At 59.6% G+C, this 138,443-nt stretch overlaps 3 protein-coding genes across 3 annotated transcripts; 2 read left to right on the top strand and 1 right to left on the bottom strand.

Moving 5' to 3' along the window:
- The first annotated feature begins 2,451 nt into the window (after window positions 1-2,451).
- On the top strand, window positions 2,452-68,980 carry PARVB (parvin beta). Its single transcript, XM_087814020.1, has 13 exons — window positions 2,452-2,569; window positions 39,608-39,697; window positions 42,307-42,377; window positions 46,405-46,507; window positions 49,332-49,472; window positions 50,616-50,731; window positions 53,659-53,717; window positions 55,103-55,122; window positions 60,726-60,787; window positions 62,147-62,215; window positions 63,878-63,979; window positions 65,814-65,886; window positions 67,257-68,980. The coding sequence occupies exons 1-13, from the start codon at window positions 2,452-2,454 to the stop codon at window positions 67,331-67,333; spliced, it is 1,101 nt and encodes a 366-aa protein (XP_087670146.1). The 3' UTR covers window positions 67,334-68,980.
- Window positions 68,981-73,010: 4,030 nt separating this feature from the next.
- PARVG (parvin gamma) lies at window positions 73,011-90,441 on the top strand. Its single transcript, XM_087814021.1, has 13 exons — window positions 73,011-73,119; window positions 74,829-74,909; window positions 76,028-76,092; window positions 77,456-77,558; window positions 79,085-79,225; window positions 80,201-80,316; window positions 80,571-80,626; window positions 81,633-81,655; window positions 84,168-84,226; window positions 84,436-84,504; window positions 86,245-86,346; window positions 89,801-89,873; window positions 90,332-90,441. The coding sequence occupies exons 2-13, from the start codon at window positions 74,843-74,845 to the stop codon at window positions 90,439-90,441; spliced, it is 984 nt and encodes a 327-aa protein (XP_087670147.1). The 5' UTR covers window positions 73,011-73,119; window positions 74,829-74,842.
- A 29,728-nt stretch (window positions 90,442-120,169) lies between these two features.
- SHISAL1 (shisa like 1) lies at window positions 120,170-127,258 on the bottom strand. The gene is made up of 3 exons (XM_016210087.2): window positions 127,165-127,258; window positions 124,712-124,925; window positions 120,170-120,491 (listed from the first exon to the last, which is right to left on the bottom strand). The coding sequence occupies exons 1-3, from the start codon at window positions 127,226-127,228 to the stop codon at window positions 120,170-120,172; spliced, it is 600 nt and encodes a 199-aa protein (XP_016065573.2). The 5' UTR covers window positions 127,229-127,258.
- Window positions 127,259-138,443: the final 11,185 nt, after the last annotated feature.

A 138,443-nucleotide genomic window follows, 5' to 3' on the forward strand; every position in this document is an offset into this window, starting at 1 on the left:
GCACGCCCCCTACTGGGGATAAAGCCCGGAACCCAGGCATGTGCCCTGGCGGTGAGTGGAGCTGGCGACCTCTTGGTGCTCAGGGCGACACTCAGCCAACTGAGCCACACCAGCCAGGGCTCCCGTCTCGTTACCTTTCAGGCTGTTTGGTTTGCCTCAGCTGCAGTGTCCGGGCTAATTGCATCCGTCTGCACGGCCAGGATGAGCGACTGAGGCTGACCGAGGTCACACGGAGTGGGGCCCCAGTGTGCCCGCAACGCGTCTGTTCCCCTCCTTAGCTAAGCTGAAAAGGAAGTGGCCTCAGGTCAAAAGCAAATCAAGTGGTTTTCTTTCCAAGGGGGAGGGGCCGGCGCGCACAATGTGATTTTCAGAACTACCCTCCAAGTGGGGACTATGGAGCCAACCGGCCGCGGGTGGCACGCTAAGAAATGGAGCTGCTGGGGGGTAAGGTCCTATTTCCGCTTCTCATTAAATTTTCTCTTTTATTAAAAACCAACACTTTCTGAACTTAAGGCAAACGTTTCTGTTTACTGCTCCATAGCACGGTTTGGAGAGGTTTGGAGAGTCCTTTCGTTAGATGACCGGCCCAGAGAGAGAGCCATGGGGATTCCCTAGGAGCCAGGACCGGAAGGGGGGCCGCTGGGGGTTTAGATCTTTTCTTACCCCTTCCTCTAACCCTGAAAGAAATGCAAACGAACCCACAACCATCAAGCCCATTGTTTTAAAAAAAAAAAGTTTTTATTGACTTCAGAGAGAGGAAGGGAGAGGGAGAGAGAGAAACACCAATGATGAGAGTCATTGATCGGCTGCATCCTGCATGCCCCCGACTGGGGATGGAGCCCGCAACCCGAGCATGTGCCCTGACCGGGAATCGAACCCTGATCGCCTGGATCCTGGGCTGATGCTCAGCTGCTGAGCCACGCCCGGCCGGGCCATCAAGTCCATTCTTGATTGTCCTCTGCCACACACGAGACAAAACAAACCCATTACAACTAACACAATATATATATTTTTAAGTCTTCCAAGCTGCATTAGACAAGAAATCATCCTATGCTCCAGCCGACGAGGTACAAGGAACACAGAGCTTTTAGCCGGGACGCAGAGGTCCCCTCAGCCTGGGGTTGGGGGAACCACATGAAGTTTACCCATGAGGAGCTGCTGCGTATGAACTTCTTAGGAACAAGCACCACCCTTGCGTTTACAATATGATTATGCTTTTGATACAGACGATGTCTACAAAACTCCAGGAATCCTACCATCAGGTAAGGCTCACAGGCTGTCAGCGGCTCAGGGGCCCTCCCAGGGCCACGGATCTCATTCCCTTCACCCCCTCACGCAGCCCACGCCAGGCAGCGGCCGCTCCTGTCCTGTCCGGCCCCGGATTACAGGCTCCCAGAGGGCAAGGCCCTGTCCTGCGGCTTGTGCACCCCCGGCGGGACTGTGGGCCTGGCAGCCACTCGGCCGGCATCGGGTTTGCTGAGTGGAGCAGAAGCAGGTGCCGCGTGCGGTGAGGCACTGAGCCGGCGCCAGGGAGATGGAAAAACTGCACCCACTCGTGCACACCTAGGCTCTACCCCTCCGGGGCCAGACCTCCCGATAGCCCGTCCCTGGGTGACTGACCCACCTGTCATCCCTGGGCCCAGCCAGAACCGGCCTTAACTCTTCTCACTCCTTCAGACCGGGGGCTCCTACCTGGGAGGGTCTCCCAGAGCCTGCTCGCTTCTCTCCTAAACACCCTGGGCCTGGGGGCCCGTCTCCCCACCTCTGGCCCTGGGAGCAGTCTCCCCACCTCTGGCCCTGGGAGCAGTCTCCCCACCTCTGGCCTTTACCCCTCCCAGCGCTGTGCACACGTGGGCGAGTTAACTTTGGACCCAGGGCGGACCATGTCACCTCATGCCTTAAAGCCCTTCCCGGCCCCAGGACCGCCCGCACCTGCCTCCCCTGGCCTCCCCTGGCCCCTGGGGTCCTGCTCTCCCCTGGGCCTGAGCACCTGCCCCCGGGGCGGCCCCACCCCCTCAGGAGACAGCCCCCTGCTCCCTAGGATGGGGGCAGATCAGAGGGGTTCCTCCAGCCCCAGGCCTGGTTCTGGGCAGCAGCTCAGCGCGTGAAAGGAGCTGTGCGTGTGGTTGTTTGACGCACGTGGCCGAGTGACCCCGGGAGCGGGGGCGCGCCAGGCTCAGGGCTCCCCGGGCGCAGCCCCAGGGCGCGGGGGCGCGCAGCAGCCGCAGCGCCCCTGCCCGCCTGGCAGAGCGCGGGTGGCGCGCGGCGCGGGGCGGCCGGTCCAGCGGGGCCGCAGGCTGGCCCTGGGCGCCCCGGCGGGCGGCGGGCGGCGGGGCCGGGGCGGGGGCGGGGCGGCGGCCGGCGCTGGGGCCGCGCCCTCCGGCCACTCCCCGGGGCGCCCGGGCGGCGGCCCCGCCCGCCCCACGCTGCGCCCGCGCCCGCAGGCAGCCCATGTCCTCGGCGTCGCCCACCCCGCGCTCGCCCACCCCGCGCGCCCCCAGGATGAAGGAGGAGTCGTTCCTGGGCAAGCTGGGCGGCACGCTGGCCAGGAGGAGGAAGGCCCGGGAGGGTGAGTGCGCGCCCCGCGGGAGCCCCGGGGCCACGCGTCCCTCCCGCCACCCGGCCGCCGGGACCGCGGCTGCCTGCGCGCCCCCGACCCCCCCCCCGCCGGGACCACGCGCCTCCGCGCGCGCCCGAGTCCCGCCCGCCGCCCGCGTGGCGCAGCCGCGACCTTGGGGACCGGCCGTGACCCTCCCGGCACCTCCCCGGGCCCGCGAGCGCCGCGAGCTCGCCCCAGCCAGGCCGCGCGCCCCCGCGGGGTTCCTGCAGCCCCCCTAGGCCCCCGCGTCGTTGAAACGGGGCCGGCTCCTCGGCGGGCGCGGCCTGGGGGGGGGCCCGCGGAGTCGCCATGGACTCCGCGCGGGTCTCGGTCGGCAGCGGGGGCGGCCCCCCCGGGCCCCGGCTGTGACCCCCCACGAGCGTTCCTTGGGCACTTACGCGGCCCCGGCTCGGGCTGGCCCGGGGTGGCCTGGGCGGTGCGCGCGGGCCGCGGACTGGATGGGGGGCGGGGGTGGGGACGGGAAGGGGAGCCCAGAGGCCCTGGGCTCTTGCGAGCAAGGACCACAGAGGTCCCCGGTTTTTACCCCCGGTGCCCATTGGGAATAATTCTAAAAAGCCACCCACCTCCTCTTACACATTTGTGGAGTTACAAGGGATGTCACCTCCGGCGCCGTTTGTGTGCTTCAAATACACGGCTGTCCCCAGGGCCCCTCCCAGGGGGACACTCCTGAGCTTTCCCTTTGTTCAGCTGGAGAGTCTCCCCCTGGGACTGATTCGCGATGGGTGCACTGGGTGCGGGTGATGGTGCTTCCACTGGGTGCGGGTGATGGTGGCTCCGGGAAGGGGCCACCCCGAGAAGGCAGCTGGCGGAGGAGGAGCCCCGGGGCTGGCCTCAGGCAGGTGGTGGGGACAGAAGGAACCTGGAGTTACGAGTGTGCAGAGGGGTTTCCGTCAGCCACCGGAGCCTGATTATCTCCTGGGACGTCCCCGCGCACCTCTGTGATGGGCATACCCGCTGGGACACGTGCGCCGCAGGGACAGGGCCTCTCAGGGACAAGTGCTCTGTGTCTTCTTAGGGATGCTGTGACAGACTGCCCGCTGGGGATGTGTGCACCCCCTACCCTCGGGCACATTTCCTACCAGGGATGCTTCGGACAAAGTAGGTTATTCATTTCCCGGAGGTCAGGGCCTTGCCACCTTTAGCTGTCACCCCCCTGAGCAAACGGGCCGCTCCTCTCTCAAGCCTTCACTTAATCTCTGTGAAGCTGTGCCTCCTAAACGAGATGATAAATGACAGTCACTCTCTTTGTCATTCCCGCTGCCCCTCTGAGGCGTGTCCCCACTTGTCTCCCTCACCGAGAACCATCTCAGTCCTTCCCTGTGCCCAACAGCAATTGCAGACGTAAACGACTCTCCTGTCCCAATGCGCGCAGCGGGGTGCGCTGGGGGGCCCAGGAGGGAATGACACGAGGCTCTCGCTCTCGTGGACCCCGAGTCAGCTGCATTAAACAGACCAGCAGGACTGTCCCATCAGGCTCCAGGAAGGAAAGGGGGCCCCGCGCAGCCAGAGCGCCCGGGGAGGCCTCAGCACAGGCCGGGTTCCTGTTGAGACCAGAGGGAATCGGGAAAGGTCTCTCAGATGTGGCAAGTGAGCGGAATGCTCCAGACCTTTCCCGCTTTCTTAGGTGACATTTACGCTCTTGGAGCGCGAAGAACACATGGCTGAAGCCATGGACTGGTCCCAGGCTCCAAAGCGAAGGGCCACGTGTCCTCGCTGTGGTGAACCAGTGTGCGCCCCAGAAATGGGGGCCGGTCTGGTTTCATTTAAACGCACCGCGGACCCCAGTAACCAGAGCGATGAGCCCAGTAGACGTGACGACCGCAGAAGGGGGCAGGTGCTGTTGCTGCTCTTGTGTGTGAGTCAGCGGGATCCCCTGCCCCGGTTCTCAAGGTCGGGGTGCCTGGTCCCCTTAGGGGTTCCCGCATAGAAACCTGAGGCAGCACACCGCACACCGCAGTGGGGCTCTGGTGCAGGAATGCGGGAGGGCGGGACCTGGAAGGGTTTGGTGGCTTCCAGCTGGTCTTCTGGGATGAGAGCAAGAGCCAGAAGCAGAGGGGAGGTGTGAAGACTGGGTAATGAGGCCCGAAGGACTGAGGGTCACCACGTTCGCGCAGGCCTGTGGCCTTGGCAGCTTGTCCCTGTGCCGTTCACGAGGCTCATGAGCCACAGCAGGTCCCGGCCCAGACTCCAGGCCCCTGTGGGGGTGGCGCTTATTTGCCTACCGTGGAATGATCGGGAAGAGGGCGCGTAGAGGTTTGCTGGGCACTGCCGGCTGCAGGGTGGGTTTCATTTCCTTCTTTGTTAGAAAGCTGACAGTCAGGGGCGTGGGTGGAGGTGAGGCCCCTGTGAGGGAGGTGGGGGGTGGGGGACAGCATTGCCAGGAAGTTAGAGACCTGGGAGCCTGTAGTGTGTGACCCTCCCAGGTGGGCAGAGCTCTGGCTTTGACCAGGCCCATGGGGATGGATGGGAGGGGGGGCACTGTCCTGCCCTCTCCCAAGGGCGATCATTTGAGGAAAGGTTTGCGCTGGCGGATGGTGGGGAGGAACCGTCGCAGGAAGTGTCCGTGGATGAGTTCACGGTGTGATTCAGGCTCGTGTTCTAGGGAGGGACCCAAGTTGTGTCATGTGGTGGCCCGGTTCAGAAAACGGAAGTATGGCTATGACTGTGGGGCATCAGGAAGAGTGGCAAGGGAACGCTTAGAAAACGCCCCAGAGCTCCCCGTGGAGGGCCCGGGGACTTTCAGGAGCGACTTACTCAGAGCTGGGTCGGTTTCACCAGCTCCGAAGCACAGGCACGGAGGGAAGGACTCCCCACATGAGGTCCCCTTGTCACCACGGGCAAGAGGCTCCATCAGTCCCTCTGGCCAGGGGGCAGGCCAGGGTTGCCCCAGGGATCCCCCAGCTGCTGTGTAATATCCTTCAAGGGGCGAGGCCAGCTCCGGGGCCAGCAAAACCCTGGAGAGGAGGGGCCCGAGAGTGTCCACTCCACGCAGGTGCCACAAGGGGCCCCCGCTGCCCCGCCCAGCTGCCAGGGACCAGCGCAGGAAATTTCTAGTCCTAACTGCCTTTCTTTTTTTGTAAATCTATTTTTTAAAGAAGTTCTAGTTCATGTTTCCTAATGACTTACGATATGTGGTGTCTTTTCCTACGTCTGGCTCCTGTGTTGCAGGGACCTCCCCGGGGAGGGGTGTGGGGATCTCTGGAAGTCGCGCCTGTTTTCCTCTCTCTGGCCGAGGGGAAGTGGCCTCCGAGGAGGGAGGCCTGGTGTGGCTCTGTGAAGTTTCCTTTCATTATTATTCTGATCATAATCTTCAAGCCCAGCGTTTCTCCTTGTTTGTTCCACCGTCATCCGGGGGGTGCAGGGGCATTTACGAGGGAACCACGCAGGCGGGTCAGCGGGGGCGGCGCTGGGCTTTGTGTGGGGCCTATTAAAAAATCCTGGAGACACTGCCTCCGGGGAGACCGGGCGTGATGCCGCTCTGGGTGCCTCGGTGGCCTCGCCTTCCTGTCCCGCGCCCCTTTCAGGAATCGCTGGCTCCCGTGGTCCTCCTGGCGTCTCGGCTGCACCTGCCCGGTGGGAAGAGGCAGGTCGCCTTGGCAGGGCGCTCTGCGGTGACATCCTGCCTCCACTCCCAGGAACTGGTATTTACCATTTACCGCACCCCCAAGCCGCTGACCGCTGCACCCCCAGCCCGCTGTCAGAGTAAAGAAGGATGTTTATCCCGTACAAGCGGGCGAGCACCTTCTGTGAGTGGTTTGCGGGCCCGCCTGATGGCTCCCTCCCGCTGCGCGTGGCCAAGCGCAGGCACCTTGACCCAGCTGTTTTCTTGTTTTCAAACGTACGGTTCCATCACGTACAGGGCGTAACCCAAGAAAACACGTTTCCTCTGCAACATTTTAGGTTTCCAATAAAGTCGCAGTACTTCCTAATGTGTATACTTACCGTTTATTACACGACACAGCGGCAGAAAACCCTTGTCGGCGCCGGAGCACGTTGCAGACGTGTGGGGCCACGGTGTTGATCTGCTCATCTCTGCTGAGGCTGTGGGGCTGAGAGCAGAACCAGGAGAGCCGTCAGTTCTAGAAGTTTCAGCGGCTTTCACACCCTTGGGACCCTCCTCGGAGCCACCTACTCAAATGAGAGTCTTTCTTTCTGGCCCTGGCGTTATCTGGGCTCTGGGGCCCATCGAGCGCATCCCAGAAGTCCCGGGATGGGCTCTGGGCAGCAAGCGGAGCCCTTTCGTGTGGTACCTGCTCTGAGTGCCTGGGCCATGGGGAGCTGTTTGGGGCTCTGCGTGTCATCCTGTGAGTTTTAGAGCTTTGGGGCCTCACTTTCTTGTTGGTGAGGTGGGGGGCTGGGGGGGGATACCAGCTCTGCGCCTCCAAGCCGACGGGATCTTGCTGGTTCTCAGAAACGGAGCGGGTCCCGTGGGAGGCTGCTCGCAGGGTGGGCGCAGGGCTCGGCTCACACCCAACCTCATGGCTCTGCCGCTTGGTGTCCCTGAGCCTCTGCTCCCAACAGGCCCACGGGCGTCCTGGTGGCACTCGCCCTTAGGTGGCCAGGGGAGGAAATGTGAGAAAGGAGTTGACGCCTTATCAGCCTCTGAGCCAGTGCTCAGTAAGTGTTAGTTGTTGATAATGTTGACAAGTGTTGATAATGGTGACTCTGGGGCGTTGCCATAGAGTCCAGACTCCAGAGCAGTTAGAGGTAGAGCCGGGGTGGGGGGAGCAGGGCGCTTCCCACCCGAGAGGACAGACGCAGCTCGGTTTGTAATAACCACCTGCCTCTGTCAGGGAGGCTTCCGAGGCTGCGTCTGGGCTGGGGAAGGGTGCCGGGCCTAATTAGGCGTCTGGAAAGACTGTTCTTTAAAATACGTTTTTATTGATTTTTTAGAGAGAGAGGAAGGGAGAGGGTTAGACAGAGAGAAACTTAGTTGAGAGAGAAACATGGATGAGCTGCCCCCCGCACGCCCCCTCCTGGGGATGGAGCCCGAAACCCTGGCATGTGACCTGACTGGGAATCAAACCGAGTGACCTCTTGGTTCGTAGGTCGCCGCTCGACCCCTGAGCAACACCAGCCAGGCTGAAAGGACTGTTCTTGGTTCCGGTCTTCAGCCCTTTACTTGTTAGTTAACCAGAGCTGGTCGGGATTGTTGGTGCCCGACTAAGGCCATGTTCATAATTGATGCCCGTTTTAAGGTTCTGCGTTTTCATAATTTCATGTGAAAAATCACAGTCCCCTGGGATCTTGGTTTTCTCTAATATTAAGTTATTAGAAAGTTAAAGAGGGTCCTCTCTCCCAGGGCTCACTCATGGAACTTGCTGGAGCCTGACAGTCCCGGGAGGAGCTGTCGGGTTAGATGGAACCACGGCCACCCCCAGTGTTGGCCGCTTCTCATGTTACTACAGAGTCTAGAACCTTCCAGCCTCTTAGCTTTAAACATGTGGACGGGGCCCTCGGAGCAGGTGGGGAAAGGGGACACCGCGAAACGGTGCTCGAAATGTATTGTTGGCATACATGGAACTTGAGGGTCATCTTCCCAAAGGGTCATTCGAAGTGTCTTCTTCCATTTTTTTTCTTTTGAAAATTAACATGGTCTTTCAAAGCAAAACCTGAATGGACCTATTTTTTTAAAAAAATATATGATTTTACTGATTTCAGAGAGGGAGGGAGAGAGAAACATCAATGATGGGAGAGTCATTGATCGGCTGCCTCCTGCGCGCCCCCTGCTGGGGTTCGAGCCGCAACTGCAACCCGGGCCTGTGCCCTGACCGGGCATCGAACCTCGACCTCCTGGTTCATGGGCTGATGCTCAACCGCCGAGCCATACGGGCTGGGCGCAAACCCATTCTTGGTCTATACGAGCCTCAGAAGAGCATCTGACAGGAGGTCAAGGAAAAAGCTGAAAGAATTAAAAAGCAAAACCAGAACGGAGTCCACAGGAGTCATGCTCACCTCTGCGCCTGGCTGGGCGCTGGACACTCCGGCACTGCCTGGCCTCCCCGTACACGCAGCTGGGGAGTAGGTACCGTGCGGTCATCCCCATTTTGCAGATGAGCAGACGGAGGCTCGGAGAGGTGAAGGCCCGTGCAGGACATCGCTCGCCAGCAGCCTGGCCCTTACTTGCTGGCAGCCTCGCTAAACAGGAAGACTAGAAATCGTCCCTGCTGGTCCCTGGTGAAGCTGGCACTGCGCCTGGCATCTGAGCCGCACGTTTTAGTTACAGAAAGGAGGCGGACCTGCTGGTCATGCTGCCCCAGGACCCGGCTGGATCCTCGCTGGCCCTCGCTGCAGCCCGGCGCCCGGCCGTGCTCCCCCTTCCCGGCTCGGGCCTCGCACGGCTGTTCCCTGCGCCCCGGAGCCTGTTGGCTCGGTGCCCACCTGTCCGCTCGCCTGGGTCCCTGGGCCTGTTGTGTCACTGCCTTGGGAGAGGACGGTGAGAGATGCTCTTGGGCCGATTGAGGTGGTCCCTGCGTGTTCGCTGAGTAGGCGGGAGGCTGTCTGTAGTGGCTGTGGCCTCTGGTTGGTCTTGGGGCCCGGCCGTGGGTTGAGCTGCTCTTGCCGCCCAGGGAGGGAGGCGTTGCCCTCGGGGAAGGTGCTTCCCCGCCTGCGCCTCGTTTCCTGCTCTGTGAAGAGTATTTAACTCGCAGGGTGACTGGGGAACTGACTTACTGAATGAAATGCTGGAGTTTAAATTGGGTGCAGTCAAGCCGCAGATCAGAAGGAAAAATACTCTTATGATTCCGGCACCAGTTCCTCTTCCAGTCGCCAGCTACGGTTCTGACGCCGATTCCCACGTGGCCCCCCCCACGCACACACGCAGCCAACTCTCCGACACCAGCGGGGACCCCGCAGCTCAGCTCCATCCCGACACTGTCTACCCAGCGGGCAGTGTCTGATCCCCCAGGTTAGGCGCTTGGTCCCACAAGGCTGCCCCCACCCCCCTTCAGATGCCAATCACAAGTTCAGGTGCTCCTGGCTGACTGGCCTTAAATAAGGGGGCCCCATCCCTGGGTTTGGTTAATGTGCTAGAGCAGCCCCCAGAACTCCGAGAAACAGCGGACTCACTGGATCACCAGCGTGTTATAAAGGGATGTGACTCAGGACCCGCCAGATGGAAGAGAGGCTCAGGGCAAGGTGTGTGTGTGTGTGTGTGGGGGGGGGTGCCACCCTCCAGCACCCCCACGTGTCCACCAGCTGGGACACTCTCTGAACTGCATCCTTTTGGGGTTCTCTGGGGGCTTCACTGCATCAGCGTGATTGATTGAAACACTGGCCCTCGGCGACGGGACTCCGTGTCCAGCCCCTCTCCCTCCCCAGAGGTCCTGGCCGGGGCTGGAAGTACCAGCTTGCTAATCACAGAGTTGGTTCCCCTGGCACCAGCCCCCTGCCTTAGGTTACCTAGGTCACCTCATTCATATAACAAATGTCACTTTTACTGTTCTGGCCACTTAGGCAAATTCCTAGGGTTTTAGGAGCTCTGGGCCAGGAACTGGGATGAAGACCAGATCTGTACATTTCTTCTTATAAACCACAATGATCCCAATTCCCCAAACACACGTCTGATAAAAGACGGTGTCTGGGATATGTAAAGAACTCCAGCCACTTGATAATAAAAGGCAAACAACCCAGGGAAAGGGGGGAGATAGAAGGTTTGAACGGACACTCCAGCAAAGAGCATGTAGGTGTGGCCAGGCCGTGTCTGGAAAAGACGTCAGGGTCATCAGTCACCCTGGAAATGAAGCGCAAATTAGAACCGGAGGGGTCACACTGCACGCCTGGCAGGCGGCGGAGAGGGTCACAGCAGGTCTTGGCGAAGATGTGGAGCCGCCGGGAGTCCCGCTGGGCTGGGCCAGGCTGGGCCGGGCCCACAGGGCTGTGATCCTTCGGGAAGTCAGGCTGGTGGTTTCTTTCAAAACTGGGCCTACGTCCCCCCCGTGACCAGCAGGTCAAGTCTGAGATCCTTACTCAAGAGAAATGGAAGCCTGTGCCCATAGAAGACGCGTTCAGGGACGTTCACAGCAGCTTCAACCCTCAGAGCCATGACCTGGACACAGCGGAGGGTCCCAGCAACAGGAGGAGACGTGGACGGGGGAGTTTTCACAGGACAGACTATTCCGGGCACTAAGAAGGAATGAAGACCTGATGAGCGCAGCCGGGCCCCAGGGCGAGCGGACTCACTCACCCCCGTGGCCGCCTCTGGGCGGCTGGGGCGTCGCCGGGAGGAGCAGGAGGGGATTTCGGTTTATGAAAATGTCCTGTATCTTGATGAGGGTTGGAGAGACACAGGTGCGGGCATTTGTCAGAACTCCTTGAAGGAGAGCTAAAACGTGCATTTCATCGCATGCAATTTTCACTCAAAATTTAAAAAAACAACTGTGAGTATATACTGGACTTTCGTTAGTCGTGTGGGGGGCAGAGATATCCCTGTCTGCAGCTTATCTTGAAAATCATGAAAAACAGGCTGGTATCATGGGCCAAGTAGCGGCCCCAAACACGTCCACTTCCCAGCACCAGCACCCTGCGGCTGCACCACCTTACACGGCAAAAAGGCCTTTGCGGGTGGGGCTGAGTGAAGGGTCCAGAAATGGGAGATTACCCTGGATTGTCCGGGGGACACAGGGTTCTCATAGGAGGGGGCGGGCGTGTCACCAGAGAGAAAGGCCGTGTCAATGGAACAGGTTGGAGTCATGCGGGGCTGCAAGCCAAGGAAAGCGGGCGCCTCTGGACACTGCAAAAGTAGAGAGACCTTCTCCCTGCACCTTCCAGAAGGACCTCAGCCCCGATTTTATTTTTATTTTTTATAATTATTTAAAAACTTTTAAAAGTATGTTTTTATTGCTTTTAGGGAGAGGAAGGGAGAGGGAGAGAGAGAGAAACATCAATGATGAGAGTCATTGATCGGCTGCCCCCTGCACGCCCCCCTGCTGGGGATCGAGCCCGCAACCCGGGCATGTGCCCTGACCGGGAATCGAACCCTGATCTCCCGGATCCTAGGTCGACGCTCAACCGCTGAGCCCTGCCGGCCGGGCCCTCAGCCCCAATTTCAGCCATTGACACCCATTGTGGGCTTTGACTCCCAGAACTATAAGGTGATGAATTTGTGTGTTTTTAAGCCACTGAGTGTGTGATCAGTTGTTACGGCAGAGATAGGAAACTGACGCAGGCGGATTGCCGGTAGCCAGAGGGGTGCGTGGATGGGCACGTAATGAAACAAACCTAGGAAAACGTCGGGGGCTGCTGAGGCTGTGTGTGCGCAGGCGCTCACGTCAGGTTCTTCACATGGTCCTATGTGTCCGAACGTTTTCATACAATATTCAGGGGAATGCGTGGGCCGGGCAGGTAAGAAGCCGTCCTTGGGTGGTGACCTCTGTTATCATCATCATGACGACTGCTGCCACCCCCACTTTGTGCATCAGGTGGAGGAGACGGGGGTGGGCCCCTCCCTGGGTCAGGGGCAGGCTCCTCCCGTTGCCTGGTCGGGAAGGCCGCAGGCTCTGCAGGGGCGGCCGGGGGGCCCGGGACCCTCGCCCCTCGCCTTCGATCGCCCTGCCTCGGCGCTTCCGAGAGTGTCTGTGCTTGGCCAGGGGAAGTGTTTTCCCGAAGTCTGTCTAGAAAACCTATTATTAGAATAACGTGTTTTTAATGATTTGGGGACTTGTTGGAGCAGCAGGCAGAATTTCAATCTTACTGTGCGCAGCTGGGCTTGGCTTATATCCCCCCCCCCTTGGGCCTTGTTGCAAGGACACATCTCTACGATTACTTCATTTTTCTTTCCCGGAGCCCGCGTTTAGATGGCTCCGCATTGTCTTGTTTTGACCGTCTCTTGGAAAAAAAGACGCTCCTTTTTGTAAACACTTAGCCGGCTCGGTCAGAACCAGCCTGAGTCTGTCCCTGGAGGAGGTTGGTGTTTGTTCAGGGTTTAAGCCAACAGCACACTCTGCCCATTCTTCGTCGTGGCCACGAGGTGGAAACAGCCCGAATGCACGTCAGCGGATGGCGGGATTCGCACCATGCGGGCCCTCCGTGCGACGGAATATTACTTGGCAAGAAAAAGTAGCAACATGTGCTCGGCGTGCGTCGGCCTTGACGACGCGGAGGTGAAGGCAGCCGGGCGCAGGAGGCTTCGTATTGTGCGGCTCCCTTTCTACGCAACGTTCAGAACAGGCGCATCCGGGGAGACGGGGGCGGGGAGTGGTTGCGGGGGGCGGCGGGCAGGGGGAAGGGGCGTGATTGCCAATGGGCACCGGGTGTCCTTTGGGGGCTATGAAAACGTTTCCTAAATTGATCGTGATGGTTGCCCAACCTGGGAATATACTGAAAATCGTTGAGTTGCACATTTGAAAAAGGGTGAATGGGATGGAATTGAATTCTACCTCAATAAAGCCGTTTAAAAACACGAGCGTGCTGCTGAGCCCTGGAGCTCGGAGGCGGCAGGGTCTCCCTCGGCCTGTAAATCCACAGGTGGGCCTTTAGCCGGGGGGAGGCGGGGACGGGGGAGACGTGGGACTGTCGGTCCCCCCTCGTCTTTCTATACGGTGTCCCTGCAGCGTGGCGGCTGCCCCGTGTGGGCTGGTGCTGCCCGGGAGGCGGGCTCCGTGGGTGCCCGCGCGAGGGTGCTGCTGAGGCGGGGGTCGTGTCCCCGCTGGGCAGGCAGGAAGGGGCCGGGAATCGTGGGCGCGGTTTTGCCTGACCTTGAACACGGAGGAGGGAGACTTGGATCAGGTGCCTTTGGGGCCAACAAGTGGTCAAGAACCTCTGAGCTGAGACAGTGGCTGCTAAACTTTTATTTTTACCTTGACCCACGGTAAGAAATACATTTTACATAGAAATGCCAGTTCAGACATACATTTATCCATACCTGTGTCTGCCTGTCTGTCTGTCTGTCTGTCTGTCTGTCTATCTATCATCTATCATCTATCTATCATCTATCTCTATATTTATCTATCATCTATCTATTTATGTCATCTATCATCTATCATCTATATATCTATCATCTATCTATCTATCTATCATCATCTATCTCTATATCTATCATCTATCTATCTATTTATCTATCTATCTATCTATCTATCATCTATCTATCTATCTATGTATATCTATCATCTATCATCTATCATGTATCTCTATATCTATCTATCATCTATCATCATCTATCTCTATATCTATCTATCATCTATCTATCTATCTATCTATCTATCTATCTAATCTATCATCTATATCTATCATCTATCATCTATCTATCTATTTATCTATCTATCATCTATCTATCTATCTATGTATATCTATCATCTATCATCTATCTATCATCTATCTCTATATCTATCATCTATCATCATCTATCTCTATATCTATCTATCATCTATCTATCTATTTATCATCTATCTATCTATCTATCTATCTATCTATCTATCTATCTATCTAATCTATCTATGTATATCTATCATCTATCATCTATCTATCATCTATCTCTATATCTATCATCTATCTATCATCTATCTATCATCATCTATCTCTATATCTATCTATCATCTATCATCTATCTATCTATCTATCTATCTATCTATCTATCTATCTATCTATCATCTATATCTATCATCTATCCTCTATCTATCATCTATCTCTATCTCTATCATCTATCTATCTATCTATCTATCTATCTATCTATCTATCTATCATCTATCTATCTATCTATCTATCTATCTATCTATCTATCATCTATCTATCTGTCATCTTAAAAGTTTCATGAAATAATATCTTACCGTAAGCGAAGCACATTAACCCTTTTATTGTTTCATTTCATCAGGGAGACGGGCTGGTCACAGCTTACTTGACCGTGTGACCCACCGGGTCAAGATGATAGCTTGAAAAAGTTGGTCTGAGAGACACAAGGAGGGACAGTGTGTCGCTGGGCGTTGAAGGGCCCAGGTACTTTGAGGGCTGTAATGTTATTGTTGGTGCTGGCGGCTAATGCTCCAGCCTGGCTCCTCGGCTCTCGCTGGTTCGTTCATCGTTCGGTCTCCAGGGCCGGCAGCCCCTCATCAGTGCCTGTGGGCTCCCCGAGACCAGCCCGGGCTGGGGCCGGAGCCGGTGGAGTGGCCCCTTCCTCAGCCCTGCCCTCGCTCCTGCTGTCCCCACTGTGTGTCCCCACCGAAGGGTCTTGACCCTCTTTGGAAACTCGGATGACCGTCGGCGTGAGGGTTTATTTCTGGGCTCCGTTCTCTTCCGTGGTCCGTATGTCTGTCCTGTGCCGGCATCACAGTCTGCTACTTGTGCTCCTTTCTCAAGACAGCTTTTCAGGGGTCCCCTGGGCGTCCATACGAATTCAGGGCATGTTTTCCTATTTTTGTGAAAGTCACTATGGGCATTTTGATTGGGACTGCATGGAATTTGAAATCGCTTTAGGCGGTGTCGTCGTAACAGTATTAAGTCTTTCGATCCACGAATACGGTATCTTTGCATTTACTGAGGTCAGTTTTTTTGTGTGTTTTTCTCATTTCATCTTGAGTTCCTTCCACGGTGGCTTATCCTCAGTGTGCCCGGCTTTGCCTCCTTGGTCAGACTGACCCCGGGGGAGTCGATGCCCGTGAGCCCGGGCAGTGCCTGGGTGCTGTTCCCAGCCCTCTCCGTTGCCCGCTTGCCTGATTCTTGCCATTTTCCTCGCTGGGGTCCCACACTCGGGGTTGGAAGCCCATGACTGCCCGTGAGGAGGTTGAGCCCCAGCTGGGCTCGGCTGACGCGGGGAAGGGGCGCGGGCAGACCCCAGGACGGGGGTGAGCTCACAGCCCAGCGGTGGACAGTCAGCTCTCAGGTGGCACCCGGCGAGTCACATAGAGGCCGGGGGTCCGGGCACAAAGGGCGTGCAGGGGGTGATCGTTAGCCTCTCGATTACACGGCATCCCCCTGGGCAGCCCCCTAGGTACACCCCACAGGGCGAGCGCAGAGGGCGACTTCTGGCTCTGCTGGTGGTGGCCGAGTGGTGTGCTGACCTCGGGAGGCCCCGCCGGGTTCGAGTCCGGGCCAGACGGCGGGGTTCAGACCAGCTCACTGTGTTCAGTGGTTCGGGGCTGCGTGGAGGGCGGACGGGGGACCTGAGAGCTGAGGCTGGAGTCACTGACCCGACTCAGAGCCCCCATCGGGGCGGGGGGAGCAGCAGCCCCATCTCCGTGGCTCTCAGGGGGAAGGGGGGTCCTCGTTCAAGGTGGAGGCCTGACATGGGATTGAAGGACCCAGTGCTGCTGCATCGTGGTGAGGGGAGGGAACGGAGCTGTTAATTGGGGGGCATTCAGTGCTGGGGGTCCCTGGTTAGGGCTGAGTGTAGCCCTGGGCCTGTGTCCGTCTCCCAGCGGGCACTCGGGGCCCAACAAGCAACTCCCACCCCCTCCCGCACCCAAAAAAACCAAGACAGACGCCCGGGCCTGGGGCCTTGCATCCGGCTTAGCAGAAACCCCCTGACTTCGTAGGGAGGGGAGGTCTCAGCTCCGCGTGGGAGGCGCTGGTCAGCATCGTGCCCTGACAGGTGCAGCTCACACGATTTCCAGCCGAAAAGGTTTGGCTTCGGGAGCAAGACTTAGAAAGGACGGAGGAGCTGGCCTGGAGCTGGCCCGGGATCTGCGCCGGTGAGACCCGGCCTGGGTGTGGCTCTTGTCCCTGCAGCATCGCAGGGCCCGTGAGAGCCTCGCCTTCCACCCCCTCCGCCAAGTGGGCCCCTGGTCAGGTCCCGCGTGTACCCTCAGCCCTTCGAGTCGCATCCTGTCGCTGGGCGGGGAGCAAGCTGAAGATTGGGTGACTCCAGCACCGCAGTGTCCCAGCCACCCGGGGGTGTCCCAGTCGGGCTGCAGGTGGCTCCAAGGTCGTGCTCCGGGCCGGGCCGCCTCCCAAGAGAAAGGAAATGAAAATCTAGTCTCATTTTGCAGAGGAGGAAACTGAGGCCCTGAGAGCAGGAGGGAGGCCACGTGTTCTGTGGGGGGCTCACGAGGCTCTTCCCCAGCAGGCTGCGAGCCCGTGCGTGCTGGTGTGAAGCGAATGACACCCACTGTGCAACCAGCAAAGAAAGGGCGCGTCTCCTTCCCCCCTTTTCTCATCTCAGGCGCCGGACAAGAATGGAAAGTCCATTTCTCAGGGTTAGCTCCGGTCTGATTAAATGTGGCTGCTGCTCCACACTTTTTAATGGGTATGAAAATACCCGCCTGGTGAAAAGGCAGCTGGGCGCGGGCGGCCCTCCGAGGCCAGTCGCGTCCCTCCGGCGGTGAGAGGCCTGCCGAGCAGCATCCCCACCGCCGTGGCCACCCCATTGATTGGTTTTTATTTTGTTCCGTGTTGAAATGATCCGATTTTAAGCACGATTTCTGAGGACGTTGCAGGGAACTCCAAGGATGGCAATGGCCCTGGAGAGTCGAGCTGGAAATCACACTGGAATTGGTGCTTCGCTCCTATGGACGGTGGGGACCCTACTGGGGGCCCAGCTCAGCCCCCCCGACCCAGAGCCAGTGGACGTTAGTGGCCGAGCAGATCTGGCCTCAGACCCAGCCTCTGCGTGTGTCTGGTGGGGGGACTGGACCTCGACGCTCCCACCGTGGACTCTGAGCCCTGAGAGTTCCCCTTTCAATGTCACGGGCCCCCGGGGCCCCCGGAGCGTGCCTGCCTGGGCTCCCCCAAATCCCTTCTTTGCCCCTCAGTCATCATCAGCAGCCCCTCCCCCCAGTGCTGTTCTGTACCTGTTGAAACTACACCCGCTGCACACCGGTGGGCAGAGACGGGACCTGGGCCACTCGTCCCTTCTTATTAGCTCAGTGACGTTGAGCTGGACAAGGGGGCGATGGCGACGGCTTCCTTATCAGTCTTCAGGATTGTGTGCGGAATTAACTGTTAATGGGTGAGAAAGGGCCTCGTGAATTGTCCAGTGTCTCCTAAGGGTGACAGGTTTGTCACCAGGCCCGTGGATGGGGGACAGCATTGGGCAGAGAAGTGACAAGGACCTCTGAGGCTGGGCATTTAGTTCCACCTGTGCCACACGCGCCCCCTTCGGGCGCAGGGTGTCTGGTTGTGGTCCCCTCGTCTGTGGAATGGAGTCCCCAGGGCCCGCGGCTCTCCTGCCAGCTGCCGGCTCCCGTGGCTTTAGTAACAGCCTTGCGGGGGAAGCGTGGCCCTTGGTGATGCATCAGCCGGGCGGCCCTGAAAGTCTGAACGGTCCCCGTGCCAGGCCCTGGGAAAGGTCTCCTTTGGCAAGTGCCGTGTAGTCAGACAGGTGCTCCGTGGCTGCCAGTTCACTGCTGTAAAATCTGTGTGATTCTCCCAGAGCGAGAAGGAGGCCCCGGCAGAGCCGTTGCATCCCTCGGGCTGTTTATAGGGTCCGGGGATTAATCCGAGACGAGAATGTTCTGCCGGCTGAGCTGCTGCCGCGAATAGCCTGTGGCTCCGCCGCCGGGCACCGACCGATAAGGGCGTCCCGGAGGCCCAACCTTGACACGTGCCAGGCGAGCGGTTCCAGGGCTCAGTGGGCACGTGGGCAGTGGGCACCGAGGGGGCCAGGCTGCGCTGGCGCCCAGCTCGGCCGCAGAACCTGCATCCCTTCCGCACGGGAGGAGCCCTCGCCGTAGTTGGCACGGCCCGCAATAAGCGAAGCTTACGCCAGGACGCTCCTTGCTTAGGTTAATTGTGTGCCTCGGTCAAGAAGGGGCCGTGGGCCCAGCCGGTGTGGCTCAGCGGTTGAGCATCGACCTAGGATCCGGGAGATCAGGGTTTGATTCCCGGTCAGGGCACAGGCCTGGTTTCGGGCTCCATCCCAGGCAGGGGGCGTGCAGGAGGCAGCCGATCAATGACTCTCATCATTGATGTTTCTCTCTCCCTCCCCCTTCTTTTCTCTGAGATCAATTTAAAAAATATTTTAAAAAATGCGTTGTGCCCTGGGCAGGTGGCTCAGTCGGTTGGACCATTGTCCTGGTACATCAAAAGGTTGCGGGTTCGATCCCTAGTTGGGGCGCATACAGGAGGCAACCAGTTGATGTTTCTCTCTCACATCAATTAAAAAAACACACATTGTGACATAGCAGCGTGAGCCACAGTAGCCAACAGGTGGAAACAACCGCGTGGCCCTGGACGGATGACTGGCAGGCGTGCGGTCTGTCCATACCGTGGGGAATGATTCAGCCTCGAAAAGGAAGGAAACTCTGACACAGGCTACAAAACGGGCGGACCCTGAGGACATTATGCTCAGTGAACTAGGCCAGTCACGGGACAAATCCCGTGTGATTCCACTCGTGAGGGCCGGTCAAGTTCACAGAGACAGAGAGTAGACGGTGGGCCAGGGGCGGGGGCCGGGGCGGGGCGGGTTCATCTCACGGGGACCGTTTCAGTTTGGGGAGAAGCGAAAGTTCTGCAAATGGATGGTGGTGATGGTTGGACAACACTGAATGTCCTTAGCGCCCATTTCCCGCCAGGCGAGGGGCTGGCACCAGCCTGAGCGGTGGCTGTGCTCAGAAAGGCGGACGTGAGAGCTGGCAGGGGGGCCCTGGTCGGCTGGCGCTGACGCTCCCCGTTTCTCTTCTCTGTCTCTCTTTTTTTTTTTGGCTGCTTGTCTCAACTTGGCAAAAATGCTCAGCCCGTAAGCTTGTCGTTCCACTTGTGGGAAAATTAAATACATTTAAGGATAAATTAAATGAGGGGATCTGTGATCATTAGCCAAGTGAATTATTTTTTGAAAGATGTAATGTACCGAGCAGGATCTGGCACGTGGTGGCACACGCTCTATAAATATTTGTCAGGACCGGGGTAATTTTACGAGCAGGCATAATGGGATGCTAAAAATAACCCGTGTGTGTGTCGAAAACCCAGAGATGAGGCGAGAGGTCGCGATGCCTTTTGCCGAGAGCGTGGCCCCCGGGGAGGGCGGGCGGGCCGGCCCCCTGTGTCCTGGCCGCACCCCGGGGACGGCTGCCCAGCTGTGCCCCGGGAGGTGCCCGTGGGGCATTGTGGCCTTGACTGTGACTCTGGGCCTGAGTTTATCAGTCCTGTCCTGTCTCGGGTGCGCCCGTGGGTGGGAGGGGACACGCGCTTTGCAGCTGGCAGTGGGTCTGAAGTCCGGCTGGGACACTGTGTCTCAGCCCTCGGCACCCGGCGGGGCTGGGACTGGCCGACCTGGCCTCTTGCTAGTTTCTGGCGGTCCCTGCAGTCCTAGGTGGCCTTGGCTCGTAGCCACGTCACTCAGGTCTCCGCCTGTGTCATCACAGGGCCGCCTTCCCCCTGTGCGTCTGCGTCTAAACGTCCCTCTTCCTGTAAGGACGCCTAACCCCGAGCCACCTCCTCTTAGCTTGATCCCGTCTCTAAAGGCCCCGTCGCCGGGTCAGGTCACTGTCGCGGGTTCCGGGTGGACGTGAACTTGGGGGGACACGATTCACCCCACGGCGCCCTGGGCTTAGTAAGCGCCTAAAACCCGTTAGTTTATGATTATGCTGTTCCTGTCGTTTTCATCGGCGAGAGAGTCACGGACGTAAACGCGGAGTCGTCACATTTTTATCTTTTTATTTGTTTAACGTTTTATCTTTTTATTTATATATTATTTTTCTAATGCTCACCCAAGGAGTGAGGATATTTTTCCCCATTGATTTTTAGAGAGAGTGGAAGGGGGAGAGAGGGAGGGAAGGAGGGAGAGATCGATGTGAGAGAGACACATGGATCGGTTCCCTCCCACAGGCTCCCTGACGGGGGCAGCGATCGAACCCACAACCCGCGTATGTGCCCTGACCAGGCCTCGAACCTGCCACCTTCGGGAACCGGCCACCTTTGGGGGCACAGGACCAGGCTGCAGTCAGCTGAGCCCCAGGGGCCAGGGCTCGTTCTATACCATGTTTCGCCCATAAAATAAACAGTGTTTTTTCCTCCTGACACGTTTGCCTCTCCAACAGCCCCCGCGACGGGCAGCCTGGGGCGATGAGCGAGCGGCTGTTGCGCCCCATCCCTTTGTTTCGGGAGGAGAGGTGGCCGCCGTCACCAGGCGTGGGAGCCGAGTGTAAATTCAGCTCGTCACGCCCCGGGCGCCGTGTGCCGCCTGGGTGGGAGGGTGCCCGACTCTTCCTCAGAAGCCGGCTGAGCTGTTTGACAGGCGCAGCTCGTGTCACTAAACAGACGCAGAGCCGGCTGTCACCGGGCTTCAGGCACCAGCCGTAGTTCCCTGCGCGATGGGTTTGCTTAGCGTAGGGAGGGGCGGCTCTGGCACCCAGGTCCCAGCCTCCTCGGCTCAGCGGCGGGGGGAACCTCCCTGCCTGTGTTTTTTCTTCCTTGTGTGTTTTTTTAAAATATGTTTTTATTGATTTCGGAGAGAGGAAGGGAGAGGGGAGAGAGAGAGAAACATCAATGATGAGAGTCATTGATCGGCCGCCTCCTGCACGCGCCCTGCTGGGGGCCGAACCCGCAGCCCGGGCCTGTGCCCTGACTGGGAATCGAACCGCGACCTCCTGGGTCCTAGGTTTCTTGCTGGAGGATCTTTGTGGGCGGTTGTCACAGGGCCCCATCTCCGGTATCTGCGGCAAGAGGAACCACTCTCAGTGGGACGCTTTCGGAATTTGAGCAGGAGAAACTTGGGCTGAGCCGGAAGCGACAGAGATCGATGGGGAGGGAACAGGGTGGCCGAAGCCGGGCGCCCCGGGGGCTCCCCCAGAAACCCCCCCACATTTTGGGTGTGGGCACGAGGAAGCCGAGCTGAGCTCCCGGTCCGCCCGGGGGGACTTGGCGGGGTAAACGGCGTCTGTGACACAGCCAGCTCCGGCAGGATACCTGGACAGCGGCGGGAAACGCCTGGCGTCTCTGAGCACAGGCCCAGGGGCCACCGTTCGATGTCGCTCAGGGAGAGAGGCAGTGGACTGGGATGGTTCACGCGGTGGCAGGTGGCCAGCAGACCTGTGTGGCGATCGCCTTGCAAGGTGTGTGCATGTAGATCACTACACGGTAAACCCGAAACTAATATAATGCTGTGTGCCAGCGAGACTTCAGTACTTTTTTTGGCGAACCCTCACCCAGGGGTATTTTTTTCCATTGACTTTTAGAGAGAGTGGGAGGGCGGGTGAGAGGGAGAGCGAGCGAGAGACACATCGATGTGAGAGAGACATCGATGGGGCCGGGGACCGATCTGCAACCCGGGTGCATGCCCTTGCCCTGGAAGGGCACCCGCGGCCTCATCACACCGGCTGGCGCTCTAGCCACTGAGTCACACCGGCCAGGACTAGACTTAAGTTAATTTTTAAAAATGGGGGGAGAGTGGCAAGAGGAGCCGGAGCAGGGCGGAGGGCCGTGCGGGTCGGGACGCCCCCTCCCGAAGGCCGTCCCTCCTCACAGCCACGGCCCTGCGTCCTGCACAGTGGCCACAAGCACTGCCTGGCCGGCAGCGAGACGCCGGCCCCGGGGACCCGCGCTGAGACCGGGGGGCTGTCCAGTGGCTGGGGGGGGTGCTCCTTCTGCCCCTCCCCCAGCTCCAGCACCCCGCGGAGTGAGCGCCAAGGCGTCTGCGCCTCCGCAGTCTGGGTGGCTGAGCTCCCGCCTCCGCCTTGTTTCTGGTGTTTCATCCCGTTGTCGTGGAAACGGCTGACAAGTGTTCCTCTTTAGCGCGGGCCCTCCCCACGGGAGACGCCGCGTGGGGCGCGGGCCTCCTGTCTGTCCGCTCAGGATGGAGACAGGGAGTGGGACCCGGGCCACCTCTGGGACCCTGCACCTGCCTGCCCGCAGCCGGTCTCTGGGCCGGGCCGAGATCAGACTTATCGGAGGCCGAAGTCCGCTGTCCCTTTCCCGAGCCAAGTCAACGTGGCCGCGTGGCCACACGGCATGGACACTCCCTTCCTTCCTTCCCCAGGCCCGCGGGTCCGTTTCCTGGGGGGCAGCCTGCTTGTCCGCGATGTCTTGGGGGTGAAGAAAAAATAGCGTTTTGTGGTCACCAGGGCTCTATCGCTTAGGGACAACCCCGTCCCCCGCAGCCCTATCCCCTGCCTTCCTCGCAGCCCCCTGAAAGGGCCTGTCCCTCGAACCGCAAGTCACGGTGGTGTCCCTGCCTCATCTATATGTGAGCTCGGCGTGCGTGTCCTCGCCTGCCTGCGCCTCCGGCCCCTCCGCCTCCAGTGAGTGCCCCCCACCCCTGCTCTCCCTGGTCATTTTCGGCAGACGCGAAGCCCAGGCCCACCCGTGTTTCTCCGCTGCTCTGTGGGGGGCAGGTCGTTCCGACAGAGTGGGCCCCGGCTGGCCGCTTGGCTTTTCCCAGGAAGGCGTCCTTGGTTTGAGGGGAACGGGGGGAGGGGCCCCTGTGGACGAGCCCCGGCTTGTGGGGCGAAGCGTGCTGGGAAGTTGCCATCGCCCTGGTGGGCCGTGGGGTCTCTGGGCCTCGGGGAACGGTGTTTGGAACATTTTCAGCATCAAATTGCAATTAAGGTTTTTTTAGGGGTGACTCTGATACGACTGGTTTCTCTTCCGTCATCATTTGACCTGTCTTCAGCCCTTTAACCCGCTGGGCTGGGCTGGCCTCTGGCTGCTCTTGTCACCCCTGGACAAGAGATTCGTCCTCTGTTCTCTGGGAGGCGGCAGACCATGGAAGGGGCTTTGCGCCGGGCGGCCTGGGCTGAGCCCCGCTCTGTCGTTATTAGCATGGTCGTGGCAGTCGGCGGTCACTCTGATCCTTGGTTTTGCCACCTGGGAAATGGGGACAGTGGTACAGGGGATGTGTTCTGAGCTTTGTAGGCCCCAGGGACTGTCCTAGTCTCTGTCTCGTGCAGTCCTCTTAACAACTTTATTTTACAGTTGAGGAAACTAAGGCCCAGAGAGGCTAACTAACCTGCCCAAGGTCACTCAGCAAATGGGGACAGGAGTCAGGGGTGTAGCTGGAGCTCTTAACCCCCCCCCCCGCGTCTCCTGAAGACCTGCTGGGGGGGCTGAGCGAGATGCTGGTTATCCGAATGCTGGTTCTGACACTGAGAACGCTCCCAACCGATGCTCCTTCCGTGTCCGGTGGGACCAAGAGCACATTTATTCTGGGCTCTGCCTGGCATGTCCTTACAGAAAGGGACGCTGGTGTCAGGTCCACGGGGACCAAGATAGGAGGCTCCCTCAAGGAGGTCGCAGGCTGACGTTTGCCTCCGTCGCTCATGTTCTTTTGAGCAGGTTTTGAGGGCGTGCGGGGCCGTTTCTGGAGAGGCCCCCTTGAAGGAGGCGCCGAAGGAAATGGGACGCGGAGCCTCTTGGCTCTCCAGGGACAGTGGACCTCGCAGTAACAGGCAGAAAGTGATGCACCCAGGCCAGGGGGCCCTTGGGGCAGTGCAGGGGGGGATGGCTGTGAGGGGCTCGGGGCTCTGGGAGGGAGGCTTCCGAGAAGGAACCAACCCGCCCGCCAGCCGCCCGCCTCCGGGCCTGGGGTAGACTTCGCTCCTCTCACTCTTTCTAACAGAGGGGCTGGATGTCTGAGTTCTGTGCCCTCCCCTGGGAGAATCACCGCATAGAAGAGCATAGTCAAGGCTCTGAGAAGTCCTGCAGTAACAGACATCTGTTTAGTTCTGCTTCACCCGAATTTCCTCCGCTTCCCAGTCCTTGGCTTAATTTGACAGACCTATGAGGACCACGTCCATGGCCCTCGCCTGGGCAGGTGTTGCCGGGGGCCAGGGATCTTGCTCGTATCCATCCAGCTGTTTTCCAGGTCCTGTTGGAAAAACTTAATTTAAAAGCTGTATCCAGTGTGTTCTCTCTGAAGGTCCATTAAGTTTACTGTTAGGAAAGTGTCCCTGGGCTCGAAAGCCTGGGGACCTGAGCTGAGAGCCCTCCCCCCACGTGGCTCCGTGGCCACCTGCCCCACTCCCACGTGTCGCTCAGCCGCCCCTCCCCCCAGCCCGGCTCCGCCTTGGCTCCCAGAGGTCTTTGCTGGAACAGCTCTTGTCACCAGCCTGTTCGTCGCCCCCTTGCAGGCCTGCTGTCTGCTGTGTGTGAGGATGCGGAGGTTACAGTCGGGCTCGAGCCAGGGAGGCGCGTTTATTCCCGATGCTCCCCTGGTGGGTCGAGGGGCTGTGGGCACTTTCCTTGACTTCCCTGAGCTTTATTTTCCTCATTGGTGGAACGGCGACAACTGAGGTGCCCGCTCGCTGCGTCAAGGGCCCGCGGCCCTCCACACCTGTCCCAGGGGCGGTGCCCGGAGAGCCAGGCAGCTGCTGCCCTGTCGCCACCCTGTCGCCGCCCTCCTGGCTGTGTCTGCCCCTCCCCCCGACCTCTTTACCTGCTTTCAGAGGCCCGAGACTGTAGGAACTTTCTAAGATTTCTGAAACGTCCTTGACGCCCCAGGTTTGTTCTTCTGCGGACAGGACTTTGTAGTCGGGTAGACTTTGTTCCAGTGTGACTGTCACCATTCGCTGCCTCTCCTTCGCAGGTCACCTGCGCCCTGAGCCTCTGTTCCCGGGGTGGTCGTGGCACCCCTGTCCCCGGCTGTCAAGAGCCTGAGCTCATGTCAGAGGGCGTGGGGAGGGCTGGCCCTCACTGGAGACGGATTTCCTCCCCTCCGTGGCGCTGGGAGAAGCCTCTGTCCCCACGCCGCAGGCTCTCTCGCCACCCTTTGTGGTTGGGGGTTTCAAGTGAGGCGTGGAGTGGGGCAAGGGAAGGGAACAGAAGGAAGAGCTGGCAGTTTGCTGTTCGGGACCTCAGAGGTACCCTCCCTCTTCCTGGCTTATAAGCCATCCTCCTGCTCCAGGACGACCCGGAGCGGAGGGACACACTTCTCCTACCCGCCGGGAATGCAGGGGTGGGGGTCTGTACCCTCTCCCTCCTCCCTGCAGGCCAGGCTCCTTGAAGATGTGGCTCCGAGGCTGCCTCCTCCGGGAAGCCTTCCCGGACTGCCACCCGTTCCCTCTCGGGTCCCCAGCATTCTCACATACCTCCAGTGTGTGTCTCCTGGATGCCGAGGCCCGAGGCCCGGGCCTGTGTCCGAGCCCTCGCCCCGCAGGCCAGCACCGGGCCTGGCGTCGGCTCCCGTCCCGTGAGTGGCTGAGTCGGATGAGTGGATACGGAGGCACATCTCGCCCTGGTTCTGTGATAAGATGTGTGTGCAAAGCCAGACTTCTCTTACTACGTGAAGGGACTGTAACGTTAGAAGAATCAATATAGTCTCAGCCCCTTTCCCCAGCCCGGCTCGACACCCCTCAGACACCAGCTGCAAATAGAGGGAAGGGCTGAGGGAAGACGTGCGTCCCCCTGGTTGTCTTCTGCAGGTGTGATGTTGCTGTGCCGCCGGAGGCAGGACAGGCCTTTGGAATTCGGGGTTCGCTCGCTCAGACATGTTCATCGCTTGTAGCAGGCTCAGAGGAGGCCAGGCGGGGACCCCTCTCTGAAAGGAGGAAGCAGGGGCCCCCGCAAGCTGGGGGGTGACCAGCCGCTTCTTTCCCTCCAGCCGCGCAGGTGACCAGCCCGCACACAGTAGGCCCACAATACCTCTTTGCTGAGCGTTTGAGGGCCTACTCTGTCCTTAGGCCCCGGGATTGGAATCCGTGGCTCCGAAGGAGGTGTGGTTATAACGCGCCCCTCCTCGGATTCAGCGCCGGGCGCTGAGGGGTGTCTGGTCAAGCTGGAGACGGACAGTTGTTTAAAACACACAATAGTAGCAGAGCGTGATGGCTTCAGGGCGGGAGGGAGCAGGGTGCCATGCTGGCGCCCAGGGGACTTTGAGGTGGGGGTCCTGGCAGGGCTCTCTGAGAGCATGAGAGAGGGCCGGTCCCCTAAACCCAGGACGAGGCTTCTGCTGACAGGGAGCCTGGCCGCAGGGAATAAGCCCCGTCGTTCTGAGCCCCGGGGTGCATCCCGCTGCTCGCACAGCTGCCTGGGTGAGCAGAGCTGGCAGAGGCAGGTCCCTTGGCACTGTGACCCTGGGCTCAGGTCAGTGAGGCCTCCAGGCAGCAGCTGTCGGCTGCACAGGATGTCAGCTGCACGCTTGGCTGGTCTGGCCATCCCTGTCTGCCCCCAGCTGTCACCAAGTGACCAGAGCCCTCACCCTGCGGAGCCCACGAGCTTCCTCGGGGACAGAGGCCGCCTGGTTGCCAGGACAACCAGAGGTGGGAGGCCTGGGTCTCAGGCCGGTGGCGAGTAAGGACCAGGACAGGCTGACCCAGCCTGCGGGGAGCAGGGGGATCCCGCTAGGGCCCGGCCTCTGCTGAAGGAAGGGGGAACGGCGGGAGAGTGCCGGGGGTCACTCGCTGTCTCCTCCAGTTGCCTGCTGCAGCCCTGCTGGGCAGTGTGGGTGTTGGAGTCTGGCCGAGTGCCGGGCACAGGGGGTGATAACAAAGATGGATGGACTGACTGGACACGGCTGCAGAGTCGCTCCTGCCCTGGGTGCCCGCCTCGTGCCCACGCCAGATGGGAGAGCAGAGGACAGAGGAGTCCAACCGCCCCACCCGTGGGCTCCTGGGGCTGGAGGCGGCGTTGTGGGGGGCTGAGTGGCAGCGGGCGAGGCCTTTCCTGTGCGGGGTCGGGAGGTGGGGCCCTGCCCAGCAAGGTCCCAGAGGCTGAAGGATGCCCCGCCCCTGCTTGTGCATATAGTTAGTGCTTATGGTTTGCAGAGCACAGGACAGTCCGGATGAGGTGGGGACATGAGGCCCGGTCCCCAAGGGATTCTGCACACCTGTGTAGACATGTCGGGAGCCCTCACCCGTCCAGCTTCTGGGCCTCCCAGGTCAGCTCCGTGGTCTGCTCTGCTCACCTCTTCGTGGGTCACTCTCTGAGCTGGGGCCGTCCTGGGCATCCAGCAGGGTCTGCCCTGCTCACCTCTTCGTGGGTCACCCTCCTGGCCGGGCTGTCCTGGGCACTATAGGGTGCTGAGCAGCATCCTGGCCTCTGCACACAAGATGCTGAGCTGTCTCAGACCAGAGCTGTCTCAGGCAGTGCCACCTGTCCCCGAGGGGGGTTGTCCCTGGCTGAGAACCTCCGAGCTAGGAGGAGGCTGCCTCCATGGATAGCGTCCTTGGGACCCCTCACCCCCAGGGGTGGGAGAGCAAGGGACGGGATGACCCCTGGCAACCTTTCCCCCAGGCCCTGGGGACATGGGTGCCTGAGATCTGCCTGGAACATGCACCTGCACACACATGTACACACGCACACGCACGCACACATGGGCACACACGTGCACACGTATCTTGTGACCCTGAAAGGTCCCCCTGCTGCTCTTTTTTTAAAAAATAAACTATTTTTCAGAGCCGTTTCAGGTTCCCAGCAATGCTTAGAGGAAGGTACAGAGTTGCCCATACACCCCCCCCATGCACAGCCGCCCCCACAACCAACCTCCCCCAGCAGAGTGGCGCCTTCCTCCAGTTGGTGGACCTACACCGACGCGTCATTGTCATTCACAGCCCACAGGTCGCCTGTTTGTGGAGGTGCCCATCTGCCCGCAGGCGGGACTCCTGCCGGTCGGCCCGTCGGCTTGCACAGGTGGGAACCGGCCGCTAGAGGGCGCCGTCCTGGCGTTTCCCGCCAGCTTCTCCCCAAATTCCCTCCCAGCTGAGCTTTTCTGTGGCAGGTGCAGGCCGCCAGGTCTTTTTTGTTCTTTAATGACTTAATGACTTAATTTTCTTATTTCCTCAGCAGAGCACACGTCGGACTTCCCTGGGTACAGTGGGACATTACTGATCAGATTAATTAATACAAGTTCTGCGGCATGGGGCCGCCGGGGCCGGCGAGCTCGCTTCTCGGGGCCCGTTCTTTCCCGCGAGCCGTTTGCGCTTTATTAAGCCAGTTCTCAGCGGGCGGGCCCCGCGGGGTGCCACCAGCGACTCCGTCACCTCCATCCCGCAGCTGGGCGCGAGGGGAGATGTCGGGGCCACTTTTTGGGTAATTCCGAGTTTCTTTTGGGTTTTACGCCCCCCCCCCACCCTCTGCTTCCTCTAGACATGTCGTTGATTGATGACAGGCTTTCACGGCCGGCGACTGAAATCGATTTCATGTGCTTAACACCGCCACCGTTGACTGGTAGAAATGGGACAAAGGTGTCATCCCCCAAGTCACGGGAACAGAGTGCTCACGCCCAAGAATTTGCCACCAGATTGGGGTGAGGTTGGCCTGGATGGAGCGGTTGCCAGGCACATTAGCTGAGCGGGGAGGGGGGCCTGAGAAAATGGGAGGCAAAGCAGGATGGCCCTTTTGGGGGTCAGGAAGGCTGGCTTCGGGGGTGGGTCCAGCTGTCCATCAGAGGGGTGGGGGTAATGGGACACGTGCCCCAGAGCTCCAGAAGACATGCACTAAACGCTGGCAGCCCTCGCGGTGCCTGGGGAAGCCGCGCGCTCACAGCTGCCCGGATGGGCACCGCTGCCTGGCAGGGCCCGCTCGGCCGCCTTCGCCTTGGTCTGCACCTGCAGTTTCATTTCCCTGAGTCACTGGACACTTCCAGGCCTCCCGCAGGCTCCGCAGCTCCCTTCCCCGGTCACCTGTCCCTGCGGCTGGCGGCCGGCCCTGGCTCACGCCTGCGACCCTGGGAGGCACTTTGCACTTCTCGGATGTGGTGTGGGGTCGGCACTGCCAGGCGCTGTGTGGAGACGGAGCTCTGTGATAACTCAGTCCACTCAGTGTCTGTTTTAGATGCTCAGCAGTCGTGTGGAGATGTTCGTGGTGATGCCTGAGCAGTAACTGAGGGCCTTGGTCGCACCCAGCGTGCGGGGAGGTGGGGGTTTCAGGTCTGGGTGTTTGGTGACCTGGTGAGCGGTTTCCGACTGTGGCCATTTCATGCCTCTGCACTGGCGGGTGACAGGCTTTCAGGATCCCGTCCGATCCTGTCCCGCTCTGGCCAGCACACGTGGTGGGGTCTCCGCTGTGCCCTGGGCCCTCCCCTGGGGCTCAGGAGTGATGGGACTTGACCTCCACTTCTAGGCGTTTATAACCCAGCAGCCAGACACCCACGGGCCCCCGGGTCACAAACTCCGGAGGTCCGGTCGTCTGTGAGCTCACGGCTGGGCCTGGCAGCCCCGCTGGTTCGCTGGGCCAGCTTGTCGACCAGGTGACGCTAAGCCCTCCCAGTTAACCCAGCGCAGGTGCTGGTGACAGCCGGGGGGGACGGGAGACCCCACATTTACACTCGCTCGGCTGACTACCTCCACACACACACCATCTTGTTAAATTAGTCGTCATGACAACCTCGGCCAGGTCCGGTAATTGTCCCCCTGCAGTGGAGAGACGGGAAGATGGGAGGAATCAAAGTGTGTGCCCGTGGCCCCTGGGCCATTCTGTGATGGGCCCCCAGGCCTCCTCTCTCCTATCCTATGGGCACCGCACGGACCCTGGGCCCGGGGGTTTGGAGGAGACGCAGATGCCTCTTCCAGGGCCGTAGAAGAGGGGAATTTGCAGCAAAGAGTGTGGTGCGCTGGGCCGCCTGGCAGGCGGCTGTGGGCTGTGGCGCTCCCGGGGGGCGCCGGGGGGGGGCGCGGAGGTGCCGGGGCTCCTCAGCGGACGGTGGGGCGGGTGCCCCCGGCGGGGTCTGGACTCTGTTTTGGGAGCTGGTAGAGGATGGGCTGGGCCGTGGGCAGAGGAGGGACCTGGTGGGCCTGTGTCCCAGGACACAGCCCTGCCTGAGACACTGGGAGCCCGGACCCGGGAGGCAAGCACAGCGCCCTGGCCTTCCACGGCCCCGGCCACGATCTGGGCCCTGAGGGCCTCCCTGCCACACTCGGGGAGGTGACTCGAATAAGCTGACCCGCTTGCTTTCTGTCTGGAACACTGAACGAGCCGGCGATTGTCCCTGAAGGAGCAGCGTCCTCAATGAGGGAGGGGCCCCGTCGCTCCGTGTCCTGGTTCCCGCTCGCCGGGCGGTTCATGTGCAAACCCGGGCGTTTAAGGGCCACCGGGAAGTCTGTCCCCCGGTTCTCTTCCCGCACGCGATTCGTTCTTCTGGGGCGCCCAGGGAAAGGGGAGGAAAAGCGGGCGGACTCTCCGGCCGGGGTTGTCTGTGTGACGTCGGCTTCTGAGCTCCAGCGTGTTTTGTGTCTGTTCCAGCAACGCTCGATCTGCAGAAGACCTGCCTTTCCCCGGGCGGTGAAGGCTCGGTTCTCGGGGCCCCGCCTGCAGCAGGCGGCAGAGTGTGCGCCCCAGCAGACGGGTCAGGGCCGTCACTCCAGGGGCAGCTTGTCCCAGTAAGTCCCCCATTGCAGAGTGGAGCCCTCCCCCCGCCCCCCCGAGTCCCAACCCTCTGCATGCCTCTCACAGGAGCTGGGTTTGGTGACTTGTGTCTGCCAGGCTAATGTAAGCCTAAGGAAAGTCTTTACCACCCAATTAAGTGGCTGGACGTGGAATGTTTTGCAAGAATAGTCTGTTCCCAGTTCTTCTCACTTTACGTTTCTTCCCCCAATGCTCGATCCGGCTCCATTTTGCCTGTGTAAGCACATTTATAGTCATTCATTCATTCACTCATTCATTCCCCGGATATTTATTGAATGCTTGTCATGTGCCTGGTTTTGTGCAGGATTCAGGGTCACCGACAGCGCCTGGCTCCTCTGCACCCCTGGCGGGCGGGGAGGCGGGCACACCTCACAACTGCGTGACAGGGACAAGGGTGTGTGGTTGTCACGTACACAGGGAGCTGCGGGAACCCGAGGAGCGGCCCTGACTCCACCCAGCGGTGGGCGCCCAGAGAACGCTTTCCTGATGAATCTGGGGGACAGGGTGGAGTTAGCCAGATACGAAGTGAGGGGCATTTCAGGTGGAGGGGACACTTGGGGCACAGGTGTGAAGACACGGATAGTCCAGCCTGTCCCCTTCAGAAGGTGGGTGTGGAAGCCCCGGAGCTGCAGCCCAGTAGGTGAGGGGAGGGGTCTGCTCACCAAGAGTGTTTGGGTGCCACTGGGAAGGGTTTGAGCTTTACCCTGGAGCCAGTGGGACCCACGGAGTGCTCTCCACCTGGGAGGGACGTGGCCAGCTTTGTGGGACCCACGGAGTGCTCTCCACCTGGGAGGGACGTGGCCAGCTTTGTGGGACCCACGGAGTGCTCTCCACCTGGGAGGGACGTGGCCAGCTTTGTGGGACCCACGGAGTGCTCTCCACCTGGGAGGGACGTGGCCAGCTTTGTGCGTCGGAAGGGCTGCTACATCAGACAGGACGTAGCCTGCAGGTGCCCGAAAAAACAACTCAGAGGATTAAGAACAAAATGGGATTCCTTGGTGCATTCGACAGAAAGGTCCAAAGGATGTTGGCCTCAGGTAGGGCTTGATCCAGCACACAGACTGTGTCGGTCAACTGTGTTCTCTCGGCTCTGTTGACCTAGCGCCTTCGTTTCCAGGTTCTGTGTGGTGATAAGAGGATGGGGCAGCTTCCACCTGCATCCCTTCTGGGTCAAGGCCAGTGGGAAAGAGTGCCTGTCTCAGTTTACATTCCTAGTCAGTCTCCTGGTAGCTGTGGATGCTACTTGGGTGGAACCTGTCCCTGACTTGATAACTGTTCTGAGGAGTGCAACGTGCCGATTGGCTCAGGCCTGGGATGGGTGCTCCGCCCGGGGTGGGGGCAGAGCCCAGCCTGGAGTATAAGGCCTGAGAATGGTGGCTGGAGAGGCTGGTTCCCTCCAAGGGAAGGCTGGGTCCTGTTTGACCAGAAGGCGAGTGGATGTTGGGGAGGAGAAACAATTCACGATGGTCCCCTGCAGAAAGGGAGAGGCTGAAGTGGGGTGGGGACCCCTGCAGGCCCGGACAGCTCAGCAACCTGGTCCTGAATCCAGCTTCTTTGCCTCGAGAAGCCTACCCTTGCCCCAGGGGCTGCAGGCCTCAGGACAGGCTCAGCTCAGGCAGGCAGCCTCGCCTCCTTCCGCTCTGGTCTCCTTCCCTCTGGAATTGACTGCCACCTTATTTGGGCCTCTGCACACACCCTGTCAGGGCATCTGTGTGTTGTATGGTCTTTTAACTTTATTTTTATTTCACAAGTAACATGTGAACACAGTTGTGGCAAAGCCTCCCCCAGTTTCCTCCATCCCTTCTGTCACGTGTCCCTTCAGAAGTAATGCCTCTCTTGTCATTTTGGAGCGTGTCCTTTCACTTCTTTTTATGTGCATTTCGATGTGGACACAGCAACGTAGAGCTTTGAGTTTTCTGATTGCACTTTTTACGTAAACATCGTGTATTGTTTTGAAACCTGCATTTAAAACGCTACGCTGGGAAATGGCCTGCACTTGATTAATTGTACATTTGTTCCTTGAAAACCTCGGTGCCCGGAGCTGGGCGAGCCCGTTGGGTGGAAGCGGCCAGGACACATCCTCCCCATGTCTCCTGCCTGTGCCAGCCTCTCCCAGCACGTCACAGCCCCTGTTGGCCAGCGACCAATGTTTGTTAGATCCAGAGGCTGTGATGAAACCAAGGCTGGCTGCCGCCTGAGCAGGACGGATCTTCAGCTTCGAGCTCTTGCTGTGGGGTCAGTCGTGCCTGTTGACCTCCTTTAGATTCTGCCTTGTTGAAGTGCTCCCATCGTTATTTGAGCCTCTAAACTTACTACATCTCAAGAAATTGGATGGGACCTTGTGCCCCTGTAGCACAAATCCCCTAAATCAGGTGTTTCGGCGGCAGTCGCGGTGCTTTGATATCCCTGTGGGCTCGTCAGCACTCGCCCTGCAGTGAGAAATTGCAGCGGATTAACCCCACGTAAATACCCGGAGCTGACTAGGGTGGGCCCCCACCCCGGAGCTGACTAGGGTGGGCCCCCACCCTGTGCGACAAGACCAGGATCCGGTCCTCGGCACAAACGGAACGGGTTGGGCACCTTAAAGATTAAGAGGGTCTTTCTTTTTGTTTTGTTTTTTTTAAAAGTACCAATTTTAAAAAAATATATCTTTATTGATTTCAGAGAGAGGAAGGGAGAGGGAGAGAGAGAAACATCAATGAGAGTCATTGATCGGCCGCCTCCTGCACGCCCCCTGCTGGGGATCGAGCCCGCAACCCGGGCCTGTGCCCTGCCCGGGAATCGAACCCTGATCTCCTGGATCCTAGGTCGACGCTCAGCCGCTGAGCCGCGCCGGCCGGGCTGCGCAGATTGCTGAGAGTCATCTCCCTCCTTCCCACGCTGGGTCGGGAGGGCGGCGCTCTCTCGGGGACCGTGTGTCCTCACTGCCTTGCTGCGGACAGGACACTGCCCTGCGTCCGCCGCGACCCCGGGAATCCCGGACGTTGAACCTGCAGCTCGCAGCCTCACGTTTCAAGGCCTTCGCGAGTGTGTCGGCCCGGAAACAGTTCGGCCCTTTGAGTGATGGCCGGCCGCTGTCCTGCTCTGCGTATCTTTGAAACCGGGAAGGGGTGTCCTGCGCCGCCCCCAGCCCCCCGAGTCTGTGGGCGTGTGTCAGGGTCCTGGCGTCCGTCTCTTTCGGGCCTCATCTAAACCCCACTGAGCTGTGAAACCTTCCCATGAAGTGCCATTTGATTTATTTCCGGAGGACCCGGGCTGCTTCGGAGACCTTCACGGCTGATGAATTTAACTGTCCCGATAAATTACGGCTTCTGCAAAGCGGCGACCCCTCAGCGCAGATGGAAGCGTGAGAACTCTTGGAAAGCTCTCCCTGCGCGGCGGGGGCCGGACGCCTCATTTAGCAGGGAGCCTGTGGGCGCCTCGGAGACGCTTGGATGTGGGGGGGCTGAAGGAGACGCGCCTTCTCTACCCGCCTCCCCTTCCCGGCCCCCCGAGGACCGCGCCGTCCCTTTGAGGGGGGTCAGGCGGAGCTGGAAGCCGCTCTGCCCCCGAGGGCTGGTTAAGCGCCCCAGGTTCGCTCAGACGCCGGCGGGGGAGGAGAGCGTCTTGTCGCTTTGATCCTGGTTCAGACGAGGGGCGCTCTGAAAACTCTCCCCCCATCCTTTGTTCTGCGCGAAAACCAGGACGAGCGTACCTGGCGCGCAAGCCCCCGCTGGCGACAGAGCGTCTCCGCTGTGCTGCGATGACACACTTAAGAGATGTCAGGAGACGGAGTTGTCACAGCTCGAGCCTCCGAGGCCACGTTCACCCCCCACCAGGCCTCGTCCTCCTCGCTGAGCCCCCAGCAGGCGAGCCTCCCGCCGTGAGCTCCCTGCGCCCCATCTTCGCAGGGGGCGGGCGTCGTGACCCCCCTCCCTGCCCTGGCGCCCCTGGCACGGGAAGGCGAGAGCTGCGCGTCCCCCCTCGGGAGCCCTGCGCTGCGAGGCAGCCGCTTTCAGAGTTGTCTTTTCCTAATAATGTCAAAAGGAAAAAGGGAAAAAAAAGCTGCCTAAAAGCTTTTTTTTTTTCCTTTGGAAAGAACCTGGGTATAAATAAATACAGAAGTGAAACCCATGCAAAGAAAAAGATTAAAAACAGAACATGAAAGGCGGAACCTTTGCGCTTGGCCCGGGGTATAAATGGCAGCTCTCCGGGGACGCTCTCCAGTGGCCAGGTTTCCGTGTTTTTCGGCCTCTCTTCCATTTTATGTGGTTATAGCTCCCGTCGGGAGAGGTGCTCTCGTTTTCGGCCTTGCCCAGGCTCCGGGTGGAGTGATGGAAAGAGAGCGAGCTTTGGACACACGCAGGTGTCCATGCGCCCGGCCAGCGCCGAGGGCCAGCGTTTGCTGAGCGCTTACCGCCCGCTGGCGTCCTTCAGGGCGCTCGCCGCTTTCGGTGGAAACTGAGGCGCAGAGCAGTGAGGTGCCTGCCCAGCATCCCCCAGCCCGTCGGCGGCCAAGCCACGATCTGAAACCGGCAGGCTGGCTCCAGGATCCTGAGCCCCTCATCACGCCGCTCCTCAAATGCATTTAAAGACCTACTGTGCGTGTCGGAGCTGAGTTAGCACCGGTGTGCGCAGACGGCGCAGGAGAGAGAGAGTGACAGGGCCGAGTGACTTGAACTGGGCAGAGAGGAGTCCTGGGTAGGTGTGGAGCACCCAGGAAGGCTTCCTGGAGGAGGTGGCCAGTAAGCTGAGACTTAATGTTTGGGTAAGACTGAGCTGTGGACAGTGAGGGCAGGACCGGGTAGAACCAGGCTGAGTCCTGACCCCAGGGCTCCCTGGTGGTGTATCTCAGACGCCTTCACCCCTAACAGACGCCGACCCAGCCAGGACCCAGCTGCTGCCTCCCAGACTGGGTAGGAGATGAGATGAATGAACCGTATGGAAGGTGCCTGGCACACAGTGCCCAGGAAATGTTAGTGGCCCTCTTCCGCTTTCCCAGTGACAGGCAGGACACTTACTGTGTTCTGCGAACGCACACTGGTGGCCCCTGCCTGGCCCACAGAATGTGACTTGTTTGCTTACATGTATAAATTGGGGGAGTCTATACCAAACCCAGATTTCCAGCTTTATTTGAAAACTCCTAAGATCTGGTGACCGTGGCCTTCCTATCCAACGCTCTCCCTTGGCTCTCTCTTCTGCCCTGGCCCCACCCCCCCTCTCTGACCCTCCGGGCATCCCCAGCCCCGTGTCCGCTGTGTGGCCCGCGGCCGCGGAGCATCGCCCCGGGAGGTGGGCTTGGCCGCAGCGGGAACGCCTTGGCCTTGGCTGCCTCGTGCCTGGCCGTTGGGTTCCGTGTGGGCGAGGGATCCATCTCCGACCAGGGGCGACACTTGCACTCAGTCCCCAGCCTGAGCGCGGAGCCCCGCCCGCCCCTTTGAGCACCCGCGCCCGCTGTGCACACCCACCGGGCGTTGGGATCTTTGTCCATGACTCAGGACAGCTGGGATTTCACGTCTTTGAAGTGTTTCCCTTGCTGGCAAGTGGACCGGTACTTAAAAAACCCAAACATTCCTGGACTCATGGGAAGCTCCTGAGCCAAGTGCCCCTCAGAGAACCTGGGCTGGGAAAGAGAGCAGAGTCCCCAAGAGGCATCTGTGAACCCGCCCGTGGTTCAGCTTCGACGTGGACGCCACGTGTGGCTTCCGGAATCGGCTCTGATATGTCACCCAAATGCTTTGCACAGAGTCCCAAGGTCCCTTCTCTGGGTTCTTGGTATCTTTCAAGGCCGCATTCACTAACTGCCTCCTCCAGGAAGCCCTCCGTGGTTCTCCCTGGGACGAGGGACCTCCCCTTCCTCTTCATCACTCATTCCTCATTTGAGCCCGTCCCGGAGCACCCGTTTGCCCACACCTGTGCCTCCCCCTCTCAGAGCTGGTCCTCAAGCAGGGGCCGGGTGCTCTCAGTCTCACTAACTCCCCGGAACCCCTGGCCGTGGGGGCTGCTGCCGTCCCCACATTACAGCCACACCCCAGCATGTTGGCGAAGTGGGATTTGAACCCCAGGGCTCCGTGGCCACCGACCCGGCTCGGGACAGTGGTGCTGGGAGAGTCCAGGGAGGTCCCTCCCTGCGGTCTGCCTGGGACCCCTCCTCCTGGCCTGGGGTCCTTGTTATCCTCAGGGCCTGATGCTGAGGAACTGGAGCCGGGGCGGGTCCGGGAGAGCATTTCTCGCTGATTAAGGTCTGAGATCCTGGGCCCTGTTCAGTGTTACCTTTGATGTTCAGGGCGGTGTGGAAATTGTGGTTTCCTGTGACCCAGTTTCTGTGCTTTGAAAATGCTGACCCCTTTCTCCCTCCGTGCACTCTTCCTGGGAGCACTTTTATGTCCCCGGGGCTCTGCCCCTCCCGCCAGTCGCCCCGGCACACGTCCCATGGCCACGTGAGGGGACAGCCTGCAGCCGGAGGCTCCCTGTAGTGCCTCACCTGTGCCCCGAGCCCACCTGCAGGGCCTCTGGCGGTGAACTGAACGGTCAAAACCAGCCTCGACTGAGAGGGACCTCCCTGGACTGTCCGGCCCTGTCTGTGACATCGGTCCAGGAAACGGGCCCCAGGCGCCCGGGGTCTTCTGTGTACGCCCGTTTCACCAGGTCACACGCACAGCTTTGTACGCGTGAGGACTTTGTAAAAAAAAAACCCTCCCCTCCTTCCCTTTCCGCCTCTGAAAACTCTTCTGGTTACAAACTTTGCAATTCGTAGTAAAAACAGTCGCCGAGTTGTGGTCTCTGTTTTCTAAAGGGGCCTGGGTGAGCCGTGGGGATCTTCGGAGTATTTTGGGGGACGGGAGGGATGCAGAGGGGGCCTCGCCTGTCAGCATGGTCCCCGGTTACCCACGAAGGTGTAAACGCTGGCTGCTGCTGCAGAGCTAAGCCGAGGGCTCGGGGGACACGGCCTGTTGGGGCCGAGACGGTGTACACACTGCCGGCGGGCGGGCTTCCGCCCGGAAGGTGGAGACGGGCGACGGCTGCCTTTCTTTCCTTTTCAATTGTGGCAGAATCTGCGAAACACGAGACCGTCTCGACCGTTCCTGAGCGCGCAGGAAACGGCACGAAGCCCATCACGCTGCCCGGCGGCCAGCGCCGTCTCCGGAACTTCCCCATCTTCCCGAAAGGACACCCTGGGCCCATTAAACAACGGCACCCCCCTCCGCCCCAGCCCCCCCGGCCTGCTTTCTCTCTGTGAATTTGCCTGCTCTAGGGGCCTCATAAATGTGGACTCACACGGGGTTTGTCCTTTTGCGTCTGGCGTATGTCACTGAGCATTATGGCCTCGGGGCCCACCCCCGTCATAGCAGGTGTCAGGGCTTCCTTCCTTTTCATGGGTGAATAATATTCCCCCGTGGACGGACCACACGGTGTGTGTCCATTCTCCGTCGGTGGGCACTCAGGCTCTTTCCACCTTTCGGCTCTTGTGACTGGTGCTGCTGTGAACATGTCTTGTGTCCCTGAGGTTAGAAGCTGGTGTCCCGTGAGGAGTGGAGGGGGGGCCGTCCCCCCAGCTGGGTCTGCGGCCCAGTCCCGAGAGCCCACTGTGGGCCTGGCCCCAGGCTCGGGACCCGACGCTCCTCGTCTCATTCAGTCCTTCCGGGGCCCTGACATTGCGAGGAAAGAGCCTCATAGAGACGCATGGGACCTGCCTGGCGGACCTGCCGACTGGGGGCAATCAGCAGGGCCTGCCTGTTCCAGAGCCATCGGGCCACGTCCCCTGGCCACTCTGTCACCTGTCCCTTCAGGTGTCCGGGTCAGAGGTGTGAAAGGGTCAAGGGGACTGTGGTATCGAAAGAGGAACTAGTGTTCGCCTCTTAGAACGTTCGTGGGAGAGGAGCAGGCCTGGGCGCTGGTCGCTGGCCGTCGCCGATGGAGCGGGGCCGGAATTGTGGCGAGCGCTCGGGACTGGGGCCGAGCAGTTCTCAGCCGGGGCTGTGAAGAGTGGCGGGTGCCCAGGACCCACCCTGCACCCAGTGAACCTGATCTTGGGGCTGAGCCTGGAACCCGACAAGCAGCCGAGTCTGGAAGTCGCAGTCACGGCCGGTGGGAGACCAGCGTTAAAGGCCAGGGTGTTAGTGCCGGCGTGTTGGCAACGCTCCCCGGTGGGCGTGACTCCGGGTGACTCCCTGAGGTCTCTCCAGTGCAGCAGGCGAGGGGTTCGTTCAGCCACCGTGGGATCCGTGGTGTCGTTGCCCCCGCACCCTGTGGACCCTGCACCCCAACACGCACACAACCCATACTGTCTAGATAGGAGGTGGTGGCGCCCCCAGCTGGAAGCCTCTGTACGTGTCTTGTGCTCCCGACCCCGGGGAGCACCTGTCATCACACCGTCAGGGTTCTGTCCCCGCAAACGTGGCCTCGGCGACGATGGCATTGCTTTAAATCCGGCACTTGCCGAAGCACGTGTCAGGAGGGGCCTTCATTCCTGGGGTCCCGGTCGTGGGACATAGGCCTCCAGGCAGGGAAGGGGAGCCCTGCCTTCGTGGGCCCGGTCGCCGTGACCCGAGCTCCGTGCGTCTCAGCAGCCTCGGGCAGACCCGGGAGCGTCTGGAAGCTTCCGCGTCTTAGTCACGTACTCCAGGGAGCAGCGAGAACAGGCTGGCAGGGCTCGGCAGAGACGGGGAAATACTTGGCGGCGGGGGAAGGATTGCAGAACAGATTCTTGGTCCGGCTCGTTTTTCCTCAGACTTTTTCTGGGCGACGGGCCATTTAGGAATGTTTGTGAAACGCTTGAAAAACAGGAGTGGATTTCTCTCTGTTCCGCTGCCAGCCGGGGAAGGCACGCGTTCCGTTTACACTGACTGCTCTCCCCCTCTCCCCCCACAGTGAGCGACCTGCAGGAGGAAGGCAAAAATGCCATCAACTCGCCGATGTCCCCCGCCGCGGCGGACCTGCACCCTGAGGACACCCTGCTAGGTACGGCGGGCCCCCCGGCTTTCCCGGGGAGGCCAGAGGAGCTCGATGCTCGCGGCCGCGGCCTTCTGATCAGACGGCACCCTGGGCGGCGTTTGAGAGCCTGGGCTCTCAGCTCAAGGTCGTTTCAGAAAAGCGAGCAGGAAAAAAGCACGCAGGCTTCTCTCTCTCTCGTTAAAACTGTAAGTTTTGTTACGGTGTAGGCCTGGCAAGGCCACAGCGAGCTCAGAAGATGACCGCCGCTGAAAAGACAGCGTGTTAGCCCTTGTCAGCGTGGCTCAGGGGTTAGCACGTGGGCCTGTGCACCGAAGGGTTGCGGGTTCAAATCCCGGCCAAGGGCACGTACCTGAGTCGCAGGCTCGATCCCTGGCCCCAGTCAGGGCCCATGTGGGAGGCAACAGTTGATATCAGTCTCTGTCACATCGATGTTTCTCTCTCTCCCCCACTCCTTCCACTCTCTGAAAATCAATGGGAAAGATATCCTCACGCGAGGATTAACAAACAAAAAAAGGACAGTGGTTATACCCGCAGTTGCCAAGGGGGGGAAACCATGCCAGGCAGGGCCACACGGGGAAGCACCAGGGCCGGGCGGAGGGCACAGGGCACCAGGGAAAGTCTAGGCAAAAGCCTTTCTTGTGGTTTCCGCGGGAAGGAATGGATGAAGCGGGTACACAGGCTTGGGGTTGGCTGTTTTGAGGAGTTACGGTGGGCTCTGGGGCGCAGGAGCTGTGCTGAGCGCTCTGTGCCGGGCCCGTGGTGACCAGGGGAGGGGATTTGCCCGGGAGTGTGGGAGCCCAGTGACAGAGGCGGCTATAGTCTGTGCTCCTGGTGGTTTGCATGGGAAAGGCCCTCACGGGGCAGTTGTTGGCTGTCCTGGGAATTAGCTGGCCCTGGGAGGGGCAGTCTCTCTAGGTCCACAAGCCCCCAAATGTGAAAGTGTCAGAAAATAAGACGCACGAGTAACCCACCCGCTCCCGTCTCTGTGCAAGCTGGAGCTTCCCCAGGCCCGGGGCCTGCTAGCTGGGACCTGCCAAGCGCACCCACCTCCTTGGGACCACGTCACAGCCCGGCACTAACGAGGTGACGGCCTGGACACGTTTCCCTTAAAGCGCGTTTTGGGATCTGGTCAGTCTGGAAGGCGGCGGCGGAACATTCCGTGTGTTTCCAAACCCCAGTTCAAAGGGAAGTCCCGGTGGATCCCTCTGTTGTGGTTTCCACGGCAAGGCCGGGCCAGAGAGCTCTGGAAGCGCCAGCGCACGTTCGCCTTGCCGACCCCCGGCCAAGGGCTGGCCGGGCTCCCTGCGGTCCCGCGGGCCCACCGGGGCTTCTCCCGCCCCGGGCAGAGCGCGGCTCTTCACGTCACCGCCGCTGGCGGCCTGGCCTTCGGGCTGGCTGGGGCCGCTGTCCGGGCGGCCGCTCCTGAGGGCTCTGCCGAGGGGCCACAGGGAGCACGCTCCCCTCATCCCGGGAGCAGTGGGGGGCTGCAGAGGGCCTGAGCAGGGAGGTCACCAGGGGCCCCCTTGTGACCCCCTGTGTGCCACCTGGAGCATCCCTCTCAAGCACCAGGTCCGCGCAACTCCAAAAATAGTTTTTCCACTTTGTCAGGTTGTAAAATTTGCTGCTGGGAAGCCGCTCAAAGCCGTCTCATTGTCACCCACAGGGACAGGGTCCCCGGCTCCCTAGGAGCCGGCCGGGGCCTGGGTCCCTGGTCTCCACTGCTTCCTGGTCGCCTGCCTCTGTGCATCCTGCGGGCCTGGCCCGGTGCCTCTGTCACGTCCCTGGTCGGCTTGTCCTGCGTCCTGTCTGGCCTCTGTGGGTCTTTCCCCTCTGTGGTCCCACTTCCCCACTGTCACCTCATCACTGCTTCTGTGATAAGCTCACCGGTCCCCCATTACCCGTGGAGCCAGGCCAGACGGAGGGGAAACAAACAGGTGGCCCAGTAAACAACGAGAATGAACACACTTTGCTTTTTCTTTCTAATACTTTTGTTGTTGTTTTAATCTCACCCGAGGATATTTTTCTCATTGATCTTTGGAGAGAGTGGAAGGGAGGGAGGAGAGTGAGAGAGGAGCGTTGATGTGAGCGAGACGCATCGAGGGGTTGCCTCCCGCACGGCCCTCGGCCAGGCGGGGAGTCCAGCCCGCGACCCTTCAGGATGCGGCCAGCGCTCTAACCACTGGGCCACACGGCCAGGGCCTTTCTCACCCTTTCTGTTCCGCTGTCTGGCGTGGTGGTGAGCTCGCCCAGTGCGTGTACCACGTGTAATAGGTGGTACACACGGCTTCCCCATGGATCAGACTCGGGTCCGAGTGCGTGGCCCCCTTGCCCGGGGTCTCTCCCGAAAGATGGGAGTCAGTGATGGGGAGGCTGGCAGAGTGACGGGGCGACCATGTCCCCTCCTGGGAGAGGCCGGGCACCGGGCGACCTCGACGTCCCGGGAGGCAGTTCCCATGCTCGGCCGCCCGCCCCGGGCCGTCACCTGACGTGTGGCCCGTGTGGCCCATGTTCGCTGGGAAAACACGGGGCTCTCTGCCCTCAGCGGTCTCCCCGACCGGAGCGGGGGCGTCGGCCTGCCCTGCCGCTAACGCCGACCCCGGCCCTTTGCCCCCCAGAGGAGAACGAGGAGCGCACGATGATCGACCCCACCTCCAGGGACAACCCCAAGTTCAAGGAGCTGGTCAAGGTAAGGAGGGCGTCTTGCTTGCGATGTTCCTTTTGGGGCACAGCTTTGGGGGTTCAGGCTCCTGTGGGAGAGGAGCTGGGGAGAAGGGCCTGGTGTTCTGCTGGGCGAGGGGTGTGCCGGGGAGGAGCCTGGATGGAGGAAGGGGTCAAGGTCAAGGTCACCGTGTGGACGCCTCCCAGGTGCCCTTCAGAGCCGCTGGCTTACACTCTGCTCCGGGCAGGAGGAGCCGCTGGAGGGAACGGTCCCAGCCCCGGAGCGGCAGGTGACCCCTCGGGCTGCTCCTGCTCGGGAGCCGTCTGACGTGACTGCCTGCTCCGGGCAGACGGTCAGTTGCCGCGGCCTCTGGACGTGCAGGCACCAGCTGGACCAGGAGGAGGCCGCTTCGTTCTGGGAAGTCGGGGAGGCAGTGACGGGAGGGAGGGCTGGGGCTCCTGCTGCCTCGTGGCTCGTCTGCCCCCAGCGTGGCTTCGGCTGGAGCTCGGCGGCGAGGCCCTCTGCGGAGCCCCGTCGTGTCCAGCACGGATGGCAGGTCTGTCCGCTCCGATCTGAACCACGGAGCGCCAGGGGGCGCCTGGCCGGGCGGAGGCTCGGGCTCCGGAAGCAGGCTGACCGCGCCTGGCCGGGCCCCATGTCTCCCCAGCCTAGTGGAGTAGAGTCTCCGGGGGTTAAGTTCTGTCTCCTCCCTCCCTGTGTCCGTGGGGAGCTCCAGGCCGGCCCGGGCCCCCCGTGGATGCGGCTGCCCGAGCCAGTTTGGAAGCGATTGAAACGTAACTGTCGTAGTTTGGGGGAGAAGGTAGGCGGCAGATCCTGATTACCATTCAGAAGGGACCGCAGGGAAAGTAATTTTATTCTGGTTTAAGCAGGCTCGTAAAACGTACGTGCCAAGAGCCCGGCGCCGGGGGGCTCGTTAGGGTACGTGCTGGACGTGCGCCTGCAGGATTCCGGGCTTGCACATGGGGACGTGCCCGGAAGTCACGGAGAGGCTCGCGCAGCAGGAAGAAGACAGGCTCACGGGGCTGCGCAGGGTCCCCGAGGAGACCACACCCTGGGGACAGCCTGCAGACCTGGACGGATGGCGAGGTGCTCGCTTCCCAGAGCCGAGCCCCCCCCCCACCCCGCTGTGCGGAGCTTGATTCTCACCCGGTTCTGGCTGCAGTTTTTGTGTCGGGCTTTGACCGGGTGGAATTTCGAAGCTTTAGTTTCTTAGCAGGAGGAGCTGCGTCTGCCCCGTTTCCCAAGAGGACTGCGCCCCGGGCAAGGCCGCCTCTGGCGCCAGAGGCCTGCGGGTCCCAGAGACCCTGCAGCTGGGGCTCCTTCCATGGGCCTGCCCCAGGTTTAGCCCCTGGGGATGTGGCGCTGAGCCGAGCACTGGTTGATGTTGACCTGGGTCATGGGCTGCGGTGTATTTGTCGACCTCCCCGCTGCACCTGCCGTATTTCCCTCATGACATTGGTCACAGCCTGAAAGCGTGGTTCTCGTTTGTCCTTAACGTCTGATTGGAATGTAAGGACCTCGAAGACAGAGGCCCCGTCTGTCTTACTTATTCCCAGAGCCTGGCACGTAGTAGGTGCTCAGTAAATTAACTAATTAACTCAATACCTGTGTATGGAGCTCCAGTGCCAGGCAGTGAGCACTGGGTGCTGGGGACAGAGCCACAAACAGGACAGTCATAGTTCCTGCCCTCAGAGAACCTAAAGTCTAACAGGGGAGATGGTCATAAACGAAGACGTGTTGGCATTGCTTATGTGCACAGGGTCGGGAAAAGGCACTGGGGTGTGATGGGAGCCAGGGTGGGGGGATGTGGCCTGGGGAGGGGTCAGGAATGATACAGAAGCTTGAGACCAGAAAGCTGGCTGTGCACTGGGGGTGGGGTATGCTCAGGGTGGAGGAATAGCATGTGCAAAGGCCCTGAGGCAGAGGTGAGCTTGGGGTGTTTGAAGAACACCGGTGAGGAGGCAGGGTGCTCAGTTAGGGCTGTGGCACTGGTCCAGGGAGGTGGTTTGGACAAGGGCGGTGGGAGAAGAGGTGCTGAGAAGTGGGCCCAGTTAAGAAGTGGGGTTCGGGGGTGGGGGTCCAGGCTCCTGAAACTGGTGTCTGGTGTCCGTTTCTCTCCTGGAGAAGGAGCAGGGTTGGGGGTGATGAGTTCAGATAGAGGAGCTCAGGGGACACCCGAGCCGAAGGACGGTGCAGAGGCCGGGCTGAGGGTTTCTGGGGCTGGGACAGCGCTGGGAGCCCTGGGAAGGCGCGAGCTGGCCGGGAAGAGGGTGGAGAGAGTGGAGAGGAGTCGTCCAGGGAGAGGCCTCAGGAACATGCTCTTCAAAGATCAGGGGGAGAAGGAGGTGACAGGGACACCCCCAAGGAAATTGGAGGGGTGGTCAGAGAGGAGGGCGGCAGCCGGGCGGGGGTTGGCTGGGAGCTGGTGGCACCCATTGCGGGCCCCTCCCAGGCCGCCCGATCCTCGGGAGGGAGCCGAGGGGGCCCAGCAGGGGAGCCGGCTGACTTTCGCAGGATCTCTCACAAAACCAGAATGCCCTTTACTTTATTTTTGTTTCTACTCTTCATGGGGTCATGTGCCTGATTTAATAATTTTCAGTTAGGGGGAAAGTAGAACATACCTCAGAGAAATTCGCTTCGTGGCCAGTTTTGCAGGTTGCGTGTTTCAGAGAGTGACGGAGACCCGCGCCCTCGTGTTCATCGCCCAGAGTGGCCATAAACTTCCGTCTCCGGGAGGTTGTTGGCACCAATTAAGCGGTTTTATTAGCTTCGCTTGTGTGGAAAAGTCACGGGCTGTGTCTGTTTCTGATCGAGTCTGTTCAGGTTTCCATTTTATCCCATTTTATGTGGCGGAGAAGTGACTTAGCGGCGTTGGGCAGACGGGATAGCGTTCGACGGGGGTCCTAGCTCTCCGTAGACGACCCCCCGTGGAAGCTGCCTTCGTTCATAATGTGTCGGCAGTAAATTCAGCGGGAAAAGTTGTTGAGAAAAGGCCGGAGAGAAAGGCCGGCCCGGAGAAATGAGGTGTCCACGTGAAAAACAGGGACAGCCACGTTCAGAGGAGCGGTATCCACACAGCCAAAAAGTAGGGGCAACCCCACTGATGATGGGTCAATCCGTGTGTCTATTTATACCCTGGAACATGATTCACCCACGGGAAGGAAGGAAGGAAGGAAGGACGGACCGACACACCCCACAGCCTGGCTGGCCCTCGAAAACACGCGAAGCGAAAGCAGCCAGGCACAGAATATTAAACGATTCCACTCATAAGAAATGTCCGCAGCGGGACGTCTGAACCCGGGGCAGCGAGCTGAGTGCTGGGAAGGAACGGGGGCTGGGGCGAGCGGGGAGTGACTGTTAAAGGGATGGGGCTTCTTTTTGGGGTGATGAGGATGCGCTTCGGCTGATGACGGTGATGGTTGCAGGGCCTTATGAGTGTATGAGAAACACTGGCCCGCACACGTTTCACACGTGAATTGTGCGGTGTGTGAATTCTGTCTCCGTAGAGCTTAGGAAGGGTAGGAGCTCAGAGCCGGACCCTCTGGGGCCCCCCTTCTCTACAGCTTTAGGTTCAGGGCGATTCGGGACTGTTCTGGAGCATCTGGGGGGGACACAGACATTTTATGGCTGGTCTGTGCTGCCTCGGTCCACGGGGGACAGCAGTGCTGACGCTGACCCCTCAGTCCCCGCGCCCCCAGGCCCTGGTGAGCAGGTGTCACCGGTTCCTCTGGCTGAGAGTTCCCCTCCCTCCCGAGTTCCCGCTAGGAGCCCAGTCTAGGAGGCGGCTGCCCTCTGCGGGGTTCTCGTGAGGTCCCCACGGGAGCCCTGGCAGCCTGGGGCTGGTCGGCGCCCTCGGGCCCCCCTGGAGGCTGCGGGAAGCTTGCCTTCCCCACCCCGCCCGCCTGGCCCCGAGCTCGGGCATCTTCGCTTCCAGCAGCTCTGGGCTCCCGCACCGGCCCCGGCCAAGGCCTGCGCACGGCCCAGGTCCCCACGGCACTGCTGGGTGTGGCCTGACATCCCTCCCGCCCCCTAGGTCCTCATCGACTGGATCAACGATGTCCTGGTGGAGGAGCGGATCATCGTGAAGCAGCTGGAGGAAGACCTTTACGACGGCCAGGTGCTGCAGAAGCTCCTGGGTGAGTCCGGGGGGCAGCCCCCAGCCCGGCCCCGCACAGGGCCCCAGCGCAGGGCGGCCCAAAGCCGGGCGACTCAAGGCCGGGCCACACGGTTCTCTACGTGGCTACATTGGCCACACGTCCTGAGGGTAGACCTGAAGCCTCAGCCCTGAGCCCGCAGCTCCCAGGTGGTGCCCCGGGGCCCCCTGGGCTGCAGGTCACCTGTCCTCTCATCATTGCTCCAGTGGGCGTTCCACCAGAGCTCCCGGCCACAGGGCTGAGCAGGGCACCCCAGCCTCCAGAACTGCCCGCGGCCTCTGTTCTGTTGCGTGCACATACCAAGGGGAGCAGGACACAGGCGTGCGTGGGTGCTGTCCCCTCCGGGCCAGCCTTGCTGCCGGCCTGTGCCCCATCCATCCCCATCCACTGTGATGCCTTCGGACCTGGGCAGCCCTTCAGGACAGGAGGTGCGGGGGGGGCAGGTCCCCAGAGGGTATTCTGTGAGTGGGCTGTGCACGTGGGTGTGATTTGGGGGAGGAGTGGAGACTGACCGTGGACAGCCCTTTGCGTGCCATTGACTACGGGGGCAGCCTCACTGGGCTCAGGTGCGCGGAGCGGTCAGCGGTGCCGGCACGCAGCCTGGAGCCAGTAAGCGGTGGGAAAAGACAGAGAAGTGAAAGGGAGAGCAGGGTCTGTTGAGTCCCCGAGTGCCTCTGGGCGACAGTCCACACGGTCGCCACACTGACCGAGACGCGAGGAGCGCCCTGCAGTCCCCTTGCCTCCAAGGATGTGGGCCCCTTTTGCAGGAGGTGGAGCGAGTGTCCGTCTGGGTCCTTCAGGCCTCGGCTCCGGCTGTTTGCTCAACAGTCTCTTGTCCCCGAGAAGCTCTAATGAATTTTCAGGGTCCCGTATGTCTGCAGGGGTGGCCTCGGGGACTCAGTGTCCCCTGGTGCGTGGGATAGCACGTGTCCTGAAAGTCATCCTAAAAGTCATCGGGTGGGGCCGCCTGGGCTGGAGACCGGGTGGGTTGATGTGATCACAGACGGCGACCGCCGGGGTTGGGGGGCGAGTGCAGGCTGCTGCAGGGACACGTTGGGGCGCAGAGTCAGGAACCCGGGGTTTGGAGGCCTCTGTTCGGGGGGAGAGAGAGAAGAGAAAGGGAGGGGAGGGAAGGGGGGAGGCTGGGAAGACAGATGGGGCCAGGTCACATCCAGCCCCGGTAGACAAAGGCTTTTACTCCGAGTGACAAGTGATAGGAGGCCAGTAGAGGTTTTGATCAGGGCTGTGACATGATCTGAGAGAGTTTTAAAAGGTCACCTGGGCCTCTGGGTGCAACAGGGAGGGGGAAGAGTAGGGAGTAGGAGCCGGGCAATCAGTCAGGACCTGGTTCAGCAGCGCAGACGTCAGACGCAGAGCTCAGGTGGGGTGGGCCTGCGCCCGGGCGCCGTGGGGCGGTGCTGCTGTGCAGCGGGTGCGGGAAGGGTGTTGAGTGAGTGAGTGAGTGGACCGAGTATCCCGAGCCCCGGGGGCAGTGCTGTACAGTCGCAGACCCTCAGGGGGCTGTGGGAACCCCTTGTTCATGTTCTAACCGAGGGCAGGGGGGGGGGGGGTGGGCCCTGGGGAGAGAACTTGGAAGTCGCAGGCGCCTGCAGCGGAAATGCTTGGAACAGAACGTCACTGGGGACACTCGCAAGATAGAAACCCCATTTGTGACCAGCGTTTGTGATGATGCAATTCAACTTAGAAAAAAAAGCAGGAGGGAAACCCGGGGTCCTCCTGGCCCTGGGTGGGGTCAGACGTCACCTGCTGCTCCTCTCCGGAGGGAAATGAAGGCGCACAGGCCGTGGCTGGGGGCCAGTCCCAGTAATTGCACCTTGAGCAGATGTGACCTCCCTTGTCCGGCTCCTCCAGACTGCTTCCTGCTCACTCGTGGGGACGGAACGGCCCAGGTGTCTGTGAATACCTAGTAATCCTTACCGTGGCGTCCCCATGTGAGGGAAACGAGTGGGGCCCTAGGGTGCAGGGAGGCGGGAGGCCACGTGTCAGACCCTTTTTAAAAAATATGTGGTTTTGCCTGGCCGGGCGTGGCTCAGCGGTTGAGTGTCGACCTGGGATCCAGAAGATCAGGGTTCGATTCCCGGTCGGGGCACATGCCCGGGTTGCGGGCTCGATCAATGACTCCCTCATCATCGATGTTTCTATGTCTCTCTCCCTCTTCTTTCCTCTCTCTGAAGTCAATAAAGATATATTAAAAATATATATATGTGGTTTTGTTGATTTTAGAGAGAGAGGAGAGGAAAGGGTTAGAGAAATAAAAACATCAATCGGCCGCCTCGTGCACGCCCCCTACTGGGGGTCGAGCGCACAGCCTGGGCATGTGCCCTGACTGGGAATCGAACCGGTGACCTCTCGGTTCATGGGTCGACCCTCAGCCACTGAGCCACACCGGCCGGGCAACAAGTCGGACCCTTTTCATCTTCATATCAAAGTCTCCTTCTTGCTGGGAGGCCCCTGGTCCAGCCTCTGCACCTCCCCATCCGCCCCTGCAGGTCACCTCCCGCTGCACCTTGAGTCATTTCGTGTGCACAGTGTCCCCAGGTGGGGCGCCCGCCGGTTCACCCTCGCACCCCACCCCCTTTTCACCCTGGAGCCATTATCGCAGGAGCGTGCGTGACCCGGGATTCAGAGCCCTGTAGCTCACCGCCCTGAAACCCCCCTTGCTGCATGCGACCTGCCCCACCTCGGACCTGGCGGGAAGGGGACCCCACTGCAGCCGGGGGAGCAGGCGGCCCCCCGTCACCCGGCTTCGCCTGACACCCTGTCTTTTGCTCTGTCCTCACGGTAGAGAAGCTGGCGGACTGCAAGCTGAACGTGGCCGAGGTGACGCAGTCCGAGATAGGGCAGAAGCAGAAGCTGCAGACGGTGCTGGAGGCCGTGCAGGAGCTGCTGCGGCCCCACGGCTGGGCGCTGCGGTGGTCGGTGGACGGTGAGCCGCTGCCCGGGGGGCGGGGGCGGCCCCGGGCTCCCCCCATCGTCATCGCGCCTGGGCTCGCGTTTAAAAAACCCCTTCGCGCTCCTGCTCCGTGACGGGCAGCTGGGAGAGGAGAAGGGCCGCGTGCCCACTCTCGGGAGCCCGGAGACGAGGGACTCAGTCACGCCCGCCGTCCCCCGGAACTTCAGAGCAGAGCGGCGTTGTCTCTGGTTGAGACGGCAGAGGGGCATCAGAGGACGGGTGGGAATTCGGGTTGTAAGACAGAAGCTCTGGGGGGCCCTTGCAAGGAACCCAGCCCCAGATCCCAGAGGCGCCAGTCCCAGGTGAGCTCATTGGTGACCCCCCGGGGCAGGTCCCGGGAAGGTGCGAGCTGGCGTTAGGGACACGTGACCTCACAGTACATCCAGCACAGACATGAACCAGAGGCGTGAAGAACCAAACCAGGGAAGCTGGAAGCCCTTGTCCCGGCTTCCCGGCCCCCGCCCCTCAGCCTCAGTGCAGTGCTGACCGGGTGAGGCTCAGGAGCACCCCCTGCTGGCCGGGGGCCCTTGGGGCTGCGGTGAGATTTGTCCCTGGTTTCTCGGCATGCAGACCTCGGACAGACCCAAGCTGGCCTCTGTGGGCGGGGCATTGAGTGCATTGTAACCCGTAAAGCCCTGTGCAGAATGGTGACAGTCGCCACACCTGGTCCCCATACTGGAGAGGAGCTAACAGAGCCGCGAAGGCCCAGGAACCTGGGCGGGGGAGTCACGCCTCACGTCCCCAAGGCCGCCTTGCCCTTGAGAGCCTGCCCTCGTGGAGACGGCTGATTGCAGAGATGATAACTCCCATTACTGTGCCGGCTAAGTGGCGGGGTAACCCGTCTTTCATCTTTTCCCTTCTCCGATGCTAATTTTACTCTCCTGCCTGTTTCATTTGATCACCACCCAGTTTTCTCCTTTTGAGAGCATCAGGCTTTTCAAAGTGGTTACGCAAGTCACCTTAGGCCGACAGGAAAGAAAAAAATTAGGAGCCAGAACTAAGTTCGCACGGGATGCCCCTCAGCTCTGCGTTTCCCGGGGGCCCGTGGCTTTCCTCTGGACATGGGCTCGGGGTTCCTGCACAAGCGATCTAAAGCGGCGCCTTCTCCCCCCCCAGCCATCCACGGGAAGAACCTGGTGGCCATCCTGCACCTGCTCGTGTCCCTGGCCACGCACTTCCGCGCCCCGATCCGGCTCCCCGAGCATGTCTCCGTGCAGGTGGTGGTCGTGCGGGTGAGTGTCGCCGGGGGTCAGCTTGCCCGGGGCTCTGCGGCGGAGGCACCTGGACTTTTTCTGCCTGTATTTCCTCCACTTTCTCTTTTATTTTTATTTTTTTCTATCTCCCAAGAGGCTACTTTCTATTTCTCCCTCTTGACAAAGTGTGTCTCGCCCTGGCTTCGCAATAAGCGGCCGGAGCAGCAGCAGTGGCATTGATTTGAAGAGGCCGATTAAAAGGCGTGGGAGCGTTGAGGCTTAATTTTCCACATTTTTAAGGAGAACATTCATTTCTCTCCAGAGCCAAGTAGTCAGAATGTGGGCCTCTCCAGCCGGCTCGTTGCTCACTGGAGAGGGATGCGACCAAGGGCACGCGATAGGCCCCCTGGGTAAAGCCGCAGAGTCCCCTCGGTCTATGCTTTGGGTCATTTTATGGCTTCACCGGGAGAAATGTACCCAGGAGCCAGGGGCCTCCAAGGGAGGCAGAGCTGCCTCTGCTGGCTGCGTCCTTGCATTTGGGGGCACACACCCAGCCCTGGCTTTGTGTTTGCAGTTTTGTCCAGCACACGGCTCTTAAGCACCTACTGTAGCCGGCTGCCGAGGTCGCTAAGTGGGGCAGACGTGCTTGGGTCCAGCAGGAACGGCTGCTTCTCCCGGCATGTCGAGGTGACGCTCGGGACCCAGATGTCTCAGGGTTTATTTTATTGGAGGTGCCCCAGCTCCACGCTCTCCTCCGCTTTGTGAACATACAGGGGGCCCGTGGTCTCGGTGGCCTGTGAGGCTCCGGCTGGTCCCGTGTTTCCCGAAGCTGTGACCCCTCCGTTACCCGGGAGCTTGGCCTTGACCCAATGGGCAAGAATGCCCTTCTCTTTAAAAAAAATTATTTTTTAAATTTATTGATTGATTTTTTTAAAAATATGTTTTTATTGATTTTAGGGAGAGAGGAGGGAGAGGGAGAGAGAGAGAAACATCAATGATGAGAGTCATTGGTCCGCTGCCTCCTGCACGCCCCCGACCGGGGATTGAGCCCCAACCCGGGCATGTGCCCTGACCCGGAATCCAGCTGTGACCTCCTGGTTCATAGGTCGACGCTCAACCACGGAGCCACACCAGCGGGGCAAAATTTATTTATTGATTAGAGAGAGAGAGAAACATTGGTTTGTTGTTCCACTTGTTTATGCATTTATTGGTTCATTCTTGTCTGCGCCCTGCCTGGGGATTGAGCCTGAAACCTTGGGTATCAGGGTGACGCTCTAACCAACCGAGCTGCCCTGCCAGGGCCGAGAATGCCCTTTTCTGGCATCGGGCGCGGGTTACCTGCCATTGGCCCCTCTGGCTTCCTGAGGAGGAATGCTTGTGGTCGGTGGTGGTGACGGGAACAGGGGGCCATTCCTGTGGCTACCGTCTGGGACGCGTCATCTCGGCCGGCCGGGAAAGGCTTCCTGAGGACACGCGGGAACGCTGCTCCCAGACCCACACACGTCAGACCCGGGGGCCCCGCGAGCTCCGTGCGCCTCAGTAATTGGGGTATTTCCTTTCAGGCCTGAACTTTGGTCCAAGGAAATGTGGGTTTGCGGAAAGTTTCACTGACCCGGGCAAGCACTTGCTGGCACGTCCTGCTTGACCGGGGTCATGGAAGGATTCTCTGGGCCACGGCCAAAGTCGGGGAGAGGAGGTCTTGGGAACCGCAGGCCTCGGGCCTCAGCCTGACTCCCGGACCTCAGAGCCGCCCCCGCCTTGACCTCAGGGCTGCCCCTCCTTCCCCGCGGGCCCCTGCCTGACCCCCCTTGTCCCTTTGTCCAGGCTGAGGTGAGAGATGTGAGGAATGGGGGGTTGGTAGAGGGAGGAATGAGGACCAGGGCCTCCCACCCCCCCGGCAGTGTGGCTGCGGGTCATCACTGATGTCTCTGAGCCGCAATGATTTCCTCACGATATCAAGGTCACACTGCAAACTTGGACAATACTCAGCTGCGCGTGTCCAGTACTCAGTCCTGGGCCCTGCACCCAGTACCTGCCTCACGTGCGTTTGATCAGTAGGTGAATCAGTGTCCCGGGCCCCCTCGGGGGCTCTCCTGAGGTCAGTGGGGGGGGGACCATGAGAAAGGCGCCAGCCGCTGGAGGGTGGGCACGTCACTGACAGGAGCCCCTGGTGAGAGGTCCCCAGAGGCTGAACACAGGGAAGCCTGGGGAACGTATATTTTTTTAAAATATGTTTTTATTAATTTCAGAGAGAGGAAGGGAGAGGGAGAGAGAGAGATAGAAACGTCGATGATGAGAATCATTGATCGGCTGCCTCCTGCACGCCCCCGACTAGGGACCGAGCCCAAGACCTGGGCATGTGCCCTGACCAGGAATCGAACCCCGATCTCCTGGATCCTAGGTCGATGTGTCCCTGTGTCTGTGTCTCTATTTTCTCTTCTTATCAGGGCCCCGGCCCTATCAGGTTGAAGACCCACCCTAATCCACTATGGCCTGACCTTAACTAATTACATCTGCAAGGACCCTATTTCCAAATAAGGCCACATTCTGGGGTTCTGCATGGACACGACTTTGGGGGACCCCGTTCGGCCCATGCACGTGGTTACTTCGTTGGGTGCTTCCCATTGCTCTGCTTGTTCCTCCGCGCGCCTCACCTCTCCAGGTGCGGGGCGTGGTGTGGGGGGTCCCTCTGGGAGCTGGTGTTTCTCCCGAGACCCCCGAAGCTGCCGGCGCTCAGAGCAACGCGGAGAACCCGGGCAGCCTCCAGCCACCCAAAGGGTCACCGCCCGTGGTCACCCCGGCGTGGCTTGGGCGTTCTGCACGACTCTTTGTTCGTTTGTTGTCCCCAAGGTGGCCCCGTGGGCCGGCCACCTGTACCTGGCTTCAGGTTCCCCGTCAGCCAGCCCTCCTGTCGCCTTCTCCGCCTCCGTGCCTGTGCGTTCATTTGCTTATTTTGGGGTTTGCAGAAGCGGGAAGGCCTGCTGCACTCCAGCCACATCACGGAGGAGCTGACCACGACCACGGAGTAAGTGGCCCTGCTGCCCTGTCCCCCAGGCCCTGCTGCAGCCGGGGGCTGACCCTCCGCATCCCTCCCCGTTACCGGGAAATTTTTCACGCCAAGCGTCTGCCCCACAGGCTTTCTTTGAAGTTATTTTTATTTTTACTTATGAGGAAGGGCAAGGGAGCAGTTTGCTTTGGTACTTGAATAAGGAGTTCCAGCTCTATTATTTCTTCCCAAATAGAAAAATTAACAAAACTTGCATGGCGTAGGAGTGAGAGCTCATGCAGGCCGCCTGAAATCCTTTCTGGAACGAGACAGAGTGATAAACAAGTAAAAATGAAATAGGTCACGTTCAGAATCTCTTGCAGGGAAGGGAAGGGTGTGGGGAGACTTGCAATGTTGAGCCTCCGTAGAGCGGGGGCACCCAGGTCTTCAAAGTGTTTGGTGCTAGAACGAGTTGCTCCCGGAGCGGCGGGCTGTCTGCACCCCGCGTCAGAAGGTGGCCTCCAGAGTGTCGAGAGGGGGGGAGAGGAAGGGAGCGGGCGCCCCGATGTCTGAGGGACCCACCGTCCCAGCTCACTGATCCATCCCACTGGCTCCGCCGGAGGGGAGAGCCTTGTTTCTTAAGGTGTCCTCCACACCTTCCATGGAGCCTCAGCTTCCTTCCCATGTCTCTCTAGAGAGAGCTCTGAGGCCGCGTCCTCCAGGAAGCCCTCCCTGGTTGCAAGCAGGAATGGCTGGCTTCCTTTAGTCCCCACAGCACCTCCTGTATGTCCCACTGTAGGTGCACACGGGGGCCCCGTGGAAATGCGGGCTCGTGAGTCTCCGTCACCACCAGGCTTCGTGAGGGCAGGGCCGGGGGTGTTCATTTCTGTAGCTCCACGGCCTGCACATAGTAGGTGCTCAAGAAAACATTTGTTCAATGAGATGGAGCCAAGGGACTTGAGTCTAGAGGGGTTTGGGGGCGAAGTGAAGGTCGCCTTGCCTCAGGAGGTGGCGCGGGGGAGGGACCTGCATTTGTGCGTGGGCACGGAGAAGCCGGTGCCCACCCCTGGTGGCGTCCGCTTGGCCTGCGGTTCCCGGGCCCGTTGGTTCTGGGATTCCGAGGAAGAGCAGCGTTTCCTCACGGAACCGGGCCGCCCGCGGCGCCTGCACCCTGCGTTTCAAAGTTCCCTCTCCACGGCTGCCCAGGGGGACCCCCCTGCTGGCGTTCTCCGTGTGAACCACCCCACATTTAAATACCCCCAGCGACATTAAAGGGGCGGTTTCAATAAAGAGGACGGTTTCCCGCGGGGCTGAATTTGCTAGAACGCGGTTGCGTTTTTATAAACAGCCCTTCAGGTGGGCGTTCCAGCTGGATTCCCACCACCTGAGGACCCTCTGACGCTCTCTCTGTTTCTTGTTTGCAGGCAGATGATGGGGCGCTTTGGTAAGTAACCCGGGGGTGGGTGAGGGTGAGGGTGGGGCCTGGGGTCACAGGGCACCGGGGCTGTCCCAGGTGGCCCCCAGGGTCCCCGCAGTCGCCGGGGCGGGTCTGGAACCCCCAGGAAGCACGCCCTGCGCGGGCCGAGGTTTGCTAGCCGGGCTGGGGGAGGCCAGGCCGTGCGGAGCGACTGGGGGCAGGGAGGACGGGACACGTCGGGGACGTGGCAGGTGCTGCGACGGAGCGGAAACGGGCCACAAGGAGGGCGGAGATGTGGGCTCGCCTACGGAGCGGAGTCAGCCAGGAGGGTGTCTTTACGGGGTGAACTTCCATATGTGGTTTTTCCACCTCAAAACCCCCCGCCCAGCAGCCTCCCGCAGGGTCGGCAGCCCGGCCCGGTCCCCACTGGCGCCCTTCGCCCGCCGTTCACCTCTGACCCTCGCCTGGGAAACGGGTTAGTCAGAGCGGACTGCGTGGGCCAAGGGGCGTGTGTCCCCCGCGGCCCAGCTCTCTCCGTGGGGCAGCTACCACTGTCCCTTTTCCGTGGCTGTTCCCCAAGAGCTGTCCCCGGCCTGTGAAGTCACCCCACCTTCGCCTCAGCCCGGGTTGGCAGACAAAGGGACAGCCTGGGGGGGCGTTTGAGTCCGGGGCAGCCCGAGCCGGCGCACTGCTCGGGGACATTTCCCAGACAGAAAGCGTGGCCCCCGCCCCGCGCCCTGCGGCGAGCGGGTGGGGTGCGCGGCTGGCAGGCGGAAGCGTGGAAGCCGGTGGGACCGTCCTCGCGTCTCAGGAGCCCCCCTGCTCCAGGAGCTGCGGCCCCTCGGGCGGGGAGCGCCACCCGGAGCCGTCCCCAGCTTGGCCACCAGGCTCGGGAGATACGCTATATTTTTTACGTGACAATTCAGGTCTTTTTAATGGCTTTATTAATAAATTTAAAAAAGGGGGGGGTGCAGAGAAAAGGAAACGCCCCGTGTCCAGTTGCTGAGGGCACAGAACAGTGGGGAGCGCAGCTCATGGTGGGGCCCCCGTGGGATGCCCCGAGTGGGCTGGCGGCCTGGGCAGCCGGCCCTGCCATGAGTCCAGGTGGAAGCCCGTCTGGGGGAGCAGTAGGGGGGCACCCTTCTGTGGCCCCCCTGTCCTTTCTGCAGGGAGGGGCCCAGACCCCCCGTGGATCGTGGAGGCACAGAGGTGACAAGTGGGACCCTTGGAGCAGTTTTAACTGTCATCTGGGGTTTCCTGGGTGTTGTCACTTCCGTGTTGGGGACAAGCCTGGTTCGAGGTTTGGGGGAGGGGGCGATGTGGGGGCCGGGACAATGGGACCGCGAAGCGGTGGAGCTGGCCTCGCTCCTTTGCGGGCTCTTGCGTGCGTGCGAGATGCAAACAGGCTATTAGTAAGTGGCAGGCAATTAGTTCCACTCCCCGGTGGCTTCGCTGACGCAAGCCCCAGGTCTCCTGGTTACCAGACTGGCAGCCTCGGGCGTCACAGGGCTCCCACCGGCCCCTCTCCTGTGGACGCTCTCAGCCTCTCCCAGGTGGGGTCTCCCCACCCCAGCCCAGGGTGCTGGTCCCCGGCTGGCCCTCTAGTTGGTTCCCTGTAGTGTCATTGGGCCGAGCTTCCCAAAGCACCCCTTTACCCCTCACCCCCTCACCCTCACCCTTTCAGACCACCCCTCAGGACACCTCCTTTCTGGCTCCTCCCTCCCTCTGCACGTCCAGCCTGCCTGTGGCTCCCTCTCTGCACCCAGGGTGCCTCCCTTCAGCTCGCACTGCAGAACCCTGTGTCTAGCATGCTCTCCACCTAGATTCCTCCATGGCTCCCTCCCTCGGCTCCTCCAGCTCTCCCTCAAATGTCACTTACCTGGGGGCCCTCCCGGACCACCCTGCCCTGAATGCCCCCCCCCCGCCTTATTATTTACTGAGGTCTGTGCTCACGGGAAGCACGCGGCTTTGCTCCCGACCTCAGTGTCTACTCGCGTGGAGCCCGCCAGGCGCCTGGCAGGCACTGGGTGCCTCGGCTTCTCACACAAGCCCCACAGGCTAGGGAGGGAGGGTCCACTCTGCCCCCTCCCCTCCCTCCCTGCCCCAGCTCCCGACATCATCACTCTCCTGGCTGAGGTGGGATGGGAGGCCCTTCTCTCCCCGGGGGAGTTGGGGAGCCGCAGCCTGGTCTCCATGGCAACGGGCTTGCTGGCTGCTTTCTGCTAAGGCAGCCCCTCCGCCTCCCTGGGGTTCTTCCCAGAGCCCCCCCCCTTACAGGGGGAGAAGCGTCCTTCCTCCCCCCCTCCTGGGCCCTCCCTGTCACATCCCCCCTTTCCGCCAGCAGACCTTGTGTTCACCCCACTCCGGGTCCTGCCCTCCTGGGCTCCTCAGCCTGAGGGACCCAGCCCCTCTCTACGTCCGTGGGCCCTGAACTTGGAGGCCTCCCGGGACCAGGCTGATAACATGAAAGAGGGAAGTGGCTGGAATATCAGATGATAACCGGCAGCTGCCCCTTGGCCTCTGTGTGGGGCAGCGGGGAGTGGTGGGGTCTGGGGCAAAGTGCAGCTTCCATGCTCCCCTTCCATGGGCGGCTCTTTGATGTCAGGCGGGGATGTAGCCCAGCTTCCAGCCCTTTAAGAGAATCCAGAAATTCAGACCTGTGGATACGTCTTCCAGTTTAGAAGTCAGCTTGAACAAACAGAAACAACTTTCTCTGGACCAAACCAGACACGCCGAAGGTTGAACTTGGCCGACACTGGCCAATGGGGCCCTTCCTGTGTCCTTTCTGGCCTTTTAAGGTGCCTGTCTTTGTGCCACTTGGTTTACCCACCTGCCTCCCCTGCCTGTGCCACCCCCCCCCCCCCCGCCAAGGGCAGGGCTGTTCCCTGTTTATTTCTGCGACTGTCCCCAGAGGAGGGAGGCGAGGGCCGCCCGCAGGACGAGAGGGAGCTGTGATGAACGGAGCCCTGCGGGCAACACGCTTGCCCTTTCCTCGCGGCCCTTTAATTCCCAGCCCGACGGTGAGGGAGAGGCTATTTTATTTTCACTCCCGCTTTACCGAGGAGCAACCTGCCTGAGATCAGGGGACTCTGGAGTCGGGCAGCTGGGATTTGAACCCGGATCTGTTTCCTGTCCCCAAGGCCAGGCAGGCAGGATGCAGCACAGGCCTGCTGGCCACGGCGACGCTGCTCTGATGCCTCCCGCGCCGGCTCCCCCGGCCCCGCGGCCGCCCAGCTAAATATACCCACTGACGTCAGGTGCTGCTCTGCCCCTGGGGTTTTGCTCACGTTGCATTTAACATTTGTGTTTTGCTTTGTGTAGATTAGCTTCTTATTAGCTTCTTATTTCAGTAGACTGTCTTACTGAGTATAATCTGACTTAGATGTGATAAAAATAATTTACTGCCGCAGAAAGGTGTCCGCAGGGCTGGTCTTTAGGTCACCCCCCACCCCCCAGACATACACACATGCCTGGTCCCCATTTTCTTTATTTTAATTCTCACCTGAGGATATTTTTTCCATTGATTTTTTTAGAGTGGAAGGGAGAGGCAGAGAGAGAGAGAAACATTGAAGTGAGGGGCACACGTTGATTGGTTGTCTCCCGCACGCACCCCAACCAGGGCTGGGGATCGAGCCTGCAACCGAGGGAGGTGCCCTTGACCAGAATCCAAACCAAGACCCTTCAGGCTGATGCTCTAACCACTGAGCCAGCCGGCTAGGGCCCCGTCCCCATATTCATGTGTGTACATATCACACACACACCTTCTTCCCTCCCCCTAAAGCCAGGAGGAGGCTCCCGGGCTCCCTGGGCTGGGCTGGGCTGGGAGCGGCTCCTGCGGCCTCTGACCTTGGGTGCTGAGACCAGCACCTTCCTTTCAGGGCCCGGGGTGGGGTGGGGTGCGGCTTGGATGCCTCCTCCAGCAGGCCCGGCTCGGCAGCGTCCTGGGCAGGCACGTTGCCTCTCCCCTGTCCCCCCGGGTCAGGCTGGACAGTCCTGGAGCAGCCTCTGGGCCGGCTCTGCTTCTGGTCTCCTGGCCACCCTCAAACTGGCGGAGGAGACTTCTCACCCCATCCCAATGGGCTGGGTTTACAGCCCCCCAAGAACCCCACACTGAGATTTAGACCTCTCTGCTGACCCCAGAAACCTTGGGGGGACAGTGGCTCCTTCAGGACAGAAGTCAGGAACCCCAGGCCCTTCCAGATGCCCTCCTGCTCTGCCCTCCTGCTCCGGCAGGGACTCCCCACAGCCCTGTGTCCACCCCGGAGACCTCTGCCCTCCTGTCTGGGTTCAGCCGGCAGCGGTCCCTGTCCTGTCCCCACCCTGTTCCCCTGTGGCTCGGCCATGGCCCCATCAGGCCAGACCTGGGCCCCTGGCCCCCAGCCAGCCCTGCTCCTTTCTCATCCACTAAGAGCCATGTTGAGTCAGCCTCCGATGACCTCACGTCGGAAAGGAAGGGGTTGAGTCTGTGCTAATTTGTTGGAGGGCAGGCTGGGCCCATGCGTGGTAGTCAGAGTGGGTTAGGGTTGGTCTGGGAGCAGGGAGGTGGGTGGGACGTGGTGAAAAGGACCATCTCAGGCCCCATGAATGTCCCCACACAGGGGACACCCTAGAAAAGTTGATGTAGAGAGACTCTGGAGCCGGGTCCCCCCTGGTTCATTCGTTTGTTCTGAGCACCGGCTGTGGGCGCCTCTGGGAGCCAGAGACGGTGCAGGGAACAAGCGAAACAGTGGAGCTGGCCCTGGAGGAGCTGAAGGTCCAGCAGATCATGCCGAGCAGACAACTAGAAACAAAAGCACTCTGAAGTAGTGATTAAGTGCTAGGGAAAAACCACCGGGGTGGGAATGGGAGGGGAGAGTGGCGGCGAGGGCGGGGGGTGCTCTTCCCCATGGTCATGGAAGGCCCCTCAGAGGAGGTAACGAGTGAGAGCAACTGCAGGAAGCGAGGCAGGTGAACAGCAGGTGCAAAGGCCCTGTGGTGAGCGGGTGACAGAGCAGCAGCCCGGAAGCCGGTTGGTGGGGTGTGTCGGGGAGGGTGAGGGTGTCGGGGATGGCGCTGAGCCCTTTAAGTCCCAGGGGCCCACCGGAGGGAGAATAACTTTTATTTAAGAGCCATGAGAAGCTATCGGTGAGCTTTAGTCGGGGCAGGGATGGGGAGGAGGCACAGTATGGTCCAATTTGCACTTTAAAAAGCTTGCTCTGCCTGCTGGGGAGAATGGGTCCTGGGGCTCGGAGTGGGGGCGGGAGGCCTGTGAGGCAGAGGCTGCAACTGTGCCAGGGGAGGGGCGATGGGGCTGCTGCGAGGGTGGCCGCGGGCGGCCAGAGAGGAGAGGTGGCCGGGTGCACCCACCGATTTACGGGCGGACAGGGAGCCCGGGGAAAGGACGCCTCCGACGTGAGGGGGGCGGGTGTCCAGCTGCTCCCGCGTGCCCGGGTGGCAGGGCCCTCGGGGGCGCCTCCTCCTTGCCGGCGGCCGCTCTTGGGCTCTGGCAGGAAGTGAAAGGATTCCAGGCGGGCGTGACCGTCCCCTCGCGAGGGGTGGACGCTGCTCTGCCTCGGACAGGCTGGCGGCCGGGCGGGGACGGCGGCAGGGCCGTGTCCCTAACCCTCTCCCCGTGTCTCCGTGTCACACAGAGCGCGACGCCTTCGACACCCTCTTCGACCACGCCCCGGACAAGCTGAGCCTGGTGAAGGAGGTAGGCGGGCGGGCGGCGGGCCTGTCCTTCTGTTTGTTGTTAACCGTCACTCAGGATGTTTTCCCCACCGGCTTTCAGAGAGCGGAAGGGGGCAGGGCGGGGGGAGAGGGACATCGACGTGAGAGACGCACTGACCAGCTGCCTCCCGCCCGCCCCTCGGTGCCCGGCCGGCGCTAACCACCGCGCCTCGCTGGCGGCTCCTTGCCCTTTCACGGCGCCGATTCCGTGCTGGGAAAATGTTTGAGGTCCCTGAGATGTCTGCCACGTGGACCGGGGTGTCATTATAATCAAAATGTAACTTCGGTGCTCACAGCTCGCGGCTCCGAGCTCAGCATCTCGCGCCCCGGGAACCTCCCTGCCCACCTGCCCGCTTCCGTCGCACGAGGTCCCCGCCAGCGCCCACGTGCCCGTGCATTCGGATGCAAGGCTGTTTTCACGTGGAAATGTTTTTAAAGCGCGTCAGCCGCTGGCTCTTGCCGGCCTCGTTGCCACGAAGCTGCGTGCACGGCCTGCTGGCTGAGCAGGCGGCCTTCCCGGCAGAGCTGCTCCGCCCGCGGTCGGGCCGTGTCCCCTCAGGGGTGCGAAGGACAGGCCCCTGACCATCGGCCCAGGCCGCCTGCTGAGAAACCTGTGGGTGGAAAGACCCACTGCACCCGGTTGGGCCAAACGGTTTTCTTAATGCAGGACTTCTCAGGGCCTTTAAAATGCTGACATGCCTGGAATTCTCCGAGAGAGCTGGGTAGGAAGCGTTTTCCAAGCTTGTGTGTCAGTCGCGTGGGGCTCTGTCCTGCTCTCTCCGTGTCCCCAGCACCAGGCAGAGGGCGTGGCCCGTGGTGGCTGCTCCGTAAATTTGAGTAGAAGGAGTAAGGAAATGACATCTGGTCCAGGGGTAGGGTGGGTGGGGCTGGGATTAAGTTTCCCTGAACGTGGGGTGTGATCGCTGAGACAAGGTGTTTAAGTGCACGCTTCCCGGAGGTCTGGCCCGGACCGACCTCTGTTTACTGAAACTGAGGGGGGTGGCCCGAGGTGGCCTTTCTCTCTCCACCTTTCATTGTCCAAGGTTACGTCTAGGATTCATTTAAAAGTTTAATTATCTCCCCTGACAGTTGCATCCTTCTGAAGGGATGCACGTGGCTCGGTGAGCAGAGACGCGTGTTTTCCTCTCCAGCTGGGATAGTTTTAGGCGTCATCTCGTTAAAACCAAGGGTTAGTGTAGGAACATTTCGCTTTAAACAGGAGCTTTTTATTTCAGTAAACGGGAGGCCAGGGGAGCGTTGCACAAACCCGGGGGGGCACGCGTCTCATCCGACCCTGGCGGGAGCCGGTCTCTCACATCCCCGTGTCCCTTTCCCCCGACAGTCCCTCATCACCTTTGTGAACAAGCACCTGAACAAGCTGAATTTGGAGGTGACGGAGCTGGAGACTCAGGTGAGCCGTGTCCTGGGTGGGAGGATCCGTGTCCTGGGTCACGTCCAGCTGGTGTCGCTCGGATCCCGGGGGGGGGGGGGGGCCGTGAGCAAGCCAGGTGCCGTCTCGTGTGTCCGGCAGGAATGCCACCTGCAGCCACCTCGCCGTCTCTCAGACCCCCCCCCCCCTTTATTTCCTGGGGCTGTTGGAACAAATACCACACGCTGAGTGGCTCGGCAAACAGACGCCTGTTCTCTCTCAGTTCTGGAGGCTGGAAGTCCCAGCGGCCGCAGGGCTGGTCCCCCCTGAGGCCGAGCGGGGGGCTCGGTTCCAGGCCTCTCCTCAGCTTCTGGGGGTCCGCGGGCGACGCTGAGGATTGTAGAGGTCATCACCCCATCTGTGCCTCATCTTCGTTGGCTGTTCTCTCTGTCCGTGTGTCCAAGTCCCCCCTTTGTGTGAGGGTGCCACCCCGGTTGGATCAGGGCCCCCTGCTGACCTCCTCTTAATTGATTACTTCAGTAAAGACTACAGGGTGTCCCCCCAAAATGTATACACACGGAACAGCCAATGGCTCAGTTGATGTTTCTTTTCTGATTTAAACCATTAATAATTATTCAAAGTGTGTGTACATTTTTGGGGGGATTCCCTGTATTTCCAAATAAGACCACATTCCCAGGGGCCAGGGGCTGGGACGCCGACGTCTCTATGGGGGGGACACAGTTCAACCCGTAACACTCCCTGAGGTGCCGTAGCACCCGCCAGAGAGCCTCGCATGTGCAGGCCCCTCGTCTAGAAAGTTCTGGCCCCGGCCCCCAGCACACGCTCGCCCAGCGCCCCTGGTGTGTGCGCAGAGCGTCTCCTCTGCGGTCGGTGTGTCTTCCCGGCTGCGTGACAAGCCCAGGTGTCCTTTCTAAGCGGCAGCGATCTCACCGCACTGCTGGTCGCAGGGCGCTCTTTGTCACCCCGTATGCGGGGGCCTCTTTTCCCGTCAGCGCGAGTGTGTAGGTCCCTTTCTGATCTTTTTTTCCTCTGCTCCCTGGCCCGTCATCTGCACTCGTCGCTTTTAACAGCCGCCGTCTGTCCCATCCAAGGCTGCGCTCCTCAGACGGGCCCCTCACGACGGGGCGCGGCCCCCTCCCGACGAGCGGCGCCCCAGGCGTCTCTGCGCCCCGTCTCTTTCTTCAGGGCCAAACTCCGGCACAGAGAATCGTCAGAGCCGGGGGGAGACCCCAAAGGCCCCGGGAGGTCTGCCGCCTGGGGCCCCCCTCTCCCTGTGGAGGACCCCCATCCTCGCCCACGGCGCCCGACGGTCCCCGCCCATTTGGGCCCACGCACCGGCGTGAATAGTAGCTGCCCGTCTTAGACGGAGACCCTGAACTTGAATTTGCAGTCACCGTTGACGCAATACCTTCCCGGTGGTGGACGGTTGTGATTTTGACTTGTGGTCAGTGGTCGTGGCTGGGTGGCCTGGCCCCGGAGCCGTGGTCTCACCCACGGTCACGGTCACACCCAGTCCCCAGCGTGGTGCCGGTGCCCGGTCCTGCACCCACACCCAGCTGCGGGTTCTCTCACCGAAACCAGGGATGGGTTGTTCTGCTTTAAAACGCCTTCTCCCTTCCACGCGGCTGGGAGGCACCGCGGGCTCCGCCTCGCGGCACGGCCTCACCGAGGGCTTCTCTGTAGTTCGCAGACGGCGTGTACCTGGTTCTGCTCATCGGCCTGCTGGAGGACTACTTCGTGCCCCTGCACAACTTCTACCTGACCCCGGACGGCTTCGACCAGAAGGTAAGCACCCCCCGTCGTGGAGGCGCCCGGTTAGTGCCCGACGGCTCTCTCCGGGGCCCGGCTGCGTTCCCCAAAACGTAAAACCGGCCCTGGCTGACGTGGCTCAGTGGTTAGAGCGTCGGCCCGCGCACCAGAGGGTCTCGGGTTCGATTCCTGGTCAAGGGCACGTACCCGGGTTACAGGTTTGATCCCAGGCCCTGCTCAGGGGGTGTGTGGGAGGCAACCAAGGGTGTGTCTCTCTCACGTCGATGTTTCTCTCTCCCCCCTCCCTCCCTCCCTAAAAGTTTTCCACTCTCTCTAAAAATCAATGGAAAAAATACCTTTGGGTGACGATTAACTAAAAATATTAAAAAAATAAAAATAACATACAACTATATGACAAGTGGCATCTCGCTTACACGGCACCCACGGTGAAAGGAGACCCGTCAGCGGTGCCGGGTGCCATGTTCCCTTCCGGGCCTTTCCCATGAGATCATCGTTAATAACTGTGGTCCAATGTTGGCACAGTTGCCAGCCTGTCCCCTGTTCCTGCCACTGGGGTGTCTTCTTGAATATATATATTTTTTCCATTCCTGTGGATTGTTTCTAGGGAAATTCCCCAAATAGGAGCGATTGGATCCAAGGGCCCAACCGTTACAGTTAGGTGGCTGGCTCTCCCGTGTCACTGCCCTGGGTGACTGGGCCGTTCGCCTCCTGCCAGGGCCTCCCGAAGGCCAGCCGTCCACCCGCATATAGTCAAAGCCTTTGGAAACTTGGCAGATGGACTGACCGGATTGCTTTGGGCACATGGGCATCTGTCCTTTTATTTCCCCAAAGTGCTAGACCCGTGAGTCAGAGAGGCAGCCAGCCAGAGCGACCTCTGAAACCGGGGCCAGGGTTTATCAGTCTGCCCAGGTGGGCGCTTGGCAGGCTGCTTGCCGGTGGCCCAGTGCCAGTCCTGTCCCGGCTGCCGGGACGGAGTCGGACAGGTGAGTCCGTGGCGGGTGGTGAGCATGTGAGCGAGAGAACAGAGGGCCCCGGCCGAGCCACGGAGCCCATGCGACGTCCCGGCCGCGAAGGCACCGCCTGTGACGAGTCCCGTGCACGGCCAGGCCCAGTTCTGGGGAGAGAGCTTTTCCCGGTTCCAGTGCAGCAGGAGGCTGGGGGGACGGTGCACTTAGCCAGGCGCCCGGAGGAGGCCTGTGTGGGCGGCAGGGGCGCCGTGACCCCCGGCCTTCCGCCCTGTGAAACGGCCACTGCGCTGGCCTGGGGGCAGTGTGGCCAGGAGGGGCGGCTGCCTTAGGTTCCCAGGTCGGGCTGATGTCCAGACCCGACTCTTCCGTTCCTCCCTCTTTCGGGCCCGACTCCACCGCGATTCGCCGCCTGCTGTGCGTGTGCGGCCGATGGCGGTCAGCGGATGGCGGGGGCGGGGCTCTGGGAGAAAGGGCTGCCCTGTGCCGGGGACAGCGCACAGGGCCGGGCGCCTCGGGGAAGGGACTCGTCTTCTCGGAGCCTCGGTGTCCTCATCTGTCAAATAGGGTCACTGTCGCTTCCAGTCGTGTGGATGTGCCAGGGCCTGGGGCAGACACACGGGGGCCCCCAAGCCCTGGAGGGCAGGCTGTGTGTCTCCACCCCTGCATCTCCCAGCCGCCCCCGAGCCCCGGCGAGGGGAGGAAGGACCAGCAGACGTCTGCCCGCCGTGCCCCGCGCCGGGCGCCCTGGGTTCTGGTGGCCGTTCCGAAGACCCGCTCTGCCCACACTTGCCTCTGTCCTGTCCTTTCAGAGGGAGAGTGCTGGGCAGCAGGCGGGCCTGGGGACAGCTTCCGCCCGGCATTAACTCTCGCGTCCTCGGCAGGTCCACAACGTGTCCTTCGCCTTCGAGCTGATGCTGGACGGGGGGCTCAGTAAACCCAAGGCCCGGCCGGAAGGTAAAGCCCCAACCACGTGTCCTCGGGGAAAGCTGGGCACAAGTGTGACCGGGCCTCTGAGGGCTGGGGGGCCCTACCTGCCTCTCCCGATAAGATTCCTCCACATGGGTGGCTCCCAGGCCAGCACTGCCAACCCCAGGTCTCCATGCCCCTGTGACCCCCATGCTCCTGGTTTTGGGGACCAACTGGGCTGTGCTGATGGGGCCACCAATGCTGGGTCTATAGACACCACATGACTCAGAGGCTGTGGGCCCTGCCCCTGGGCCTCAGGATTTAATTGCCTCTCCCGGGGCAGCACTCGGGCTGGGGATGCTATGTCACGGCGTGAAAGGCCATCGGAGGTGGCCTGCAGTTTAGTGACTGTTGGGTTGTGTCCCTGGTGGCCGGCAAAGGTGATGCCCTTGAGCGGGGAGGCGGCACGTTCACTCTGTGAGGGGCTGGGGCCCGGGCCAAGGGAGGGGCCACCTTTCTGCCCCGTCCTGGCTGCTGTGTTACACGGTCTATGCCAGGATGCTCTAACCTGAGGGAGCATCTAAACCCTAGAAGGGCTTCTCCAAGAACAGATGGTGGTGTGGGGGCTATGGGGTGGGCCCGACAAGTCTTGTTTCCAGTGAGTTTCCGGGCGACGCCAGTGCCCCAGGTCCAGGGATCCCACTTTGGGAATTGCTGCCCTCCGGCCACAGCATGAGTTCTGGGTGGGACACGTCCGTCACTCCTAGGTGCTCTCTTTGGGAGGCTCACCAGACAGCGTTTAAGGTCCATCCGGGGACAGGAATTCCATCCTGTGACTCCTGACCCTCCCCGAGTCACTTGTCTGAGGTCCCACGGTGTGTGAAGACCAGAATCCAGGGCCCAACTCCCAGGACTGGCGCCCTGCCCACCAAAGAAGGTGGCCTGTACCTGCTGGGCCTCAGGGGGAGCTCTCATCCCCAAAGTGTCCTGGGCAGGCCACACCATGTGCCCAAGCTTGAGGGCTGGGTCAGCAGCTGCCACCCTGCCCTGCCCTAGGAGGCCTGACCCCGCCGCAGGCCAGTGGTCCTGGTGCAGGTGAGCCTCTGAGTGTTTGGTCCCCAGCAAATGTCCTTGGCTGTCGTAGACCCCACACCATGCAAATGTTATCGGTTGTCACACTAGCCCTGATGCAAATCCTAGCAGGGATGGAAGAGGGGCACCTGTCCTGGCCGCCCAGGGACTCATCCCACAGGTGGCGGCCCAGGGCTCCCACAGAGGCCTGTGTCCGGGGACGGTGCTGCCCAGAGCATCCTGGACGATGCTCTGCTGTGGACACACACGTGGCCCATGTGTCCCCAGTGACAGGGCTCCCGGTGAGCCCTCCCATCCTGTAACGTTCCCTCTGTTTCCTTCTACAGATGTGGTGAACCTGGACCTCAAGTCCACCCTTCGGGTCCTTTACAACCTGTTCAACAAGTACAAGAACGCGGAGTGACCTCGCAGCGATGCCCCTGTGTCTCCCCGCCCCCCCGACAAGCCCCCTGTGGTCTCTCCCCACCCTTCTGCCCCCCTCGAATCGCCCTGACCTCCTTTCCACACAGTGTGAGCTGCAGGGCTCTGAACACCCGGGCTCGTGCTAGAGCCTCACTTCTCCTGGCGCTCCTGGGGCTCCCCGGGCCCCCGGGGCTGAGTCAGCAGCTGTGTCAGCGGCTGTTGGTTTGGATCCGACTATGAAAAGGAAAAACCCAGGAACCCAAACCCCTCGGCCCCCGGGAGGGCCGCCCCGAGTTCCATCCGACGGAGCAATTAGTGATCACACGCTTCGGAGAGGCCCCGCAGCCCGGCTCTCCTGCCGAATCCCCGGGGAGGGCTCTGGAAGCGAGGCCTTTTTAGTAGACAGCGTTCTGCAGTTTTAAAAACTCCTCTCAATTCCCAGAAGCGTGTGCTGTGGCAGGAATGCCCACCCACGTCTCGACCGCTCCGTGTCGAGTTAATTTTTGCGCAAACATCTAAGATCCAGATAACCCGATGCCGCCCAGGAGGGACGGACCTGCTCAAGGGGTGTCGTCTCTGGCTCCTGGCCGGGCCGGGTCGGAGCCGGCTCCGCGGAAGTCGCCACCATCTCAGGGCCCTCTTTGGGAATGGACGCATTTCAGATACTTTTAAAAATCAGGGTATATTTGCTCAGGGCGCCGTAACAGAGCCCAGCCTGGGCGGCTCAGACAGCAGGAGTTGATTCTCTCAGGTCTGGGCCGGGAAGCCCAAGACCCAGGCGTCGTCAGGGTTGGTCCCTCCTGAGGCCTTTCTCCTGGGCCTGCAGACAGCTGTCCTCTCCCTGTGTCCTCACGGGGTCACCCCTCTGTGTGTGTCTGCGGCCTAATCTCTTCTTAAAAGGACACTAGTCATATTGGGTTACACCCACCCATAGGGCCTAATTTTACCTTAATCCCCTCTTTAAAGACCCAACTCCAGATGGTCCTGTTCTGAGGCCCTGGGTGTTAGGACTCCAGCACCTGGATTCCGGGGGACACAGTTCAGCCCCTGATAGAGGGAGCGAGGTGTTCATCCTGCTCCCCCGGAGCCTCGGCTTCCTGGAGCCTTGCTGGCGTCTCCCCCTGGGGCACCCGCGTGCGGCCCCCGGTGAGTCCCCGCAGATCAGCCTCCCTCGGACCTTTCGCTGCTCACCCCCCGCTCTGGACCAGAGCTGTTGAGAACATTCTTCCTGTTCAGCGGGATGCCCTGCTCTAGATTTAGAAAAAGGTGTCATGGTCCGTCTCCCTCTCTCTTTCCTCAAAGTCAATTTTTAAAAAGTCAGGGTGGGCTCTGCTGCAGGCACGAGTCCCTCTGTGTGACCGACCCACCGTCTTATTGGCCTGGGGACAGTATTTGGGCGTGAGTTCAGGGTCAGGGAAGCTGGGGCATCATCTTGGAGGAGCAGAAAGACTTTTCCTTCACTCCAGAAAGCTCTGGGACACACATTTTCGGTGAATCGCGCTTTTCTGTAGAGGGGCTCTCGTCCCCGGGGACTGAGTGGCAGCCAGACCAGGCTCTTTGAGGCCCGAGGGGGCAATACTCGCCCATCCCTCTCTGTGGCTGTGTCTTGGACCCTCACCCCCACCCCCAGCCTCGGGGTGCCTCCGTGAAGCTTCAACAACCACAGGTGTGCAAGCTCGGAGCCCCGCGCCCGTGTGCTCCGTGTCCCAGTTGGATGTGACAAAGCTGTGTTGTTTTAGAGCAGCTGAACCCCTTTCCCACCCCCGTGTGTCTTTTTAATCATTTTAAGCGATGTTTACTTTGGATTTCTGGATGTTAAATAAAAGCTACTCACACCCCACTGTGTCGTTGGCCGGCCGCCGTGGCCGCGGGGAGCCCACACCCGCTGTGCGTGCTCGGCTGGCGCCGATGGCTCCTCAGCCGGGGTTCGGGTCGGGGGACGCCCTGTGCTGTGAACAGGCCGCTGCGATTCTTCTCAGTAAAGGACTCGTGGGCACAGCTGTCGCCACCTCTGTTTGGCGGTCACCGGTTGTGGCAGCCCAGGACTTGGCGCCGGGCGCAGGATCCCTGCCCGGCGCCCACCAGGAGCCCGCAGGGGACGGAGCCAGGGTGCAGCTGTGTGTGGCGCGGGGCCCCGTGGGCTGAGGCCCCGGGTTTCACGGGCAGGAGCCACTGGGAATGGGGTGCGGGCACAGCTGCGGGCGAGGGATCATGAAGAACAGGGCAGGACACGTCGGCCCCCGCCTCCCAAGTCCCGGTTCCAGACCAGGCCGGGAGCTCCAGCTGGCCTGTGACATGGGCCGGAGGACATGCAGCCCCAGGGCGGTGGACGGGACACCTGGGTGACCCGAGGTGGCAGCCGTGTCTTCCTGCTCCGCCTGGCCCGCTGTCAGCCTTCCCCGTGGAGGTCACGGGAGGCTTGGGGGCATCGAACTTCCTCTCCAGGAAACGTTAACACTGACTGTGGAAGGGTGGCCCGGAGAGCAGGGCAGCGGTGCTATTGAAAAAATAATACAATACTGCCCTGGCCAGTTTCGCTCAGTGGTTAGAGCGTCAGCCCATGGGCTGGAGGGTCCTGGGTTCGATTCCAGCCAAGGGCACATACCTGGGTTGTAAGCTCAGTCCCCAGCCCCAGTTGGGGGCACACGTGGGAAGCAACCAATTGATGTGACTCTCACACTGATGTTCCTCTCTCTCTCTCTCCCATTCTCTGAAAAGCAATGGGAAGAAAAAAATACTAAAAATCATAGACTCCCTGGGAGGAATCTGGGCTTTGTTCCCGTGGACTGCCGTGAGTTCCCGTGGACTGGTTCCCGTGGGCTGGTTCCCGTGGGACTGGTCCCCGTGGGCTGCTGTGAGTTCAGTAGCCCACTTCCCAGAGTGACCCCTCCCTAGTTCCCCCTCCCTCCCCTAAGTCGGGGTGCTTGGCAGCCATGTCTGGAGACAGTTTGGGTTGTCGCAGTGGGGGAGGGGTGTCGCTGGCATGCGGTTGGGGTCCCTGGGTTGCTGATAAGCGCCATACACAGGACACACACGTCCCTCTCCCTCCAGCAGCGTCCCTTGGCCCCGGTGTCCACGTGCTGGTTGAGAAGTGGCTGGGCCCCGGAGCCCGCCCGGGCCCCCCTGTGCTTTGCTGGGTGGGAATCTCTATTCACACCAATGTCCGTCCTTTCAGGCCAACAGCCACAGCTGACCTTCCAGGGGCCTCCGGGTCGGCCCCATTCAGGGGACACTCACTGAGGGTCTGTTTTATCCGAGTGGCCTGTGACACAGCCAGGCCGCTGTCCTCGAGCCACAGAGAGAGCAAGACGCATGCAGGTAATTCACAGGGTTGGCTGGAGGAAGGAGGGGTCCAGGGAGCCGTGGGGAGAGGGTGGAGCCGGCCGGGGAGGGCCATCGAGGACCTTCTGGAGGAGAGGAAGGAGAAGGGAGGGTCGCCCGAATCCTCCGTCTTTTACAGATGTTTTGCCTCCATTCTCTGGGTGGACACCCCGGTGTGAGCGGCAAGCGCTCAGGGAAGCCTCGAACTCGTCTCCCCTCCCCGGGGGGCCTCTGCCCGGCGTAGGGGCCGGGGAGTTGTCTCTGCTCCCGTCAGGGTCCCTTTCGGCCTGTGCCTGGGAAACTGTGACATTACATGGCCACTTGCCCTCAGCAGGATTTGTCGACTCTGAGAATTTAGAGGGAAGGGACTTTCTGAGGGGGTCCCTTTAAGCCTCTCCCAGGCAGAGCCAGCTCAGCACTGTCGCTGACCGGGTCACCGTCGCCGCGGGGACTGGAACGCACAGTCCTTCTGCAAGGGAAGCGCCTGGGAAGCGCGGATTTTGTCAGGTTCCATTTTAAGTGCAAATCCACTGTTTGGGGCATAATTTGGGTCAATAAATGGTTATTATCCTGCCCACCTGCCAGGCTGGGCCTTACCCTGGGGTGGGGTACGGGGGCCCCATGAGCCCAACACAGGAGGAAGTGAACGTGCCTTTTGTCAGTATTTATTGAGGCCCATCTGTGCGCCAGGCTAGGTCCCGGGGTGCAGGAGGGAACAAGGAACTGGAGGGTGAGGGACAGACAGACGGACAAGATCCATGCAGATGGGCAGGTCGTGGGAAGAGACTGGGGCAGTGACAGACGAGGGCGGGGGGGGGGGGGGGCGGAGGCAGAGGGAGCTGAGCCAAGACCCGCGGCTAGAGTGCCCCCAAGCACCACGCCTGTCTTACCGGTAGGATACTAGAGGCGCAGCGACTTGCATTTCATTTCGGAGAGTTATCCCCGTGTTCACGGACACACGGTTCCCCAGGAATGAGGTATCGAGCCCCTGAATTTGCATGCACGTGTCCCTGCAGGGGTCTGGGACAGTGCCACCCATGGGACACCGTGCCAGCCCACTGCGCGGATGACGTCGCGCTCATGGAGCCCAGGGAGCAAGGGCAGGGGTCCAGCCGGCCAGTGCGCGCGGTGGGTCGGAGAGTCGTCCCCCGCACCCGAAGTCACGGGCTCGATCCCTGGTCGGGGGTGTGCAGGAGGCAACGGACCGAAGTTTCTCTCTCACATCTCTTTCTCTCTCACATGCCTCTCTCTTTCCCTCTCCCTTCCTCTCTAAAATCAATAAAAACGTACCTTCTGGGGGGGATACAAAAGGAGTTCTGGGCCCACCAAGTCCTAGCTGCCACGTGTGTGCCGTTGTGGGTCGTAGGCACCACCACCTTGGCCCTCGGGACGGTCAGCTCTCCGGCTGGTCATCTCAGGCCACGGCAGCTTTCTCCAGGGGCACACACGTCCTCTTGTTTTCTGTGGGTCCCATGCTGTGACACAGCACTGAGGCTTACCCTCCCTTCCGGTGCTGGGCTTGCTGTGGAACCGGCCTGAGTCAGTCCGCAGGAAGACGGAGGCCACACGGCCACAGCCAGACGCACTAGGTGAGGCCGTTCTGGCCGCCAGCCTTACCCACTGGCCGCAGAGGAGCCCAGCAGAGGTGACCCCGCCGTCCCAGGGCTCCCAGCCGACTCACAGGCTCACGCACTGAGTAAAACGGTGGCTGTTTTAAGCTGTGTTTTGAGATGGTTTGTTACGCAGCAAACACTGACCTGTGTACCCACCTTGCTGCAGAGGCGTGAGGGCTGCCCCGTGGCCTCTGCTATTTTGCAATGACCTCAATTCCACTGAAATCGAGGAGCCCATTTCAACGGCAGCATTTCCCAGCGTCCTTCCTGGGCTACAGAGCCCCGCTACTGCTTTCCCGTGTGTCCCCAGTGTCCTCGGTCTTCTCAGGGGAGAGGCTTCTGTGTGATCCAGGTGGGAGGAAGGGGGGACTGGCTGGTGGGGACGTGGGGGCCTCGGGGGAAGCTGACTTCCCCCTGTGGCCTCAGTGGTTGGGTGGCTGGCTCTGCCACTGGGAAGCGAGAAATCTGGGGAGGAACTGGCTTGGTTTGTGCAGTGGGGAGGGGAGAGGAGAGGAAGTAGAAATACTAAATTCGAGTTGCCTGCAAGGTGTCGGGGGCCAGGAGGCGTGGCTGGGTTGCGGGCCGCAGGCAGAGCTTTCCGGTGGGCCCGTGGTGGCATCTCCTTCGAAGCGCCAGGCCTGCCGCCCGGCGGGAGGAAGCAGCCTGCAGCCCAGCCCGGCGGGCCCTGCAGCAGCCGCGGCCCAGCCCGGAGGAAGTGAGCAGCTGGCCTCCGCCTCCTGGGGCCCTGCAGCCCCCTGCCGACCTAGGGAACCCGGAACCCGCTTCTGTTTGCAACCCGGGGCCACCATTTAAGCTCCGTGACCTTCACTTCCTTGCGTGGAGGAGCAGCCAGGTGAGTCCTCCTGGCACCTCAGCCTGAGGGAGGCCTTGGCCGCCGGGGCTGCCTGTCTGTCCGAGAGTCTTGGGGGCCCGAGCTCACACGGGGACGGCTCCGAGGCGCAGTGAAAACTGAGCCCAGAGAGCACGGTCTTAGTGGGGGGAGCCAGGCCGAGCGGCCCCTGCGCCCCTGCCCCCTCCCCATGCGGAGAGGCGGCCCCCCAGCAGGTTCCCACTCCCCTGAGCCTCATCCAACGCAGAAAAGCTACCCCCAGACTCCAGAGGGAGAAACAGGCCTGTGGCCGAGAAGGAACTGCCCGGGCTGCTGATGGCTTGAGGCAGCTCTGGGCTCTGCCACTCAGCTGCCTCTGGCCAGCAGGCAGTCAGGCCCTTCCTTGTGAAGAAGTGTCAGAACCAGAGAGGGCAGGGTGTTTGCCTGAGGTCACACAGCACGAGTGAGGAAGAGCTGGCCTGAAACCTAAGCTTCCTGATACCCAGGCCGGCTCTTTCCTCTTCTCTGGACACAGGCCTTGAGCCAAATCCTGGTGTCCAAGAGGAGGCTTGGGACTCAGGGGACAGGCCTGGCCTAGGGGCTGTGTTCTCCCTGCTCCCTACATCAGGGCAGGATGGTCTCCCAGGGTCCCCAGACTGGCTGCTAGTGTGACAGGGTGGCCCCAGCCCCATGAAGGCCTCCGTCTCAGCACAGCTCTGGGCCCTGCGGGGCCACCACCAGCTTGTTTGCCCTGCCTGACTCCCGGGCCCAAATGTCTGTCCAGTTGGCAACTCAGAGGAGGGCCAGGGGCTGCAGAAAGACGGAGGGAGTGTGGCTGCCAGTCGAGCAGGAGAGGAAGTCGGCCAGGAGAACAGGAAGGAAGCCCTCTGGTCTGAATGCACCCACCCCAGGCTGGGGACGTGCTGGGTCCCCCCACGATGAGGCCATGCACACTGTGGGTGCCGGCCCTTTCCATGCTGGAGGAGTGTGAGACCCCAACCCCCCCTGAGAAGGAGCCCCACTGCAGAGAGCCCTGTTCAGGACTGGGGACCAGGCAGGGCCGGGCCACCCCTGAGAACCAAGCCTGCACGAAGTGGGACCAGTCCTGGTGACAATAGCACACCAGCTTCGGTCACTCACTCAGAGGCTGGGGGTGCTGCTCTGGGCCCAGCTGACCAGGCTCAGGGGCCCAGGGGGACAAGCGGGTGTCTCCCCTCCACTGCAGAAGCTCAGGCTCTGGAGATAATATCCATCCGTGTGCTCACCCCGACCAGCCCCCACAGGCCCCCACAGGCCCCCAGGTGTCCCCTTGAGCTCAGGGGAGGAGAGGCTGTCCCAGTTTTGTCCTGACTGTGGGGTGCAGCGGGGTTGGGGGCATGTGTGGGGGACTTCCTGTCCTGGAGTAAGTGGGGGGTGGGGGGATGTGTGGGGACCTCCTGTGCTGCAGGAACACGGCGGGCTGGCCACTCTGCGCCCGGCTGAGGACCCCCCTTTGCCTGCCGAGGCTGAGCTCCGTTGGTGCCCTCGGCCACGCGCCCTCCTCGCCCTGGAGTCCGGGGAGCGTTGGCTGCGCGCCTCCTCAGGGACCCCGACCCCTTGTCCGGCCAGTGCAGTGGCTCGTCCACCCAGAGCCAGCCCCCGCCCTGTCCCCGTGCCTCCTGGCCTGAGAGAAGTGACACGGAGCGAGCAGAGGCCGCGCGGACCGTGACGCCCTGCATCCCCTGCGTCCCCAGGGCCGGCGGGGAGAATGGACACAGAGTCCCTCTACAACCTGCTGCAGATCCCCAAGCCGGCAGAGGAGGAGCTCCCACAAGGTGCGCGGCCTCGGGGCTGGGGGGCCGGGCGGGCGGGGGGGCCTGCATCGCCAGCACCAAACGGGCCCCAGGAACGTGGGGTCCTTCCGAGCTGTCAGCTGAGCCCCGGTCCCGCTCGGCCCCTGCCGACGCCCCCTCCCCGCTCCTGGACCCTCCCGCAGCTGCCCCGGGCCCCTCACAGCCGCACATCGCGGGGGTAATGGCGATGTTGGGTGGGGATCGCCACGCGTGCCTACTACGTGCTGGGCTGTGCTACGCACTTCCTGTGTGCAGCATCTCGTTCATGGCTCCTTTGTACACATGGGGAAACTGAGGCACAGAGTCCCCGCATCCCAGAGCGACGGTAACCCCGTGGTTAAGCTGGGAGCCAGCCCGAGGCGGCGGCTCCGGGGTCCAGGCGCACCCCCGCAGATCCGATGGCTGGCGGGCGGGGTCTGATGAGCGGCTCCCTTCCCGCTGTGCCGGGCTCTTTAAAACCTGGGCGTCAGGACAGGAGCCCTTCAGCGAGCGGGGTCCCCTCAGCGCGTCTCTGCCTGCCCAGCGCGGGCGGTGTGGCCACTGCCCCAAGCCTGTCCCCGCGGAGATGGAGGGGATGGCGGTGCTCAGCTGCCCGGAGGCAACCCCGCAGTCCCCGGGCAGGGCGCTGGGGACTCATTGGAGCTCACGCACCCGCAGCACGGAAATACGGCCACAGGGAGAACGTGTGAAATGATTTTGTTGCTGTTAATCTTCACCTGATGATGTTTTTCCCATTGACTTTTTAGAGAGAGTGGGAGGTAGGGAGGGAGGGGGGAGAGAGAGAGAAAACGGGTACGTGTCTGTGTATGTGTGTGCAAGTGTGTATCTGAGCGTGTGAGTCTCTATGGGGGGGTGTCTGTGTGTATGTGTGCATATGTGTGCAAGTGTGTGCTGATGTGTTTATGCCTGCCTGTGCGTCTGGGAAGGGCTGTGTGTGAGTCCACGTGTGTTCCTGTGTGTGTGTGTGTTGCGTGTGTAAAGCGGCAGGACCTAATTCCCCCTGTGGTCAAGGCGACAGCTCTACGAGTGGCCTGCGGGGGGAGAGCTGCCAGGGCCCCGCACGGTCCCCAGGCCTCTGTCATGCTCACCTCTGCTTCCAGGAGAAAAGAAGAGATTCCTGCCCCCCACTTCCCGGAAGGACCCCAAATTTGAAGAACTGCAAAAGGTGAGGCGGCCTCTCCGGCCCTGGTTTCTCTGGAGGCAGCTTTCGTCTCCCTGACCTCGGGCGAGCAGGTGGTGACCCCGCAGGCCCCCGAGACACTTGTGGAAGGAGCGTTTACTGAGCACTGACTTTATACCTTTATATACGATCCCAAGCAGGCCTCACGGGGTTGAGAGGGACCTGTTGTCACCTACATCCCAAGGAGGGGACAACAATGCTCAGAGAGGTGACCTGACCTGTGGGGGGCCCGGGGCTGGCTAGCACAGAGCTGGGGTTTGACCCAGGCCGTCAGCCCCGAAGCCTATGCTCCTTCAGTTGCTGGGCGCCCAGGGCCATGGACAGCTGGTGATGTGGTGGGAACGGGTGTGTCTCTCAGTTCACAGTTCTGTCCTTGGCTACAGGACCAGCTGGGCACAGGCTAAGGACCTCCATCTTCCTCCGTCCTACTTCTCTACTCCCCACGTGGCCTTTCTATTGCCTCCTCCAGGGAGGCTTCCTGACCTGCACCATCTCCCACCCCCAGAGGATTTGTGGCCCATTTCCCACCCCTTCCTTCCTCCCTCCCTTTCTCTTACTCCCTCCACCCACCTTTCCCACTGCCGGGCACTGGGACACAGAGCAGACACAGTGTGGCCCCTTCTGGAAAACCTGGGTGCTGGCATGTCACCTTAGCGTGTGTTCCTCCAAAAACTGATCCTGAGATCAGGATGTGGGTGCATGCAGTTGAGCTGGGAGGTGACAATCATGGGAGATAGTCAGGGAGGTGGGGAAGTAAGAAGGGGGGAAAAGGAGCCCCCCAGGGTGAGCGATGGAGCGAATGAAGGCTGCGAGAGCTCAGGTCTGCTGGGCGGCTGTGGGGACCAGTGGGGACAGCCCCTTGGAGAGTTCCTGCCAGGGGTGGAGGAGCCTGGTGTTTACAGACCGAGTTCTGGTTAGCTTGGGGCAGAAGCAGTAATTTTCTGCTGCTTCTGGCCCCTGGAGCACAGGCAGGGTTGGGTGGCCTCAGGGGCAGCCCTTGGGCCGAGCTGCAGAGGGGAGCAGCTGGTGCGCAGCACATGGTAAGGTTTAGGGCCTGGGATGGGACAGAGCAGCCCCTGTACTACTAACCCCTTACACGGGACAAACCGGTCTCCCAGTGCCCAGGTCTGTGGTGAAAAGCAGAGTGTGTTCGGGAGCCTAGAGCAGGCCCCTAACGGTCTGAGAGATCAGGGAGGGCTTCCTAGAGGAGGTGATGTTTGACCTGGCCTTGAAGGATGGGTAGGAGCTGGCGGGTGGGAGGAGGGCTTTCCAGGGCGAGGGTAGTGCTGAGCCAGGCGAGGGGCCAGGTGAGAAGTGGCCCAGGTCAGCGGTCGTCTGGGACCTGCAGGTGCTGATGGAGTGGATCAACACTGAGCTCCTCGCCGAGCACATTGTGGTCCGAAGCCTGGAGGAAGACATGTTCGATGGGCTCATCCTGCACCACCTTTTCCGTAAGTGGCTGCCCCCCCGGCTGCCCCCCGCAGGTGGGCTCCTTACCCAGCCTCATCCCACCCTGGCTGAGCTCTGGGGCCACAGTCCTTGCTTCCCTCTGCTAAACCGTGGGCTCGCCCACCCCCGCACTGCCTCGCGAGCATTTATGGAGCACTTGCTGATTGTGGGCTGCTGGGGACAACGAGCCAACCCATGTCCAGGCCCGGGCTGTCCTGGCTGCTGGAGGGAAAGAGGCCTTTGAGGTGACCCAGCAGTGAGATGACCCAGCAGTGAGATGACCCAGCAGCTAGAGGTGGCTGCTCCTAGCTGGGTGCTCCTTTGCTCCTTTCTCAGTCTGGGGAGCCCCCTCAGGGTGCCTCCTGCCCTGCAGGCCTTCCCCACCCACCCTCTCCCTTCGCTGGTATGAGGCCCTGCTGGTCTAGGGTCTGTCTGTGGGGTGGGGGGCGGCGGGTCTGATTCAGTCCTCCATCAGCCTGGGGGCTGCTCAGGGCCTTTGCAAAGGCCTCCAGAACAATCCCCGGCCTGCCTAAGGCGTCCTGAGCACGGAGCAGGTGTGGTTAATCCCCGGCGCAGCTCCGAGCTGTTACTATCCCCACTGCACAGCTGAGCGCACTGAGACTCCGGGAGGCCTTGAAACTTGTCCAAGGTCTCACAGTGAAGAAAGCCGGGAGTCAGGCTTTAACTGCTGGCCACACTGCCCTGCAAAAAGGAAGTGTACAGGGCTGGGGGGGCACAGCGGGGGGCAAGGTGAGGGGGTGGGGTTTGCTCAGGCCCCACAGCCTGCAGGCCCTGTGTGCGGAGGGGTTAGGGTCAGGGTTAGGGTTAGGTTAGGGTAGGGTTAGGGTTAGGGTCAGGGTCAGGGTCAGGGTTAGGGTTAGGGTAGGGTTAGGGTTAGGGTTAGGGTTAGGGTAGGGTTAGGGTTAGGGTTAGGGTCAGGGTCAGGGTTAGGGTTGGGCTAGGGTTAGGGTTAAGGTTAGGGCTAGGGCTAGGGTTAGGATAGGGTTAGGGCTAGGGTTAGGGTTAGGGTTAAGGTAGGGTTAGGGCTAGGGCTAGGGCTAGGGCTAGGGTTAGGGCTAGGGTTAGGGTTAGGGTTAGGGTCAGGGTCAGGGTCAGGGGTAGGGTTAGGGCTAGGGTTAGGGTTAGGTTTAAGGTAGGGTTAGGGCTAGGGCTAGGGTTAGGGCTAGGGTTAGGGTTAGGGTTAGGGTCAGGGTCAGGGTCAGGGGTAGGGCTAGGGCTAGGGTTAGGGTAGGGCTAGGGTTAGGATAGGGATAGGGTTAGGGTTAGGGTTAGGGCTAGGGCTAGGGTAGGGTTAGGGTTAGGGTTAGGGTTAGGGCTAGGGCTAGGGCTAGGGCTAAGGTTAGGATAGGGTTAGGGTCGGGGTCAGGGTTAGGGTTAGGAGGGGTCGGGGCTCTTACCTGAACGCTGGCCAGGCTCAGCCCCCTAGAGGAAGCGCCCCGCCTGCGGGCGCCCTGCAGGATTCCAAACCTTGTCCCCCGCTCCCCTCCCCGCTCTCTCCCGCACTCAGAGAAGCTGGCGGGGACCAAGCTGGAAGTGGAGGAGATCGCCCTGACCGCTGTGAGCCAGAGGCGCAAGCTCCAGGCTGTCCTGGAGGCCACCAACGGCAGCCTGCAGGCGGAGGAGCAGGCGGTCAAGTGGAGCGTGGACGGTGCGTGTCGGGGGGAACTGGGGAGCCTGAGTCCTTGGCTTGGGGAGGCCTCTCTCTACCCGCCAGGCACGGCTCAGCCGCCTCACGTGTGGGCACCATCCGATGGCTTGGAAGGAGGCAGAGGCCTCAGGCAGGTGCAAAGTCGGCACAGGGTCACGGTCCTGACCGAGGAGCAAACAGCCCTACGCACTCCTGTCCCCGAGGGTGTCACTTCAGCGAAACCCAGCACGGGGACCATAAACAGTCTTGTCCTAACACAGCCGCTATTTACTGAGGTCCAAGCACCGCGACGGCCCATCTTCCTTGGCAGAGGGGCCCCCGCAGGCCTGTCTCAGGAGTTTATTTCAGTCATATCTGCAGAGCGTGTTCATAGGGAGTGAGGGTGTGCAAAGCACCGGGGTTTCCCGCCTCGTTAGGAGTTTGCTTTGAATTTCCTGCCATTCCAACCTCTCCACTCTTCCCATTCCCCAGATGAGAAAACTGAGGCTGAAAGGAGGTAAGTAGTTTCTCTGAGGTGGCAATGAAGCAACTGTTTCAAACCCTCTTGTGGGGCCGCAGGCCACTGCCATCTCCACTTTCCAGCCTCAGGTTTAGTAACTGGTGTTTATAATGTTGACCCTGAATTAAGTCACATTTGGCTTAGATCTAACCATTTGTCCACCCGGTGTCCTACTGTAGGACAGGACGTGGCTGTTTTCAGGTGTAAACAGCGTTTCAGGGAACATCTATCTCCCTGTCTCCTCCCCGGCCACCCAGCAGGCTGTGTGCTCCGGGCTGTACTCAGAGGGAGGATGACTGAGGCCGTGTGTGACCATTTTGGGGTCGGAATGTCGATCTCCAGGCCTCTGCCTTCCAGAAGGCGGGACATGGGTCTCTGTGGTCTACAGAGGGTTGCTGTGACCATAAGGAGAGCTCCATGTGGTCCAGGTAGGGGTGGCCCCTCAGCTCTGACCTCATGCCCCTCTCCCCTGCCAGCCATCTTCAACAAGGACCTGCTGGCCACCCTGCATCTCCTCCTGGCTCTGGCCAAGCGCTTCCAGCCCAACCTGCCCCTCCCAGCCAACGTCCAAGTGGAGGTGATCACCATGGAGGTAAGCATGGGGTGCATGGCTTAGGGTCCACATCGCATCCCCGGGGTCGGGGGATGCTGCAAGGCCTCGTGGGGCTCAGGGCTCGTGGGCAGGAGGGTTGGCCAGCCACAGTGGGGACTGCCCGGGAGGCCACGCCGAGGGGGACGGGGGGCAGAGGAACCGGGGCTCCGCAGGGCTGCCTTGGCTCTCCAGACTGCGCAGCAGGCGTGGGCCGAGTGCCCTGGGATCACTGTCCCTTCCCTTTCCATCCTTAGAGCACCAAGAGCGGCCTGAAGTCGGAGAAGTCGGTGGAGCAACTCACTGAAAGCAGGTCAGGGAAGGAGCGGGGCCGTGGTGGGGCTGGGCCGGGTTTCGTGAAAGTCGGTGGCGGGCCCGGCCAGGGGCAGATCTACCCGCAAAACAGGCAGAGTTGGGATCAGAGGGGCCCTGGCCCTCGGTCATGAGGTCACACCACAGCCACCAGGGGCTTGAGTGGAAGGCGCGGTTGGAGCCCACGGTGCCACGTTCCTTCACCCCTGTGACCCTAAAATCGCCCTCCTCTGCCCCTGTGAGTTCAGAAGCTGGGGTGAGGGCCCCCCCATCTCTAGGCTGTGGGCTGAATCCTGGACCCCACCGGGCGCCTGCCCCTCGGCTCTCTGCCTTTATGCTGAGCCCTGGGTCTCTGTCCCAGGCCACTCCCCGCCCACTCCCCGTGGTCAGCTCCCCTCAGAGGGGCCGCCTGGCTCCCAGGACAGCTTGGCCCGCTTTGGGCCCAGACCTTGCTTATAGGAGGCGGGGTGGGGTGGAAAATTTAACAAGAAAGTGAAAGAAAATCCCATTCAAAACAATAAAAACAGAGTGAAAGAAGCCGGACACACAAGAGCACAAGCTGTGTGATTTCACGGCATGAACTTCTCGAACAGCAGCACTCGCGGGCGGGCGAGAGGAACCAAAGCGGGGCGAGGCTCGCGGGCGGCTGGGGGTGCGAGGCGCACTGCGGTGCTGCGGAGGCGCCCCCCTCGCTGGGCACGCGCGGGCTCTCGGCGAGGCCGCGCGCACGTTACTGTGTGTTCAATACACCTCTGTCCCCTTAAACCAGAGCAGCAGCCCCCCAAACAACAAAACCCGGGCGTTTGCAGGCAAGAAGCTCGGGGGACGCGTAGGGGCCTCTGCTGTTTGCTTGCCCCGGGCCTGCCCCTTGCAAAGCTGCAGGGGTGGAGCACGCCCGTGTCTTTGTCAGCCTTGCCACGGCCAAGTCTCATCATATTAAAAAACTATGGGTCTCGGGGTTTTTTAACCATTTGTTTGTGCTTTTCTCCCCCACGATTCCCCCTCAGCACGGACAAAGGCCAAGGTCCCAGTGAGTATCGCTGCCACGTGAGGCACCCGTGTCTCGGGCACGTGGTGACAGCCACGCAGGCGCGGGGCTGATTGCCGGTGTCCTCTCCCCTTTGCCGTCTGCACTTGCATCTCGAGCTTTCTTCTGGCCCATCTGTTGCTCTTTCTGTCTGTCCCTGCGTGGATTTGGCTGGCTGCTCCTCATGCCACCGCTCAGATGGGTGGCAAGGTCTGGAATTCCCGTTGGCGGTGGTGACGGCGTCGCTAAGTGTGTGGGCTCTGGGGCAGATGGCCTGGGTTCAAACACGAATTCTCCCATTTATTAGCCACGTGAGCTTGGAAAAGCCCCTTAATCCACTGTGCCTCGGTTTCCTCATCTGTAAAATGGGATTAATAATGGCACCCGCCTCTTAGGTTGGTGATGAGGGTTGAAAGGGAATTTGTAAATGTGCTTAGCACAGAGTGAGTGCTTAATGGGGCTGGTTCAGTAATGTGGCTGCTGCTTTGTGAGAGAGCTCTTCAGCTGGCTGGCTGACCCTTCCTTCCTTCCTTCCTTCCTTCCTTCCTTCCTTCCTTCCTTCCTTCCTTCCTTCCTTCCTTCCTCCCTCCCTCCCTCCCTCCCTCCCTCCCTCCCTCCCTCCCTTCCTTCCTCCCTTCCTTCATCAGCCGGGCTGGCTAGCTCTTCATCTATTCACCCATCTACCTACTCACCCACCTCTCCACCAATCCATCCATCCATCCATCCATCCATCCATCCATCCATCCATCCATCCATCCACCCTCCATCCATCCATCCATCCATCCACCCACCATCCATCCATCCATCCATCCATCCACCATCCATCCATCCATCCATCCACTCATCCATCCATCCATCCATCTACCAATCCATCCACCCACCCACCATCCATCCACCCATCTGTCCATTCATCTACCAATCTATCTATCCATCCATCCACCATCCATCCATCCACTCATCCATCCATCCATCTACCAATCCACCCACCCACCATCCATCCACTCATCCATCCATTATCCATCCATCCATCCATCCACCCACCCACCATCCATCCACCCATCTGTCTGTCCGTTCATCTACCTATCTATCCATCCACTCACCATCCATCCACCCATCTGTCTGTCCGTTCATCTACCTATCTATCCATCCATCCATCCATCCACCCACCATCCATCCATCCATCCTAACATTACTTTTCCTTCCCAAATCCTCCCCACTTAGGACACAGAGCTCTATGGGCAGGAGGCTCTACACGGGGCACCTCATCTGCAGACATGGAAATAATCACCTGCAAGGGGCAGAGGGAGGCTGCCTGGGGAAAGGAAGGAGAGGGGAGGTGCAAGGCCGGGGGGGGTGTCGGGGGGTGGTTACTGGGGTTGCCCAAGGAGCAGGGTTTGTTAGGAGGGCGCATGAAGATGGGTCACACGGTAAGGGGCAGGGGCCCAGGACAAGGCCTCCTTAACACCTTCTCCAGCACATGCATCCTGTCCTGGCTGGGTCGTCTCAGCATATTTGCCTCTATTCCTGGCTCCTTCGGTGACAGTTTCCCTGACCACAGACCAGAAGGTCTGGTAGGGACAGTGGTGTTTGCACTGTGATTACTGGCTTGCGGGGCTTTTTGACATGCACGATGCTATCTGTTGCCGCTCTTCCACCTCACTAATAAAGGCATAAACAGGCCCAGAGAGGTGAAGTGACTTGCTCAGGGTCACACAGCTGCTGAGTGGCAGAATCCAAAGGTCAGCTCTTCTAGCCAGTCTGTATATTCAGTGCCCGAGGGCCAGTCCCCCTGGGGGAGGTGTGTTAGCTGCAGACAGTAAAAACGCATGCTGTGGGCAAAGGGGGTTAGTCTGAGGACCCGGGGTGCCTGAGGCCGGACTGGGAGCCTGAGCTGCCAAGAGGCTCCTTCTGTTCCAGCCCCTATGGGCATGACTCAGCTGCTGAGGGCACTGGCTGTGTGCACACTGCAGGCTCAGGCACTCTGGGCCAGCTCGATGCCTCATTCTTCCAGTCCACAAACCCCACAAAGGGACCCGTGGGCCAGGGTCCATCCAGGGCTGGCCCCTGCTCAGCCACCTAGGGCAGCTTCTGTGGACCTGTGGGTGGAGCAGGGAACTGGGAGGAGACAGGGCAAGTTTCAGAGGGAGGGATGGTGGCTGAGCAGACACAGTACCAGGTGTCCCCTGCAGAATAGATGGCCGTTTATTGAAGCCCTGCTGCAGCCCAGCCACCATGCCAAATTTGATCTTTGCAATGACCCTACCTGGTAGGTATCACCAGGCATACTTTACAGGTGAGGAAACCAAGGCACAGAGAGGGGAGGTGATTCCCGCTGAGCCACACAGCCCGGGAAGCGGTGACTTAGATCCAGGCCTGTTTTTAAATTCAAGAACCTTGAGATAAAATGAAAGCTCCCTCTGGACTGGTTTCCCTGAGAAATTTCTGTGGAAGAAAGTCCCTGTTTGACTCAGCGATAATAATGTTGTAACGAGGTGTTTATTGGGTCTGTCTGCAGAGGACGTCTTTGATGAGTTATTTATGCTGGCTCCCGAGAAAGTGAACGCCGTGAAGGAGGTAAGAGATCAAAGCTCTGAGCAGCTCTCTGGCCACCCGCCCGCCGCCAACCTGGGTCGTGCCTCAGGGGACAAAGGGGGGGGGGGAACAGGGCCTGGTCCACACCTGCTGTGTGCTAGGTGCTGGGTGTGTTGGGGGGTTCTGTCCCCCTAAGCGGGAAGGCCACAACCCTGAGCTGGGGCCTGGGGACTTTGTCCTTTCTTGGATAGGCCATCATGACCTTTGTCAACCAGAAGGTAGAACGCCTGGGCCTGTCCGTGCAGGATCTGGAAACCCAGGTAGGGACTCAGCTGTGGGGTCCCAGGCAGGGGACAGCCGTCAGAGAGGAGGGCTCACGGGCCACTGGGAGCCAGGCCCGCCCTCTGTCACCTCTCAGAGCCTTGAGGTCCTCTCTAGCTGGGGAGTGTTGCTGGCAGGCAACATCACCAACCAGGACACCGTGGGGATCCTGTGAAGTGGGGCCGTGGGAGCTTTACAAAGGGGCTCATCTATGCTATTATTACTCTTCATTGAAAATAACAATTTTCAGCTCTTTTTTCAAAATTAATCTTAGACTACCAGCTACCAGACTCAAAGCCCACAAGTGTTCCCCCGTAACACTGTATACGCCCACCCACAGTGTTTTGTAGGTCTGGGCTATGTGCCCCGCGTTATAAATTAAGGCACAGAGAGGTTAATTCACTCATCCAGGGTCACACAGCGATTTATGAACCTGGGATCTTAACCTAGCCTGCTGAGGCCAGAGTTTGTGCTCCTCACCACCTCACATGGTGGCCACAGGAGACGTCTGTGTGTGGCATGGTGTGGTGACATGGCAGGGTGCAGACACCAGACTTTGAAGCTAGGTGGACATCTCCACAGTGGCTGTATGGCGCTGGGCCTGGACTTCTCTGAACCTCAGGCTCCTTGTCTTTTAAAATGTATACAACAATACCAACCTCATACAATTGCAAGTAATAAATGAGATTGTGACTATTCAATATTTAATATATTACCTGGCACACTAAATAATATATTATTGTTTAATTATATATATTAGAGAGAGAGAGAGAGAAACATCGATGTGAGAGAGAAACATTGATCAGTGCCTCCCATATGCACCCCGATTGGGGATCGAACCCACAACCAGGGTATGCGCGCTGACCGGGGATCAAACCCGCAACCTTCCAGCGCACAGGTCGATGCTCACCCAGCTGAGCCACACCGGCCAGGGCATGTTCAATTGTACTTTATATGAGTATAAACAGGGTGACTCCGTGGGTCTGCACTCTCCCTGTTTCACCTCTGTGTCCCTCGGTAAAATATCGGTGTCAGAGAGCAAAGGCACGGACAGGGATGGTGTTTAAAGACGGCTGGATAAAGGGGAGTCTGAAGTCCCCGGAATCTGGTGGTGTCACCAGGACGTGTCAACAGAAACGAGTTGAGGCTGAGCCAACAGCATCAGGGGGGACCTCACGTGAGGAATTTCCACTAAGGCCTGTGAGCGGTGGTGCCCAGTGCCCAGCCCCGTGCTGTATCGTTGAGGAGGCCGAGCTGGACGTGTTGGCACATGATCTACCGGTGCCAGGCGGCCCCCACGAGCCGAACAGGCAGGAAAATTCGCGGGCGCCGGCCGAGCGGGCCGTGCGCTGGGCCTGGCTCTTCCCCGTGGAGTCAGTTCACACTGCTCCCGTTTCCTCCTGCATCTCTGTAGCTCGTGGGCCTGCGCGTGGTTTAAAAACGATGTGAGGCTGTTTCACTGGCGATGTAAAACAGCTCCTTTATTGAGCACGTACTGGGTGCCAGGCGGCCAGGAGCCGCTTTACCCCCGCGGCGCCAGTGTTGGCGGCAGTGCTCCAGGGGCAGGGGTGCCTCCCAGTTCCTCAAAAGGGAGGCTGAGGCCCAGAGGGGCTGTGTGACCTGTGAGGGCCGCACTGCCTGGGCAAGGGGAGCAGGACCCCAGGCTCAGAGAGGCTGCGTGGCCTGGGAAAGGCGGCGTGGGCCCCCAGGCCGCGTGCCTCCAGGGATCGCCCTCGTAGTTTGCAGACGGGGTCACCTTACTCCTGCTGATTGGACAACTGGAAGGCTTCTTCCTGCACCTGAAGGAATTCTACCTCACTCCCAGCTCCCCTGCGGAAATGGTAAGCTTCCTAAGCTACTCCCCACGGTCTGCCTCTCAGGGGACAGGTCTGTGGAATGGGCAGGGCCAGCCTCCTCTCATTCACCTCCAGGTGGAGTGAAGGGTGGAGAGGAGGTTTGTCTGCTCCTATGTCTGCCCATCTACCCACCCATCCACCCACCCACCCGCACACCGATCCTTTGACTTGCCCATTTACCCATCCAACCAATTTCACTCGCCCTTCACCTGCCACCCATTCTTGTATCCATCTATCCAGTTCTCTGCCTGTCCATCCATCCATCCATCCATCCATCCATCCATCCATCCATCCATCCACCTGCCCACCCACCCACCCTCCATGCCCCTGACCCCTCATTCCCGAGGCCCTGCTCGGTGTCAGGCCCTGTGCTGTGTGGACCAGAGAGACAACCCAACACAGCTCCTGCTTCTGGACCTCCCAGCCGATGCCCGGCGTGCTCTCAGGGCCACGATGGCATGTGTTGGCTCACTGTGGGCCAGTGCGCGACCTGGAGGACAGAGGGGTAGTAAAATCTGAAGAAGCCAGGAGAGACATTGCACACGAGGTGACCTGTGAGGCTGACTAGGGTTTGCTCTGCAGAGTTAACTAGGGAGGCAGCCCCAGGGGAGGGAACAGCGTCAACCAGGGCCCCGCTGTGCACAAAAGCACAAGTATTTTGGGGCAGTATCCGCTGTTTCACCAAGTTTAGAACCAACTTCGAAACATGAGCCACAGTAAACGGGGGGGTGGGGGGAGGAGGCAGCCTCTCAGCTCTGCCCAGGAGCGAATGTTACGGCGCATTGGCAGCTTCAGCTGCAGGAACGTCCGGTAAAACGCTGCGGAGGCCATTAGTCAGCGAGGGCGGGAGCCACAGCCCCTTCCGGAGGTGGCACAGAGGAACTGCCGTCCTGGCACGGTGGCCTCTCGCACTGGGTTTGCACCACCAGACCTGCCTTGTCAGCGGCGTTCGGTGAGACGTTGAGGATGGTGGGAGAGAGACGTTATCTGTCCTGCAGAAATCAAAACCCTGGAGACAGGGGCCAGTCCGCTTCCCCCCACAGTCAGTGATTTCTCCCCAGAGGATCAGAGGGCACCCTCCCGGGTCCTGACCGCCCCTTAGCTCTGCGGAACTCAGCGTTTTCACCTCCATCATCTCAACCCGGGCGCGGGAGAAAAGTGATGCGTTGGGCAGAGCGCGGCCGGACATCCTGGAGCCGCCCGACTGAGCACTGCCGAGGAGCGCGACAGACAGCGCGGGGGCCCCTTCTATAGTGTCGACAGCAGCCCCTCTCCAAGCACAGGCTCTGCGGGACAGGGGAGCGTGCTTTGCCCCTTTCACAGCCGGTGTGTGCTAAATGCTCCATCAATATTTTAGAAATGAGTGAATGAACCAAATGTTTCTGAAACACTGGTCTCAGGAGATGCTCTGTGACAAATGGACCCTGTGGTCAAATAACTTGGGGAAACATGCGTAGTCTCGAAGGTTCACGATACACCATAATGTACGTATTCAAGGCTCTGAGAAGTCCTGCAGCAAAGGATTTCCCTATTGCTCTGTTTAGCCAACGTGTCTCCAAACATGTCTGTGTTGGTCACAGACCCTCTTCCATCTCTACCCTGGATCACGCCATCAGAGGCAGGGCCGCGGGGCTCCGCCTCTCTCCCACGGTGACGTCCCGTGCACTCGTGAACGGCGATTGTGAGACATGGACAACAGCAATACGGCAGCCCTCATTGCCCAGATTCTCCAGCCCAGGGAGAAGACGCGGGGACACAGTTACAGGACTGTGGAGCTCTGATCTGCTCCCTCTGAGAGGCCCCTCCTTCCCCAGAGGTGTGGACCCTGTGACAGCTTTTGTTTCTTCTTGACTGACTGTAGAGAGGACAGCCCTGCTGGCCGGTGACCCTGCCACTCCCATTCTCTCTTGCATCTGACCTACCCCAGCTCAGCCGCTCTGTCCATCCAGTGCTCCAACATCGACAGTCCCCAGTGGGGAAGGACCTGCTCACCCTGCCCTCCAGGTCCCAAGGAGGGGCCGCCATGGCCCCTTGCAGCCCCTAGCGAGCCAGCTGCCCGGGAGGACAGCAGTCCTTGGGGGCGGGTGGAAGATCCTCCTCCAACTCTGCCAGGACTGTGACCCACCCCCTTACCGCCCCCAGGGGAGCTCTTTCTCAGGGGCCCGAGCCCTCCCACACGCCACCTCCCAGCCCCTGTAGGGCCAGTAGGCCAGACGTGGGGAAGCAGCAGGGCAGCCTCGATGAGGCCAGGCCCCCTGGGCCTCCATCATGCCACCTTCAGACCCCAAGCTGTGCCTTCGGACCCTGTCTCTCATCACCTCGGACCCTCACGGCAGCCTTGGAGCGGCGGTGGGAAGATGGGCTTTTCCACGGTTCAGAGGAGGGAACTGAGGCCCGGCCGGGATGTGGGACTCGTCTGACCTGTGACTTTCGACCTGGTGGGGGTGATGCACAGACATCCATCCCAGATCCCAGGACTCGTCCTGCCCAGACCCACCAGGTGACCAGAGGCAGCCCGGGAAGGGCTAGACTCTGCCCGACTGGGCCTCCTGGCTGGGTTACCATAGGAACTGCCTAGCATGTGGCTGGCCACCAGTCTGGGGTGTCTAGCCCCACAGTGGACCCTCGGGTGGCTGAGACCATGGAAGGACCTGCTGGAGGTCACAGAGAGTCAGAGGTTCAGCCAACTTTAGGCCTTGCTATCCCCCTTCACCCCACACCCCTCTGTCTGCTGCCCAGGCTCCTGTGCACAGAAGGGTGGGCTCTGTGCGGCTATCTCTGAGGCCCAAGGGAGAGACTAGATGTGGAAAGGGAGGTGACCCCCCAACCCAGGGTCTGCTCTGAGTCCAGGGCTGACGGGGCTTCCTGCCCAGCATCCCGTATCAAGATGTGGGGGCAAGGGTGGTGACCCCATTCTTCAGGTGAGCAAGGGGAGGCCCGGGGGCCAAGCGACGTGCTCGAGGTCACCCGGTGACCAAGCCAGAATTAGGGTCCCGGTGGGCCAGGGCAAGGTTGGCTCTTCCAGCCTCCAGCCTGCTTTGCACAGGCATTGGGAAGAGGCAGACCTTGTTCTAGCACTTTCTGTCACGTGAGTTCAGATAAAGCCCCTTGGCCACTAGGAGCCTCGGTTTCCTCATCTGTGCTTTGCCTGTGAGACGCAGCTGGCTCTGGGGGGATGTCACCCACAGGGTGAGGGCTGTCTCAGAAGAGGCCGGGATGGACCCATGCTCCTACCCCTGGCTAAGTCCCCTCCCCCGGTGGACTTACCTCCCTGCGTTGCCTCCACCAGAAAGCCTTCCCTGATCCCCAGACTGCATTCCCATTAGAGGTGGCCTCCTTGATGCGTGTGGCCGTCATGGGTGAGGGTGGGCCTGCTGCTGGGGGCCTGGATTGGGGCTACCTCACTTTGCCAACATCTGGTGGGGGCTTGTCATTGCAGCTACACAACGTCACCCTGGCCCTGGAGCTGCTGAAGGACGGAGGCCTGCTCAGCTACCCCGTCAGCCCCGAAGGTGAGCATGGGGTCCGCGTGGGCGGGGGCCGTTCCTTGGGCAGCCAGCCTCGGGCGGGTGCACAGAGTGGGGTGCGTGAGGGGCTCCTCTTGCTGGCCTGAGTGCATAAGGAGCGTTTACAGAGGCTTGCTATGGGGGACATTGTGGCTCCCACCCACCCCATGGTGGAGGGATCCCAGGGAGAGGAGATGGGGGTCTGGGCCCCTGGGCTGGGCTATCCAGAGAGGTGAGATCTTAAGGGGTTTCTGCATGGCAAGAGGGGTGCTGGGGAGGACTGGGAGGGACGAGGGGAGCAGGGCCACGTGATGGGCCCTGGGACTCAGGCCGAGCAGGACCAGCTGCCTGGTTTGCCGGGGCTTTTGGGAGTCAGCACCGGAGCCCCGAGTCCCAGGCACACTGGGGTGGTTGGTCACCCCATCCCCGGGCCTGACAGGCTCCCCGCTCTCCTCTGGCCGCAGACATCGTGAACAAGGACAGCAAGAGCACCCTACGTGTCCTCTACAGCCTGTTCTGCAGGCACAAACTCAAAGAAGAGGCGGACAGGGTGCCCCGCGGGCCCCCCAGCTAACCGCCACCCCCGCCAACCCCGGCCAGCTCCGGTTTCCACCTGTCCGAATATCTCTGAACCCACCAGGCATAGATCCATTTTGAGCCAACCTCTGGCCTCGCTCGGTTTATTTTAACAAATGTATTTCTGGGAGGGATCTTGGGAGCCTGCCAGCGTCCTGGAAGGGCCATTAAATATGCACAAGTAGGAGCTGACCCTGTCAGGCCTCCCTCCCCAGGGGCTGAGTGTGGAAGGTGCTGGCCTCTCCTCTCCGAGCCTCCCCGACCCCCACGGGCAGACAGAGCCCCGCGACGTGACCTTCACCCGGGCGTGAGGGTCTGGCTCTGAGGGCAGAAGGGGCTCTCAGGAGTCGGGGCTGACGGCCAGAGGCCCGGGCCTGCCCGCACTCAGCTGCCGCCGCCTGGGGCGATGGTCCCAGAATCACCATCCATTGGCAGGAGCCCCACATGTCTCCAAAGCCAAGCCCCTGAGCCACTGGGGGAGGTAACTCAGTTACCCGCCCAAGGCACTGAGGCCCAGGCCCGCCCCACGGCTAAAATCACCAGCTTTGCCCAAGTCACAAAGGAGATGTCCTTGTGGTTGATTAGTGGCCCAGTCTGTCCCCAGGGAAGTGCCCGAAGCTCTGGGTCCTCCTGGCATCACTGGCTTTCTGAGCTTTTTGCTGACCCTGCTCTGTCCCCTACCCCACCCCATTCCCTCCAAGCTGAAAGCTGAGTGCTCCTTCCAGGACTTTCTGAGCCTCTCTGCCCTGCCCCGGATGCCCTCGTCCCACCCACCCCAGGACCGGTCGCTCACAAGAGGAGGGGGCGTCCTTGAGGAGAGAGTGGAGGAGGGATGGGCCTGGAACAGGGTGGACACCTGGGGGGTCCCGGTGAGTTGGGGTGAGAGGGGGGGAGGGGCGTGGCTCCCACAAAGGAGGCCGAGGAGGGGCCAGGGAGCCCTTCCCTCCTCCGTGGGACCGCCTGGCTCTCCCTGGCTCCCTCTCCTCCATCCCGAGAAATCCGACTCGGGCTGAAGTGGCCACAAAAGCTGGAAGCAGGATATTTCTAGTGTCTCCCGGGAAGGCGTCCAGGGCCCGGGAAGGAGCTGGCAGGCTTGGGCCGGGTGAGCAACAGCTCGGAGAGTGACGGGAAATGCCTCGAAGGCGGAGGTGCCTGAGTTGAGCGGCTTCCCAAAATAGGCCAGGGGCAGCTGTCTCGGCTTCTGAAAGTGGGTCTGGCTGCCCGAGCTGCGGGAAGCCCCGGGCCCCACACCAGCCCGCTCTGGGAACAGATGGCAAGGGGAATTTTTTTTTTCCCCCCCAAAGTCAGCTGGTAAGCGAACAGCTTATCTAGGGAAAAAAGTGCTCCTCCCCCTCTCCGTGGTTACACTTCAAAGCTGCCACCTCCCCTGCCCCAGGCCCTGCCCCCCAGCCAGCCTGGGAGCTCACAGGGTCCTCACCCGCTGGCCCCTGGGCTCACGGGCCTGGGCTGAGAGGGGCAGCAAGTCCTGGGAGGCCTGGCTGGTGGGAAGAGGCACAGTGGGGAAGCCCCCGAGAAAGGATTCTTCCAGAAAGCGCCGCCACGGGGCCTGGGTGGACCAACAATTGCGTGAATCCATTCATTTATCCACGAGCGGTTCAGGCCGACTGGCATCAGTGCGCAGGGGGCTTTTCCATCTGCACAGACCCTGTGCACCAGCCGTCCCTCACGGCCGGTCCCTGCACCCGCCACCTGCAGGCCCCGGGCGTGGAGCTGCGGGCGCCAAGGGGCTTGGGTGGAGGCTGGGTCCTGGCAGAGCTCACAGCCCCATGGCGGACACGGGGCGGTGCAGTGTTTGAGGTTCCTGTCCTGCCTTCTCTGGGTCACAGAGGTCACTTCTAGCTTTGGCTTTGAACTCACATTGCACGTGACCGCTCTGTGCCTGCACCCCGTCTCATCTGGCCCCTGCCCTGCTCTGAGTGCTGTGTACGCCGTGGGCCTGCTGCCAGCTGAGCGCCCGGTGCCTGGCCCAGGCGTAGAGACTGTGGAAGCTTTGGGCCCCGAAACCCCTGGACCAAGGGCTAGAAAAACGGAGCTGTGCTGGAAAAGCCAAGTCTCGGGCCCCAGGGCTAGAATCTTCTGAAGCTCCTTCCCAGGGGAGTCCCTTGCCTCCCCTGCCTTCCCAGCCAGGGGTCCCACGCAGCTAATCAAGTCCACCACCCACCACCCACGACGCCAGGCTAGCACAGTGGGCACCGGTTTAAAGGCAGGGCATCTGGGTCCAAATCCCCACCCCCCTTTGTCTGCTGGTGACCTTGGGGGAGGGACTGGGCTTCCTGAGCCAGTGTTTCCTCATTGTAAGGGGGGGGATCACCCAGGGGCGGTTCTCCCATCTGCCTGGTCCGCTGAGCGCTGCTGACGGACCCAGTCCCCACGGCTGCTCTGTGCACCCGGAGCTTCTCGCTGCAGTACACCTGGGCCCGAGCGTCCCAGGAGGAGGCTGGTGGCCTTTGGTGACCCAGACTAGGAGTCCCAAGGCGGGGCTTCACCTTGCTCTGTGGCTGACACAGTCACGAGCTGCCGTGGACTTGGCCACGAAGAGTCCGAGCTGCTTCCGCAGGACCAGAATCAGGGCCGCTCGGGAGGTGAAAATGCTGAGAGCAAAGGGGGCCGGAGACGGTTCCAGCCCCGGACGGACCGCGCTGGTCAGCCCGGCGGGGGAAGGAGCCCCAGGCAGGTCCCGCAGACAGCTGGCCCGTGTCAGCCTGACCCTGACGGGGGAAAACCCGGGCCCTCTCTTGGGCGCAGACGCACGATATTTTAAAGGCATCTTCCCTTGACAGCACAGCCTCCCCGGGGCCAACTTGGCAGGTCGCGTGCAGCTGGGGAGGACGGCGGCCGGGTGCTGGCGGGAGGGGCCCTGAGCTCCTCTCCTGCACACGCAGCGGCCCTGGCAGGGGTGCGGGCGCCAGGCCTGGGGCTGCCCCCGGCAGGGCCAGCGGACCCCTGCCTACCGCCCCGCTCCAGGACGTGGTCTGACAAAGGATGCCCCGCTCCTTGATTTTCTAAGGTGTTTTAATGAAAAACCTTACACAAGTATCAGACCCTTTCAGCACATTCAGCTACACATTTTATGAGCTGCCTCCATTGATAAGAATAAAATTACCTATAAGAAACCTCAGCTTCAGGCAAAAATACTTGTCATTACTGTTGCGGCTGAAAGCATACAACAGCGTGCTTGGTCTACTAAGTGCCAGCTTCCCGCTGTGTGGTTTGTAAATACTATTTAGAATCCTCAAGATGCCTTGAGTGGGAATTCTCATGCGCGCTCCTTCTACAGGAGCCCAGAGAGGTTGGTAAAGGGCTCTGGGCCACACAGCCACGTGACAGAGCTGGGAAGCTCAAGTGTGACAGCCACAGGGCTGTGACGTGGGGGCTGGAAGCAGATGTTAAGATTGGATGTGACCTTGAGGTGTTAACAGAAAGAGAAGGCACCAGGGGAGGCCTGCTTGGCCCCGCCCTGCGCAGGGAGGGTGGCTGCCCACCTCGGGGAGTCCCCCGCCTTCAGAGGCCAGCTGGATCCCCACGCGACATGTCACGGCTCCTCTCAATTGTCCCACCACTGAGGGCAGGGACCTTGCAGGTCTCACTCGCTGCAGCCCATCGAGATCAGTGCTCAGCACATTATAGAGATTTAAAAAAAAATAAAAGTTCCGCAAAGGAAAGAACTTTCTAACATTCTGAACCATCTAACAATGGAAAGAACTGCTTAGTGATAGTGAGCTCCCCATTATTAGTGGTATGCAAGAAGTAGCTGGATGAGCATTTGTCAGGGTGCATGGGAGGAACAAAAGCAAGAGGTAGAGCTCCAGCCTAGGGCCCCCCAGCCCCCCTCCAGGGGGCTTTGACCTCCCAGTGCTCCCCTCCCTGTCCAGCTGGGAGACGCCCTTCCCTCCCTGGGCCGCAGTCTCCCCCCAGCTCTAAAACAAGAGGTGGCAACATCTATTAGGTGGAACCACCCAGCTGGAAAAAGCTGCAGCAGAAAAGGCCGGTATTTATTCATGAACATACTCCGACGTTAGACCCGGAGCCGCAGAGGGACGTTCCCCGGCTCAGGCCGCGGGTTCCTCCCGCAGTGACGCCTTGCTGCCTCCCCCACCCCCGTCCCCACTGGGTGCAGCTTGCATATTTGCCAGCCGCTCCGTTATTTTCTAAGGCAATTAATGAAAAGGTGGGGTGTCCCACAGCAATCAGACTGTTCTTTTAAAACGATGCGGGCTGCTCGGGACAAGGACCGGCCTGAGCGCGGAGCCTCTGCGCGGTGGGGGGCTCGCACTCCTCTTGGCGTTATGGGGGTGCGGGGCAGAGCCGAGGCAAGTGGGGTGAGGGCGAGGTGCCCTCCGACTAGAGGCTCCTCCAAGCCGAGGCCGCAGGGGCAGGGCGCGGCCGTTTGGGCCCCTGTTGTGCACCCGCCCCGCCTGTCAGCGCCGGGCCCCAACGGTGCCCAGCCAACTTCGTCACCATCAGCTCTTAGCATCCGCGCTCCCGTCTTTATAAAAGCCTTCGTCTCCCGCGTCTTTGGCCCCCCTGCTTTTCTCCTTTCCCCTCTTGATAGGAAAGCTCTTTGAAAGAGCAAAACTCCCCATCTTTTTTCACTTCTCCCTGAGCCCCCCCAAGTAAGTTCTTCGAGCCATGGATTCCCTAAAACTGCTCTGAATGAAGTCACTGACCCCCAACCCAAAATCCACAGTCCTTGGCCAGATCGTAGCTTCCTGACCCCCAGGGAGTCAGCAGCATCCGACTGGGCCGAGCCCCCCCGGCTGCCGTCTCCTCACCGGGCTCCAGGCCCCTGCGCCCACCTGCCAGTGCCCCCTTGCTGCTCCGCTGGCCTTTCCTGTCTCCTTGGCCTTGAGCATGTTGGAGTGTCCCAGGCCTCAGTCCCTGGGCTGGGTCTCCTCCTACTAACCAGTTGCTCCCTCGGTGTTCCTGTCTCGTGGCTTTACACACCACGGAGGTGCCCTGACGTCCATGTTATACCTTCAGCCTGGGTCTCTGCTCTGACCTCCGGGCAGGTTCCCAACCCCCTCCGTGGCATTCATGGGATGTCTAAGCCACCTTTCCCGCAGCTCAGCACGTCCACCACTGAACTCCCGATCGCCTCCCAGCCTCCCTGTCCCGGCCGGCGGGAGCCCGGGTGCCTCTCTCCTGCCCCCGTCCAATCTGTCCGGAAATGATGTTGGCTCTACCTCCAAATTGACCCCAGACTCGGGACCACGGCTCCCCACCCCCACTGCTTCCATCTGGGCACAGCCACCTCCTGGCCCCTACAGTCTGTTCTCAGCACAGCCATCAGAATGAGCCTCTATAAACGTCAAGCCTGAGCATGTCACTCCTCTGCTCAAAACCTTGCAAAGTCTCCCAATGTTTCACCCGAAACACCAGCCAGGGTCGTTCCAGGGGTCAATAAGGCCCCGTATAAGCGGACTCTTTTACTTTCTCTGGCATCACTTCCTCGGCTCGCCCCTTGCTCACTCCAGTCGCCATGCTGTGAGGAAGCCCAACAGCCATGTGGAGGCCCCCATGGGGGAGAACCGAGGTCCCCATCTGATATCCCAGCTGAGCTCCCAGCTTGTCACCAACATCGGCCACCAGCCATGTGAGGCAGGTCCTGATGAACCCCCGCACTCCCCAGAGCCCCAGCCTGTACCACAAGAAGTGCAGAACCCACATGCTCACCCCACAGAATTGTCACAGCCAATGGCTGTGGGCGTTTTAAGCTACTAAGTTTTGGGGTGGTTTATTATACAACGATAAATAGCCTAAACAACTGTCCAACTGAGGACTTGGCTGAAAAATGTGTTTTAACGGCATGAAGACACACGTGCGTCTATTTACACACGAAGGACACTGTGTCAGCACAGGCGCCGTTGGTTCCCTTGGCGTCCCCGTGTCCGCGTTCCTGTTCTGCTTGGCTCCCTTTCCTCCTTCCCATGCACACACCCTGCGTCCCCAGATCCCATTGCCTATTGCTCCGAACGCTCACGAAATCCTGGGTTAATGTGCGCAGACACACACAGAGGTTCTGTTGCGGGGAGAGGCCGTTATGTCATAAAAATGCAATCAACGCTACACTATTCTTCGCTTCTCTTATCTGACAATCACTCCGAATCCCCTGCAGAACTCCAATTCATTCCTTTGAATAGTTGCATAATTTCCGCAGCATGGCCTTCCCGTACGAGTCGGATGTTCCCAGGGGGCTGCTGGAGGCAGCGCACACGGCTCGTGACAGCCCGCCGTTAATTTTGTGAGCCAGTTATTAAATGAAGCCAGTAAAAGATTAAATTCTATAAATGTATAATTAAATGCATTGAGAACAGGGGTGATAAATTCTCTAACGGCGTCTCTGCATCTCCTCCCGAGTCTGGGGCCTGACGCGTCACAGGGACAGTTTAAAGGTGGCTCTCGCGACAGAAATTGGCCCACAGGACAGTCAGGACCTGGTTCAGCGTGTTGTTGCTGCCTGAGCTTAAGAAACATTGGCGTAACGATGGGACTGGAAAGTGCGTCACATCCGTAGCGATGGCGCTGGGACAGCTCGGAAAACTGAGGAAGCCTTCCTCCAGGGTTTGAAAACTGTCCCTCAGCCCACCGGGGAGGGTGCTCCTGCCGCCGAGACGAGCCGCGAGCCAGCGCGGCTTCGCTTCACTCGCACCCTAGGCTTGAACGGAACGGGCGCTGCCCGAGGGCGCTGCTGTGGGCGACGCTTGTCCGTGAACCGTCGGCGGGGATTAGTCGGCGATATGCAATTTACAATAAGGAGTGTTACGTGCTGCGTTGTTATCTGCAAACTTTGGGCCACACACCCTTTATGTCAGCACGCGTGATAATAAACACGGGCGTGTACACGTATGCGCGCTCTGTTTTCCGGAGAGCTGCCTGTTCAGCAATCACCAGCACCCACTCTGTCTGCTCCCCGTTGCTCAGTGTTGTCTCGTTTCCATCCCAACGCGGGTCCCCATTCCACCCGTCCCAACGCGGGACCCCATTCCACCCGTCCCAACGCGGGACCCCATTCCACCCGTCCCAACGCGGGACCCCATTCCACCCGTCCCAACGCGGGACCCCATTCCACCCGTCCCAACGCGGGACCCCATTCCACCCGTCCCAACGCGGGACCCCATTCCACCCACCCCAACGCGGGACCCCATTCCACCCGTCCCAACGCGGGACCCCATTCCACCCGTCCCGACTCGGGATCCCATTCCACCCACCCCGACGCGGGACCCCATTCCACCCACCCCAACGCGGGACCCCATTCCACCCGTCCCAACGCGGGACCCCATTCCACCCGTCCCGACTCGGGATCCCATTCCACCCACCCCAACGCGGGACCCCATTCCACCCACCCCAACTCGGGACCCCATTCCACCCGTCTCAACGCGGGACCCCATTCCACCCGTCCCAACGCGGGACCCCATTCCACCCGTCCCAACGCGGGACCCCATTCCACCCGTCCCAACGCGGGACCCCATTCCACACCATCCTCGCCAGGTCCAAGGTTGCACGTATTTTCAGCGTTAGTGATATTTTCAGGTTGCTTTCCACCGAGGTTATAATGAGCCTCATTTCTAGCCGCGGTGCCTGGTACCCTTTCTCCTACGGCTGCTAATGACAGGTTTATAGATTCATTTTTTGCCAGTCTGATGGGTGTAAAGTGGTATCTCATTATTTCCGGTCGGTTCCTCCCTACCAGAGCATTTGAAAGTCTTCTCATACATTTGTTGCCGTTTAGGTTCATTGTGTGAATTGCCTCTTGACGTCCCTTTCTCTGTTTCAAGAGGCTGGTTATTTATTCCCTTTCTGTCCATTCGCTCACACTCTCTGTAAATCAAGCATAAGCCTTATATGTGTTCTCTGAGTTCAAACCTCTTGTTCACATTTTTGCTACCTTTTGTCATACAAAAATTCATTTTAATATTGCCAAATGTCTATCATTTCTCCTCTAGCTACTGGGCATCTGGCCTTCATTAAGAACATTTCTGTAGCCCTGGCCGGGTGGCTCAGTTGGTTGGAGCATCGCCCCGTGAACCAAAAGGTTGTGCGTTTGATTCCAGCTCAGGGCACATACCTAGGTTGCAGGTTTGAGCCCTGGTTGGGGCATATACAGGAAGCAACCGATAGTCATTTCTCCCTCTCTCTCTCTCTCTCTCTCTCCCCCCCCTTCCTCTCTCTAAAAAAAAAAAAAATCAATGAGAAACATCCTCAGGTGAGGATGTGCTTTTTTAAAAAAACACGAACGTTTCTCTACACTGAGAGTGCTCATATAATCCTTTAGAATTTCTTGGTGAATTTTTATTGTTTTATTTAGCTCTTTAACATGAAGTTTATTTTCACTTACGGCTAAAATTAGGGTCCAGTTTTATTTTCTCCTGGATGGGTAGCCTGTCATACAAGCATCATTTGTAAATATTTGTGAAACAATAATACTAATTATGTATTAATTAACAATTCCCCACTGTATTGAAACACTACTTTTGGTATATTAAATTACCATATATTTCTGTATTCTAATCTGTGCCTCTATTCTTATGCCAACAGCATGTTGATTTGATCATAGTATGCTTTCACTTGGGGGTTTTAGGAAGGCAATATAAACACTGTTTCTGGGACGAGGGGGTAAGAGTACCTCCTTTCTCTCTCCACTTCCCTTGTAGTGGCATTTTCCATGGGGAAGCTCTGTGTTGACATTGTGGAGACACAAGATGAAAGCAGTTGAATTCCTGAGTCACTTTATGGAGGAGACTTTCCTGGGGCATGAGTGACAAATGACTCTTTGCTTTTTCTCAGTACGGCCTATCCTTTATTTGCTGGATGTGTAGTGGTATCTTCTTTTAAATTCCTGATACTGGGAATTCATATTTTCTTTTTCTTGATGAGATTGCCAAGGATTTATCAATTTTAAATACTGTTCTATTGTCTTCTGTTTCCCATTATTTCTATTGTAAAGTCTGCAGTCTGCCTAATTGTGCTCCTTTGAAGATAATCTCTCTTCTCCCGCCCTTTTTCTAGCCGCTTTTAAGATCTTCTCTTTGTCTTCTGCTTCTTGAAGGATGGCTACTTACTTGAAGCAACTGCACTTAAATCCCAAAAAGTTAAATCATGTATTATTCCATTTATATGACATTCTTGAAATGACACAATTACAGAAATGGAGACCAGAAGAGTGATGGTCAGGGATTGAGGAAGGGGTGAGGACATGAGGGAAGTGGGTGCAGCCTTAAAAGGGCAACAAGAGGGATCCTTGTGGTGATGGAAATGTTCAGAAGTAAAGATTCTTAAATCTGTGGCTTGATGTCTCTAATCATTTGTAAAAATTTCTCAGCCTCTTCTCTCTTCAAATACACTTCTTCTCTACTTTCTTTCGCCTTTCCTTTTAGAAACTACAGTTTCATGTCAGTTACACGTTTGCTGTGACCGCTAAGTGCTGGTCATCCTTTTTTCCCCATGGTTGTCATTCTGGATATTTTCTTTTGACACATCTTCAGGTTCATTAATTCTTTCTTCAGCTGTGTCTAATCTGCTTTTTAAAATTAAACCTTTTCCTTTTGAGGTAATTGTATAGTCACATGTAGTTGCAAGAAGTAGTGCAGAGAGATTCCTTTACCCAGTTTTCCCTAATGGTAACAGTTAGCAAAAGCTCTAGTACAATATCACGTCAAGGATATTGACATTGTACTGTCAAGATATATAACATTTTCATGATCGCAGGATCCTTCCTGTGCCCCTTTTATATCTACATCCACTTGCCTCCTGCTCCCCCTTAATCCCTTAATCACTAACCTGTCCTCCATTTCTACAATTGTGTCATTTTTAAAATGTTATAGAAATGGAATATACAGTATGCAACCTTTTGGGATTGCTTTTTTCATGCGGTCTAATTCTCAGGAGTTTCAACCAGACTGCTGCACATACCAAGAAATAGTTCATTCCTTTTTATTGCTGAGCCATGTTCCACGGAAGGAGGTACACAGTTTGTTTAACCCTTCACCAAGTTGAAGGGCATTTGGATAGTTTCCAGTTTGGGGGCACAGGTTTTTGTATGAATATAAGTTTTATAGGGGCATGAGAAGACTCCCATGGGGATCTCCAAAGAAGCCTCAATCTGTCCCAAAAACATACCCACGGCAGCAAAACAGTGGCAGCAATCCTGCCCCCGACCTTGTCCTTTCCTGGTTTTTTTTTTTTTCTCCCAGCCCTGAAGCTGGTTGGGTTGAGGAGGTGGAGGGTGTGCTGAGAGTCACCCCCACATCCACTAGGCCATCATATGGGACTCAAGTCCACTGGGGTGGAAGGCAGAGATTTGAATAGCACTTGACATTGAAACTGAGCTTAACTGGACCTGGCCCCTTTGCTTCTGAAGTGACACAGCTCTGGCCAAATTGAGGATGAGACCTGGGTGGAAAGTGGGCCCAATGTGGCCCCTGTGGGTGGCAGTTATTGGAAGCACAAAGACCCTATTTGCCCAACAAGGATGTCTGTTCCTCCTCAAGTGCTGGAGGTCTGGACCCTCTCTGCAAACTCACCAGCTGGAGTTGGCGCCCAGCTGTCCTCTGAGCCAGGTACTGAACTGTACCCACCCAGGAAGAGCCGCAGCTCAGTGTGACGATTGCAGGGGACAATAAAGTAGCTGGGGCCACTGATGACACCACCTGCAGCCATTGTCCCTGCCTTGCCTGCACACTCTCAATTCCTGTGGCACTGCCAGTGCCCCTCCCCGCCCAAGGCTCTGTCTTTTCTGATCTGGCTCTTGCCCCTTGGGAGGGGGTGTCCTTGATGCCAGACCCCCTGCAGTCTTCAGGACGGACTCGCATGACCAGCTTCCCCCAACGTCACCTTAGACATCTCGCCTCTCGGCTGAGATGCCAGGCGTTTGTCCTCTGCCCTCCTTGACAGAGTGACCGAGAACATGAGTGCAGGTTCCCACGGGCGCATTTTGAAACTCGAAAGCAAATTTTGATACAGAGAACAGTTGACATGATGCTCCTTTAATAAAACCTAAGGACATCTTTATAAAAACTACTGTGTATAAAGACAAAAGCAGTGCAACAGCGGTCAGTGTAAAACACATCATTATTACATTATATTATTATTATTAATATTAGGAATATTATTGGTTTTTGGTTTTCCCGGTTATCGACTCTCAGAGCCCCCGTGCCCGTTCACCTGACGTCGGGGTTCACAGGAGAGGGAAAATGCTTCTGTCCCACCCACAGCTGAGTGCCCTCATCCTGCTGACCCCGGGGAGGACAGCCTGGGGGACCCTGCCTTGTTAGGGTGACTGAGCCCCATCCTCGGAGTCCCCACTTAGTTATTGCACATCCCCCAGGTTCCACCTGTGTGGCTGTTGACTGTGATGTACCCCACTTGCTCGAACAGAAAAAATGGGGGGAAAGATGGGAAGAAATTGCATGTGAGACACCGAGGTGAGGTTCCAAGAAGATGTTCCCTCGAGTCCCCAGTTTGGTTCTAGTTGTGGCCACACTGGATGCCCTTGGTGGCCGTGCAATCCATAACTTCCCATCAGGTGCATGGTCGAGCCTCCTCCTCAGGGTTTGTCTGACTAATGGGATCCTGTATGTTTGGAGGGTGGTTTAGGGCAGTTAATTGGGTCCCTCACTGCACAAACCCAGGAGCCACTGTTTGCAGCCCAGTCTATAGAAACATTTATGTGACAGCATTGTTAATGGTGCCCCCTGGAGGTGGGCACTGCAACAGCCCTGAATCTCAGTCTGTCAAGGGCAAACAGGTCGGGGCTTTGACATGAAGATAGGAGTTTTAGGTACCGTGTGATTAATGGCCACAGCCGTTCACTCACAAGCATCTGTCTAGCACCAGCTGTCTGGTGAGGTCTCAAACTAGAAACTTACAGGTGGGGGGGACAATGCCACCTCCAAGGTCACTTTCGTGGGCAGGCTAGGTCAGTGTTCCCCATTTGCTTTGTGAATCTAAACATTCCTAACCAGTAGGCACAATAGTCATTTCCCAGGTGAGCCCAGCCCCTCCCTCGGACACGGCATGCTTCCTGACGTCTCCATCTACGGCAGGAACCGCTCCCGGATGAGTACCGGGGTCGGAGCTGGGCAGGTAGCTGTGGAATGGGTGAATGAATGTGTGTGTGAACGATGGATTTTCTAGGACCTTCCGTCTCGCCTGGCTGCCCCACTTCAGCGTTTTTCAGGCTCTGACCCCAAGTTGCCTACATTCATTCAACCACCATCTGGGGCTGCACCTGCACTGCAGGAGGGGCCGGGAGCCTAGTGCAGCTGCAGCAGGTGCGCAGCATTTGTGGTCTGGAGGGCACGGGGCACCCCCGGCCTGGTGACATGTTCCAGGGCTGCAGATGGCAGGGACCACAGTGCCACCCAGTCACTGAGTGGCCGGCTGCCCATCTGACCTTTCAGACGGTCTGCGGGGACCAGGTAGACACCTTCTGGTGCTCGCCAGGGGAGCAGTAAGGTCAAAAAACCCCAAGAGTGGCCTCCACTATCCACTAGTCCAACCCGACTGGCATAGCAGACGAGGGGCCACATGGACGTCCCTCTGCGACGACGTGGCTGCCTCTCGACACTGACAAGCAACTCCCATAACTCCACTCGGAACTCTCATTGCGGCCTCTGCATATTTGCTCTGACGGCCGCCTAGGGCATGACTCTTCCCGTCGGTGGGTATCCATCAGCCAAGTTGGGATCTATTAAGATAAGCCAACCACAGTTTTTTAAAAGCCTGTGACCCTGGAAATGTGTCTCATGGCACAGCCTCCTGTAGACACAGTGACTGGGGTGTCAGCTGGGCCAGGGCCTGGGCTGGGCGGGGACAGTGGGCTGGAGAAGTGAAGGTCGGGAGTGTGGGGGACAGCGCTGGGCACGGCCACCCCCTCAGTCTCGATGTGACTGAAGTGACCTACATGGAGCTTTGGATTTGATGGTGAGCTGGAAAGCCTCTCTCAGCAGGAGTCGGTACCCCCATTTCTGGCCTGGTACCCCTAAGTCCTTTCCAGTCCTGGGGCCCAAATTTGCTGGAAGAGTTTTTTTAATGAAGAGGGGAAATGCCGCCCACCCCGGCCAGCTGCCTACCTGCTGTTCTTCTAAAGCAACAGAGACAGCAAGAGAGATGGGCTCTACCTGCGGAATCACGTGCGTGCCCGTGTGCGTGCGTGTGCGTGCACGGCGCCCGTGTGTGCATGTGCACGTGTGTGTGGGAGTGCGCGTGTTTTCAGTTAAGGCCTGTTTCCCACTGGTCCTGCTCAGCGCCCGACGTTCGCCGGCGGGGCGGCCCAGGCGCGTCCCCACGAGCAGCTGCTCCGGGTGCAGGGCGACGTCAGAGGGTGAGGCGAGGGCGAGGGCCCGCGGGTGCTGCCAGCTACGGCTCCACACAGAGCCCTGAGCGCCCCAGTCACGCCAGGTTCGGGCGACAAGGGAAGCGTAACACGGCCCCAGGCAACGCAGCTCCCGGCGGGAGGACGTCCTTGCAGACACAGGGAGCGAGGCGCACAACCCAGCGTCCGCGCCAGGTCCTGGGCTCCGCGTCCTCTCTGCTCGGCTTTCTTTTGCATTGTTGTTGTTCCTTTTACAAACGACCTGGTGACGGCCAGAAGCTCACAGTAAAAGGGACACAGAGGCAGCTTGAGAATTGAGGCTTGGGAGTCACTAAACATCGCGAACTCAAGAAATCTCTACGTGAACTTGTCACTATCCTGCGTCGCGTTCTCAGGGACACTGCTAATTGGCACGCCTGCCTGCCTGCCACAGTAGGATGGGGACAGGTTCTCGTGAGGATGGCCAGGAGTCCCGCGGGGTTTTCGGGAGCCCCTGACATCAGGAGGGACTGAGCGACATACACCTGACTTCCACACGGGCCGCTCGCCCCGCAGGCAGTCCTCACCGCCCCACCACAGCTGTTACCCTCCTCCCGAGCCCCTGCCCTCCACGCGTGACGGGTGAGAAACTGAGGCTCAGAGAGGGCGCGATCTGCCCGTGGCCAGCCGGGAGGCCCTGCAGGCTGTACATCTCGGGGCTGCAGAGCAGGTGAACCCTACCCTGGCTGGTCCTCGTGACAGTCACCGCTGGCTCCAGGCTCCCAGGGCCGGGAAGCAAGGCCACCAGCTCCTTTTTGGCAGAGAAAAGACATGAGCAGCTGCACCCACAACCACAAGCCCCCTAAATGCCTGGTCTGATTCCTTCCTCTTACCCCCAGGGAAACCAAGGGCCAAGAGGACATGGGACTTGCCCAAGGTCGCACTGCTCTTAATGCAGAGTGGATGTCAGAATCCGGGTCTTGTGCCCACCTCCCCCGAGCCCCGGGGTTAGGTTCCTCTGACTTCCGAGGCTCCGCACATGGGGTGCAGGTGTGGGCTGATCCAGCAGGTGAGTGGCTGCTGAGCTCCCTCCACGGCCATCACTTTGCCCCACGGACAAGCCCTGGAACATGTCCCGGGATGACTCGCATCCCAGGGAAAGGAAGCCACGCCCACCCTAACCTAGACCCCGGGCAACCTCCCCCTTTGCCTCTCCCGAGCTGTCCACCTGGGCCCTGGCGCCATAGTCTGGGGGAGACAGGACTGAAGCCACAGCCTGGGTCTTCCACTGCCTGCATGTGGTAACTCGGGCAAGCACTCGACCCATCTGAGCCTCAGGTTCCAGGTCCATGAAATGGGGCGAATCCCTTCTCTACGGGGCTATGGAGAGGCTAAAGAGCCAGGCTGTCTAGAAAACACCTCAAACCCTGGAAAGTTCTGCTTTATCCAAGGACAGGGCCTGACCTACAGTGCACCAGAGTCTAGGCTCTCTCATCCTCATCCGGCCCCCACCCCTCTGAGTCCCAGTCACCCCAGATTCCTTCAATTCCCTAAACCCGCTGAGCCTGTTGCTGCCTCAGGGCCTTTGCACTAGCTGTTCCCTCTGCTTGGAACGCTCTTCCCCTGTCCTATGGCTGGCTCTTGCTTTCCATTCAGATCTGGGCTTGGCCGTCACCTGCTTAGAAAGGCCTTCCCAGGTGGCCCGAGCTCAACACGACCCACACGCACACGTTGTTGTGACTGAATTCCGGGCAGAGCGCTCCCCACTGCTGCTGGCTTCCTTAGTCCCCTCGTTTCTTCTCTGTCCCCTCTGCCCAGCTACAAAACCAGCACTGGGAGCAGGAGCAGGGGACAGCCTGCTCACGGCTGTGTCTGATGGTCAGAGCCCGGGTGCGAGGACACTGGGCCAGGCTGAGCAGGGACACACGATCGGAGGGGCTACACACTTAGGGAGCAGGGCCCACCGAGCTAAGAGCTGGGGCAACGTCAGCGTCACTGACACCAGGGGCTGAGTGTGTCTACACTGGCAGTGTGGCCCTTGGGACGCATGTGGCTGCCTCCTGGGGACACCCAGCCTCGTGCGAGGGGCAGCAGGTGAGCAGTGGCCACAGCGAGCTCTGCGGGTGAACGTCACAGCATCCATTTCAAAGTTCCACCTTGAAATGGAAGGTTTCTAGACCCTCCCTCCCCTCTGAGTTTCCATCCTGCTTATCACCTGCTGGGAAAGATCTGCGTGTCTGTCTCTCCCACCCGATGGCAGCTCCCCCAGGGCCGGGACCAGGACCGCCGGACTCACCTCTGCTCCCCAGCACTGTCCAGCACGGGGCCGGGCACACAGCGCATGCTGTGTGAATTGGGGTCTGGGGCTGTGACGGTGGAGAACTTGGGGTGATGGGCGTTCACTGGGAAGTGGCCAGGAGATGCCCCCAGACTATGCTGGGGGTGCTCTGGGCTGGGAGCTTGGACTTTGGGTTCCTACACACTGACGTCAGGCTGGGGGGCTCGTCTCCTCCTTGCTGTGTGACCCTGTGATCCTGGGCACCTTCCTTGCTCGAAGCTGTTTCTGCAGGGGGTTCACCAAGCCCCCTCACCGGTGGTGGGAGAGGGTGGGGAGAAGATACCCAACCTAGCGCCCACCCTGTGGGTGGTCAGAGACACGTCCCGTATCATTACAGCTGTTCTGGGAATGACTTCCACAACAATGAACCGTCGCTGGAGTTTTCAAATCCCTGGCACCCCCCAAGACACAGCAGGGCTGGGCCCCATGCTTGCCGACTCCCTGGTTCACAGCTGCCAGCTACAGTAAAAACCTGGAGCCCAGGGTGCTGCTGAGGACCCCCGCCCCATGGCGACACGTGCCCATCGGAGAACTTGGAGGGACCTGATAAAAACCAACCAACCAAACGAACAAAAAGAACATCCAAATCACACATGTGCACGCACACACACACACACACACACACACTCGTATGTTCAATACTCTAACACGCATAGGCCCACGAGCCACTACTGGAGGGAACAGAGGCGAGGGAACCACGGACACGATGCGCAGGCCTAGATCCTTCCGGCCTGAATTGGCCAGAGCAGCTCTGTGCTGGTCACCTTGCGTCCACAATGGCGTCACCTCTCAGAAGCCACCAGCCCAAAATGGGACTATTGCTTGCGGACGGGTGGCTCAGAACCCCCTCCCCTGCACCCCCGGGCCCCTGCCCCTGAGTTTGCTCTCTTCGTAGGAGTCTGCAGAAGGGGGTGTTGGGCACAGGTGGTATTTCCTTCTCTGCCACCACTGCGGCCGCCTCGGCTCTCCCTGGCGTCTCTGTTGAAGTTGTTCTTCTCAGAGGCTGCGCCGGGTGCTTCGGGTCTCATCTCCCCCATCCTGAGGCACGGCAAAAGGGTTTTCTGGGGGTGCAGAAGGAAACAAAATATCACATGGTGTCTCCTCCATGGGGACACACTGGGGACATTTCTCTCCGGCCTCGGTGCCAGGAGAAGCCAGTTTTTCTCTAAGCCTACCTTCGGATATTGAGAACTGTTTGACTTTAAGACTGGAAGCAAGACAAGCAAGCCTGCTGACAGACAGTTCCCTATAGTACTAGCACCCCCGTCCCACGCAATAAGACAAGAAAAAAAGCATAGCGTGTCAGGAGTGGACAAGAAGATCCCAAATCACAATTATTTGCAGGTATTACACGTAGGAAATCCAAGAGAATCAACAGGCTAATTATTAGAACAGAGACCGTAGGTATAAAGACATAATTTTCAATCTGTGAGACATCAGGTCAACTTATAAAACCAACGGTGTTCATCTACCTCAACAACACGTCTTGGCTCGGGAAAGTCCCAGTTAACACCTTTTGTCCTGGCATCGTTTTTAATATTGTTCCCCTTTCACACACAAAAGTTTTCCAATTTTGGTGATACGCTACATGGTCACCCTTGCTATAACAAACAAAAAATTATTAAGAACAGATCCTGATATCATTCATAATTGCAATAGAAACCATTATGAATCTTTGCATCACACCACTGGATATGATCATATCAAACAAAGCCATGGAGAGGAAACTAGGGTGCCCCTGGCATAGGGACAGGGCATTTGCAGCTTTGATTGGCAGAGTTGAGTTGCTTAAGTCCTTTCTCCTCTCAAAAATCACCTCCAAACGGTGCCAATGAGGAACAGAAACGCAAACTCCTTCCGTGGGGGGCACTAGCGAGTTCCCTGCCTCACCTCCACGTGCAGGGCGATTACCCAGTCACAAATGCTCACCTTCCCAGGCTCCCTTGCAGATAGGGGCGATCCCACGACCCCGTCTGGCCAATGCCATGTAAGTGGAAGTCGACCGGAGAGGGGACACAAATCTAGTAAGAGCACAAGAACGAAGGGCCCTCGCTAATGCGAGTGACATTGAAAGCAGGGAGAAACCTGGTTCTGGTGGTGGCGCCAACCGCCCACCTCCACACTAAGAGCAGCTGGACTTCTGCTACTTGTATCCTTTCATTTTTAAGAATTTTTTATTAATTTTTAGAGAGAGAGCAAGAGAGAGGGAGAGAGAAATATCGACGTGAGAGCAAAACATGGGCCAGCTGCCTCCTGTATACCCCCGACTGGGAATCGAACCCGCAACCTTTCAGCACACGGGATGACGTCCAACCAACCGAGCCACACCGGCCAGGGATACTTACCTACATCTTATTAAAGCTCTTAACTGATAAACCATCTTCAACCAAGCTCCAGTGCATGTTATCAGGGGCAAGGGAGGCGGCTGAGGGAAGGGCTCTGACAAAGTCAGCACAGCCCATCTTTCTGGAGCCCGTAATACTTCAAGGGTGCTGCGTCAGCCCCCAACTCTGCATCCCTGGGAACGTGTGTGGGCTCAGGGTGAGAAGACCCCATGGAGCCTTCTCCTCTGCTTTACAGAATCAAGCTGGGCCCGAGTCCCCCGCCACTTGCTTCATCTTTCTCCATCCCGCACGTCTCTCTCCGGCACACCTCATATTTCACTGGGTCTCGTTTACCACTTACCTCCCACTTACTAGCTACGAGAAGCCCAAGGTTTTTGCGTGCTGTGTTTATTTTTGTATCGCCAGGGTTTAGAACAGTAACCGACACGTAGTGAGGGCTTAATAAATATGTGTTCAAGGGAGGAATGAATGAACGAAGAATTTAAAGCCCAGATGAACCATCTTTTAAGCAAAGAGTCAACGGAAACAATTTCTGAACATATTTGTGAATTAAAGTTCCCAGGAGCCCTTCTTATATAAATTACTAAGGGGCAGACTTGGGGCAGATGGAGTAACTCCGGCAAGAGCGCTGCAGTGAGGATCTATTTCACCGTAGGGCTATGTCTGAAGCAAATCTACAGATGGGACTACTATAGAAAAGCATGAAAGAGAAAACAGAACCGATATAAATAATAAATACAGAGGAGAGAAGGAGAGATAACCGTGTCTTATTCACTGACAGTCGTAGTCTAAAGACTCGTTTAGAGGTGTAAGTCACAGCAGAGGTACGAAAAATAATATAATCAACTAAAATCATTTGGAGGGAGAGGGGAAAGTAGAAATACTTTAATTTGGACATTGTTCGTAACAGGGAGAAAATAAACATTGTCTAAGGAAACAGACGACTAAGGGTGACACAGCACAGCGCAAGCCTGAGATAACCATGGGATGAAGCACACAGCTTTCCAAGTTGTCAGGAGACATGCACATAAAGAAGAAAACAAAGAAAACAGAGACCATATGGTGAAAACCGACAATCCTACAAAAGCCATAGAAGCGGAAAGTGAATCATAAACCATGATGACAGAACTAAGACCAACTGCGTCTGCCGTGTCAGTAAATGTTAAAAACCCGCACGCACTTGCCGGAAGTACACTTAAAATGGATAAAATGGTAAATTCTGTTATGTGCTTTATCAAAATTTTTTTTAAAAAAAACAGGATGGGCAGAAATATAACAAACAAATGCAAACCAAAAGCCCTGACCTCCCGGTGCACTGGACGTTGCTCAACCAACGGAGCCACCCGGCCGTGTCTGAGCCGGGCCCTCGGGCTCCCTGCCTTCGCACTTGCACTTGGGCGGGAACTCGCACCCGGTTTCTCCCGGGTCTCAGGCCTTCACACTCCGACCAGAACTTACCCATCTGCTCCCCGGGGTCTCCAGCTTGCCGACCGCAGGGCTGGGGGTTTCCCCGCCCCCATCACTGCAGGGCCCACGTCCCCAGAGCAAATCTCTTTATGCGTCTCTATCTAATTGGCTCCGGTTCTCCGGAGGAGCCAGGTGGATCCGCACCCGCACCTGCAGGCCCGGCCTCTTCTCCCAGATGAACACAGCCGGCTCGCTCACCTCCTGTCCCGTGACGGGGACCCTGTCCCACCACCTACTCAAGACGCATTCGTCCCATCAGAAACTCCCTGCTGCTCCGCCCGGTCTTTCTCCCCAGCACTACCACCATCTGACAGTGCATTTATTTTATGAGCGGATTTTTTTGTCCGTAGGCTCCATAAAAGTAGGGCTTTTAATCGGTGTTGGCCACTGCTACGTCCCCAGGGCCAGTACCGGACAGTGAAGTGGGGGGAACAGACAGCGAGAGGGACAGGAGCCTGCCGCCCGGCTCCGTCCAGCCCGGTCAGGAAGCCTCCACGAAATGGGTGGATTTCCAGGAAAACAGGAATTACCCAAAGGATCCGAGAAGAGAGACTCTACACAGACCAACTGCCAAGACGAGCGAGAAACTGGCAAACTGCAGATTCCAAGTCTGGAATAAGAGAGACGCACATTGAAGCCGCAATGGAAAAGCGTTCAGGGCGCCCACGGAAGGAGCTCCCACGCGCTCCCACGCGTCACGTGGCAGAGATCACACAGCCTGCGGGACCACGTGTTTGCCGTTGACGGGGAGAAGCTCCTGTTGCACAGCTGGTAGGAGGGACGTCAGGTGACCCCAGGGCTCCGGGGTCCCTCCTGATTCTAACAGACGCCGAGCAGGGGCGGCCACGTGCTGGGCGTTCCTCCTGTGTGCGGTGGCACTCAGCTCTCCCCCGCTTACAGATGAGGAAACCGAAGCTCAGGGAGGTCGCGTCACTTGCCCAGGGTCACACAGCGTCTAGCTAGCGGTGGGGCCGGGAGTCCAGCCTGGGCTGCTAGCTGCGGGGGCCGCAGGGCCATCCTGATGCAGGGCAGCGGCCAAGGGTGGGGGAAGGCGGGTGGCGGGGGAGGGGGACGGGGGTGTTGCTGGGGGAGCAGAGGCCGCGGGCCTGCGGACAGAGGTGCAGAGCCGGGACCGCCTGGCCGCGGGACCCACAGAGGGCCGCACCTGCACCCAGGCTGGGGATTAAGGCTGAGCACCTGGCAGTTTGAAAACAATGAAACGGTGACGCTGCAAGTCTGTGACAACGGGACAAAAGCAGAGGCGTCACCAGCACAGGTGAAGGCGGACAAGGTGCCCCCGGCGATGAGAGCAGCTGGCAGTTATTTCGCGCTAAGCGTGCGCCAGGCACGAGGCTGGGAGCCGTTTCCGTCACCTCCTCACAGCAACGCTGAGAGGGGGAGACGCTTCCCCCACGTCTTACAAAAGAGAGAACTGCGGGCCCAGGAAAGGGCAACCCCACGGAGGTGGGCCTGGGATCCCCAGACAGGGCTCTTAGCCACAAAAGGTGTGGTCCCGGGAGGCTGCATGGGGGAGGTGTGCTTGTGTAATGATAGAAAGTGAAACACACGCGTTGGGTAAATGGCGAACACGCCTACAGTCAGCTGCTCCCCAGGCCCACTGCCGCCGGCCACCCCACATGCTGGGGAGGGGCTGGGGCCACGGGGACTCTCGCAGATTCCTGGGGAGCGCGAAATGTGTGACGGGGGGGGGATCTGGCTGGCGGTCCAGGTACTGAAGCGGACCATCGGCCTGTCCCGTGATGCTCCCTGTAGGCCCCAGTGGGCACGATCAACGCCCCAGCCAGGCCCAGGTCCTGCTGGAGTGGACAGATGAAGGACCTCAGGACGGGAGACTGTCCCGGCTTAGCAGGTGGCGCATGGAATCACAGGGGTCCTTATAAAGAGGGCGGCCGGAGGGTCAGAGTCAGAGGAGGCGCGTGTCCCCCAAGTTCTCAGGCCTGGGGTAGAGCAGCAAACACACCCCTACAGAAGCCCCGTCCCCGTGGACGGCACCCGCCAGGGGAAAGGCAGTCAGTCCTCCGATGAAGGGGACAGGACGTCGGCCAGTGGGCAGTGTGGCAGCGAGCAGGAGAGCGGGGGACGGGTGCGGGGGCTCAGGAAGGGCTGATGGACCAGCTGTCTCTGCAGACGCAGGGCTGGGGGGGCTCCCTGGGGAGCTGTCCCGGCTCCGCTCGGGGCTTCATTCATCACGCCCTGCATGTAGCCTGCCTCCCCTCCCTTCACCCCGACTTCTCGACATTCCCCGGGAGCTCGGGGCCTTTAAACGGCTACCTCCTAAAGGTTCATTTTTAATGCCGCTCTGGTAAATATTTGATGCCCCTGCCTTTCTGGGGCACCTGAGCGCGACATTAAATGGCACAAAGCGCTTCAGATGATGCCCTTTTCATCGCAGCCTCTGTCCATAGCCCCCCTCCACGGGCTCCACAAAAATACTCCTTCCCTCACCGCCCGCTATGAATTTTTCAAAGCACTCCCTCCATCCAGCCCAGCCCCTGGCCAGCCTCCGTCAGTCAGACAGGAGTGCAGAGGGCTTTTAGGCTGGGAGACACTGTAGAAGCACCTTGTCCCTTCCCTCGTCCCACACAAGGCGCAAGCCCACCGTTACACAGCATGCCAGGGATGGAGGCCGCCGAGCAAGCAGGCCTGACCCCCGCCCAGGGGCCCTGGAGACGACCCAGGCTGTCCCTGCCTCGCCCAGTGCGGCGGATACAGACGTGACAACAGGCCACAGCGGAGTGGGCAGCAGGGAGAGGAGTCCTCCAGCGGCAGGAGGGAAGACTGGGGAGGAGCGTAACCTGAGCAAGGTTTTGAGAGATGAGTAGGAGTTCGTGGGGAGCAGGGATGGGAAACCCAGCAAGGTGACCAGGCTGGGTGTGATCCATTCTGTGTCTCCAGCCTTGGCCTGGGGCCCAGGCTCTGGCCCACGTCTTGTAAATCCTGTGAAACTAATGTGCCTCCTCATTCTGGGGGCGTCTGCACCTTGCCCTTGACCATCCTGGCCTGGGCCCAGCACCGTCCGAATCTCCATGCTCCCTCAGTCTGGGCGCAGACCTGATCCCGTTTCTATTTCACTGCAGCCCCGGCCAGCCTCAGCCGCCCTGGCCCATTCCCCGTGCCCTCCCCAGTGCCCTCGGGTCAGGACAGAGGCAGCTGGAGAGTTGGGGCCTGGAGCCAGGACACCCCAGCATGCGAGTGTGCACATAACATAGAGTCATGCTCCGGAACACCATGCACACAATGCTACACACACACACACACGCTCACACTACATACACCAAGGACACAGCCAGGCACACAGAGCCCGTGACCCAGCACAGGGGACCCCAAGCCCTTACTGATTCGACCCATGGGCTGCAGAGTCCAGTGATGGGCAGGACAAAGCCACTCCCAGGTTCGAGGCCAAAGCCATTTGGCAACCCTCGGGGCCCCTCAGGAACAACAGGCAGGCCTTTCTGGAGGGCATTTATGAGCAGCGGGCGCCCTCTCGGCCCCCGGCAAGTGTTGGTTTCCATCATCCTGACAGGCGCCGAAAGCCCGCATTGGGAGACATTTGCTGTGCCAACAAGCAGCTATTCTTAGCAGCAAATATTTTAGCAGTTAAGGCCGAAGCCTTAATGGCAGGGGAATAACAAAGGCAAGATTCCGTGGTCCTCTCGGACCCACAAGGACGGAGATAAATCCCTTCCTCCTCGCCCTGCGGTGCCTGATCTGGGAGCTGGCCTTTCAAGAGTCCCTGAACTACCCCAGCCGGTGCGGCTCAGTGGTGGAGCATTGACCTATGAACCAGGAGGTCAGGGCACATGCCCGGGTTGCAGGCTCAATCCTCAGTAGGGGACGTGCAGGAGGCAGCCGATCAATGACTCTCTGTCATCATTGATATTTGTATATCTCTCTTTTCCCCTCCCTTCCTCTCTCTGAAATCAATAAAAAATATATATATTTTTAAAAAAACATCCCTGCCTGGCTGGGTGTGGCTCAGTGGTTGAGCGTCGGCCTAGGATCCAGGCGATCGGGGTTCGACTCCCGGTCAGGGCACATGCCCGGGTTGCGGGCTCGATCAATGACTCTCTCGTCATTGATGTTTCTATCTCTCTCTCTCCCTCTCCTTTCCTCTCTCTGAAATCAATAAAGATATATTTAAATAAATAAATAAACACTGTATTAAAAAAAAGAAAATAAGAGTCCCTGAACTAAATGGTTTGGGGGACATAACAGCCATTGGGCAACCACAATTTTCCCTTCGCGTGACCTCTCTTTCCCACGCTATCCTCACCGCAGCCCCAGGGCAATTATGCAGAACTGTCAGACTGGATAGAGGAGCACCCCCCTTTCCGAGAAGAGTTAATGAGCCCCAGAATGGCCCAGGCCTTCGTGGAAACATCTCTCTGCTAATTGCTCCGAGAGCTGGCATCTTTGTTTACACTGAGCCGGGCTGCAGTTACCAGGGTAGGGAATCTTAACTAACTTCCACACTAGCGTGCCGGGTGGGCAGTGTGGGTCTCCCTGGGGCTAGGTGGGCAGGTGCGAGGGCAGGATGGCAGGACCCCCTCCGAGGACGAGGCATGCCTGGCAGCATGGCCCTGGGAATAGGGGTGCCACGTGGCTGAGCACCTACTCCGTGCCAGGCTCCCGTCCTCCTGATGACCCCATGTTCACAGACAGGCAAACAGGCTTCCGAGGAGTAAATGATCTGCCAGAGGTCACAGGCCCCGAGGCCTTCGCTCACCCACCCACTGAGCCCGGATGCGGTGGGACCTCTGCTAGACTAGGGGCTGTGGACAGCCAGGCTCGGGCTAATTTATTCCTGAAGTGTATCTTCCAAGTGGCTTTTCCAACACCTTCTCCAAGGAATATTTGCCCTGAGGCTGAATACATTGATTTATATTCTTTATCTTTTATTCTCAGCTCTTAGCACAGGGCATAGCCAACCCTCCTTAAGGGCTTGTTGAAGGAATGAGTGAGTTCATGGTGCCAGGGCTGCTTTCTCACAATGGAGCTGGAGAGTTTGCAACAGGCGCTTCTCCGAGGTAAGGAGCACAGACCCCTGGGGCAAGTGGGCCATTCGAGGTGCTGAGTATGTGGGCACTGGAGCCGTTATGGGCAGCTGGGTGCCGGCAAACATTTAGCGACCAGTTCTCCCAGCAGAAAACAAGCCCTAATTTGTAGCATTTGCTGCCCATTTCCATGGTGTAAATACTGCTAATATGATGTCACAGAATTCAGAGTTGGGAAGAGGCGCGGGGAGCCACCACGACACAGGGTTTCACTAGACAGATCCAATGGTTGTAAAACTCAGGGGCAGAGAGAGTCACAAATGTGGCAAAATAATCAGGAAGTGAAGATTTCAGGTGTCTGTCACTCGTGTGTTTAATAGAATTTCTTTCATTGTAAGTTTGTAAAACCATTTCGTTTTTGTTGGTGGCTGTGTTTAACAAAGGGCTCCCTGAATTCCTGAAAATCTAACCAGCAGCTCCGGGGGGCCAGGGGGAGGAGGCCCCAGCACACCTTGGATACACACCTTCATGGGTTTGTTTCCATGTGCATTAGGGAAAGTTTCACTCTTACCCAAAGATATGATTGCTTAAAGCAAGTGGGAGTTTTCTCAAAAAGCGACTTGATTGAAAGCCCATGAAAAATGTATTAAGTGACTAGTACAGGGGAGAGAGAGATGCCGACGAGAGGAACCCCTCGGAACCGGAGTTTGGGAAATAACTGTGGCTTTATGGAAATGACCAATTATCACCTGTCTTGGGGGCACAGTAAAATAAGTGGGCGGCCAACAGGAGGGGAGACACGGTTAATTAAGGCTTGAGAGGAGAGGTGTTCAAAACCAAAGGAACACCCCTCCTGCGACCCTGTGGGGCTGTGAGTGAGCGTCCTCAAAGCCCCCGCTGGTGACAGGCCCTCTGGGAAGGAGGCTGGCATTGATATAAAGAGCCATAAAGCTGCCACACCCCTTGACTGAATAATTTCCTGGGCCTGGAATCTATCCCGAGGCAATAATTCAAGAAAACGGAAAATCCATCAGCACTTACAGGTGTTTGTTGCCACCCCTTAGTGTCTCCTCTGCAAATTATCTGTCATCTTAAAAAAAACGGCCAGCTGTCTCAATGCTGCGGGGCGGGTGGGGTGGGGAATGGCCAGCCTGCTGCGAGTAGCACAGGGAATCTGGACAGCGGGAGAGCTGCAAAACGGTGTTGAGAAAAATTAAGTAAAATAGCAGGATTTGATGCTAAGCAAATGTAATGCTAGGTGATTGGAACCAGAAGACATTACATTTCAGCATCATTAGAAAAGTGTAGAAGCCTGCGCATAAGAAAGCAAGAAAGCCCGGGGGTGTGGCTGGGCGGCGGAGCATGACCATGAACCTGGAGGTCAGGGTTCGACTCCGGGTCAGGGCACGTGCCCGGGTTGCGGGCTCGATCCCCCGTAGGGAGCGCTCAGGAGGCAGCTGATCGATGACTCTCATCATTGATGTTTCTCTCTTGCCCTCTCCCTTCCCCTCTCCAAAATCAATAAAGACATATTTTTAAAAAGCAAGCAGAACGCCTGGAATACAGGTAGCTGTGTGGGGTGCCGTGTGGCTTTTCTTCTCTCTGCCACTCTTGTGCTGACAGCCACAATGATGACCGTGAGCACTTACGGAGGCACCTGTCACCTGCTGGCCCGGTTCGAAGCCTCGCAATCATACAGCAAGGCAACTCCACTCACGTCATTTTACAGATGGGGAAACTGAGGCTCGGAGCATGCTGAGGGATTTCCTCGAGGTTCCGGCTGGCGAGTGCAGGGAGGACCCGAACCCAGCTCTGACTCGGACACCACGCAGCTACCTCCCTGCAGCTTTGCCGGAGCGCGGCCGTGAGGCTTTGGGAGTAAAATTCTATGTAAACAGCGTGCGAGTGGCATTTCCACTTTCCACGCCGCCGGGTCCCCTGGTGGGGCGGGTTTCCAGAGGAAGGAGGCAGGTGGCCAGCAGCCAGGCGGGTGGATGGGGACACCTGGCCCCCGGCTCCTCCTCAGGGTTCCAGAAAGATCCTGAGGGCTGGGAAAGACCCTCGCAGATGGTGCAAGAGAGAGGAAGACAACCCCAAAACCAAACCAAAACAACTACACACCCCAACCCGAGCCGGGGCCGGGTGGGAGCCCACCGCGAGTTTCAGGTCGATGCTGGGCCCAGGCCCAAGACAGCCTGGTGAGCCCCAGGCTTCACGCACTTTAGGGGGCTCCTTGGGGCCCCACCCCAGGGCTGGGTAAGACCTGACCTGCACAGGGAGCCCCGTCATCAGGCCAAACACGGGGCTGGATGCTCTGTGAGCACCGTCTTGGGGTTTAGCTCTCACATCAGAAGTACAGGCAGACACTTCCCTTTCCAGGAATGGGGCTCCGGGGTCAGCCAGGCCTGGGTGCGAATTGCGGCTCAGCCACTGTGCAGCTCTGCGCAAGTTGCTAACTCTGCCCGAGCCTCAGCTCCCTGCTCCACACACAGGGCTCAGGGTGACCGAGCTGCAGTGCTGAGGGGGATGCTGAATGGCTCCGTTTGCTGCAGCTGCTTAGTCTGAACGTATTAGCTCAGTAGTTCCTCAATAAATGGGAGACACTGCCATTAACAATAATATTGCAGTTCGCTCACTGATCTGACACCCACGGAGCGCCTGCCACGCACCAGGCACTGGGAGGGAGACGCACTCACCCCACCCTTACTCACTGAGCACCTACTCCCGGGAGCTGGGGCGCGCTGAGCACAGGGCAGGCCAGGCCCCTCTCTCTGGGGTTCCTTACAGTGGAGGAGACAGCAGACCACAAAACGAACACGGCGGTGGTGGTTAGCACCATGAGGAACAGAGAAAACGGGGGGAGGAGAAGGGTGGCGGGTTGGGGGGCTGCTGTTCTCTTATAAACGTTGGTCGGGGAAGGCCTCTCTGACCAGCTGCTATCTGGGCAGACACCTGGTGGGCCTGAAGGAGGGAGCCTGAGCTGCTCTTGCCGAGACTGCCCATTCTCCACTTCCAGAAAGCTCCTATGCACCCGCTGAAACCCTTTTTAGGTGTTGACTGTTCCCTGGCAGGATGGTACTCAGCCCACAGGGCTGTGGACCACAGGCACAGCTGACCGCGGTCTTCAACATCACAGAAAGGATGCTGGGAGAGATGAAGGACATTTGTAGAGCAGTTTCTACAAGCGAGGGTCTTCCCGCGTCTCCTCTCCTTTAACCAGACAGCAGCTTGTGAGTCTGAGCCCATCTCCCCACTTTCCAGTTGAGGGAAGTTGGCTAAGCGGCCTGCTGGAGGTCCTCCAGCTGTCAAAAAGCAGGGGAGCGAGATTCTAACCCAGGACTGTCAGCTTCTTCAAGTCCTTGCACCTCCCCACTCTGCTTCCGGCCTTTAAAACACTAGAGCTTCACAGCAGGCAGAGTTGTTCAAATGCAGGTGCTCTGCTTCTGGGGCAGCGAGGCTGGGCCACTGGGCGGCCCTCACCTGGCCGGGGGGGGTTCAAGGCCGACACCCGGAAACCCTCTGGTCCCGGACCCCGCGATGCCCTGAGAGGTGGAAGGGGGGACAAGGCAGGTGGGGAACAGAAGCCTTCAGGTAGCCTGAGCTAGGAAACTAGGTCACCGAGGATGGCCCGTCATCTCTCGCTGGACATCAATGCAGCCGGTAAAGCAGTGGTTACAGATCTGACTCCGTCTGCAGAAGCTCGCAGGGCGTGATCCTGAATTAAAAGCCTGGACACACGACTTTACGTGCGGATGGCAACAGCTATAAAGTGAGAGGACGAGCTGCTCTTGGTGCCAAACGGCCCAGTGTGTCTGCTGCCAAAGACCCACGTTTCAGAAAACCCCACCATCGGGGCCAACAGACGGTTCACTGTCTGTAGCTTTGGGCGGGCTGTGGTCTCCCCACCCATCATCTCTACACCACGAGGGGCCCGGCACCAGGGCCCTGCCCAGGGGACCTGCTCAGCAGACAATTGTCAGACTGCTAAGCAAGGCCAGGTCTGTTTCCGGAATGATCGATGGGCCATTATTGGATCAATAAGCACAAGCTGACTTAAGTGCACCTTATTAATTATTTAAGTCATTCATTATTGAAAAAGTTGCTACCCATGAGCTAGTTAAATGGTCATTCCCTCGCCTGGTGGCATCTCCTGTGAGGATGCAGCAAAGGGGAACTGAGCACCTACTAAGTGTCGGGCGTTTAATCCTCAGGACAAGCCCAGGTGAAGGGCTTCACAAGGGCTAGAAGGTTACGGGGGTGAAGTAACTTGCCTGTCGCTGCAGGCTGGCAAACAGCAGAGCTGGGACTTGAACCTGGGCCGGGCTGCCCTCAAAGCTCATGAGCTTGGCAGTGACCACTGCGTTGTAGGTTTCTGCACCTCAGTCTTGCAGTCCGGACTCAGTATTGTGATGTACCCATGGGTGCTGCTCGGTCCCCACAGAGCGCCGGGACCCCTCACCCCACCTCTGGCACAGGGCGTCTGCACTCAGCCTGGCTCCTGCCTGGGCTGGCTCCTGCCAGCTGCACAGTGGGTCCCTGCTCCAAAAGGCAGGCCCTCCTCTGTCCACCCGACTCTGCGCTGCCCAGGGACCCAGGTGAGGCGACTCCCTACCTCCACCAGGGGGACTGGACAGACATGAGAGTCGCCGTAGAGGTCAGGTCGGCACACACTCCTCAGGCAGTGAATAGGCTCTGCTGGGACAGCCACCCCCCAAGGCCAACCCCTAGGGTCCCACCTGCCTCGCTGGCTTCCCTCCTGTGTCCCGAGGCATCGCTGAGCAGCCTGCCCGCCTGCGCTGCGTCCTCAAGGCCTTTCTGAGGCTCAGCATACACACGGCGGAACCCAGTAACATGCTCACTGTCTGACTTCATTCTGAGAAAACCTCTCCCTGGCCCCTCACACACTGATTTGCTTCCTTCGACCGGACTGTGAAAACTTGGAAAGCCATTCAATTTCCCCTTTTGCCTTGGCAGCCAGGAGACTCACAACTCCACCTAACGCTCAGTGGCGATTACTCTCAGGCCAGGCTCTCCGTGCAGTAAACCTGCAAGCTACGCTGCCAAGCTCGGTTTCCACCTCTCGTTTTGACTTTCCTGTCCAGGCGCACGTGGTTGCCACGGACAACCTTTCTTGGCAAATAGCCAGGTAAAGTGCCCAGTCAAACACAGTAGCAATAATGACCTGGTATTTCCCAAGCTTGCTTATCAAAGACGAGCGACCCGGGCAGCCTGGGACCCATCGCAGCCACTCACCAGGCAGATGCACTCTGGAAGGTCACCAGCGGCGGGCTGTGCGCATCTCCCTGCGGCGGGCGCACGGCCTGGGGGGCTTGCGGCAGGGGGCCTGGGGGGGGCTGGGGCTGCGGGGCCGGCTGCCCCGGCCGGGCCCCCCGGGCCGGGTTCCCCCACCGCTGCGGGTCCTGTTTCATCCACCGTCCCTGGATGCCCCAACGCGCCAGGTAAACCTTGCAGATGTCGTAGTTCATTGCCGAGTAATACAAAAGATCCAGGACCAGCAGCATCAGCACGAAGAAGCCGTAGATCCACACGCCCAGCAGGGCGGTGTAGTTGCTGGGGAAAGAGAGAGAGGCTGAGAGCGGGCGGGACAGCCAAGCCCATCGGCCGGGGGAACCAGCCGGGCTGGCCAGAGAACACGGCACCGGGCTATTTGGGGTACCAGAGGGGGGGCGGTGAGGTGTCCACTTCCCCTCCCCACCCTGCCCTGTCTGCCGCCTCCCAGATCCTGGTCCGCTGTCCTGGGCCTATCCCAGCCTGAGCTGCTTCCCCCCACCCCAAGTCCTTGGGTGGGGATCCTTGCAGGGGGCACTGTTAAGCCTTTGACCAGCTCTCACCAGAAGGGATCCCTCCGTGTCCTGGGTCCCTCTAGACCCTGTCTAGAGCCAGGGAGCCAGGCCTGGAGCCAGGAGGCCTGGTCCTGGTTCCTCCTTGGCCATCCCCGGGCAGCCCTCCTGTCCTCCACGGCCAGCCTTCTCCGTGGTTGGCTGGCTGGGCGCATCTTGGATTTTTAAATTTAATTTTTAAAATGTGCTCTGGAAATTAATTCCATCCAGATGCAGGCATCTTTTCTGAGTGTGTTTCTTAAAGGGCAGAAGTTAAAATAGAGGCTGTTCTATGGGTCACGATGCGAAGCCAGCCAAAGCTGCGGTTCTTCATCCTATTTTGGGACATTCACCGATTCAAACTCGTGCGGCGTTTCCCGGGCAGTGAACGGAACCTCCTGCGACGGAGGAACCCCGCCGAGCACCGCCGGGTCGGGCGCGGGACAGCGGAGCAGCCGTGAGCGGGCGGACGCGGTCCCCGCCCCACAGGCCGTCCCAGCAAGGACGGAGCAGGTGGGCTCCTGAAGCCGCCAGCCAGGAGGGACCCTCAGCCCGGCCACCTCACCTAAAATAGCGATCCCGGCACCTAGCCCACCCGTGGGGCGGCCTGTGGGTCTGTGGCCAGCTAACCTGATGGTTAAATTCGGGGTCCAAGAAGCAAGGGCTGCAGGAGTGCAAATACCAGTTCTGCGACATGCCCTCTGTGACCTTGGGAAACCAAGCTGTCCTTTTCCCATCTGTAAAATGGGGGTGACTGTGAGGCTTAACGAGGTAACACGGGGCCTAGAGGAGAAAGGGCCAGGGGAGAGCTACTCCCATGATTCAGGTATCGATGGAGCGCCCAATGACCTAGGCCCAGAGAGGCAAAGCGACTTGCCCAAGGTCACACAGCAGGACTAAGGTTGCCCGGTGCCCTGGAGGAGCATGGGCTTTGGGCCAATGAAGGAGAGCCCACTCTACTCACTGTCCCTCCCTTCAGGCCTGCCCATGGGACTCGTCCTGCACCTCTTTCCACCCGGTGTGCTTTGGCCAAAAAACATGAGCAAAAGTGTCAGGGCTGTTTCTGAGCGGGAGTCGCCCTGTGGTTTTACCCCCACTCTCTTCCCTCTGCTGCGGGGACATCCCACCACGGCTGGGGCGGGCTGGATCAGCCTGGGTCACAGAATGCTCCAGGCACAGAGCCACAGTGACCCCAGAGAGACGCAGGGTGTGAGCCAAAAAATAAGCCCTTGTGTCTCAAGTCTGGGCTGCTCATGGTCACAGCATAGCTGAGCCCTGGTGACCGACACACTTGTCTCAGACCTGCTCTCCTGCTTGCGTGCTGTGTGACTACAAACAAGCTCTCATCCTCTCTGAGCCTCAGCCCTGGCGTAACGGGCCCAGCAGGACCTTCTTTATAGAAAACACCCCTACGCGGCCCGACGGCATTAGTGTGAGGCTCCCACGTAACTGTTCGCTGTCCCTGGTCCCCACACTTGAGGGAGTGTATTCAGATCAGGAAACAGATTCTAGAACCTCCGCAGGCTTCGCAAGGCTGCTGGTGTGGGCAGGTTTTGTGCCAAACAGGGCTTGACGGGGTTGCTGACCCCCCTTAGGGGCTGGACCCGGAGCCTGGAGCCAGCTGGATGGTGACATGGGGCCCGCAGGACTGACCCAGGTGGAGGGGACCCAGCGCACCGGATCCTCAGGCCCTCAGGCCCGACCGGCTGCCACTTGCTGGCCACCAGCATGGCTAGAGAATCCCTGGGCACAGGAAAGGACGGTCTTGGGGAATAGGTGTCCTGCACAGACGGGGGTGGGGGTGGTGGTGACAACCCATCCGCTCCACCTCTGAGGGTTCTCCATAGTCCCAGAAACCCTCCCCCCGCACCCACCCCCAGCCCATCTGCCTGGCACAGGGGTACCCACGCGCCGCACAAGACTCCACACCACGCCCGCGTGCAGAGACATTCCCCGTCCCCAGAGAGAGCTCACCACTGACCCCTCATGCCCTGTCCCGCCCGAGCCCAGGACAGGCGCTCCCACACTTGGGCAGGGCCCCGGGGGTGGCTGTCGCCAGCTTCCCACCGGAGCCCTGCGTGGGAGGGTGTGCGGCACACTTGTCCTGACACCGAGGGCCCCTCTGCTGTGCGGGTCACAGAGGCACCTTGCCTGGCAGTGGGCTCGGCGGGGCTGGTGCCCTTGCTCTGCGCCCTCCGGCCAGGCGGCCAGAGCCCAAACCAACCACCCTGCTCCTCCAGAAAAACCCAAATAAATAAGCCATCGGCGTGCTCTCTTTCCCGGGCGTGCTGGCTGTCCCTGCCGCCACTGGGTGACCTCGAGGAGGAGGGGTGGGCGCAGAGCCTGTCCCGCGCTGCGCGCTCCATGGCGTGAGCATCGGGGTAAGGCCTGAGCTAAACTTTCCATCTTCGGCGTTTCCGCTCCTCCTGAGGGAGGCCCCTACTCTGCGGTCCGGCTCTTCATCAGGGCGGCCGGGGCCCGCTGTGCTGAAAAGGTGAATTGCTCCGCGTGGAATCCTGAGTGAAGGCGCGAATTCTAGAAATCCGTGGGCTTCACGGTGAGGACCCCAGACACCAGCCGCCAGAGCCTCCGAGAAGTCTGGCTGTCTGGCCAAGCTCCTGTCTTCTGTCTGGCTTCTGGCCAGCAACCACAACACTTGGGGGTCCTCACCCCAGTCCTGGCACGGCCCTCTGCCCTCAGGGACTCAGGTGTTGGTCTTATAAAAGGCTTGGGTCAGATTCCAGGCCTGATTCCAGCCCTAGTGAGGGGGACAGGGACAGGCCTTGCTGGATGACTTCACACACAGAATTATTCTCAGGCCTGAGCAGATGGGAAGATATTCACCCATGCATTTGAGGAAGGAGGGCTGGGGAGCTGGCCGCAGTGGGAGGATCAGAGATTGGACAAGAGTTAAATCTCTTGCCTGACCAAAGGGAAAAGCGGCTATCCCAAGTGATCATGGCATGGTGGCAAAGCATTCAAGCCCCAACATCAGACAGAGAGATTGGGACTCAGACTTCCACCTCATCACCTCCCAGTGGTGCCACTAATCCCTTCAATAGCCACTCGACAAACACTCTTTCCAAGTGGATGTTTCCTTACCATGAAAATATATTGGCCCCAAGAATCAGCCTCTGAGTTATTAGGAAACTATCTGAAGCATCCCCATTAAAGTGAGAAAGATGATAATACTTGACAATTTTAAATACTGTTTTAGAGGTACTCGCCAACATGATTGGGCAAGAAAAAAGAAATGAGGCACAAAATTGGAAAGCAGGAAATAGTTATCATTGTTTGCAAATGGCATATTTCCTTCATATATAAACAGTTCCTGTAAATAAATTAAAGTGGCCCAAAATTCAATAGGAAAAGACATAAATAGCTAACTCACAGTAAAAGAAATACAAATGGCTCTCAAACATGCAACAAGGTGCTCAGTTCCACTCACAATAAGAGAAATGTGTGCTATTTCTTTCTTATTGCCACTGCTTTTCTCCTGGGAAACTCCTCTTTCTTTATACTCACCATGGTCCCCTCCATCAGGGCCCTGGTCTCGTGTGTTTTACTCACCTTAAGGAAAGAGGCTGCGTAGGATTAATCCTTGGGTCAAGAGTGCTAATCAATATTTGTTGAACAAATAATGAATGAAGGAAGGAACTAGGGGCCCAAACACTCTTTGCCTAAAAAGCCTTCCACATACTTGACCTGATTTAATTTTGTAGCAGCCCTGAGAGGTAGGTATTATGTGCCCATTTCTCAGATGGAAAAGTTAAAGCTCAGAGGACAGAACAGGCCAGAAAACCTGGTCTCCTGAACTCTCGCAGATTCCTTCCAGGTCCCCCCATCCTGGCAGTGGCGACTCGGCAGTCACCCCTGGGGATGGGGTGTTTGGCTGGCACTCTGCCTTGCTGGGGCCCAGGTAGGGTGTATGTGGCCCCGAGTGGCACTTACTTGTGCATGTAGCCCTCGGAGCTGGCCGTGAGGTTCGCCTGCATCACCGCCTGGAACTCCGTCTCGTTGCAGCAGTATTTGAAAACCGTGTTGTTATGGTGACAGCACAGGATGAAGCTCTTGTTGTCCGAGAGCCGGGGGCAGTGGAAGCCGAAGTGGTAGTGGCCTTTGTGGTCCGTGTATGGCTCACAGACCCGGAAATGCGCGGACAAGACTGCAAAACAGAGTCGCCGGGCTCGGTGGGCCTCTCGCCGGGCCCTGCACACCAGGGGTGGGGCCCGGCGGGGCTGTCCTGCGGTCCTGCTGGCCTCGTCTCTCCCCAGGGGGTGCAGTGCAAGCCCCCGCCTTCCCCGGCAGAAAGGCCCCTCTGGGCTCCCATTACCTCCTTTCAACAACAGCCCTGTCTACACTGTGTCCCCCAGCCGGGGGCTCCCGTGGGCAGGCCTGCGTCCAAAGCCCCCTGCAGATCCTCGCCAGCCGCTCTGCACACGGGAGGCACTCAACTGGGAAACCTTAACTAAGGCCTCCCTGGCTCTATCTCATTTAACCCACCTGGCTACTCCAGCAGGCAGGTGTGAGATCCCACTTTACAGATTCAGAAACTGAGGCTGAGGCCTACAGTGACCTGCGTGAGCTGGTTGGTGGTGGTGGGAAGGGAAGCCACCCAGGCCTGCCCAGCTACGGGAGCCCTCTCCACGCCTCCATCACCAGCTTTAATAATCACTGCTGCTGTGTGGTCGGGGGGGTGGGGGACGGGACTGTGGACAAGCCCAGGCTGGCTTGGGGGCATGAGAAGCAGGGGTGCAAGAACCAGTCCCCTTGTGGAGAAAAGGCACCCCCTCCGTACCTTGGTCTCTACTAATGCTGTGCCCTAGAGCTGAAGGTCCCCAGGAGCCTGTCCCGGTGGCTCCCACCGCCCAGTGACAGCTGCTCTGGCCTAGGAGGGAGGCCCCTGCTCAGCCCCCGGGGCTGCTGCCAGCCCGGGACGGCATTTCCCAGTCGTGCTGATGGTGGTAAACGGGAGAGAAAGCCTGAGCAAACCTAACAATGGAAAAAACCTGGAGCGCTGTCTCAGGCTTAATTAGTCTCTTCATAAAAGGAGTCGCTGTATCTAATTCATATCATTGAAAATGGCCCTCGCTGGCTGAATGCAGCTTGTCCAAAGCTCCGTGTCCCCGAGGAGTGGTTAGAATGAAGCCCACACAGCTGGGGTCCACCCAGGCTGCCCGAGGGGAATCCCAGTGGGCCGCTGGCCAGCGGGCAGGCTGAGCGGCCTCGTGAAACCCTGGACCCCCGCCCCACACCAGCACCCTCTGCCGAAGAGATGGGTGCAACCACTGTGGGAGGAGGGCCCCAGTGTTTTTGGAACCAGGGGAGCTCCAGGCCCCTTTCTTGGCCTCCACCTTGGGAGACAGGAGACTCTCGTGGGAGGCGGAGGTCACCAGGTATGACCCAGGAGGACGCACCTTCTCACTGAACCCTGTGGACTCCCACTGTACAGAGGGGAAAACCGAGGCCAAGAGCAGCGGGCTCAGAGCGTGGACTGGGGGTGGGCAAGCCCTGCAGGTGCTGGTGAGCTTGGGTCTGGGACCCCTGGCCTAGGGGAATGACACGCTGGAGGCAGGAGATGAGCGAGGAAGTTTGGGGGGAGGCACCAGGAGAGACAGAGACACGGAGAGAGAGAGAGACATAGAGAAAGAGACACAGACACAGGGAGAGACAGAGGAAAAAAGAAACAGAGAAACCAACAGAGGGAAAGATAGACAGACACAGAGATAGAGAAACAGAAAAACACAGAGAGAGGGAAAGAGAGAGACATGGAGAGAGAGGGACAGAGATGGGGGCGGAGACAGAGCTGGCGCCTGGCTCGGGTCAGGGCTAAGCCGGGGGGGGGGGGGGCTTGCGGGGACCATCCTTGCTCTGGGGATCAGGGGGCATCCCCGGTCAGCCAGCTCTACTTGGGAGAAGCTAGAGGACTTGGTTTCTGCCCATCTTTGTAACCAGGACAGTGAGAGCCCACCTGCGACCCAGCTGGGGCCACACGATGGTCTAGGAGGCCGGCGGGTGCCGGGAGGTGGGGCCCCAGCGCCACAATGGGGGGTTCGAATCCCAGCCCCTCGCTAGCGGTGCTGCCTCAGCCTGGCCAGCTCCCTCTCCAAACCTCAGTGTCCTTCATCCATCCAATGGGATGCCTGCGACCTCACCTGACCTTGACTCGCAGGAGTAGGGAGAGAATTCCAGCAAGGCCCTCTCCCAGGCTGGCTGGCACCCCGTTACCCTCCCCCCACCCCGAGCTCCGGCCAGGGGCGTGGGGCGCAGCACCGAACAGTAGCTCCTCACGAGGACCAGGGGCACCCCCAGTCAGCACCCAGAGCCGTGGCGGGGCCGGCACTGGCCTGACTCCCTGCCCCCCGTGGCTCCCCCTTCCCGCCCAGCACGCACGGGGGCTCTACCTGCCGAAATCAGCAGCGAGAGGACGGTGACCACGTTCAGGGACCGCTGGCCACAACTGGTCATCGTTTGGCTTGCATCGGGCCGTCCGGAGCTGCCTGTTTAACGAGACGGGCGAGGCCGGTGTGGGCTGCCTGTGGGGACGCGGCGCGGGCAGGGAGGCGAGTTTGCGGGGAGCAGGGCTGGGCCGCAGAGGATGGAAACACGCCATCCAATTTCCCTTCTGGAATGAACGGCCTCCCCCCACCAGTCAACTGTCATCTCCTTTTCTTTTCACAACAAAATGAGACTTAATCAAAGGACCGGTGGCTCAGGTGGTGGAAATAGGCCGAGGGCGGGGCGAGCGCGTGGGGTGAGTGGCTGCCTGACTCTCGGGGCTCCGGGACCGTTCCTGCACCTCCAGGCCTCGAAGGGCCCAGGTCTCCTGCTGTGTCTCGAGCCCTGACCTCCATGAGCCCCTCCGCCCGGGTGCCGGGCACCTTCCAGGCGTCAGGGACACAGCAATGAACTAAACAGTCACAAGAACTAAATAGAAAGCGTCCCTGCCTCGGGGGGCACCCCAGTGACAGCACACGGACGGGTGAATATTTAACATGCTCCGAGGGCCCTGGGGACACACCCCGGAGAGCAGAAAGCAGGGACAAGAACAGACACCTGTCCATCCGTGTCCACAGCAGCTCCCCTCATGAGAGACAAAAGGTGGGAACAGCCCGAGTGTCCGTCGACAGATGAACGGGAAAAACCACAATGCGATCGATCCATCCGTATAGTGGAATACTATTCAGCCATGAAAAGGAAGGAAATTCTGTCACTTGCTATAATATGCATGAACCTAGAGGACGCTGTGCTCACTGAAATGGGCCAGTCACAAAAGGACACACTCTGCAGGGTTCCACTCGTATGAGGGCCCCGGAGGAGTAATTCATGGAGCGGAAGTAGGGCGGTGGTCGCCGTGTGTGTCTCTCTCTCCCTTCCACTCTTGAAAAAGCAATGGAAAAATATCCTCGGGTGAGGGGGAAAATGGGGTGATAAGCCTACAAGCCAACGAACCCCAAGGATCACCCCCAAACTCCCAGAAACTAGGGGAGAGAGGTCTGGACAGCAGCCCTGAAAGCTCCCACAGACAGCCAGCCCTGCGGACGCCTCGGCCTTGGACTCTGGCCTCGGGCTGTGAGAGCCCACATTTCTGTCGAGTGAGCCCCCCTTCTTCCGCCTGCCTGATCTGCGGATACCCTGTTCCTGCCGCTCACCCTGTCCTGAGGCACCGGCTCAGGCCCACCCCGAGCTGGGCCCCAGGGGCCCCCCATAAGCTGGCTCGTCCTCACTCTCAAAAGCTGGCGGCCTGATCGGGAGGACCAGGGACAGCAGCCAGGCCCGAGGCGGCTCCGGACCCTGCGAACCGGCAGGCAGAGCAGGAAGCCACCGGGCAACCCGGACGCTGGAGACTCTGGAGCAAGGCGACAGGGCCGGGCTCAAGGCCAAGCTCAGGAAGCTCGGGATCCGGCCCTGGCCCTGCTCTCGGGTCCCTGGTCTTCTCACCGGCAGCAAGGGCAGGGTGGTGGCTCGAGGGTACCAGAGCCCATCTTCTGAACTCTGAGCCAGAATTTAAAAAGGGGGGCAAGACCCAAGGAGAGAGCTGAGATGCCTCACCCCCTGGTTACTCCAGGTGACTGTGTCCACCCGGGCGGGGCCTCCTCTCTCCCCCACAGGCCTCTCCGCTCCCACCCGAGCCTGCTCTGCCCCACGGGCTGTAAGCTGCTTAATTGCTCTGAGCCTGGGCGTCCTCCTGGCCTCCCTCAGGGCCCTCCGGGGATGAAGGAGATTAAAACATCTGAAAGTGCTTAGGAAAGGATTTCTGCTGGGGAACCTGGGATCAGCCCTGGAAAATGCACCGAGGGGGGGCGGGAGTGACAGGTCCCCGCCAACGTGGCCCCATTCTTCAGATGGGGAAGCCGAGGCCTGGCCCACTGAGGGCAGAGATGAGTCTCCAGACTCCGGGCCCTCCTGGCCCCTGTAAGGTGGGGCTGCCCCAGTTTTGGAGTGAGGCTCTTCTGGTGGGTCTGTTTGATGAATGCCAGGGAGAACGCGGGTCCACCTCTGCCACGTGCCCAGCCCCGTCTCCTGCTGCTCCCACTCCCTACAGAACCCTGCACAAACTGAGGGTTAGGTGCAGGGGGAGGGCTATCACTCAACCCCCTCGTTCCTGTGAGTAAATCCTGCTCCAGCGCCACCTCCAGAAAGACCGCCTGATTCCATCAGCTGGAAGAAGTTTGTCTCTCCACTGACCTATCATATTCCATCTCTTCTTTAATGTATTAATTCATTTATACTCGTTGATTCTCTCAACAACTACTCACTGACCACTGACTGTTGAAAGGGTTGAGCTGGGTCCTGGGCACTGGGAGGAAGGGAGTCCCTGCTCTCAGGTGCACTGGGCAAGGATGTCCACCAGCAGTACCTTGGGTGATTGGGCCCCATGCCCGACTCTGTCAGTCCAGGAGGGTCCTGGGCCAGGCCTGGCCAGCTGGGGATGGTGGTCCACATCACGTGGGCTCTGAAGTCCCACAGTCTGGGTGAGAATCCCAGCCAGCTGGCACCAGCCTGGGCCCTTGGCACTGTCTGGGGACCTGAACGGCGGCCTAGGGCCTGCTGTGAGGTGACCCCGTCTTGTGGGTGTGCGGGCCCTGCACACCGTGGGTGCCCCCCACCACAGCGCACCGTGGCTGCGTCTGCCCCGTGCAGTGGCGCACTCCTTGTGGTCTGCTCAGTCTCCGTGGCCACTCACAGGGCTGCTGGCCTAAGTTCAGGGTGGGGAGTCCCTGGGTTGGGGGTACTGTCCACCCGGCCTTTTTAACATCCGAGGCAGCAAAGTGTGGAAGCCAGTGCCCATCCCTGGCTGGGTTAGAAACTTCACGGCTCCGTGGCCGGCGGCTGTGAGCCCGCTTAGGTCTCTGCGAGAGGGCCGGCCTCCGGAATCACGCCCTCAACGGCGCTGGCATTCACAAGGCCAAGGCCATCCCCTCCGCCCTTCCGTGGGGTCAGCAGAGGGGGGCCTGGGCTCAGGGACCTCGAGCCCGGGTGGGGAGGGCATCTCATGCTGTCAGGAATGCCCACCTGGGACGCCACAGGTGACATCTGCAGGAAGCTGCTCCAGCAGCAGCAGGCGTGCCGGCTGCAAGGGTGAGCACCCACCTCACCGCACCCTGCCAGGCCCCACTTCGGGGTGCTGCACCCTCAGAGGCAGCTGCCCGGGGCTGGCTCTTGCTGAGGTTTTCATGGGTACTGGGCTCTGGGTTTTCAGTTACCTCAGGTAATCAGCCAGGGGGGTGATCATTAAACCCCCTCCTCAGGGAGAAGGAAACTGAGGGTCCGAGAGGTGAGGTGACCTGCCCAAGGTCACACAGCCACTTGGCAGCTGAGACAGGCGGCCAGCCCCGCCTCCGCTCTTCCTCTCCCCGCAGCCCATAGGAGTCTCCGGGCCTCCCGAGCCACCAGGAAGCACGAGTACCACAGACAGATTAGATTTATCATTCAGGTTCTATTTCTTTGCAAATTGGTAAACTGCCCGCGATGGTCGCTCGTGGCCAACAATAAAACTCAAATAGCTGGAGGAACATTCTGGATGAGCGGGACTCTCCTGAGCTCCGACCGCATCCTCCATCACGAGCTGGGCAGGCATCGCTGCGGTCTGCCCCCCGGTCAGCCGGGGACTGCTGTTCCCATATTTGAGGATTATTTTTAAACATCGAATTTGGCGAGGCTGAGAGGAGAGGAAGGAGGGCATGTGAAGGGAAACAGAGCTCGGGAAGATGAATTAAATCCCGGCGGGAACAACAGATCGGTTTCAATCAGGCGGGCTGGGCCGGAGGGGCCGGCGGCGGGGGCAGGACCTGGTGCTTGCAGGAGGGGCCGCCCTGGACAACCCAGGCCCGAGAGCCGGCCCCTGGCCCAATGCCTGGAGATTCTCTGCACCCAGCCCACCCCTTCTCAGCCCGGACCAAGTCAAAGTTCCTTCACTGGCCTCAGTTTCCTCATCTGTAAAATGGGAACCAGGCCCCCACCTCACTGGGGTGAAGAAAGATGGAAAGGACCAGAAGTGCTAGCGGGCGCCGGGCACAGCCAGCCAGTGCTCCGTAAGGGGCTCTTCCCTGGAGCTGCTGTGCTCCCACTGCCCATGGTTGAGGGACCTGAGAGGCTCCCTCGTGCCCGAGTGAATGGAAGCGTGTGAGCACCACTCCCAGCTGTGCAGGTCTCCCTCCCATCCTGTGCTCACGCCTCCCACCCCGCCTGCTGCTAACTGCCTCCCTGCGGGGCACAAGCTCCTCAATGGGCTGACTGCCTCTGCCCCGCGCCCACCCACCATGTTTTGCACACAGTAGGTGCTGAATAAATGTCTGCTGCCCGGAGAGTAGGAACTCTGCCAGCACTCACTGGCCCGGGATGCCAGGTTCACTTTGCTGCAAGGAGTAAGTTTGCAGACCCAGGCAGAGGCCTTGGTGACACTCCCGGATGTTACTGCCACTGCCAGGAGTGACCCTGGGCGCCAGCCTCGTGGTGGAAGAGCTCACTTCAGCCAAGAAACCCCACCTCCCGGGCTCCGGCAGGAGGGCTGAGCCTGCACCCCGGATCCCCCCTGTTCCTGGTGAAGGCCACTGCAGGGTCAGGCGGGAGGGAGCAGCCTGCGCTGCAGATGCAGTGGGGGGGGTCGGCAAGGGTGTGAGAATTGGGACCGAGAGCAGGTTACTGCCAACGTCCTCCCTGACGGGGCCTCTTCCCCCAGCGACACCCCTACCTGCCCCTGCCCGCCCCCCAGCCCAGGCTCCCGCGCCAGCCTGCTCCCTCCTGGGGAGGGGGGGCTGAGCCGAGACCTCCGCGGCCCTTGGCAACCCCGCTGCCCGGCCTCGCTCTGTTCCCCTGAACTACTGGGCTGTGCCGCAGAGATAACACAGCCCTGGAGGTCCCAGGGGCATTTTTTCCCACTGGGGAGACACAGAAACAGCCCATGAAGAATGAATGGCTTCAGGTGTCAGCAGGAAGCCTGTCAGAGGGCACCCGGCTCCTGCCCACTCTCGGGCCTCTGTTCTGGCCCCTCCATGTGCGGGGAGAATGCTGAGCCTCACTTTCCCACCTGTAAATGGGGATAACACACCCGGCAGGAAGGGTTGCTGGCAGGGGCCACGGGGGTGAAGGAGGCACTCATTCATTCATTCATTCATTCATTGTACACTGACCGTGATGCTGGGGGGCGCTGGGCTAGGGAGGAGGCCAGTACACTGGGAGATGAGGCCAGGGTACAGCAGGGCCCAGGGGAGCCCCTCTGGCCCCCAGCGACCCCACGAGTCATGAGGACCACCATCAGCTCGGGTGGTGGCCCTCTCAGTGAGAGGGGCAGGACTCAGAACAAAGGAGGAAAGTGACAAATGGCGTGGGGAGGGATGAGCCATTTGAGCACCTACTGCGTGCCAGGCACTTCTCTGCATCCTTGGGCCTGCTTGTGATGGGGGAGGGGAGAGGAAGGAGGGGCTGGCCCAGTTCTCAGCTCAGCAGCCAGCGATGACCCCGAGGTGGGCCCTGGGCCAGCCCGCCCGCCCTGCCCTCTGCCTGGCCAGCCGAGTGCACACCGGGTGAGAAGGTGGCCCGGAAGCTGGGTGGGAGGGGAGCTGGGAAAGTGCCCTGCGTCCAAAGCAGAGGTCACCAGGGCAGGGTGGGGAGGGCCGGGGAAGGGGGGCACAGGGTGGCTGAGCTGGGAAAGAGCTTGGAGGGAGAATGGAGGTGGGGGAGGGAAGCTGGAGTTGGTCTAGGTTGGACCCGCATGCTCCTCCCCCCACTCCCTACTCTCCCTCCTGGATCGTCCATGACCTGGAGCTTGTCCTAAGCATTTGACCCTCTAGCCCACCCACCCTCTGAGGCACAGAGATGCTCAGGAACTTGCCCAAGGTCACACAGCAGGCAGGTGGTGGCGCTGGGGCTTGAGCAGGTGGTCCGGGGCCAGCACCTCTGTGTGCCCACAGGGCTCCCAGCCCCTCTGCCCAGGGTCTGCTCTCCCCTCCTCTGGCACAGCCTGCCCTGGGCCTCACATTCTTCTGTGACTCAGGGTCACTCTGGGGCCCTGCCTGGCTCCTGCTCATGGCCGGGCTCAGCGAGGATTTGCTCCTGAAGGAGCCTGTGCATCTGGGGACTTCCACAGGACATCCTTAGGTGGTTCCACACCAGGTCCTGCTCTTAGCAGTAGAGACCCTGGGCAAGTTGTGGAATGCTATCCTCCTCAGAGGATTGGGGGTGGTCAGGGTGTCAAGGACACAGCCCAGGGAGGGAGTCACGCAGGTATGGAAGCTTTAGCCCAGGTGCCGCGCCTAGAACCCCACTCAGCCACTTCCTAGCTGGGACTCTTGACGGGGTGCTGTGGAGACACAGAGACACCCAGCGGGGCGGGGTGCCACACCTTAGGGTGTATCATACCTAAGAGGTGTCATATCCGGAATGTGTTGTACCGGGGTGTGTTGCACCCTGGGGTGACGTACCTGGGTCAGGGTGCAGCCTGTGATGGAGAAGAGTCAGAGCTTATGAGCGCAGGGCCTTGGAATATTGAGGCACCGCTCAGACCCTTGGTTTCCTCTTCTGTCCAGTGGGGGTGGTGTGCAGAGATGGATGGAGACGGCTGTGGGAGACCCTGGAGGCACTGGACCAGGGCTGCCCAGAGTGTGGTCCTGAGCCCCAGCCGGGAGCTGGTCAGAAACGCAGCTCTCAGGCCCCTTGGGCCTGCTGGATTAGAACCAGGCGGGGGCAGGAGACCAGAAATCTGCACCTTTCCCGGCTTCCCTGAGGGTTCTGATTCTCACTCAATCCGAGAGCCACTGCGCTGGATCAGAAGTCGGGAGACTCTGTAAAGGTCCAGGCAGCAGATAGCATCAGATCTGCGGGCCCCCAGGTCGTGTGCAAAGACTTGACTCTGCAGTTATAGGGAGAAAGTGGCGGAGACAACGTTGGACTCATGGCTGAGGCTGTGTCCCAATAAAACTTTATTAACAAAACCAGGCAGCCCCAGTTTCTGAACCCGTGTTGGAGCCTTGACTCCCAGCTGAAGCTGTATTCAAATAAAACTTTATTAACAAAACCAGGCAGCCCCAGTTTTTGAACCCATGTTAGAGCCTTGACTCCCAAGGCACAGTCCATAGATGAGCGTCTCAGGCGTCCCCTGGGGTCTGTATGGAAATGCTGGCTCCCGGGCCACCCACCTGCACAATCAGAGTCTGGGTGCTGACCCGACCCGTCCCCGGGCACCTGCAGGTTTGAGAAGCCCTGGGCTGGGGCAGGCACGGGAGGCAGGCAGCAGGTTCTCCTGGCAGCTGACAGGCCCTGCAGGTTCCTTCTGGTCTGATAAGGGGGGGCGGGTAGAGGAGGAGTGGGGCGGGGAGGGGGGAGGGACTGCCTATCGAGTTCTAATAAACCTAATAAACCGAGTTCTAACAAACCATGGCACCAACAAGCTAACTGGCAGCTGCTGCTGTTGCAAGAGAGACTTGTCAGCTGTGATTAAGCGGAGCTGCCTTTAGGCCAATCAACTTCAAATTTATGCAAACAGGGCTGCAGAGGGGAGACCTCAGGGACAGCACTGAGCCCGCTCCCCACCCCCTCCCCACTCCATCCTGGCACTTGTAACCCCCACGGCTGGCCTGAAGGGCCCACATCCGCGTGTCACCCTTGGACCCGGCTCCACTTCAGGGGTTAACGAGCCTCCCACCCACACTCTCCATAATTGGCACCGAAACTGCTGAGTGGGAGGTGAGCCAGCAACTGCCGAGAGCCAGGCCAGGGCCGGACGCAAGTCTCAAACCATGTCAGCTGCCCCACTGGGTAGCCACAGGGGCCGCAGTGCCCTAGCCCTGCCCTTTCCTGGCACTCCACACCCAAGAGGGCTCCCTGGTGGCAATGGTCAGACAGCAAGGGAAACAGGAGGCTGCCAAAGGTGGCAGGAAGTGGCTCCCGGCCCTCTCCTGAGCACCTGCAAACCCTTGCTCACCCCCACCAGCCCTTGGGGTCCAGACCTGAACAGACAGCAGCCTCATCCCACTCATCTCCACTCCTGAGGCCCCTGGCACCCCAAACCTGTTGCACCCCTAACTGAACTTCTCAGCCACCCTTAGCCCGAGGTCTGTCCCCCATTTGGCTTTGCTACCTCCCTCCGCTGGCCTTGCCCGCGGCCAATCTCCAAGGAAGAGTGAATGGTGAGCCACTGGGTGGGTATGAGGGGTGGGCCAGGAGACAGGGGAGACCCCCTGTCATGCACGCCCTTCAGAAACACTCCCTGAGTCCCCCATCCCCGGCCAGGAGGACAGCAGTGTCCCACTGAGTAGGGGATCTGGAAGGCAGCCCAGCCCTCAGGCCTGAGGCCACCGTGTCAGGCGCTGGCTTTGGAGTCAGGCGGGTGCTGGGATGCTCAGAGCCCCGTCCCTGGTGCTCTCCTGTCCCTGTCCGCTCCCCCTCCTCCCAGACTGGGGGCTCCTCTCCAGCACAGCCAGCCCCAGCAGGCACCTCCTCTGTCTGGCCCCACTCTGCCTGTCACGGAAATTGCAGGCCCCTTCTGACTGAGTTTGCACCCTGGAGAGAAAAGCATAGCTAATAAATGGGTTTGCCTGTGTCAGCTGAGCAGCCGGACCCCTAACCACCCCCGGGGGGTTCTGCTGACCTCCAGACAGGAGAGGCTTGAGGGAGCTGGAGCCAGGCCCCACCCAGCCAGGGAGGCCCACCCTGTCACCTGGTCACCCCATCACTGGGGGCAGAGCCTGGCGCGGGGAAGCAGAGCCTTTAGCACTGAGGTCCCCTGCAGGCGGAGGAGACTTCCTAACCCCCCGTAGCAGCTCCCTGCTTTGGGAAAATGAACGTCGCTTACAAGGGGGAGAAACTGCGAGACTTTACAGCACAGGCTGGCATCTAGGTAAACAGGATTATGCAGGTCTAATTAGTGCGCCGCTTTGCGGAATGTCGGCCCAAAACCTCCTGGGGAGTGGAGGTAACATCGCAAAAGAGCATTCACAGGAGGCCTGCGGCGAGGAAGCCCGATCGGAACCCGATCAGAACCCGGACACGGCGGCAGAATTCTGCGAGGAGGTGGGGCTGGACCCGTGCCAGACAGACGGCCACAGCCGGGCTGGCCAGAGGACCGAGGGTGCAGGCTGGCCTGGGGGAGGGACACAGCTGCCCTATGGCCCTGGACATGTGACACAGCCTCTCTGGGCCTCTCCTTATAATGTGGGCGCTAACCCCAGCCTCGCAAGGGTGGTGTGAGAATTAAATGAGACAGTATATGTGAACCCCAGGACCATGCTGGGTGGGGAGCAGGTGGCCAGCGCCAAGGGCTTCCCTCTCCCCTGTGGCAGCTCAGAGTTGGCCTAGAGCTGTCACGATGTTCTCTCAGGTCAGTCCCACGTGCCCCTGAGAAGTGGTCCTCAGAGGACACAGAGGCTCAGAGAGGCTGTCATTTCTGGGGAGTCACACAGCTCATTCACATCGGTACCCAGGTCTCTCAATTCTGAGCTCAGGGCTCCCTCCAGATGCCACACTGGCCACGCCCAGCATAACCCACACATCTCCAGTGTGGCTGGGGGGTGGACACTTAGACATTCTGGACGGCAGGGTGTGTCAGCTGGGGGACCTGCTTTCGACTGGAGCCCGCAGGCTGCAGAGACGGAACCAGCCCGGGAGGTGATGACTGGCTGTCCACACGGGGGAAGAGAGCGTGACCCGAGTACAGCCCCGTGTGTCCAGCCCCGAGGTGGGCACTGGACAAATACCAGCTCCTTTCATTTTCAGAAAAAGAGGGGCTATTGCACCCAGTTTGCAGATGAGAAAACCAAGACTTAAGAGAGGTTGTGCCACCTTCCCAAGGTCACACAGCTGCTGAGCTACTGGGACCTTCCAAGCCCAGGTTCTTTCTGGGCCTCAGGCTCTTGGCCTTGGGCACTTGGGGAGGAAGTGGTGATGGGGAGAGAGCTGCCATTCCCCAAACTAAACCAGTGGACTCTCCCTGTCTCCCAGTGCCTGGGGGCGGGAGGAGAAGAGACCATTTTTGCAACAGGCTGGCCCCACTGCCCACCCCTCCCCACACTCGAGTGGTCCAGCAGATCGAGTCCGCGGCTAAACTCCCCCAGCCATGGAAATCAACCCACCACAGCCCCCCAGCCCCAGAGCCCCTGCCCTCCGAGGACTGCGCAGACTGTGGGAAGCTGGGGGTGGATCTGCACCCCTGCCCCTCCACCTGCGCTGGTCTAGTCTCACATTGAACATGCTTATTTTAAAACAATGAGCATTTGGCTCAAGTTGTGAAGAACTGAATGTAGGAGTTGTGTCAGGAGTGGGCTGGACCGGGCCTAGGAAAAGAGGGGTCGTTGCTGTGGGAGGCCCCTAAATGTCTGACATATTCCTGGCCCCAGGGACAGGTGCAGTGGGGGACATCCAGTCTTGGGGTGGCAGATCTGGTCCCAGTCCCATCCTGGCGACTAACAGATGCGTGACCATGAGCAGGTCGCTTCATTCAAAGCCTCGGTTTCCTTCCTGCCCCCTGTCTTCCACCCATCATTCAGGCAGGAAACTTAATGAGCACCTATGACACGCCAGTCCCAACTCTTGACCCTGAGGGCACAAAACGGAACTAGACAAACATACTTGTCCTTGGTGTGGGTATGCCCTGGTCTGGGGAGGAGGCCCGGCCTCCGCGCCTCCCCTCGCCAGCGCCCCCGCCCCGGCTGCACAGGAGGGAGCCCCCTCAGGTGCCTATCTTGGCTCTGTCCACGGCCACGGCCCCTGCAGACTGACGGCTCCCCCAGGCTGGAGCCAGGGCTGATGCCCCTCTGAGACCCCTGGCTGCCAGCCCAGCTCTGGGCACGGAGGAGGAGGGAGCAGGGGGTGGAAGACTGAGTGGGTTAGGGCCGCGGTGGAGGGGGCAGCGAGGAGGCGAGAGGCCCCAGCCACGGCCTCGGACAGTCCGCAGATAAACCCCGCTCATCCCTCTTCCCCACTGCGAGGGAGAGAAAATAGCTTCCACACCATAGTGTCTTTTTTTCCCACTTCGCTGCTTCTAAATCGATCCAGAACAGATTGTCCAATTGTTTGAATTTCAGGAGAAAAGTCTCCTAATCTTTTCCTAGTCCTGCTCAGAACTCTGCCAGGCCCTGGCCCTCCCCAGGGGCCCTGGGTCTTGGGCCAGGCCCTAGCTGAGCATCCGGGCTGCCCTGCGTCCCCCTGCTGGCCTGGGGACGGCAGGGGACAGGTGCTCACGGAGAGG

This window comes from Miniopterus natalensis, chromosome 2 (genome assembly GCF_054644295.1).
Source record: "Miniopterus natalensis isolate mMinNat1 chromosome 2, mMinNat1.hap1, whole genome shotgun sequence".
Taxonomy (NCBI): domain Eukaryota; kingdom Metazoa; phylum Chordata; class Mammalia; order Chiroptera; family Miniopteridae; genus Miniopterus; species Miniopterus natalensis.

Excerpts from the sequence above, each read along its gene's own strand:
- PARVB (XM_087814020.1), top strand. The coding sequence starts at position 2,452 with ATGTCCTCGGCGTCGCCCACCCCGCGCTCGCCCACCCCGCGCGCCCCC. Across the intron at positions 53,718-55,102 it reads GAGCTGACCACGACCACGGA|GCAGATGATGGGGCGCTTTG; the intron begins GTAAGTGGCCCT and ends TCTTGTTTGCAG. Across the intron at positions 62,216-63,877 it reads TGACGGAGCTGGAGACTCAG|TTCGCAGACGGCGTGTACCT; the intron begins GTGAGCCGTGTC and ends GCTTCTCTGTAG.
- PARVG (XM_087814021.1), top strand. The coding sequence starts at position 74,843 with ATGGACACAGAGTCCCTCTACAACCTGCTGCAGATCCCCAAGCCGGCA. Across the intron at positions 81,656-84,167 it reads GGACAAAGGCCAAGGTCCCA|AGGACGTCTTTGATGAGTTA; the intron begins GTGAGTATCGCT and ends GTCTGTCTGCAG. Across the intron at positions 89,874-90,331 it reads CTACCCCGTCAGCCCCGAAG|ACATCGTGAACAAGGACAGC; the intron begins GTGAGCATGGGG and ends CTCTGGCCGCAG.
- SHISAL1 (XM_016210087.2), bottom strand. The coding sequence starts at position 127,228 with ATGACCAGTTGTGGCCAGCGGTCCCTGAACGTGGTCACCGTCCTCTCG. Across the intron at positions 124,926-127,164 it reads CTCGCTGCTGATTTCGGCAG|TCTTGTCCGCGCATTTCCGG; the intron begins GTAGAGCCCCCG and ends TCTGTTTTGCAG. Across the intron at positions 120,492-124,711 it reads TCCGAGGGCTACATGCACAA|CAACTACACCGCCCTGCTGG; the intron begins GTAAGTGCCACT and ends CTCTTTCCCCAG.